The 137,608-nt window shown below is 63.7% G+C and overlaps 4 protein-coding genes and 1 long non-coding RNA gene across 11 annotated transcripts in view; 4 read left to right on the forward strand and 1 right to left on the reverse strand.

Annotated features, from left to right (window-relative positions):
- Nucleotides 1–714: 714 nt before the first annotated feature.
- On the forward strand, nt 715–5,904 carry TPSG1 (tryptase gamma 1). Its single transcript, XM_044746806.2, has 6 exons — nt 715–1,185; nt 1,885–1,926; nt 3,061–3,232; nt 3,815–4,080; nt 4,332–4,477; nt 4,579–5,904. The coding sequence occupies exons 1-6, from the start codon at nt 1,140–1,142 to the stop codon at nt 4,906–4,908; spliced, it is 1,002 nt and encodes a 333-aa protein (XP_044602741.1). The 5' UTR covers nt 715–1,139; the 3' UTR covers nt 4,909–5,904.
- A 163-nt stretch (nt 5,905–6,067) lies between these two features.
- Nucleotides 6,068–77,937, reverse strand: CACNA1H (calcium voltage-gated channel subunit alpha1 H). 7 transcript variants are annotated; one of them, XM_070485279.1, is made up of 35 exons: nt 77,628–77,936; nt 77,023–77,403; nt 33,764–33,875; nt 33,509–33,642; nt 32,923–33,020; nt 30,622–30,781; nt 29,839–30,157; nt 29,545–29,637; nt 27,560–28,346; nt 25,707–26,149; nt 23,893–24,044; nt 22,885–23,070; nt 22,043–22,160; nt 21,563–21,718; nt 21,284–21,374; nt 20,933–21,141; nt 19,267–19,677; nt 18,816–18,916; nt 18,510–18,633; nt 18,359–18,427; nt 18,022–18,206; nt 17,697–17,823; nt 17,367–17,492; nt 17,057–17,146; nt 16,650–16,842; nt 16,038–16,055; nt 14,540–14,691; nt 13,554–13,663; nt 13,167–13,300; nt 12,834–12,904; nt 11,360–11,438; nt 10,110–10,231; nt 9,590–10,019; nt 9,330–9,490; nt 6,070–8,685 (listed from the first exon to the last, which is right to left on the reverse strand). In XM_070485279.1, exons 1-35 carry the CDS (start codon nt 77,660–77,662, stop codon nt 7,657–7,659), a joined length of 7,206 nt encoding a protein of 2,401 aa, XP_070341380.1. In that variant the 5' UTR covers nt 77,663–77,936; the 3' UTR covers nt 6,070–7,656. The 7 variants fall into 7 exon arrangements, with proteins under 7 accessions (XP_070341383.1, XP_070341380.1, XP_070341382.1 ...); XM_070485281.1 differs by having other exon boundaries at nt 6,071–8,685; nt 11,360–11,434; nt 12,830–12,904; nt 18,332–18,427; nt 77,023–77,336; XM_070485276.1 differs by having other exon boundaries at nt 6,071–8,685; nt 11,360–11,434; nt 12,830–12,904; nt 18,332–18,427.
- Nucleotides 77,938–107,072: 29,135 nt separating this feature from the next.
- On the forward strand, nt 107,073–118,783 carry LOC139040127 (uncharacterized). Its single transcript, XR_011494027.1, has 3 exons — nt 107,073–108,288; nt 117,630–117,724; nt 118,361–118,783. It is a non-coding gene; the product is annotated as an uncharacterized lncRNA (long non-coding RNA).
- A 6,475-nt stretch (nt 118,784–125,258) lies between these two features.
- TEKT4 (tektin 4) lies at nt 125,259–132,554 on the forward strand. The gene is made up of 6 exons (XM_014848911.3): nt 125,259–126,257; nt 128,957–129,027; nt 129,459–129,602; nt 130,252–130,474; nt 131,192–131,346; nt 132,248–132,554. Exons 1-6 carry the CDS (start codon nt 125,724–125,726, stop codon nt 132,462–132,464), a joined length of 1,344 nt encoding a protein of 447 aa, XP_014704397.1. The 5' UTR covers nt 125,259–125,723; the 3' UTR covers nt 132,465–132,554.
- Nucleotides 132,555–136,553: 3,999 nt separating this feature from the next.
- Nucleotides 136,554–137,608, forward strand: part of C1QTNF8 (C1q and TNF related 8) — a 3,502-nt gene continuing 2,447 nt past the window's right edge. Inside the window, exon 1 of the mRNA XM_070484005.1 lies at nt 136,554–136,688. Coding sequence (XP_070340106.1) covers nt 136,686–136,688 — 3 coding nt within the window. The 5' untranslated portion in view covers nt 136,554–136,685. The remainder of the gene's footprint in view (nt 136,689–137,608) is intronic.

The raw sequence follows: 137,608 nt of genomic DNA on the forward strand, positions 1-137,608 counted from the left end.
CTGTGGGGACCCATGGATGGCACTGGGGGTTCAGGGGGAAGAGGACCTGGGTTCCTCCAGACCTGCCCCTGCCCCCTACAGTGGGTGACAGCAGGCCTCCTGGGCCCTGGGAGGGGCAGCCTGGACTCCGACCCTGCTCCCCATGTTCTGGGCTGACCGGGGAAGATCCCCCTCCCTGGTGTGTGGCCACCACAAGCTCAGCAAAGGCCCCGCACACAGAGGGTGGTGCTGTTGTCCACTTTATTCGTCGTCACATCAAACGTGGGACACACACTTCTGAGCCGTGGCTTGGGGCCCAGTGCTGGCAGGGAGGGGACAAGTCTATGCCCCGAGAAGCCACATCCTGGTGGATCATCAGGTAACTCCCCCCACCTGTGCCTCAGTTTCCCCACATCTAAGAGGGGATCTCAGGCACCCACAACACCACCTGTGATTTGGAGCTGGCAGGGAAGGGGGAGGCAGGAAAGTCCCAGGGTCCCCTAATCAGCTTGGTCATCAGACCCTGGCCGCACAGATGACGGTTGGGATAGGCCTGTCCTGGGCTGGGCCGCTGTGCCCATCTGATCTGTGGTGGAGACCACAGGACCCAGGGACGGGGGTGGGGACAGGGACACTGGGGAGGGTGGGTTGGCACAGGGACTCCAGTCGCGGGGGCCTGAGCTGTCTCCTCCTGGCTCCATCTGGGCTTCGAGCTGGGACCTTCCTGACGAACCCCCAGGACCAGGCTCCTGGAGGACAGAGGAGAGGGGACAGTGTGCCCCACAGGAACCAGGGAGGGCTTCCTGGAGGGGGCAGCACTGACCCCCACCCTTGCCTGGGTGAGGAGAAAAGGCTTCAGTTTGCAGGCAGGATGCCTGGGGTCCGAGCTAACCCTGCTGTGTTCTGACTGTGCGCCCCCGAGCCGGCCACTCGCTGCTGGGCGACAGCTTCCACGTGGGGCCAACAGAGGGGACCCTCACTCTCGGGTGTGCAGAAGGAAGAGGTGGGGCCTTCCCGAGGAGCCTGGCCCTCAGCTCCTCCTCCATGCTCCCTCTCTGCCCTGACAGCAGGTACACGGGCTGTTCCCCTCCCACCACCCCACACCCAGCATGTCCAAGGCTCCGGGTGGACCCTCCTGACACCTGCAGTGTGCAGACACCATGGTCCTGGGCTCTGGTGGCCTTCTGCTGCTCCTGGCCATGCTCGGTGGGTGACCCAGCCTGGGTGTGTGGGTGGGGGAATGGAAGGGGCACCTGTACCCCGTTGGCCTCCTCCAGGGGGTCACGTTATTACCCATCAATCCTGGAGCTGGAGCTTCTCAGCCAGACGGCCATCCCCCGGCCAGGGGGGCTGTGATCCTTGGTGGAATCAGCATGAGGAGGGCGCTGGGCCAAGAGAGGGAGAGACCTGTCCATTGTGGGGCCCTCGTGGGACCAGCGCCCCTTCGCTGGGCAGCCGGGTCATCAGGTGGGGAGAGCAGTGCATGTGGGGGGTGATGGCACCAGCCACCAGGGCCCCGGACCCCAGGTGAGTTCCTCCTCTGAGCCGGACCTGGAGGGGTGGGAACCAGGCGAGGCCGAGGCCTGAGGCTGTGCTCAGTGCCTCCCAGCTGTCATTTATGGCCCTTTCCTGGTCCCACCCAGCCTAGCCAGGGATGACAGCAAGTTGATCCAGCGCTGCCTGGCCAGGCCCCATCTCCCCGGCTGGGACCCTGGCTCCAGTCGTTCAGGACAAGAGGATCCACCCCAGGGGTCCCTGGATGCCTGGTGGGCATTGCACTGGCCTGTGGGCCTGGAAGCCCCTTCTGGGGCTGTGAGAGGGGGGTCAGAGCCGGCCCCCCACCTCCCATCCCCCAGCCCCTTCCGTCTCTCATCTGTCAACCTGCTCCTCTGCCTCCTTCCCTAGGTGTCTCCTGCAGGGTCCTGCACCCAGAGATGTCCCCAACAGGTGTGTCAGGGGGGCGGGAAGGGCTGGCGTAAGGGGTCGCCTCCTGTGGGGCTTCAGCTGGGAGGAAAACCCCAGAGGTGAAGGGCCCTCCCTGGGGTCTGGGGTGGTGACGCGTCTTCGCACAGCCAGTCTCCTCCTGGACCTCTCGGTGAGGGTCTGTCCCTCCCAAAAGACAACCTCCCTCCCTTTACAGTTAACGGAGGCTATGAAAACGCCCGCCACGTACCAAGCTTTCTCCCTGAACTTCACTGTCTATCGATGACTCTCATCTGAATCAATTACTATCGACTTGCCATGGGTCTTTCTTATTCCGTCATTTCACTCCCTCCACATGAACCAGCAGGCGTGCCCAGGGCTGCATTCCTCATGGGTTAGCCATCCAGCCATCACTCTTTTGTCCGTCTGTCTGTCACCTATCATCCACCTATTCTCTATTTATCTATCCATACCTGTCAATCATCTATCCAGCTTAGCTCTTTACATCAGTGTGGACTCGTTATTCACCTCTGTGGATTATAATCTATTCTCATCATTATTTCGAAGCTCAAAATAGTCCATCCCAGGTTTGGCCAGTGGGAATGCCTCCCAGTTGGCTCTTGTGTCTTAAGTGTTTTTTTTTTTTTTTCTTTAATATAATGAGGTGAAGTTCACCTAAGACAAAATGAGCCATTTTAAAGTGAACGATTCAGAGGCATTTAGTGCACAGTGTTGTGCAGCCACCACGTCTTCTAGTTCCAGAACATTTCCATCACCTCGAAGGACCCCCCTCCCCACTAATCACTTGGGGCCTGTTCCCCCAGCCTCCTGGGTCTTTTGAACTGGTCCCCGTCATCCCCTGAGCCCCTCCTTCCTGGCCCTTCCTTTCTGGCACAGCAAGATGCTCCAGGCTCACTTTGCGGGTGTCTGGACCCCACTCTGGATGACCCCCTGGACCGAGACACCCTGGTTATGCTTGGTGGGGCACAGTGCTTAGAAACCCAGACGAGGGCACTCATACTCATGGCTCTGGGGGTCCTTTCTTCTCACCCACAATGCTCTGGGGAGCGTCTGGTAGACAGGGTGGTCAGGGAAGGCTTCCTGGAGGAAGCAGGCTTCTATGCATCTCCCACCAAGAACCTGCCTCCTACATCTTAGGGTGCGGCCAGCCCCAGGTTCCGAATGCAGAAGGCCGCATTGTTGGGGGTCACGCTGCCCAGGCTGGCGCGTGGCCCTGGCAGGCCAGCCTCCGGCTACGGAAAGTGCACGTGTGTGGAGGGGCTCTCCTCAGCCCTCAGTGGGTGCTCACAGCCGCCCACTGCTTCTCCGAGTGAGTGTCTGGGGTGAGCAGAGGCAGCCTAGGGGCCCGGGCCTGCCCGGGGCAGGGGCAGACAGCAGAGGCCTGACTCACTCCTGACCTCTCTGGGCCTCAGTTTCCCCCTCAGTAAAAAGGGGGGAACCACATCACCACACACCTCGTGCAGCCCCAGGGTTCAGAGGGCACCCTCAGCTGCCAGACTCTGGTATCGGCCTCGGGAGTTTCTGAAGCCCGGCCAGTGCCAGGCTCCCGCGCGTCCTTGCACACCTCTGGAGGCGGGCAGCTCCCTCCCACCCCGCCACCTATTCCTTCTTCACGTGGAGCAGTCTGTGGGGCTTAGAGCGTCACTGGCCTCCAGCGCGGCCTGACATCCTCCCACCTGGGGACAGGATCTCGTGTTCCCCTCCCCCCAGGATGCTTTTCAGTCCTTGGGGCCTGGAGGGCAGGGCTGCTGTCTGCTCCCAGGATCTGGCCTGATGTCCCCATATAAGCGGAGGAGGAAAGCTTTGGACATCGGGCCCTGGTGGGGGTGGGGAGGGGGGTGGGGTCTGGGCTCAGCCGGCCCCCTCACACCTACCTACTCTTCCCTCCCAGGTCCTTGAACTCATCTGACTACCAAGGTCACCTGGGGCAGCTGACCATCACTCTGTCCCCCCATTTCTCCACTGTGAGGCAGATCCTCCTGTACTCCGGCCACCCGGGAGCACCGGGGTCCAGCGGGGACATCGCCTTGCTGCAGCTGAGTACCCCTGTGACGCTCTCCAGCCGGGTCCTGCCCATCTGCCTCCCCGAGGCCTCGGCCGACTTCCCCCCGGGGACACCGTGCTGGGTGACGGGCTGGGGCTACACGAGGGAGGGAGGTGAGGAGCCCCCACAGCCCCCGTGGGGATGGAGGCAGGCGGGGCTGGCCCAGGGAGGCGCTGGGAGGGACGATGCTAGCCAGCTGAGGCTGCCCCAGTAGCCCCCGTCCCAAAGTCTGTCCCATGTCCGCTCACACCAAGGTCTCAGCGTGCGAGCCACACCGTGTGAGGGTGTCTGGGGTCGCCACGTGTGGGTCTGCATCTGGGTGACCCTCACGTCGCAGAGCTGGTCTCTCTCTTCCTGCCCCCAGAGCCTCTGCAGTCCCCGTACATCCTGCAGGAGGCAGAAGTCTCCATCGTGGACACAGAGACCTGCAGCCGGGACTACTCTGGTGCAGGGGCCAGCCCCATTCGGCCGGACATGCTGTGCACCCGGGGCCCTGGGGATGCCTGCCAGGTGAGCCCTGTAGGGGAGGCGGAGGATGGGGGGTCCTGGAGCCTGGCTAGGAGGCTCCCCACCTCCCTGGCATCCTGGTCCTCACCCCACTCTACCCCCAGGACGACTCCGGAGGGCCTCTGGTCTGCCAGGTGGGCGGGATCTGGCTGCAGGCTGGCGTGGTGAGCTGGGGTGAGGGCTGTGGCCGCCCTGACCGACCTGGGGTCTACACCCGCGTCCCTGCCTATGTGAGCTGGATCCATGGCTACATCCTGGCCTCAGGGGCCTCGGGGCCTGTGCGCCCTCAGCTCACCGGGCCCCCTCTCGTTTTCCTCGCCGGCTTTTTCCTTCCCGGCCTCCTCCTCCTCCTCGTCTCCTGCGTCCTGGTGGCCCAATGCTCTCTGCACAGGGCTTGGGTCAGCTCTCCCTCCCATCCAGCCTGTGACCGTTGACCCTGATCTGCACGACCTCCAGCGGTCAGCAGAATAACGCCCACTCCCCCCCCCAATAAAAGATGTCCATGTCCTGATGCCCAGGACGCGTGACCAAATCCCCACAGGGCAAGGCCTCTGAACCTGCAATTAGGGCTAGGGAGCTCGAGAGGGGCATGAGCCCCGGTTACCGGGGGTCCCGGGTCATCAAAAGGGTTCTCAAAAGTGGTACAGTCCACACAGGAGGTCATAGACGCGACATGAAATGCACCTGACCCACCGTCACTGCCTTTGAGGTTGGGGGAAGGGGCCGCAAGCCGAGAAACTTGGTGGTCTCCAGGAGCAGGGTTGGCCCTCAATTTATAGCCAGCAACACAAGTGGGGCCACGTCCTACAGTCGCAGGAATGACTGACTCCTGCCAACAACCGGAAGGGCCTCTCCCTGGAACCTCCAGAAAGGCCGCTGCCTTGCTCTCACCTTGGTGCCATGACACCTGAGTCAGACACCCAACCTCCAGAACTGTCAGACGATAAACCTGGGTTGCTTTAAGCCACTACATTGCTGGCGATTTGCTGCAGCTGGTTCCTGGCTGCAGGCCGGCGTGGAGAGCTGGTTTGAGGGCTGCAGCCACCCTGACTGGCCCCAGGTCTACGGCCGTATCCCTGCCTCCTTACGGAGCCCAGGTCACCTCTCTCTCCCGCTTGGTCTCCAACCCTTGACCCATGACCCCCTCCTTCCTCCTGGCAGGGCACACGCTGCGCCTGGAGAAAGAGGCCTGCAGCAGCCCTGCTCCACTCAGCTCAGTGTCTTCTCCCCATGTGGAAACTAAGGCTTGAGGGGTGCAATCATCTGCCAGGGTGGCACACAGCAAGGTCTGCAGACCCCAGTGGTAGGCGTCCACGCTCTGTGCCCCCCATGCCCACCCTCGCAGGGCCTGGCCTGCTCCCCGGAGTCCTGCAGTTCCCCGTGTGTCCACCAGAGGGGGCCCTGACACTGCCCTCAACACCTGCAGGGAGGTGCTGTGCAGGTGTGGGGTGGGGGGAGAGGGGAGGGGAGGGGAGGGGAGGGGAGGAGCAGGGCGCGCCCGCCCGCAACACTTACGTGCCCATGGAGTCAGCGTTACAGAGCTGGGTTCTGACTGCAGGCCCAGACTCTGGGCTGGGGACTCACTGCCCACCCGGGTCAGAGCCAAAATGGCCTGGCCTCAGCCAGGAACAGCCCCCCACGGCGCCTCCCACCACGCAGACCACACTGGAGTGGCCATGGTGGGCCAGGCCTGCTGTCCAGCCACGGTGGGCTCCTGCTTGGCTACACAGAGGGAAGGGCCTGGAACCCAGCCCACACCCGGCGCTGCATTGGGCTCAGCTGCCAGCTGCCGTCCACAGGACCCTCGAGGGACTGCAAGTTCTCTCCTGCTGAGCCCCTTCTGTGCCTGATGTAACGGGGAGTACGGGCGTCCACGCAGCGGGGCTGTGGATGAGCCATGGACCCTGAGAGTCAGCAGGACGTGGGGTGGGGTCAAGGGTCAGGCTTTCGAGGTAGGGAGATGGCTGAGTGGGGTGCCCTCTACGGCCCTAGGCTGACCGCCCAGCCAGGAAACTATCCTCATGGGGGTCCCCCCACCTTGCCCGCACAGCACGTGTCCCTGCGGGAGCCTTGGCAGAAACTTCCTCCTACATGGAGTCAGACTTGGTTCTTCAGTGTGAATGGTGCCGCGTGGTTTGGCTGCTCCCGCTGGAGGGAGGCTTGCTACGTGTGGATCTGCCTAAGTGGGACCGCAGGAGGCAGGAGGCTTTGTGGACACCCAGGCCCTGCTGGTGGCGGCCAGCGCTGGAGCCAGGGGTGGGCGACCTCACCCAGCTCCACCTTGTGTCCTCACAAGGCACCGGCTCACCACCCTCCCACGCAGAGGGACCCGTTCTGATGGCAGTAATCCACACGTTTCTTAAATAAGTTAATATTTATTCTGTTTTCCCCCTCCCCCTCCCCTTGACTTGAAGAGCCAAATTTTCTGAACCAGATTATTGCAAAGTTTAACCTGAATTTATAAAAGAAACGAAACAAAACGAGGGGCGTCAGTCAGCTGAGACCTCTCAGCCCGGCCCTGCGGCCGCCCATCAGAGGCGGGCAGGGGGGTCTTATTGCGCGGCTCCCACACCTTGGCGACCAGCCGCTTCCCAGAAACCCAAGTCAGCGGGTGTTTTCTGGAACACTGAGTGGACAGAGCAGTGGGGGTGGGCGTGGGAGGGGGACGGAGAGACAGCGTGAGGGTGGAGACACATGGATGAGAACTCGGAGTGTGAGTGGCGGTGAAGCGTGGCCGCGGTGGCCTCGGGGACCCGGCCGCCGGCGACGACGGCACAAGTGGCCCTAAGCGCGTGTTCCCTATGAAACTAAGTGGTCGTGAGGACGGGCTCTGCTGGCTCCTCTGCCTTCCTTCTTTTGGTCATTTTCTGGCCCTCATCCCACAGATGCAACGCTCTCGTCACGGTACCGTGACCAGGCCACCGGTACGGCCTCAGGCCAGTGCAGCCAAACTTGGAAAAACTCAAACCTGAACCCACAGGACGGAGGCTCTCGGCCAAGGGGCCCCCTCTGAGCTCCACCTGGCCCGGGCCCTCACCTCCCTCCCCCCGGGCTGTCGTCCGCCGGCTCCTCTGCCTCTGCCACGCGGCCGAGCCGGCTCCGCGCACAGCCCCACCGGGGGCTGCCACCTGCCAGGCGTGCCCAATCCCGGTGCCAAAGCATGTGTGGCATTGTGCCCCGAGCTACACGGGCTCGTCCACGCTGTCACCAGGGATGGGGGTGCCTGGGGGGGACCCCTCTTTCTTTGGGGGGCTTTGGGGCACTTGGAAGTGCAGCCCCTGCCCCTTCTCTGGGGGGTCACCGGAGGACATAGGAGGCTCTGTTCTGTGGGGTTCGGGAAGTGCTGTGGCCCCCGAGGAGGAACCTCTGGGCTCTGGAGACACATCGTGACCACCATCCAAGAACAGGTCCCCGCCGGTGCCCCCGACGCCCAGAGGGGCGTCGAAGACAAAGCTGGGGACAGTCAGAAGCTCCGTGCGGCAGGAGGCCTGGCCCCACCGCTCCCCCTTGGCAGCAGGGTCCACCCCTGGGCCCTCTGTGGGCTCCAGGGAGTCCCTGTGGGGCGCAGCCTCACAGGACGGCGTCCTCCGCCGCAGGGTGGTGCTGCTGCCCTCCGCTGCGGGGGGCCGGGCTGTGCCCTCATCCTCTGCAGGGGGGTCTACGGAGATGCAGGGGGGGCTCATCTTCTTCTTCCTGCGCGCCCCCAGGGCCAGCTCAGCCTCCAGGGCTCGGGTCTTCCCCTCCCCGGCCTCCGGGCGGCCGTCCCCACTGCCCTGCTCCACCGGGGGCCGCCTCTGCTCGTCCGCCCGGCCTGGCTGGTCCAGGAAGCCCTGGGTGTCGACACCGTAAAGCCTGTGCGGGTCCGGCTCACTGCCCGCCACTCCACGAGCAGTGGGCGTGGGCGAGGGAGAGGGCGAGGCGGACGGGCTGCGGGCCGAGCTGGTGATGTGGCTGACCTCTTCGTCGGCTGGGTCTGGGGCCTCGGCCTCCTCCCCACTGGGGGCCGGTGGCTGGCTGGAGACGCAGCGCTGTCCCAGAGTGTGCCTGCGGATGCGGATGCCAGGGGGCCGCGGGGAACGGGGTGGTGTCCGCAGGGAGGCCCCCAGGGACGCCTGCCTCACAGGGGTCTTCCCACCAGGCTCTCCCCAGCCAGGGCCGCTGTCCCTGGGGCTGTCGACCTGCCCTTCCAGGGAGTCGGTGGGGACGGCCTCCTGGAAGGGCATGGGGGTCAGGTGAGACCAGGCAGAGACTGGCTACCAGCCAGGGGCTCAGGGAGCCCTCCCTACCCCAAGGCCAGGGTGGAGTCTCAAACCCCCAAGACTAGGGACCCAGGGTGAGACGGGGCTGGAAGCCCCTGGTGCAGCTGTCATTGGCCCCAGCCCCACCCGTGCCACCCTGGGGACCAGCCTGAGTGCAGGGGCCACCGCAAGTGTTGGTTGCGCTGGGGAAAGGCTGCGAGAAGTAGGACTGGGGCCTGAGCTCCTGTGGGCAGAGCCTGCTGTGGGCCCCAGGAGACCCCAGGAGCTAAGAATTGGGCTGAGGCCACCGCCCCGCCTTGTGCACCCCAGCTTAGCCAGACACCCCGAGAACAGGGAATGAGAGGAGCTGCGGCTGCAGGCGGGCGGGGGGAGGCTGAGTACAGGTGAGGCCTGCAGACACCGTCAGTGGGGGCACCGAGGGAGACCGAAGCCGCTGCCCAAGGAGGGGACTTAAGTTCCCATGGCCAGGCGCACTGTTGTCACAGGCTCTAGAGACATGGTGCGCCCCCTCCCCTGCTGTTCTGCCTTCAGATGGGGACAGGGATCCCCCAGGGAGCCCCTGGGCCTCGGCTTCAGGACTGGGGGGCTTTTCCTACCTGTCTGCAGAGCAGCCGGCTGAGGCTGGGGGAGCGGGCTATGCCACGAGGGGGCAGGGCATGGAGACGGTCGCTACTCCGGGCTGGGGAGGACTCAGCCGAAGGGACCTGCAGGGCAGTGCAGGACTCTGCAGGCGGCGAGTGCGCAGAAGCCACCAGGCCTGGGACGAGAAGGCACTTGAACTGAGCCGCTGCTGCCCGGGCCACCCGCCCTGCCTGCCTGGCCCTCGTCCTCTGGCTGCCACCGCGCGGGGCCGTACCCGAGGGGGCGCTGCCCGCGTAGGTTTCCATCTCCACCTCCTGCAGCCGGTGGGGGTGAGGGGCCGAGGCGGGTGCCACAGGCCGGAACATGTAGCTGTCATTGGGCAGCGAGAGCATCCTGGACACGGACACCTTACGCACGACCAGGAGGCTGGGGGCATCTGGCCCGGCCCCCGGGCTCGGCTGGGCCACGGGCTGGGGGTGGGTGGGGGACCCCTGCGCCATCTCCAGCTCGAGCTCGGCATCCAGCTCGGCATCCTCGCGGGCCTCCTTGTTGCTCTCCTCCAGGTGCTTCATGAGCACGGCGACCACCACGTTGACCAGCACGAACTGGGCCACCAGCACGAAGGTGACGAAGTAGACAGGCGAGACGGCTGGCAGGTAGCTGAGGCAGTGCTTGTCCTCGCGGGCGCACTCCCGCAGCGTGTCCTGCGGGCCGACAGGGTGCGGGCAGGTTCTCATTTCCACCGGCAGGCTGCCCCGCAGACCCCACTACACTGTCCCCAGGCCAAGCAGTACCTTCATGATCCCATTCCAGTTGTCCCCCGTGGACACACGGAAGAGCGTGAGGAAGGCCATTCCGAAGTTGGAGAAGGTGGCATGCCGGCTCAGGCCCTCACAGGGGTTGTCCTCGCTGCACTCTGCAGGGTAGATCAAGCCTGGTCAGCCACACGCACTGGGGGCTGTGCACACACGAGCATGACCGTGGGTCCTGCACTGTCCCTTGTGCTCCTTGGGCACAGGGCAGTAGCTCAGAGGCCCTGGCAGGTGGGCGCCCGCAGGGGACACCTCTGGGGAGCCACATCCCTTCAAAGCAGAGTGTGGCAGCTCCTCCTCGGCGTGGGGGCTGCCTCGGGAGAGTGGCCTGGAGCCTGCCCTCAGATCTAGGGCTTTCTGGATGGACGCTGCCTCCGAGGATGCACAGGCCAAGCCCCTGGCACTAGTCTGGCGCTGGCTCAGCCCAGCGGAAGGCCCTGCCTGTGCCCAGGCCCGCGGTTCAGATCAGCACACTCTCGGGCCCCTGCAGGGCAGTGAGGCTGCCCTGGGGCATGAGGCGTCCTGGACACTGGGCCAGGGGCCAGGAGGAGTCGGGCCTGGGGTCTTGGGCACCAGGTGCCAGGTCCCAGGAGTTCCCTCTGGGCAGACCCTGGGCTGTGACAGCCACCTCAGCCACTTCAGGGACAGGCCTGCTGGTGGCTCCTGGAAGCCACTGAGCATTCAGTGCCACCCAGTGTTCAGGAGACCCCGGCAGGAAGGGGAGAGGGACCCACGGGGACTGAGCTGCCCAGAGTGGCCAGAGCCTCAGGCCTGGGGTGGGGTCTAAGAAAATCCTTGGGGACAATTTAAAAGGATGTCCTGCAGCATTTGTCTCCTGGGGACCATGTGCAGTTCACGTCAATGCCTCTGTTTGTGTGGGTGTGTCTGTGTTTGCACACTTGCTCATGCTCACATGTGGCTCTGTTCTCCTGGCTGGGGTGTGAACATGTAAGCCTGTCCATGTGTGTGTCTGCCTCATGCAGGGAAGGGCTGAAAAGGAGCCAGGGAGAGGACATGACAGGGGCCACGCAGCCCCACCTCAGCCCACCAGCGACTGAGCTGTCTGCAGGCCGTGTGCACAGGGGTGAGGTTGTGCGGGCCATGCGCACAGAAGTGAGGCTGCCCAGGCCACGAGCACAAAGGCAAGCCTGTGTGGTCCCTGAGCACAGGGATGAGCCCGCACATTCCTGGGCCCTGGGCCCGCGGGGAGGGTGCACAGTGGCTGTACTCACCGAGCCTCCCGAACAGCTCCACTCCCAGGGCAGCATAGATAAAAAACAGGAGCATGAAAAGGAGGCCGAGGTTGCCTACCTACACAGGAGAGAAGCAGAGATCAGCCCCCGCTGCCCAGCCTTCGGCACCTGGCGCCCCACCTCGCCACCCGCCCCCCACGTTCCCAGCCGCGCAGCGGGTTGAAGTCCCAGAGGCCGCCTCGGAGCCCAGTTCTTAATCTGACCCTCCGGGCCTGCAGCTCCCACGGCCCCCTGGGGCTCCCGTCCTGCCTGGAGCCCAAGGCCCTTCTGCCAGCCTCTGCCCCTCCTTGCTCCCCACGCTCACCCTGCACCCAGGACCCCCCACACCCACGCCTCCACCTCCTTGCTCCCCAGGCCCTAGGAGGCCTCCCTGGGGCTCTGGCAGACTCCGGGCAGGGCCGGCCTCCAGCTGCGGGGGCCCTGTGCTGAGGCCCAGGCTGGAGCTCTGTAGACTGAGGGAGGCCTCGCCCTGACCTCCAGGCAGAGTCTCACGAATCTCGCAGGCCCACCCTCCCAGCCTGTGCTCATGCTGCTTTCTGTGGGGGGGACCCTCCATCTTCACGTGTCTCCTGTGCCCCTGACGTAGGCTGCTCCCCACTCCAGCATCTGCTCCAGCCCACCTCCCCTCTCATCACTCCCAGAGATGCTGGTGGGCACAAGAACGCTGGGAATTGATGAGACAGGGCTGAGGAATGCTGCCGAGGGGATGAGGGGACCCTGGAAGGTGGGAGGGCATGGGGGGCCAGTGTGCATGTGGGTATGCAGATCGTTGGAAAGCTGAGGTGCTGGGTGGATAGGCAGCTGTCGGAGGGGGAAGAGGGTGCCTGGGCAGGCAGCCGGGTGGACAGAAACATGCTGGGCTGGTGGACAGACACTGGCCACGAGGGCTAGAGGATGGACAGATGGACACACGGGTGGATGGGTGGGTGCACAGCTGGTCGGGGACTGGCTACCACACAGATGGACAATGACTCCCAGGTCAACAGCCCAGAGAGGGCCAGGGTAGGGGCTCTGGGTACAGGAAGTGAGGATGCAGGGCCTGAGGCGGCTCCAAGGACGACAGAGGCCTGCAGACAACACCTGAGCCCTGGGAGTGGTCCCCAAACTCAGACAAGCCCACCAGCCACATCCTCTGCCCTCAGCCTGAATCCCACTGCCTCCAGAATCGGACTGGGCAGATGGGCACCGGCTATTGGTCTTCCCCAGAAGGACTGAGGCCCAGAAGGCACGCAGACCATCTCTCCGAGCACAGCTGGGCTGTTCCCTGCACACGGGTGCGTGTGTGCATGTAACCACGGCTGTCACACGACCGGATGACCAAGCGAACAAATGAAAGAATGGGAGACGGCAAGCCAGGCCCTCCCTGTAGCCTCGTCCTCTTGGGGCATCTGTGATGCCCACCCTTGGGGCAGCGCGGCTGGGAGGGAACCAGGACCCGGAGCTGCTGACCTACCTGGGGCAGGGCTTGAACCACCGTGTCCAGCAGGGCCCGCATGCCTGTGGCCATCTTGAGCAGCTTCAGCACTAGCGCCAGGAGCCAAGCATTAGTGGGGCGGGGGGGGGAGGGCCGCACTGTCTGACCCTCCCCTGGCTGGCGGAGACCCTGGAGCACCCCTGCCTCCCTGTCACCAGCACTGTCCACCAGCACACGCTTCAGGGTGTGATGAGAAAGGAGACTGGGGGCCAGTGAGCACTAGAACCCCTCTGCTGGGCCCGGGCCGTGGGGACCACAGCAGGGACCTCCTGACAGTGCCTGGGACCCCGGGGAGGACGGGGGGCGGCCTACCGCGGGCGATGCGCAGCACGCGCATGATGCGAATAATGGTGGGGTTGATGGGCAGGGCCGCGTTCATCTCGATCTCCTCCAGCGTGATTCCCATGATGGACAGCAGGACGATGGCGAGGTCCAGCTGGTTCCACCTGGGCCGGCCAGACGGGCAGACGCGGCTCAGCATCGGCCACCGCCTCCTTCTCTGCACCCCCAGCCCTTCAGAGCCCACCCGGGGGCACGAGCAGGAGTCCCTTCCTGTCACCCGTGGGGCGTGTCCCTCATCTCAGCAGTCACCCTGCAGACCTCAGGCCGGGGCCCTGGCGAGGAGAGCCAGCGCTTGCCTGCCCCCAAGAGCCCCAAGGGTCCTCCAGGGTGCTGGTGGACCGTCCTTGAAAAACGCACCTGTCCTTGAAAAACCTTCGGAACCCAAATGCCACCAGCTTCAGCACGGCCTCGAGCACGAAGACGATGGTGAACACGTAGTTGCAATACTTGAGGGCCTCATCCAGCGACTGCGGGCGGAGCAGCAGGCTGTGGACGGCCCTGCTGGGCCCGGCCCGCCCCTCCCTGCCCTGCACACCGGGCACCCAGCCTGGTCACCCTGCTCATCTCTCTCCTCCACTGACCTCTGGCACAGGGTGGCTCTCTCTTGAGGCCCAGGTGTTGAGCAAGCACTTGCTGTATGCAGCCTGTGCCAGGCCTGGGGACCTCACCTGGCTTCACCCGTGCAACATCTTGACAACAACCCTCAGGTGGGGGGCCTGCCAACTTGGAGCCCAGACTCCTGGCCCAGCCTTGACCAGGTCCCACCCACAGCCCGGGGCAGAGACACACAGAGCTCAGCTTCAAGCAAAGCCAGTGGGATCCGGTTCAAAGGCCCTGTTACTCTGAGCCGGCTCCCTTCCTCTGGTTGGAGAGGGGGACGCATCCTTCCCTTAATGAAATGACAGAGATGCAGCTGTGACTGGGCAATGCGAGAGCTGCCCATCTTACACCGGCGTGTCTCCCGCCAGCTCCCCTCCTCAGCCCGGCTTTCTCCTGGATTGAGACCCACAGCATGCAAAGGCTGACTCAGGGACACTCCCTCGGCCAGTGTTTCAAGATGGAACCACTCGTAGGGCAGGGAGGGCAGGCGAGGGCCGGCCAGAGCAGGTGGCCTGGGGACTTTCACCCGATTCTAAAAGAAGTACTCTTTATTCAAGCCTCAGCGCCACACACATCAACCCAAGTGTGGGCCACATATGTGGGACGTCCCCCATTCTCAGGGCAGCACCTGCGCATCCAGCCACCCTGCTGAGCGCTGGCCCCGACCCGCAGCCCCTGGGGGCCCGTCTCCCTGCAGCGGGTCCTGGAGGCAGGGTGAGCGGGGTCTTGAGGCACGAGCCCACCTTGGGCTGGTTGTAGTGCTCCACGGACATAGTGATGACGTTGACCCCAATGATGAAGGTGATGAAGAGATCGAGGTAGTGGCTGGTGCACAGAGAGTGGATGGAACGACGGGCGGGCGAGTAGTCGGCATAGTAGGGCCGGCGCTGGGCTTCTGCAAGGAGAGGGCGACGTGAGTGTGGCCCATGCCCTGGTGACACCGGGACGGCTGGCCCTCTTCACCTCCCAGGAGGCTGGCGTGCAAGGGTGGCTGGAGGAGGGCCCCAGGCTCAGAGGTGAGGAGTTTGCACGAGATTGGGAGAGGAAATTTCTCCCAGGAATGGGGTCCTGTTCTAGGTAAGAAGTGGCCCCTGTGAGTCTGGCTCCTGCTGTTAGCTGGAGAACACCGGCAGGAAGGCCTGGGTGGGAGTGGGCCCCAGGGGCAGGTCATCCACCGACCTCCTCAACTGTGGGGGCCCCGGCCCCAGGGCAGGCCCCAGGAGTGGGCCTGGAAGCTGAGACCCCACCTGGGCCCTGCCCAGACCCTTCCCTGCCAGGGGCTCCCAGATTAGGGCCTTTGTGGTCTATTTTCGCTGGCAGGGGGTTCAGGGAGACCTCAACGATGGAAGGTAGGCAGAAGAGAGCTTTCTTGGGAGGCAGGGCCAGTCCTGCCCGGAACCCCCCCCCATTGCCTAGTCTGGGCACAAGCTCCGCTCTGGCCACCAGGGGAAGTCCTTCCCCTCCTCATCCTCCAAGAGGCCAGTGGACACTGCCCGTTGTCCGGGATCTGCTGGACCTCTGGTCCACCCGAGGCTGTTGGCCATGACCTGGGGGGTGGGTCGTGCATCCCCCAACATGCCGGCCTGCAGTGAATGCTCTGCCTGCAGTAACCCCTTTAGGGTTAGCACAGTAGTGCTCCCTGAGCTCCCACTGGGTGCGGACACAGCTGTCACCACTGCATATGAAGACCTGCCTCAGCCATAGAACCACCCACAGGCAGGTGACCACGCAGCGAGAGCCGTGGCTGCCCCAGCCGATGGCCCAGGGCCTGGGAAAGCAGGGGCCGAGGGGAACGAACCTCCCCGGGACCCTCATGCCCCTTGGTCTGGCATGCAGTCACTAAAGAGCTCAGCCCAGCTCGTGCAACCAAAGGGGCTGGTGGCCAGTTGGGCCAGGCCAGCACTGAGGACAGAGAGTAGCCACAAGCCAGCAGGTGTCCCAGAGCGTGGCAGAGACACAGGCAGGCATGCAAGCCGGGCACAGAAACACACGTGAGCTAGGAGGCAGCAGCGTGGACACTAGGCAGGCTAGCTGGCTGCACTTCCCCCTCCCGCTGACGCCTGGCGCCCCCCCCCAGCCGTCCCGTGCCCACCCTGCAGCGGACCCTGGTGGCCTGGCACCCGCCTGCAACATCTGCCCTTCCGCGAGGCAGTGGCGGAGTAACGGGACCAGGCCACCCTGCAGCCCTGAGCAACGGCCGTCACAAGTGGGGGCTAAGACATGCATGGCGGGGAGAGGTACCTGGGTTGGGGAAAGTGCCTGGAAAGACAAGGAGATGGTCTGAGCTGGCCGCGGTGGGGCGGGGTGAGAACGCTCCACACCGGGCTGGGTAAGGGGGACTCAAGGGTCCCCTCCTGCAGGAAGCCCTCCCTGTCCCCAAGCTGGGTGGGGCTGCCCTACGACCCTCTCTCTGTCTTGGACAGCGATGTGGTGTGGGGACTTGGGGGGTGAGCCTGCCCCTGCAGCGACGGGAGATGGGATTTGGGGGCCTCATCCATCTCAGGTGCCACTTGGGACGGGATCCCTGCCTCCTGCAGCAGCCGCCCTCCCTGCCTGGGCCCCTCCTCCGGGGTCCCGGCCCCCATGCAGGCCCAGGCAAGGCGGGCAGCGAGCAGAGCCACTGGGCGAGGCGGGGGCTGGGAGCCCAGGGGAGCCGGGCGGGCAGGGAGCTGGGGGCGAGGCTGCCTGGGCGTCCACCACACCCAACACCGAGTGTGTGGAGAGCCGGCCACGCGGCGCCCGACCTCAGAGCCGCTGGAACCCGGCTCTGGAACAGGCGCACGGGGCGCAGGGGCGAGCAATGGGCGGGCGGCGCGCAGGTACCACCCGCCACCGCCGCCGGGGGCGCCTTACTCCTGCGCTTCCTCTCCAGGCGCCGCCGCCGCTTCTCCTCGCGCCGCCGCGCCTCCTCCGCCTCCTGGTGCTGCCGGCACTTGTGGAAGTTCTCCACCACGACGCCCACGAACATGTTGAGCACGAAGAAGCTGACGATGAGCAGGAAGGAGATGAAGTAGAGCAGCATCCAGGGGTTGTGGTTGGGCACGGGCTGCGGCAGAGGAGAGGCGCGTGGGTCCTGCCGCCCGCCGGGCCAGAGAGGGGCTGCAGGGGGCAGCTGTGGCCCCGGGACTAGCAACTCTCCGCGAGTTCTCAGGCCAAAGACGGGCTTTCGAGGACAGAGGCCCTGAGATGACCCAAAGAGCTCCGAAAAACAGGGTCTGCTCGGAGAGTCAGGGCCAGGGTCGCCCACCGCCCGCCCGCACCTGCTGGTCTATGCCCACGGCGTCCAGCCCGTCGTACATGATGTTCACCCAGCCGTCCTTGGACGAGAGCACGAACAGGGACATCAGCGCCTGCGGGACCAGAGCGGGGTGTTACCGTGCGCGCTGCCCCCTCCCGGGTGAGATCCCTGCGGGACCCCCCACGGACCACACGACCAGACAGCGGCCTTGGCTCTGCAGACGCGCCCTCGGCTCCGGAGCGCGGTGGTCCAGCGCAGGGTCCGCCGGCTCCGCCCCATCAGGCCCCCAGCCCCGCCCCAGGCCCCACCTCGCCCCACCCACGCCCACCCACCTGGCCGAGATTGTCGAAGTTGTACTTGCGCCGCACCCAGCGGTAGTGCGCGGCCCGGCACTCGGCCTTGGTGGAGATGTTCCTGGTGTCGGCGCCCTCGCAGTAGTAGAACTTCCCCTTGAAGAGCTGGGCGGGGCGCCCGGTCACCCAGAGGCCCGGCCCTGAGCCCCGGCTCCCCAGACCCGCACGCGAGGCCTCCAGGGGCAGCACGGCAGAGACGGGGGTCTCCCCGCCCGCTCCGCCCTCCGCCCTCCGGGGGCTGCCGTGCCGTTGCCGACCAGAGACCACCTCCCACGGCCGGGACACCCACGGACATGCCGGGCTGCGCACCTGCACGCCCAGAATACCGAAGATGATGAAGAAGGCGCAACAGATGAGGACGATGTTGCCGATGGGCCTGAGCGACGATATCAGAGTCTCCACCACCAGCTTGAGGCCCGGAGCGCGACTGATGACCCTGGACGCGGGGCACAGGAGACGAGCTGCTGGGCCACCAGAGGGAGCAGCCACGAGGCGGAGCGCACAGTGCGCCAAGGCCCCGCCCCTAGCAAGCCCCACCCACCATGACCACGCCCCCGCCGAAGCCCCACCCACCCCTCCCCGGCCCCGCCCCCGCCCCGCCGAAGCCCCACCCACCCCCACCGGCCCCGCCTACCTCAGAGGCCGGAGCGTCCGCAGCAGGCGCAGCACGCGCAGGATTCCAAGAATCTTGGCGCCGCCGGCCGAGGCCATGGCCACGACGATGTCGACCAGGGACACCAGGACCAGCAGCCCGTCCAGCACGTTCCAGCTGCTCTGCAGGTAGGCGTGCTCACCCGAGACCAGGCCCAGGGCCACCACCTGGTAAGGCGCAGAGGAGGAGGGGCCCAGGTGGGCGGCGCTGCAGACTGAAGTGTGGGACAGAGGCCCAGCAGGTGGGGGCTGCTGGGCGGGACGGAGTAGGGGGGGAGGCCAGAGGGACAGACCCCGGGGCTCTCTGGACACGCTGGTACCTTCACCATCATCTCAGCCACGAAGATCGCGGTGAAGATGTAGTTGGAAACGCTGAGAAAGGCGCGCTCCTGCAGAGACAGGACAGTGGCAGGGGCCGGCCGCGCACGCCACACCACCCCGGCCCCTCCCCCAGCAAGGAGGGCGCCTCACGGTGCTGCCGGGGTCGATGTCGGGCCTCTCCAGGGCGATGGTGATGCAGTTGAGGAAGATGAAGACCAGGACCACGTGATCGAACAGCTTGTGAGCGATGATCTTCTGGCAGGAGAGGCGGAACCTGGGGGCGGGGTGTGGAGGGTCCGGGACAGCCCTGGCGGAGCCCTTGCTTCCCGGTCCCTGTGGTCCCCAGGGAGGCGCCCCAGGCACGCCAGCCCCGGGGCGCTCACCACGTGGTGGGGAACCCGGAGACCCAGAGGGGCGGGGCAGCTGCGAGCAGGCCCCTCCCTCCCCGGCCCTCACCTGTTCTGAGGGGAGAAGAGGTACAGGGCCCAGGGATCCCGGCGGCGACACCACTCGGGCTCATAGGGCTCCAGCACCTTGCGCAGCCGCGAGCAGCAGCTCTGGGGGGAGAAGGGGCGGGTCCTCAAGGCCCCTCCCAGCCTGGCCAGCCCCCCCAGCCCCTCCCACCCTCAGGGCGGCCTCTTCCCCAGCCCCAGCCTCGTCCTCCCCACCCAGGGCCTGGGGGTCGATGCTGGGGGCGAATGGTGGTCCAAGCTCCCTGCAGGTCAGCTGGATCAAGTCCTGCTGGGCTTGTCCTGCTCCCCTCCCCGCTCCTCCTGCCCATGACCAACACACCCCAAGTCCCTGCCTCGGGCTGCTTCAGGGAACCAGCCTAGATGGGAGGAAGGCAAGGGGCATGGGGGAGTACGGGGGGCTGTGGGGGCCATGGGGGTCGTGGGGCCCCACTCACATCTTCCATGTCGTCGTCAAACTCGGCCGGGTCCTCCTTGTGGCTGTCGATGCGCAGGAAGAACTCGCTGGGCAGGGCCAGCACCTGCCCGTTGCAGTCATGGAACTTGCTGGGCAGTAGGGCGGCCGGCCGTGGGGGCCGCAGGTCCAGTGTGCTGCGGCGGTCCAGGGACTCGGTGCGCCGCAGTGGGGTGGCACACGTCCCCAGTGAGGTCCCCGCCCCGGGCCTGCTGTCCTCGGCCTCGTCATCTGTGCTGCCCTTGCCCTCGCCGGACAGCAGCGACTCCCGCTCCCCACATTGGCTCCGGCGCTTGAGGCTGGGCGCACGCCCCAGGCTGTTCCAGCTTGAACGCCGGCTGCTCCACGCGCTGTTGGGGCCCAACTGGGTGCAGGGGGAGCTGCGGAGGCTGGACTGTGGGGGGGGGAGGAATGAGCAGTGCCAGCCCCCCAAGAACCCCCAATATCCCGGGCCCTGGGGCATCTTGTCACTGGGGCCTCACTCTTAACATGCGTGGGGAGCATCTGTACATGGGTCATCTTGTCTAATGTGCAGACGACCCCACTAGAGAGACACCAGCGACACTGCACCCTCAGTGGGATGCCCGAGGCACAGGGACATCAACAAAGAGCTGGGGACACTCTAGCAAGATCAGGGCGCTGCGCAGGCCCTGTGCTGGGCTGGGGAGGCCGCTTGTGCCTGCATAGAAGACCGGAGAGCAGGTTACCCCCAGGGCTGGGGCCCACCGCAGAACAAGCATCCTCGGACACCGCCCGAGCTGCTGACCCCAATCTCCAGGGTGGGGCCCAAATCAGTTCGTAATTGGCGGACCCTGGACTTGCAGAGAAATTTGGCTGCCGTCTTAGGAAACTAACCCAACTAGGAGCCTGGGATTTACCTGCCCTGTGCCCCTCTCTCTGCCGACACTCGTTTCCATGCTGGGTCTACCGTGAGTGGAGCTGTCACACTCCCCCCCCCCCCCCCAACCCGCCTGTCTGCCTCCCTCGGACTCCTAACAGCTGGGCTGTGATGCATCTTCTTGTTAAACTACCCGGGCACCCGAGGCTGGGCCATCCTGTCTCACCACTTCACCTCGACCGCCCTCCGTTCGCACCCTGACCCGGCTGTCCCACCGTCAGCTTGTCCCGCTCTGCCCACCCCTCCCGGCCCTTCGGACAAGCCAGCTTTGGCTGCATCTGCCAGGGGTGGCATTACTTGGGTTTGTCTGGAAAGCCCCCATGGCCCTGGCTCCATGGGACACTGGTGACCGTGGAGCACGGACCCTCCACCCAGCTTCTGTCATCTGTGTCACGTGCTCTGTCTTTTCTCTTTCTGTCATCCCTTTTCTGGTTTCCCTCTGACGCGTGGTCCGTGCTCTGCCAGCTTTCATCATTTATTACCATTTGGGAGGTACGCTTCCTGCCTGCCCTTCTATCAGAAACTACTGGGGATCGCACACGCGTGTCCACGTCGGCTCTCTCTACACTCCTCCCACAAGAAGAGCAGCTCCCGGCTGCACTTATGGAAACAAAGCATTTGTCCTTCTGGGTCCCCACTCGGGGCCAGGGATTCATGGGGTATGACAGGGGCGTGCGGGACCCTCACTCGTCCTTGCAGGAAGCTGTAAGGAGTTGGGCAGGTGGAGTCTGGGGCAGGGGACGGTCCCTACCAGAGACTTCTGGTCCCCCAGCTGAGGGTCCATGGAACAGCTGCTGCCACGCCGTGAGTCCAGAAGACCGTGGGCCACGTCCAGGTGTGGGGAGCTCTTGGGGGTGGGCATGGGCGTGGCCGCCGTGCGCATGATGAGGGGAGGGGGCAGGCTGCCTCGGCCCTCCAGGTGCCCATTTGGGGTCACCGCCAGCGAGTACATCTTCATTTCTGGAGGCGGAGGGGGAGGGGGTGGCTCGGGCCTGCAGGGCTCCCAGGACCGGGAAGCCGCCCGCCCAGGACTCCCCTGCAGGGGTTGCAGCTGTGCCAGGATGGGGTGGGCAATGCCTCCCCCGCCACCCCACACACACACCCGTGGCCCGCAGGTCTCTGAACTTGTCGAAATCCTCCTCCAAGCGAGCAGAAGTCTTCTCTTCATCTGTGTCAGATCTGTTGGCGTCACCCTGCGCCCCGCAGAGCAGAAGGCACAGGTGAGGCTTCCCGTGGGTGGGGACCATCTCTGTGCTGAGCACCTGTCTGCAGAGCTCCCCACGGGAGCTCCCCTCTCCGTGTCGGTTGGGGCGGGACTCTCACCCAACCCCAGGCCCCCACTGCCTCCCCCTGGGAGTCCCCCTCGCCTCCAGGCCCTCACCTCAGCCTGGAAGCCCTCCACCAGGATGGCCACCAGCAGGTTGAAGAGCACGTAGTTGCCAAAAGTCATCAAGGCCACAAAGTAGAGTGCTGCCCAGGAGGAGGTGGAGGCCATGCCGTTGTAGAGAACGACGTTCCAGTCCTCCTGGGTGAGGATCTGGAGGAGGGACGGCGAGGCAGAGTGGACCCCAGACTCGAGAGTGGGGTCGACACGGGGGGAGAAGACGGGGCACGGGGTAGTTGACCCTGACCGTGGAAATGCTGGCAAGCCTTTGGGACCAGAAGGAGCTCTGTGCCAGCGAGCACACACATCTACCTCCTCAGGGCTCGGAATCGACGTCCCAACCACTGTTCCCAGCTCTTCACCTGCTCTAGGCTTGGACCGGCTAAGGAGGTACGCTCTGGGGCTGCTTTGAGCAGAGCCGTGACTCTCCTGGGGACCACCATTTACACGAGAGAACGGCTCCCACCTGGGCTTTACCTGGAACACGGTGACAATGGCCCACAGCAGGGAGTCAAAGTTCTTCCTGTCGGGGACCGTGTCTCCAGTGTCTGTCTTTAGGCTGAACTTGCATCCAAAGAGGTGCATGCCCAGGATGCTGAGGGCAGGAGGCAGGGGTGTGGTGAGCAGAGCGGGGGTGGGCGCAGGGGAATGATGAGGGGGGAGCGGCACGCAGCGGCTGTTCCCCGACATCTCCCCCAACCGGGACCCCCACCTTCTGGTTTACAGGGGTGTCCTGGTGCCCACAGCCCAGCTGTTCCTGGTCTACAGGTGGGATGACCGAGGCCGGGGGTGGGAGAGACAACTGAGGCCACTCTGGCTCCGGGCAGTGGCCAGGCCCTGGGGTGCCCGCCTCCCTCAGCCTGCCTGGACTGCCCAGCACTCTGGCCCCCACCCCGAGGCCAGAGCCCCGGGCCAGGCTGACCCACAGCAAGCACTCAGCAGACACCAGCTGAAGTTGATGAACTCCAGCTGGCTGTCCCCACCCCTTCTCCCGCCGCTCCATTGCCTACTCTCCTTTGGGCACGGTCCCTGATCTATCCATCTGGGGGTCTGTCCCATCCCCGCACTCAGCTGTGAGCTCACCAGCACAGAGCCCGGCCTGGGGCCCCACATGCCTCGTGCCCAGAACAGAGAAGGGGCCCCACATCAGTGCTGTTGGAATGAAGGCCTCAGCAGATACTTTGAGGCTCCCGGTCCCCCACCTGGGGCCCCAGTGCTGGCAGGGAGGGATCCTCCTCTCTGGGGCCGGCACACGTTCCACTCTCCAGGCCTTTGCCCCCCAGCCACCCGCATCGTGCAGTCGCTGGCAGGGCCCCCACCTGAAGATGAAGATGAAGAGCATGAGCAGCATGCAGAACGTGGCCACGTTGTCCATGGTCTTCATGAGCACCACTAGCTGACGCCGCAGCGCGGGCATGAAGCGCACCAGCTTCAGCACCCGCAGCAGCCGGAAGGTCCGCAGCACCGACAGGCCCCCGTCCGCCTGCCCGATGATCTCCCAGACGCTGCGGGCCGGGATGAGGATCAGAAGGGGCCCGTCCTCTGACTGCAGGTCCCTGCACCTGCCCTGAGCCCGGGACTTCCTCTTTCCGGGAGCAGGAACGCTAGCCTGGGAGCTACGGTGGCCTTTGCTCAGTCCCATGCCTGGGAGCAAGTTTGGCTGCATCAAGACACCAGGGAGCTGGGGGCCTGCGGCAAAATCTTCAAAGCCTCCTCATTAGCTGCCATCCCTGATGGCTGCCTGATCTCCCAGAAACTGCCAGAACCCGGGCACCGGCCAGGTCAGAAGCTTCTCAGTGGAGGGCCTCCCCCGACCCTGTGCCTTTCACAGCCATGCCTGGCTTGTCCATTCTTGCTCAACTCTCTCCCCGCTAGGGCAGGGACCCCTTGACTCCTGAGGACCCTGCTTCCTTCTGGGGGAGGCAAGCCCCCCGAGATTCTCCCGTTCCTTTCTGTATTGTTTGTACTCCAGCAGATGCCTGGGAGGCAAGCTAGCCTTTCTCACCGGAGCCAAGCCAAGTGGAGTCCAGCCGTGAAGCTGGGGGGCTGCTCAGTGCCCACTCTGTTCCTCTAGGAAACAGCTCCACTAGATTCTAGAAACAACCACCTGAGGTGCAGGTGACCTCACTGTGTGAACTCGACAGTGCGGGTGGGGAGGGACATGGCCCAGGGAGGGGACTGCCCAAAACGTCGTGTCTCAGTACCCACTGTAAACACCCCCGGCAGTGTCCCCTGCTCTGGCCGGGCCTCTGCTCTCTGTGGGGGGTGTTCACCTGACACTGGAGGTTCCTGGGCCTCTGGGCCTGGGCAGGAGACAGGGGACCCACCTGATGATGACGATGATGCCGTCGAAGATGTTGTAGGGGTTCCGGATGTAACCCAGCGGGCCGCAGGCCAGCAGCTTCAGCAGCATCTCGAGGGCGAACATGCTGGTGAATACGATGTTGCTGATCTCCAGGGCGTTGGTCAGCTCATCGGGCTGCGGGTGGCGGGGGGGGGGCCATCAGGACCCCACCCATGGCTCCCAATGCTCCTCAGCAGAGGGGGAGCAATGCCCCACTGAACTGGGAGCAAGTGAGGCTGCACCAAGGGGCTGGGGGGCTGCAGCAGCAACTCAGAAGGAGCCTAAATGACTGCTAACCACCTGGAAAAGAAAGCTGAGACCCCACAGGTGTCCCCTCTAGCTGGGCGCTGGCCTGCCTGGCCCTCCCACCCTGACTGTCCCCCCTCAGGGGCCACCTCTGAGCACTGAGCTCTGGAAACACCCAGCCCCGCAGGTGTGGGGCACAGAAACAGGGCCTGGAGCATTTATGCCAGTTCCAGGAGGGCGGGGGTGCAGGGGGTGCGAACAACACCGGAGGCCCCTCTGAGCAGCTGCCGTGGTTCCTGGAGGCCTTGCCCACCCCTCGTTGTCAGAAGGGCCCCGAGGCCTCTTTCTTACTGGGACTTGCTGCCCCTGCTGTGTGCACCTGCACGTGGAGTGCACTATGTGCCCGCCCACGTGTGTACATGTGCACACCTGCAGTAGTGTAGATGCATGCGTGTGCATGCGTGTGCAGGTACCAGTGCGTGACCTGCTTGTGTGCACACGCGTGTCTGCGGGTGTGAACGTGCCAGCATGTTTGTGTGCATGTGTATGTGTGTGCCTGCACATGTGCTACTTGTGTGGTGTGTGTGCACGTCTGTTCACGGCCACACCTGCCTGGATAAACCGTGCACACGTGTATCGTACCCTCATGTATGTGCGTGCACACACACATATGTGACTGTGTGCACATGTACAGAAGCTCTTCCTTCCCGGGGCCCTCGAGGCCCAGCTGCCCTGCGTGGATCCTCGCAGAGCAAACCTCCCTGCCCGGCTGCTCCAGGCCAGCACTGCTTGGATTTTCCCTAAATCACTCCAAGATGAAAGAAAACAGCTGAAGTGACTTGAAAAGCCCAGAGGGTGGCAGACGAAGAAGCTGGTTTGGCCACTGAAAGTGAACGTGAGACCCAGGGCAGGGGCCAAGGGCCAGCACGCAGAGTCTATGGCATCTGGGCAACGGGGCCAAGCACCCCCCCCCCCAGTGCACTCTTCTTCTGGGGGCCATGCCACGCCACCACCTCTTTTGGCCACTGAAGGGGCACCTGAGCGGGCGTGGTCACTGGGTCTGGCTCACGTAAAGGGGAGCCTCTCTCTGTGAGAGCTGGGCCACAGGGGTCCCATCCTGAGAAGAGCTGCTGAACCCCTTAGCCCTCTGCTGCCTCTGGGTCTGTGGTCATCTCAGCCCCACCTCCGAGACCCGGGGTGTGTACTGAGAGACCCTCAGGCGGGAGCCACGGGCGGGAGTCCACCACTCAGCAGAGACTGAGCCCAAAGAGGAAATGTGTTTGCTGAGCAACTGCTAAAAATCCCCACAACAGACAACATCCGCTCCCACTCCGTCCCTGCTCCCCAACCCCCACCAACCCCTCTGCAGGGTCGTACAAGAGGCTGGGATCTCCAGGGGACACAAAAGGGCCATGCTCCCTGGGGGTCCTGGCGATGGCCCGGGTCCAGCTGGGGGCTGTCCACGTAGGCCCGCTTCACCTCCAGAGGGCGGCCAGATGGTGACACGCAGGGCCCCGCCCTTCGCCCCTAGGAGGGCCCTCGTCCACCCACCTGCTCGTGGTACTCGACGCCCATGCTCAGCGTGTTGGTGAGGATGGCCACCATGATGCCGCGGTTGAAGTACTTGCTGTCTACGATCCGGCGCAGCTTGCCGCTGAAGGCGGCCCAGACCCGGCCCAGCCCGCCCTGCTCGCCAGGGGCTGCCCGCCGCTGCGCCCGCCGCCGGGGGCCACCCTGGCCGGGCGCATCTGCTGCTGGGGGTGGCTGCATGGGGTCACGGCGGTCCCCGTGCTGCACGTCCTGTGTGAACTCATAGACGGCGTTGCTGTCTGAGTCTCCGCCTTCCGAGTCGCTGAGCTCCACCTCGGGGTCCTCCAGGGCGCTGGCGCAGTACGGGCAGTTCTTCAGCTCGCAGGTCAGCGTGCCCGCCTGGGGGCTGGGCAGGGGGCAGGGCACGCTCAGGCCCGACAGGCGGCTGGGGGACCGGCCCAGGCCTGCGGGAGAAGGCAAGGCAGGGTCAGCCGCTCAGCGGCCACACTCTGGTACCCAGGACCCATGGTCATGTGGGGGCTTTTGTGGGGTGTATGGTGTGCACACCTGGGCACACTCATGTACACGCTTGTCATTCATACACACCTGGGCACACATGCACATATCTAGGAACACATACATACAGCTGAGTACACGTGCACACACCTGGGCACATGCACACCTGGGCACACGTGCACACACCTGGGCACATGCACACCTGGGCACACGTGCACACACCTGGGCACATGCACACCTGGGCACACGTGCACACCATCTGGGCACGTTCACGTGCACTTTGCACAGGTGTGCTCTGTTCACACGCAGGGACAGTGACACAAAAGGGCAGAGGAGCTCGTCTGCCCTGGGGTCGCACCAGCCACAGAAATATAAGGTGACCCACTTTCCAGCATCCACATTTGACAGGCGAGATTAACTTTAACGCTGCCCGTAGTGAGGCACGTCCGAGCCCCCGTCACTCGACACGGAGCCCGTGTGAGGTTTAGAGAAGCGCTCTGCATGCTGTCCCTCATGCTGGCCTCTGGGACCCAGATGGTGCTTCACGCTGACAGCACACTGTGGCCTGGACTTGCCACAACCCAACGGCTCCACGAGACCTAGCAGCCCTGGTGGCCAGCACAAGGCTAGGAGCACGTGCACTGTGAACGCAGGCTCGCACACCCTGGGCTCGGGGCGTGAGGGTGTGTACAGCGGCCCTGGCCCCCATGCCTCTGCTTGCTCCAGGGGCATGGCAGTCTGCGCACTTGCACACGACCCCTGGGAGGGCCTTACTGTCTGCATGGGAGCTGGCTGGCTGGGGGTCCTGGTGTCCCTTCTTCGACTGACTGTCTGAGGCGGGTGAAGCCAGGCCCCAGGTGGGAGGACCATGAATGCCTCGGGGAGCACCCCAGTCCCCCTCTTCCTAACCCTCGGGGGCTCAGTGACCTCGACTTTCCCTTCCCCCTGCCACAGTCTCAGTCTCCCCACCCAGGTAGGGGGCCGGCCACTCCTCGGGAAAAGTGGCCAGACAATGGTCATGGACATATGGTCCCTCTCAGGGCAAGGCGAGGGCAACAAGACACAGGCCCGGGGGCCTAATGGGTTTTCTTTGCCAGCTGTGGCGCTCTCACATGCACGCAACAAATGCCCGTGCTCCTGAGCCGCTGGCGCGCGGGGCTCAGTACAGGAGGGATGGGGCGGCACTAGCCCTCCCCACCCCCTTCCTCCAGGCTCCAAAGAAGAAAGCTGGGCTCCTGAGGATGCCCGGGGCCTCCTCGGAAAGTGCACGGGCAGGGACGGCATTCAGGAGCCCTGTGTTCCCATCCCCACTCCACCTGGGTCCCCTTCTCTCTGTAGGGTGAGGCTGGGGCCCTTACCGTGTTCCCCAACCAAATGCTGGATCTTCTCATAGGGGTCAGAGCTGCTCAAGCTCAGGGGGCTGTGGTTTCCCACGCCTGGTGGTCCGCTGGCCCGCTTCCCCTTGGGCCCAGGGCTGGCTCTGCCTTTGCCGCCCGCTGGTGACGGCAGGATGGTGGGGTAGTTCATGGCGCCCAGGCCTGTGGCCAGCTTGAGGCCGGCAGCGGTGGCCGCAGCATGCACCGCCCGGGCTCTCTCCTGCGGCCCCTCCACGTGGCAGTCTGCATGGTACACGCTGTGCACGGACTCAGTGTCAGGAGGCCCTCGGCCTGGCGAGGGCGGCGAGGGCAGCGCTCCGGCCCGCACCAGCCTGGTGTCTCCGGTGGCTGGCTCGTGGCCGGGCCGGCGCGGGCTGCCGTGGCTGAAGTGGTAGTGGTGGTGGTGGTGGTGGTGATGGTGGTAGACCAGGTGGTGGATGGAGGCTGCGCGCCGGCCTGCCCGCCGGGGCCGGCGCCCGGGACCCTGGCCGTGCAGGGCGCTGCTGGGGTCCACCTTCTTGTGCCAGCGGCTCTGCCAGCGGGCGTAGAGGCGCAGGCTGCGCCGCTTGACCTTGCGGTAGATGTGGCCCACGTACTTGAGCAGCTCCTCGTAGCAGCTGCCCGGCTCCGAGAAGCTGGCCAGCGTGCTGTCGTTGGACAGATAGCGGGCACGCTGCTCCCGCATCAGCTGGTTCTCCCGCTGCTTCGTCTCTGAGAACTGCGTGGCGATCACCACCAGACACAGGTTGATCATGAAGAAGGAGCCCACCTGTGGCGGGTGGGCGGTCGTGAGCCTCTGGTGGCCGGTCCACAGCCTCGCTCACCCGGCCACGTGCCCCAGGGAGCCAGGGAAGAAGGGACACGGGACCCACCCGCCCCGGGGCGTTGGGGTCAGGTGGGGACAGGCAACCAGGGCAGCAGCTCTGCTTTCTACACAACAGTGATTGAGTCCCTGACAAGAGAATTACTGTGTGCCCCTACTGTGCGCCACCTGCTCTAGGGGCCAGGGGTACAGCCGTGAGTGCGGCCGGCGGTGGCCCCCTGCTGATTCTATGCTGAGCCCCAGCATCTGGGATGGGCGGCGCTCAGTAGGTGCTGCTCGCCTATCTGTAGATAAACGGACAACATGTGAGGAGACCCTCCTTCCTGGCCCTCTGTGTGGTTTGGTCCCTCCTCCTTCAAGTCTGTCCCCAGCTAGACCCTCTCGACTGTGCTGCCCCCTCCCCTCCAGGTCTGACATTCCATGACCCCTGTGGCTTCACTCCCTCCGCCCCCCCCCCCCCCCCCCCCCCCCCCCCCCCCGGGGCAGGGTTGCCGCGCGCCACTCTCCTATGCTCACACTTATGGTCTGAGACAAGGAGGGAGACCTGCCTGTTTCTGTTCACTGCTGGGTCCTCACTGAGCCTGCCCCGAACCCCACAGGGCCACTGCGAGGACCAAGTGAAGGCCACGCCTAGGGCCACGTACACCGCAGAGAGCTGTGACCCCAAGAGGCGGTCCTGACTCTTCTGCAGAGTCTAGACAGGACCCTGGTCACAGGAGGCTGTGGGGCGCTGTCCGAGGCCTCCTGGAGGCGGGCTCTCCCCTCCTCACCTACACTGGCCTCCCACCCCGGCCCACTTCCTCCCACTGGGGGCTGGAGAGAAGGCCCTCGTCCCACCACGGGCCCCCACCCCACCTGACTGGCAGCTCTGGGTCTTTGCTGCCCCCACCCGGCAGCTCAGCTGAACTGATGGACCCACAAGGACCCATGAGGGCTAGCAAAGGCCAGGGTGGTGTGGCGGTGGGGGGCACAAGCAGGCTCATGGCTGGACCTGGGGGGCAGGACACTGTGCCCTAACAGAGAAGCTTAGGGATGGGAGATGAGCTGTTACAACGCAGGGATCTCCATGAGCTAACACGCTGGCTGTGAAGTCGGGCCCGCCCCTGCCCCACCCCCCGGGACTCGCCCCGATGCCCACACTCACGATGATGAGCAAGATGAAGTAGATGAAGTTGTAGAAGGAATGTGCGTCCATGACGTAGTACATGATGTCCACCCAGCCCTCCAGCGTGATCACCTGGGGGGGCAGGTGGCTGGACACACGGACGGCCAGGAAGAGGCTGGGGCCCTCGCCTGCATCCCCTCAGGGTCCAGCGGCAGGGCTGGCGGGTGACTCAGCCGTGTCCTGACACCAACTCCCGGGGCCCGGCACACTTGGTGCCCAATGTGATGGGGAAACTGAGGCCACGGGCCATCAGCACACAGAGCCGGAGCCCACCTGGAAGATGGCAATCCAAGCATAGCCGATGTTGTCGAAATTGATGGCGCCGTTGTGGGGGTTGGAGTCCCCGGAGCGGCAGACGTTGTAGTACTGGTTCCAGTTGATGCAGGCGTTGCGGCCGGCGCCGCCCGCGCCCTCAGCCTGGGGCTGCCCGTATGCCTCCCAGCCCAGCGTGCACTCCACGCGCAGCTCTCGGCGGCTGGGGATGTGCGAGCACTTCTGCATGCCGTTGTCCCGGCGCGAGGAGCAGATGAAGGGGTTCTCCTCGCCCTCCTCCGTCTGGTAGTACGGCCGCAGGAAAGTGAGGTTGTTGTTCCTGGGGGCGTGCGGCCAGCGGGAGCACACAGACAGACAGACAGACAGCAAAAGAGACACAGAGACATGTGGAGAGACAGACAGAGACGGTGATCAAGAGACACAGTGGGGGACACAAAAAGTAAGACACACAAAGAGAAAAATAAGGAAGAAGAGACACAGAAGCAGAAACAGGAAAACAAATTACCAGGAAAACAGAGACAGAGACACAAAAACCAAAGAAAGAAGCATAGACCCAGAAACCAGAACCCCACGGTCAAACTATGGATATTCCAAAAAGGGAGCCTCTGGGGGCAGGGCCCGGAGGGGAGGAGCCTCTGGGGGCGGGGCCTGGAGGGGAGGAGCCTCTGGGGGCGGGGCCCGGAGGGGAGGAGCCTCTGGAGGCAGGTGGCCAGGAAGAGCCCGTTAGGGGCAGGACTTGATGGGTGGGACAGGGGTCTCGGCCCAGGAGCAAGGCCTGCGCACCTGGCAAAGGTGCTGTCCAGGAAGCAGCGGTTGCGCAGCAGGCCCGCCCAGAGCTGGACGCCCACGATACCGAAGATAAAGAAGACGAAGAAGCAGAGCAGCAGGACGTTCCCGAGCATGGGCAACGTGTCCAGCAGCAGCGTGACCAGGATCCGCATGCCTGCAGGTGGCAGGGCAGGGGGTCAGCACTGTGGAGCCCTCCTGGGTGTCCCCTATGCCCTCAGCCTCTCCCATGAACCCTGAGCCCCCCCGCCGTTCACAAGTGGATATCAGTGACCCTGCGGGGTCCCTGTGCCAGTCCCCAACAGGTCCAGCAAGTCCTGAGGGACAGTGATGCCTCTGTGTCAGGCCCACACCGAGGGGAGCAAGGCTACGGGCCTGGAGGGTCTCACGGGGGTGGGTCCCTGCTCCTTTTGAATCATGGCCTGACTGTGCCACCTCCAGGCCCCAAGGGTGACCAGCCCAGGAGTCCAAGGGCCCCGGGCTCTGTCCCGGGAGCAGCAGCTTTACTGCTGGGCTGGGCTGTCTCCGTGCTCGGGAGCCTGGGGTCTTGCAGCAGGCACAGGGCCCAGGGAGCAGTGTTTCTTTCCATCCTGTGTGAAGCACAGGGAGCAGAGCCCTTACACTGGAGCGACGCAGTGGATGCACAGGCCCCCAGGGCAGGCGGCGGCTTTTCGAAAGGCAGTTTTGAAGCCCTTGTTCACGGTGCCAGGGGTTGTGTGAATGCAAATTAATCCAGGGATGGGATCAGCCGGGCTCCACGCGCCCTTGTTTGTCTGGGCCTGCCCCTTCCCAGACCTCAGCAAGGATGAGGCTCACTTCCAGAAACGGGCAAGGGCGAGCTGAGGCTGCGGACAGAGTCCTGGGCCCGTGGGCAGGGGAGGGAAGTGCCAAGGCCTCGTGGAGCAGTGCTCTGAGGGTGGTGGACGCCGGACGGTCCCCTGGGGTCACAGAAATGAGCCATAGTGGAGGGGCACTGAAGTTTCAGAAATGGTCACGGACAGTCAGTGAGCACTGCCCTGGCCAGATAGCAATTGGGTCCAAAGTCACAGAGGGCCCGGGGTCTGAGTGGGCCTCCAGCAGCCAGAGCGAGACACGGCCCAGAGCGTGACCTCTGGAGCTCATCCCCAGGAACACTGGTCTATCGGGGAGGCACCCTGTTTGGGAAAGGGCCAGGTCCCAGAGCGTGGCCAGGCTGCTGGTGGCAATTCTGGCTGCCGTGGACACTGAGCCTGAAAAGCGAACACTGCAGCAGGGGCTGTGCTGTCCCCTCACCCTCTGACAAGAGGGTCCAGGGAGCAGAGTGAGCATGCTGTGGGCGCAGGCAGAGCTGAGAACCACGCGCATCACCTCGCCTCACGCTCACAGCCACCCTGAGGGAGTTCCACTAGTATCCTGCTGTTACAGTGGGGAAACTGAGGCTCAAAGAAGTTCAGTAACTTGCCCAGGGTCACACAGCACCTGAGCGCTGTCCGACCCCAAAGGGTAGAGCCAGGTGGGCAGGTGGGAGGAAGGCCAGCACAGCCCTGACACACCTGCCCCTTTGGAGAAGCTGCTGGCCTGGGGGTGGGGCAGAGCGCCCCACCCTGGGGGGAGTGACTTCCCAGGGGGGCTGCAGGATAAGCCCTGACCAACCAGGCCTGTATGCACATCTAGAGAGTACATGCACACCTGTTTGCACACACACCTTACACAGTCCCATGGGCACTACCCTCCCCACTCCCCAAAAAGTAATGTCAATTCAGCCACTGCATTGAACTCTGAAGACACAAAAAAATCCCCAACCATCCCCATGTGGGCTTATGACCAGTGTCAGGAGAGGCCATTTTCCAAGCGAGCAGCCACATAACTTCCAGAAGCCTCCCCACACTTCCCTGCAGCACCAGACCCCTCTGGGGGAACTCAGATGTGAGAATCACTGGGATGGGCCTCCCCTGTGGCCCCCCGCCAGCATCACTCCAGATGCTGTGCAGAAGAGCAGTCTGAGGTTCAGAGTGGCCCCTGTCACTCAGTAGCACTGTGGGGAGTCACGACCCCACAGCCTGCCCATCACACCCCAACTCAGTCCAGGGTTGCTGTCATCCCCAGAGAAGGAACAGCAAATCCTTAAGGGCCTGAGGCAAGTGGCAAAAAGCTGGCCTCGCCTCCCTGGGTACTGGGGTCTGGACTGAGGCCAGGGCACCCAGAAGCCATACAGGCAGTGTGGCCTCTGGGTGGTGCCCCAGCAGGCCCTCGAGAGCGCTCAGCAGGCTAGCAAGACACGAAGGCCTGTCCCGGGCCCCAGAGGGGTGGGTCACTTACTGGGCACGCGGTTGATGGCACGGAGGGGCCGCAGCACACGCACCGTCCGGATGGCCGAGAGGCTCACATTGTGTCCATCCAGAGAGTACTCCATCATGCTGGGGGAGGCGCAGAGGGAGGGGATGCTCAGGGGGTGGGCAGGTGCCCCGGGGCACAGCCGGCCGGCGGGCTCAGTACTCTCCCCAGGGAACCCTGCCGGCTGAGGCCAGGAGGCCCACAGCAGGTGACCACACGCCTGAGGCGTGGTCCCCACATCGTGCACTAGGCCATGCTGGGCCCTGAGGCAGGGAGGACACGACCCTGGGTCACTAGTGCGGCCCCCACCACTCACAGACCACCCCGTGTCTGTCCCACCATCCCTGCTGCCTGCACGGGGAGCTCCGGGACAAGTGTCCTGTCCCCAGCACCCCACCCCCGGCCACCCCTGGGACCCTCCAGAGTTCCCCTCCCCCATCCTTCTTCCTGGGGGGCCCAGGGCCGCCCATGGGGTCTGAGAGTAGGTGGGGCCCCGTCTAGTCAGCAGCAGGGACCCTCGGGCCGGCCCTGGCTCTGCAGAGCTTGTCTGCGGCGGGCGTGTGGGCCGCACCCCGCCATGACGATGAAGAAGTCCAGCCGGTTCCAGGTGTCGCCCAGGTAACACTTCTGTCCGAAGAGACCCAGGGCGATCATCTTGATGACCATCTCCACCGCGAAGAAGGCGAAGATGAAGTCATCGAAGGCCTGGCGGGAGGAGGAGCCTGAGAACTCGGACCTGGCTGCCCCTCTGCACCCGGGGTGCAGAGAAGCATCCCTAAGGGTCACTGGTGACAAGAGGGGCCCGCACAGCCCGCCGATGCCCCACCTCCAGGATGCTGCAACGCTCCGAGCGGCACTCGACGTCCTCGCAGGGCCGGAACATGCCCAGGGTCACGCAGTTGAGCATGATGACCAGCATGCTGACGTGCTCGAACCACGTGGCGGCGGGCGGCCAAGTTAAGGGTTGAAGCGGGGTGGCTGGGAGATGACCCTGGAGCCCAGCCCCAACGGCCCCCAGAGGCCCCCGTCCTGTGCCAAGCCCTGAACTCCCCTGGGCCTGCCCCGTCAGCTGGGTGGTAAGGGGCAGCGTCCCAGCACCGGTCACTGCATGCATGGCCAGCACACCCCTCAGGCAGGGGTTGGACACCGCTGCCAGCCCCTTGTGTACAGAGGGGAAACCAAAGCTCAGAGTGGAATCCTGGATGGAGGCTGGAGGCCAGCCACTGCCCCTCCACCATGCTCCCTCCAGTCGCCTACACTGAAGTTGGACGTTCGATGGAGCACCTTCACGGGCGCTGCCCAGCCTGGACCTCAAGCGTCGCAGATGCCCACAAACTGGGAGGCCCCGCCCCACAGCCCTGCACTAACCCCCCAGGTGACTCCAACAGACGGCGATGCTGTAACCGCGGCGACGATGGATGAGGGACGTGAGCTTTAGCACAACTCAGTGACTGGGCCCAGGGCCCCTGCAGCCCTACTATGCTCCCAGATGAGGGGGAGTGGGACACGGACGATGAGCAAGTGAATGAGGACACCCCCAGCCGGCCAGTTGGTCCTGGGAACAGAAGCCACCCGTCCACGAAGGGCCACATCTAGAAGAGACCCCGCTGGCGGAAAGGAGTCCAACCCATGGTGGGGCCTGCAGGGAGCACTGGGCCCTCTCGTGCTGTGTGTGTACCCCACACAGGTGCCTGGGCCACCCTGCCAGGCCACCAGCCCTGGGGACAAGAGGCCACCCACCAGCTCAGATGTGAGAATGCCTGACTGTTCCTGGAAAAGCCAGCAGGTGGCGCCAGGGTCCCACGGAGGCGGTGGCCGTGGCCCCAGTGGCTGTCTCCTGGAAGGTGTGCGCCCCACGCCCACCCCAGCTGCTTCATCAGGAAATCAGGGAGCCCCGTGGTGGGCTGGTGTGTCAGCTATGAGGGAAGAGCCGGACTCCAGGCCAGCAAGGCCAGACAGGGGGCCCAGGGCTGCCAATGGGGTCCAGCCTGCAGGTGGTGTTCCCTGGCCGGGTGGCTGGGGCTTCACCCAAATCCCGGGGATGCGGGCAGGTACCCCTCCTAGCTGGGAGGGCCCCAGGGGTCTGGAGCATTCCACGTACCCCACATGCCATCCCCATATCAGGACTCCCCCCACCCAGTCCCGCCCCCACCCCCGAGGTGGGCTTTCGTGGCTAAAGAGAGTAAGGGTAGGGGGGCAGGAGGCCCTGGGCTCACGTCAGGGTTGGCGTGGGGTGGACGGCGGGACTTTCTTGAAGCAGAGAAAAGCTGGCACTTGGAAGACACCCCTTGCCACAGCCCTGCAGCTCCCACCCCGACCAGCCCTGTGGGGGCTGAGGAGGGTGACAACTGGGGGCATCCAACCTCACACACTTGTGGAGGAAATCTTGGCTGCGGCACATCCTGGCCATATGACCTTGAGCCTTGGTGCCCCTTGCTCCCCTCCCACGTCCCCCTCGGTGGGGGCATTTCATGGCCCCGCCTGGCACATGGTTGTGCTCTGTAAAGGGGAGGTCAGTCCCCAGGGTCCCGAGAGCCTGCTCTGTGCCCGGCTGCATGGGGGCGCTGGGGTTGGGGGTCCCTGTGGCCCTGCCTGCAAGGGGCTCTGATCCCAAAAGCAGCCGTGACAAACCAGCAGAGGCTGTGCTGTGACAGGGTCAGGGAGGGGATGAGGCCTGGGGAGGTTTGGGGACCTGTATCCCAGGGGTGGGAGGCAGGCCAAGCCATGTGCATCCGTTCTCTGCGTTGCCCTGGCTGCCTGCCTGGCCCTGCTCCCCCGGCCTCCTGGGCAGGGCCAGGACCAACAGCGATGCTCCGAAGCCCCCGGTTGCGGTGTGCGGCGTGGCGCTGGGCCACCGCATAATTATAGGTTCCCACTGCGAGTGCCATAATTACACTTAATGAGTTCAGCAGGAACAGGGGCTCCACTGCAGAAAAGCAGAAACCGGCGTCCCGCTAGGGTGGCGTCGAGGCCCGACCCCCAGCCCCGCAGGCACTCACTTGGGAACGGGCTGAGAGGACCTGGTGGTGCGAAGGTCAGGGCCCATGGGGCAGCCAGGACTGGGGTGCTGCGGGCATGTCTGGCCCCGTGAGCGGGGCCAGGGAGCACAGAGCTGCAGCTAAGAGCTGCACGGACACCCACTGTGCACCTGCTGGACCAGTGTGGCTCAACAGGGAGCCTCAGAGGCGGGCATGGCGCAGGGCCCTGGACAGACTGTGGGTGTGGGTGACCCGCCCGAGGGGCCGGGGTCCCAGGCTGTGAGGCCACACACAGAGGCTGGTCATCGGGCCTCACAGCTCTCCTGGCCTCCTGATGGCTAGCTCCAGCCCCAGGGGGCTGCCCATGGCCCCAGTGTCCCTTCACTGCTGCAAACGGCCCCTCGGGAGGAGAAGCTGGGGCACAAGGCCGTCTCTGGGCACCTCCCAGGGGTGGGGTTTGCTCGGTTAAACAAAACAGCTGTGGTGACTGGAACACAAAGGCTGTCAGACGACCTGCCTGCAGGAGACAGACACCCACGTCCCCGCCAGGCGAGCAGGCAGCTCTGTGCCTGAGCGGGCAACGATCAAACAGGGTAGGGGGTGCATCCTGGCCTGAGTGCCCCGCCACCCCCCAAACCTGGCTGGACCCCTGTCTTGCAGATGCACAGACCCCCACCCCTGCAGGGAGGCAGCACTGAGCAGTCTGGGTCCTCAGTTTGCCCATCCATCCAGTGGGGGTGTGGGGACTGTCCACCCCCTTGGTGCCTGGGAGCCTCCTTCTCCGTCTCATCTCTCTGAGCTCTCGCCCACCCGAAGGGCAGCCCCCACTTCATCCGGTCCCCACCAGCATCACCCACCCCCATCCTGGACTGATGCCCCATTTCTCCCAGGCCTGTGCCCACCCTCACTCTGAGACCACCCAAAGACCCTCCTGCAGGAGCGCCCAGGCCAGAGGTGCCCTAAACTAGGCGGCCACCCAGGGACCTAGCACCTTTTACCACCAGGCGATGAACACTCACACCCTCCCTGCACCTGGCCCTGAGAAGCCCACCGGCTGCCTGCCAGCCCCCAGCCATCACTGCCCCCGGCCACTACAGGACTTTTAGCCAAACTTAGTGGCGTGGCCCCGTGTTCTGGACCTCGAGGTGGAGGGCCAGGCGAGGATGGAGGAGCGGGTATAGGCAGCTCCTGGTCTGGGGGTTCTCGCAGGAGGCACCCCGGAGCTGGTGCTGGGCAGAGCTGAGGACCTCAGCCCTCCACAGTGGAGTGGACGTGTCCGGAGCCCCGAGCTGGTCTGGGCCAGGAGCCATGAAAGGCTCCCTCACTCCCTAGCAGGAGCCAAAAACCGGGCCTCCAGCAACTTGCAAAGACATCCAGCTCAGGATGGGGTCCTACCTTGACGCCTTCCCAAATCGCTCACAGGCAAAGCCCACCCACCAACCTTGGCTTCTCCCAACCCTGCCGGCCTGGTCTGCCTCGCCCACCCCCCACTCCCAGCCTCCGCCCACCACACACACCCTGGGGCTCAGGACAACTGGCCACGGCTACAGGGACTCCATGTGAAAGGGGTCCAAAGGCCCAGCAGCGAGGCCGTGAGCACAGGCTCCTCAGAGAAGGTTGGGGTGGCTTAGTAACCCCGTCAGCACAGCCTGGCACCCAGAAAATTCTCCATCCAGCCCGTGAGGACCCACCTTTTTGGGTGACTATCCTTATGACCCACGTCTGCCCCTCTCCCCCCACCACCCCCAAAATACCCTGGGAGGCATCAGATTCTGGGGTCCTGTACCTGAACCCCACAATCTTGTGTGTGGCAGTCCCAACCAGTACCCCGGAACCACCCTGCCTTCCTGCCCTGGTGAGGGGCCCCCAGCACACAGAGTTCCACTGGGTTTGTGGCCAGCTGGCCAGGAGGCTCTGCCCAGAGCAGGATGGCCAGCCCAGATGCACAGGTCCCGGCCAGGGAGGGAGATGGCCCCGTGAGCCCCCTGCACAAGCAAGGCCAACCCCCAACCCTCTATATCACAGCTGTCCCCTGGTCACGCCCTGGCGGGCAGCTGAAGACAGGCTGTGCCAACCAGCCACTCATCGCACGGAGCCCAGTGACTTCCAGAGGCTTAATTACGCAGATGGATTTTCCGGGTTTTAATTAAAAATCCTTTAGGTTTTGAAGCAAGTTCTGCAAATTAGAGTCAATTTCCACTGTGGGTCCAAGGAAGCCAGACTGATGTGCGGCCAGGAGGAGGCGGCCACGCCAGCGCAGGGAGAGGGCTGCGGGCTGCCCAGGGCCTGGCCACAGACGGGCTGCGGGCTGGGGTCCACAGTTCAGTGAGATGGTCTCTCCCACGGGACCCTGTAGCCAGGGAGGCTCTGCCCAGGCCTGGAGACTGAGAGATTGGCAGATGACCCCCCAATCCACGTTCCTTGACCACCTCAGCCCATCAGACCCCATGGACCTCTCCTAGCTTAACAGGCCCCTCATGTCCAGCCTGGGCAGGACTGGGCCTGGAGTGACTCTCTCAGGGCCCTGGCTGGGCCTGCCCCAGCACCCAGCATGCTGCGGGGCTGATAAATGAGAAACGGGGCCCAGAAAGGCTCGGAGAGGGGTCCGAGTCTGGTCCCGGGCCCAGGGCTGAGACCCCATCAGCAGCGGGAGCAGAGGTCCTGTCTGTTGGGGTCCCTCGAGTGCCTGTGCCCACCCTGTGGGTCCCACATGCCCTCCTGCATTCCATCCTGTTTGGCCTGGTGCCAGCCTCTTTCGCTTCTCCCTCCCTCCCTCCTGGTCTCTTGGGGCCTCCGAGGGGCTTGGTGGGTGCTGAACAAACACTAGACCATCTTTCCACTCCACAGCCTGCCTGCAGGCAGGGGCTCCCCAGCTGGCTTGGACCAGAGACCCAGCCCTGACTTGGAGGCTCTCTCAGACCCTGGCTCTAACGCACCCCAAAGCCAGCCTCCCCCAACATGACCAGGAAAGGTTGATGCCCAGGGGGCAGCGCGTTGTGGCGGGCGCTGTCCATGGTGCTGACTCAGCCATCGTACCCGCCGTCCCCGGCCAGCTCAGGGGAGGTGGGCCAGGGCTGGGGGAGGACACTGGCTGAGCAGCCTGGGGTCACCGCTCACCCAGAAGGAGGCTTTATTGGAAAACACACCGTGGACCCAAACTTTCTCATTCTCCGACTCCCAGCTGGTTAAGAAACGCACACCAAGAGCCGCTCTGAAGACGGCCTGGCCTGCAAACGCCATCTCCCCTTGTCCCTGGGCATGGGCCCTGGGAGCCCCGAGGCATGTGGCCTGCCCTGTTTACAGCTGCGAAGCCCGCATGCCCCTCTTCTGGCGGGAATGGCCTGGAAGCGTGGGTGACCCCGGTGGTCAGTGGGGCGGCCTCTGTCATCCCTGCACCAAAGACGCCAGTGAACTGGAAAGCCTGGGGGTTGCTGGGACAGCACATGGAAGCCACGAGAAGGGTCCTGTGGATGCTCAGCACACATTTGGTGCTGTCAGCTCTCCACCGACAGCTGTGCCAAACAGGGACCTTGACACACCACATGACAAGCCTCTCACCAGTGACAGTGGCCTCCAGGTCCCCGATTCCAGCCCTCATGCTGAGAACGCCACCTTGGCCCCTCCCCGTGCTGGCCTGGACATGCAGGGAGGAGAGAACACTGTGTTTCCCTATGTTGACGACGCTGTGGCCAGGCTGGAACTGTCCAAGGGATGAAGTTCACGACGGGGGATACTTCCACCAGGGAGACACAGACAGAGCAGCTGGACATCCCTAAGAGACGAGGTTCTAGGCTCCAGAGCCACAGATCAACAGGGAACACAGTGGCATGAAGGCCGTGGGGCTGGGTTCCCCAGGCATGGCTGCTGCCTGGCCCCCATGGTCAGAGCAGCCCCCAGGCAGGGCTGTGTGGGGGCGAGGCTCCAATCCCAAGGCTTGGCTCCCTGCGGGGCTGTCAGGAGACCACGTTGACGAGCAGAGTTCTGGTGCACTGAGGATGAGAAGGCCTCGAGCCGCCCGGCCCCGCCCGCCACCCCCGGGAGCAATCTGCTCAGCCAGCTAAGCTCCATTAGGCCGAATCCACAACAGCTTGGCGTGAGCAGCCCTGTGCCCGGCGGGGCACCAGCAGCATTAAGGACGGCACCAGGAAGGAGGGCGGGGTGGCCCAGAGCTCACCCACTCAGGACACCCGGGTCAGCATCCATCCTCCCCCCCTCCCCCACCATGGCCACAGCCACCACTAGGTTGAGCCGCGCTGGCACGTGCTGGGACCCTGCAGCAGCCTCCTCTGTCCCGAGCTGTCTGTCCTGCACCCATGGCAGCCCCTCCACGTTCTCCCTCCACTGCCAGTACAGACCAGAGGCAGCTCCAGGTGATTTCGACTCACTGCAGACAGAGAGCTCCAAGCCTGGACCCCAGGGGAGGCCCTCGGGAGCTGGCAAGCATGGTGGGCAGTGAGGAGGGGTGCCTGCGATCACAAAGACTGACCTCCAACCTCTATCAGGCTCGCAGCCTCGGATCTTCCTGTGCAGTGAGACGAGAGGCCCCAACCGGCATGGGGTGTAAGGATGAGCCGGAACAGGTGGATGCCCGGCTGGTTCAGGGACTCCACATACTCTCTGCCCCCAGGCAGACAGCCAGCAGCCTCATCTGGGCCAGAGCTCCCCTCTCGCGGAGACCCTGGTGGACCAGTCCCTCCCTGCCCTGGGCCAGCCCTGCCCACTCACTGCATCCCCTCTGTGCCACCCCCACCCCCAGGCCACCCAAACCTGCTTTTCTATCTACTCAAGGAGAGAATCACACTTATTTGGGGGAAAAAAACCCAATGCTGGAGAAGGAAACGACCCTAGAGACTGAAGAGGGAACACCGACTGAGCCCCACGCGGCCCAGCAGGTCGCTGGATGCAGGACGCTTAGAAATACACTCCATGAGAGGCCGAGCTGGCCGCACACCCAGGGCTTGGTGGGCAGCACGGGAGAACCCCAGGACCAGCCCACCTCTCAGAGGGCAGCAGAGGCTTCCCGAACCCCGACCCCTCCCGGCCCCACTGTCCACATGTCCACTGAGAGCCGGCGCAGATCCAGAGCACCACCGCGGCTGCCGGGGACGAGCCCTCCGAGTCTGTTCAGCCAGGCCGTGCAGGAGGCCCCTCCAGTCACAGCCCCGCGAGCCGGGCGGCACCGTCTGAGATCGCGAAAGGCTAAAACGTCAGAACGCCTCCATCGACGGTGGCGTGAGGCTGTGGGGTGCCACGCAGTGCTGCCCGTATTAGCAGAAAAACACATCCTGTGCGCACAGACAGGCAAGTGCCAGCGGTGGGAGAACAGGTGACCCATTTACGTTAAAAGCCACAGCACAGAAGCCTGCTTCCCTGAGATGTGCGCTGACATACATGGAAAAGTTCCAGAAGAACCTGCTCGTTGGGAGAACCGAGTGGAGGGGACGAGATGGGGCCCGGGGTCGGGGAGGGAGGGAATGTGGGAAGAGTTGAGGGACCACTTCTGCTCCCCTCCAACCTCTGTCGCCTGGGCTTCTGCACCGCGTGGTCGTGCACTGCTGTGCGATGACAAATACGGGGTGCTGGGAAGCCCCGGCCCCGTGGTCTGCACGGGCGGTCAGCATCAGCGAGGCCCAGGGGAAGGGTCCCCGCCTCCTGGGCTGCCCGGGCCGTGGTGCCCACAGGGAGCGTGGGGGCTCCTGCCCACTCAGAGCAGACACAGCCCCTTGCTCGTCAGGGCAGGGGGAGTCCACGGGCCTCCTGCTCTGCACCCCAGCCGGTGACCCGCAGCCCCCAAGGTTGCCATGGCAACAGACTCATAACAGCCTCCTCCCTCAGCCCCGCATCGGAACAGGGAGCTGCCTGTTTCCACCTGAGACAGCCCCCAGTAACAAGACGGGTTCTCCCTGACCAGCCTCACGTGGGCGGGGACCCTGCAGGAGGGCCACCAGCCCCCCACCCAGACCCAGGCCCACCTCAGCCCCCGCCTTCTGTTCCTATGCACCCGTCCACGGACCCCACCCAGGCTTTTCTGAGCACCTCCAGGGAGCCCCCAAGAGGAGCAGGCAGGATGGGCGCTGGCTGAGCTGGCCAGTAGGGCCCTCAGTGGACGGCCAGTTCCACATGGAACACAGATGGCTCCTGGCAGGACTCCCAGACACCCGGGGGCACGTCCAAGCCCACTCTGGATCACCGTGGCGGGGGCTGAGAAGCACCTGGGTCTGGAAGCTCCTCCCATCAAAACCAAAGTTCCGGGGCTGGCCCCGTGGCCGAGTGGTTAAGTTCGCGCACTCTGCTGCAGGCGGCCCAGTGTTTCGTTGGTTCGAGTCCTGGGCGCGCACATGGCACTGCTCATCAAACCACGCTGAGGCAGCATCCCACATGCCACAACTAGAAGGACCCACAACGAAGAGTATACAGCATATACCGAGGGGGCTTTGGGGAGAAAAAGGAAAAAAATAAAATCTTTAAAAAAAGAAAAAAAAAATAGATTTCTAAAAGCCATTTAAAAAACAAACAAACAAACAAACCAAAGTTCCCATGTGGCCCAGCAAAGCCACCCCTGTACACACCCGAAAGAACCGAAAACCGGACTCTAACAAACATGCATGCACACGTGTTCACAGCCACGTGACTCAACGGCCGAGAGGTGGAAACCACTCAAGTGGCCAACAGGCAAACGGATGAGCAGTGTGGTGTGTCACACATTGGACTATTACTCAGCCATAAAAAGGAATGAAGCACGGACACGGGGGACAATGTGGACGAGCCTCAAGAATACGGCAGTGAAAGAAGCCAGACAGAAGCAGCCTCACAAAGTATGATCCCACAGATGGACAGTGTCCACACAGGCAAGTCTATGCAGGCAGAGTGGATCAGAGGGGCCCAGGGCTGGGCGGAAGGGAGGAGGATGGCTCCCTGAGGCGATGGGAATTTTAAGGAACTAGATAGAAGAGGCCGTTGATGATGTCGTCAACGTCCTGAATGCCACTGACTTGTTCCCTTTAAATGGTCAATTTCACGGTATGTGAATTTCACCTCAATAATTGACACAACCTGTGGATTTGGCCTCCTCCTTCTCAGCAGTGACTCCACCTGGCATGAGCCCCCAGCCTGCCTGTCACCGTCACTCAGCCTGGAGGATTCCCGGAAGCTGGCGATCGACTCCACCCCCAGACCACTGGAGGGCAGAGCTGTGGAGCGGAGGCCTGTGTGGGTCCCCCACACCCTCCACCTGGCAGCTGGCAGGTCCAGGGACAGCCCCCTGAGGCCTTACCCCTCTGCCCCGCCTGGAGCACCAGGCAGCCCCCCAGGGTAGTGTGCCTCCCCGGTGGCCGGGGACGACTACTCCATGAGTGCTCTTGGCTAATGGATTGATTACTGAGGTAATTAATTAATTAAGGCTGCAACTGCGGTGCGGTGATGGCACCCAGCCAGGGAGGGATGTTCATCTGCAGCTTTGGGGGCTCTGGGCAGTGGGACGGAACAGGCACCCAGGTCACATGGTGCACGTGTGTACACACACATGGTCCCCTGGGGGGTGGCATCTCCACAGCACTGGGGCTCAGGGCCCGACTCTGCTCCTCTATACCGTGACCTCCACAGCCCAAGGTGTGGTCCGCCCCCAGTCAGCCTGAGGTCATTGAGGGTGGGGCCTGGGGGCTCCCATTGGGTCCCAGAGCCCAGCAGGTCTGGCCCTGAGCAAGGGACCACTCGAACCTCAGCGGGTGCACATAGCGTCGTCCTGAGGGTCCACCACGCTGAGCACTGGGCTGGGCCGACACGGGCGTCCGGGGGCCAAGATCTCAAGGAGGCAAAACTCTCAAGGGCAGCTGCATTCCGGGGTCAAGGAGTGGGAAGGAATGCTGGTGAGAGACTGGCCTGGACAGAGGCCCGGGCGCCTGGCTGTACAGACGAGGCTGCGAAGATGGACGAGCTTCCGGAAGGGGCTGAGCCAGGCTCCGCCGCCTCAGCCGGCCCCTTGGCCCCTCCAGCGGCTCCTGTTAGATGGGACCGACCCACAGCCTCAGCCAGCCCCCACTCGGGACTGCAGCCTGGCAGGGGGGCCCCACTGCAGCTGTGCTGCGTCCACAAGGAACCCCCTGGGGCTGCAAGGAGCCCCCCAAGCGGACACAGGCATCTCTGGTCCACACCCCTCAGCTGCACGAGCCAGATCGGCCGCCGCCTCTCCGTGGGGGTGCCCAGGCCACTGCCTGCAGAGACTCGGGAGTGGGGCCTCTGCCTCCAGATGGGTGTGCTGACTTCTAACGAGGGCCACTGACCCTAGAGGTCTGGAGGGAAGCATGCGTTTGTCCCCCAAGTGCTGGGCCTCAGACACCTGGGTCCTGTCACTGCCCAAGGAGCCCCTGTCTTGTAGGGGAGATGACAGAAAACCCACCCAGCAGCTCTTGGGAGTGGATGGTGCCCGTAGGGCCCCCAGAGTCAGCCTGAGTACATCACCAAACCCCAACCCCCACACAAGCATGCCGCCGGGTCTCCCGAGGAGACCTCTGCGGGGAGGGGGTGGCGACCACTCAGCTCACAACTTAAGAAAGTTTCTCTCTTCCCAGAGGCTGTTGCCACGACGACGAGCTACTCTCAAGGTGAGGAGGACCTGATGCAGGCTCTGGGGGCAGAGGGGCCTCTAGGAGGGGATCCCTGGCCAGGCCCCATCACTCCTCACGGAGGGGGCTCACAGCCCCCACCCGCCCCTCGGGAAACAGCTGGGGGCAGGAGGTGGGATCCAGAGAATCCCGTTAGTGTCTGGGACAGACAGGAAGGTGGGAATGCCAGGAACTAGTGAGGGCTGGTCAGCTGCGTGGGTGGTGGCTGCAGGCAGATCATTCTTAAGTCAGAACTACAGTGGCCCTGTCCCCCCCCACACACAAACATGCTGGCTCTGCTTGGGGAAGGGCCCTGGTATTGCGCAGGCAGCTCCAAGTTGCCCATTTGCCCACACCCATGGGGACAGATGATGGCCAGCCCCATGGGGTCTGACAGCCTGTTCTAGAACTCCCTGGACAGGGCTCAGCCAGTATCATGGTGGTGGAATCTGCCCAGCCAGTGCAGGGTGCAGCAGAAGCCCAGTCCCCTCCTGTTCCCTACCCCGTCATGGGGGCACATGGCCTTCCCATGGCCAGGCAGGGTGGGGGCAGTTGCGTGGGGGCTGGCCTGGGAGCACCAGGAGGCCCGTCATGGGTGGGGGCCCCACCTGTGGGCTCTGCCAGCCCCTGCACCCAGTCTGTGCCCCACTGGCCTCTCCCTGGCTGTTCCCTCTGCTCTGAACCCCAACTCCCTCTGAGCTGTCACTCAGGCCAGACCCCCGCCGCAGGGAGCCCTTCTCCCCTCCACCCCGCCTCCCCCCCACCACCCCAGGGCCTGGGCCTGCATGTGAGTCACTCTGCTCGGCCGGGGTGGGGAGCGAGGAGAGCCGGCCAAACATGGAGCTGTTTGTTCTCGGCCGGCAGCTCGGGGTCACGCGGGGGGAGTTCAGGGGGGCTGGGCTGTCCCTGGGAGAGCCCTCCCCTGGGAAGCCGAGGGGCTGTGAGCCCACTCCCCACTGGAGCCTGCCACCCACCCCAGGGATGGCAGCTCATCACCACATGAGCGGCTGGCTTCAGCTGCCGGAACATTCTTTCTCATCCTGGACCCAAATGTCTGTTCTGGGAGCTCCTCCTTGTGCCAGCGGCCCTGGGAAACTTCCGGAGCTGTGCCCAGAGGCTCCCTGGGAAGCCAGCTCTGACTGTGGCTTACACTGAGCCCCCTCCACAGACCCCTGGGCACTCAGGGCTCGGGCCTGCAGGGCAGAGGGCGCCGTTGGAACCCCGGGCAGCCAGGACCCAGGTCTCCTGCTCCCCGCACAGCCCAGGGCTGGCACCCAGGGCTGAGGCCCGCCTCCCGCCCCAGCAGAGCCTGGCGCCTCGATACCAGGTCTACACTGCCACATCGTTCTGAGCAGCTCAGGGCACGGGTGTCCCCTCCCCGCCTGTGTAATTACTGAGCTAGTCGGAGCAATGCACTGTCCTCACCCTGGGGGTGTCTGTGCCCATCTGCCACCGGAGAGAGGGGGACAGGAGGGTGGGCAGCCTCCCTCAACTCGAGCCAGGTGGGCCCAGCGGGGGCAGGGGTGCACAGAGCAGCCAGGCCCTGGCAACAGAGCAAGCCTGTGCCCATGACATGTGTGTGCACTGGGCACTACAGGGGCAGTGTCTGGGCATGTGTGCATGTGTGCACTGCCTGTTCCTGCATGCCATGCACGCCCCACTCACATGCATCTGACAGGACCATCTGTGTGTGTTCAGACGCATGCACAGCAAACCCACACAACTGCACGCACACACACTCACCATGGCGCACTACCACATAACACAGCTGCACACTCACAGACACACTCACCATGGCGCACTACCACATAACACAACTGCACACTCACACGCACACACACCATGGCGCACTACCACATAACACAACTGCACACTCACAGACACACTCACCATGGCACACTACCACATAACACAACTGCACACTCACAGACACACTCACCATGGTGCACTACCACATAACACAACTGCACACTCACACGCACACTCACCATGGCGCACTACCACATAACACAGCTGCACACTCACACAGACACACTCACCATGGCGCACTACCACATAACACAACTGCACACTCACAGACACACTCACCATGGCACACTACCACATAACACAACTGCACACTCACAGACACACTCACCATGGCACACTACCACATAACACAACTGCACACTCACACAGACACACTCACCATGGCGCACTACCACATAACACAACTGCACACTCACACAGACACACTCACCATGGCGCACTACCACATAACACAACTGCACACTCACAGACACACTCACCATGGCGCACTACCACATAACACAGCTGCACACTCACACAGACACACTCACCATGGCGCACTACCACATAACACAACTGCACACTCACAGACACACTCACCATGGCGCACTACCACATAACACAACTGCACGCACACACACTCACCATGGCGCACTACCACATAACACAACTGCACGCACACACACTCACCATGGCGCACTACCACATAACACAACTGCACACTCACAGACACACTCACCATGGCGCACTACCACATAACACAACTGCACGCACACACACTCACCATGGCGCACTACCACATAACACAACTGCACACTCACAGACACACTCACCATGGCGCACTACCACATAACACAACTGCACGCACACACACTCACCATGGCACACTACCACATAACACAACTGCACACTCACAGACACACTCACCATGGCGCACTACCACATAACACAGCTGCACGCACACACACTCACCATGGTGCACTACCACATAACACAGCTGCACACTCACACAGACACACTCACCATGGCGCACTACCACATAACACAACTGCACACTCACACAGACACACTCACCATGGCGCACTACCACATAACACAACTGCACACTCACACAGACACACTCACCATGGCGCACTACCACATAACACAGCTGCACACTCACACGCACACTCACCATGGCGCACTACCACATAACACAACTGCACGCACACACACTCACCATGGCGCACTACCACATAACACAACTGCACGCACACACACTCACCATGGCACACTACCACATAACACAACTGCACACTCACAGACACACTCACCATGGCACACTACCACATAACACAACTGCACACTCACAGACACACTCACCATGGCGCACTACCACATAACACAGCTGCACACTCACACAGACACACTCACCATGGCGCACTACCACATAACACAACTGCACACTCACAGACACACTCACCATGGCACACTACCACATAACACAACTGCACACTCACAGACACACTCACCATGGCGCACTACCACATAACACAGCTGCACACTCACACAGACACACTCACCATGGCGCACTACCACATAACACAACTGCACGCACACACACTCACCATGGCGCACTACCACATAACACAACTGCACACTCACAGACACACTCACCATGGCACACTACCACATAACACAACTGCACACTCACACAGACACACTCACCATGGCGCACTACCACATAACACAGCTGCACACTCACACGCACACACACTCACCATGGCGCACTACCACATAACACAACTGCACACTCACAGACACACACCATGGCGCACTACCACATAACACAACTGCACACTCACACAGACACACTCACCATGGCGCACTACCACATAACACAGCTGCACACTCACACAGACACACTCACCATGGCGCACTACCACATAACACAACTGCACGCACACACACTCACCATGGCGCACTACCACATAACACAGCTGCACACTCACACAGACACACTCACCATGGCGCACTACCACATAACACAACTGCACGCACACACACTCACCATGGCGCACTACCACATAACACAACTGCACGCACACACACTCACCATGGCGCACTACCACATAACACAACTGCACACTCACAGACACACATTCTCACACACCACGCATGTGCGCCTTCAATGCGTGATCCTTGAGTGGCTGGAGGTCGGCTTTCCTTGGGGGAAGCTCCCCACCCTGGGGCTAAAGGAAATGCTGCTCACAGACTGTGGAGCCTGAGCACAGGCCCCCAGCTCCAACTGTGCACGATTTTAAAGACCTTGCTAATTAGGAGCAGTGCTAATGTCTCTGCTTAGCTCTTAATAAAGAGCTTGATTTGGGATTTTTTCAAGCATAACTGAGTGGAAAAACACCCCATCTCCATTCCCCGGCACCATGCCTGCAGGAAGCCTGGGTGAGCAGGCTACCGAGCCTCACGGAGACTCCGCCAGCCACTTGGTGGTGGCGTGTGCAAATGCCTTGAGGGCCCAGAGGCCCCAGAGGCCCCAGGAATGTTGCCGACTGAAAGTGGAGCCAGCCCCCAGCCCTGTCTCTCTCCTGAGTTCCCCATTCTCCCGACGGTTCTCCACGTCACAGCTCTGGCTCGGTTCCCGCTGGGAGCCAGTAACCGCTCAGGACAGCTCTGGGGACGGCGCCACCTCCTCAGGCTGGCTTTGACCCGGGAGTGGAAGGCGGGAGGGCCTGGCCTTGTCAGGTGAGGCCTTCTTCCCAGCCACACCCCTGCCCATGTTGGTCCCCCTGGGCCCTGGAAGGGAAAGGCGTGGGCAGGGGGCACAGGGCCAGGAGGGGCCCCTGGGGAAGATGGCAGCCGCCATGAGGCGGGCCTACGGACCCGCTCCAGGCAGGAATTCTCTGGGCCAGAAATAACTGCCTCCGCGCCACTGCACAGCTGCCCGCAGCCTGAATTAGCGACCCCGGGGGACCGGACGCTCCTTCCATGGGAACCCGGCCTGGAGCGCCTGCCGCCTGCTCCACCCCCGAGCCCGCAGGCGGCCCCAGAGGGGGGCCCAGGGGCTGTGCAAGAGGCTCCTTCCTGCGAGAGGAGAGCCGGGGCGAGCGCACCTAGCCGCAGACCCCCAACTGAATCCATCCCCAGAGGCCGGGACCTGGGGGAGGCCTCCGCAGGTCTGGGGACAGCCACTGGGACACACTTTCCTCGTCCCTGGGCCAGGAGCCCCCGTGAGAGGTCCTGGCCCACCCAGGCTCTGCCCCCAAGTGTGGGACCCCTGGCGGCCTGAGTCCCCCACACCTTTACACACTTTGCGGAGGATGCGCATGGCCCCATCCTTGGCGTTAAGACCCAGCTCACAATGGGACACACAGCAACCGTGGTGGGAACACGCACCATGTGTACACACATCTCTCTGCACACGTGTGTGCCTGGCTCACCCCGATACAGGGGCCGACAGCTCTGCAGCAGGCGCCGTCCCCACACGCTCACCCCACATGGCTGCTCCCTGCAAATCCCGCTTCCCCACAAGTGTCGCCTGGCAACCGGGTGTTTATTAAGGAGGAGGAAGGACAGGCCTCTGTGCAGCGCCCGCCCTGCCGCCGGCTCTCCCACGGCACAGGGTGCACCAAGCACCAAGGCTGGGTCAGCTAGGGCCTCCTTCTAGGGTGGGGGACAGGGGAACCGCCCCAGAGCCTCTGAGCTGTCAGAGTGTAGCCCCCACCCACAGATGGGACCAGAGACCCTCCCCACCAGCCCCCAGGGCACCTTCCCAAACGTTCTGGTGGCCCAGAATCCACGGAGTGTTGGATAAAAATATAGCTCCTGCCCCCATGTGGGGACAGCCGACTAGGGACCCTGGGCACGGTGTTTTCACGCCCCAGTCAGGTTTGAGGAGCAGTGTGACAGAGGAGGACCGACCCTCTCACCTGCCTTGGGGATCAAGCACCCCCACAGCTGCTGCCCACTCGGTCACTCACTTGCCCCCACATCAGGCACTGTCACTACATCAGGTCCCATGATTCACAGGGACCCCGCTGGACAGGGCTGGCCCTCCTGCAGGCTGTGAGCCGCTGATCAGGGACCCCACAGGTGCCCGGAGAAGAGGGTTGGGTGGAGGCCCCCCAGAACCTTCCAGCTAAGTCCCAGGCACTGAGAGTTAAGGTGGCCTCTGCCCTCCGGAGCAGTCCTAGGCCCCAGCTGGCTGCAGAGGGACAAACGCCAGAACAGAAAATGGACACAAGAGCTGCAGCCCCCAAGAGCCTCACACCCACCTGCAGGAATCCGCCCTGAGTGGGACAGAGCTCAGGCCGGCCCACGGAGCAAGGGGAATGTGTGCTGGGTGCCTGCTGACTGGAGAGCCTGCTGGCCCTGGGATCGCACCACAGTGGGAGGGATCTGGGGGCTGGCCAAGAGCCAGACAGCCACCACAAGGGGACCTGGGGGCGGGGGACTCACGGTGGGAGGGGCTGGGCCTGGCTCTGGGGCCAGGGACCGGCGAGGCAACAGCAAGAGCCAGGAGTGGCCGACCCCCACCCAGAAGCCCCCCTGCAGGCCTGTGGGGACCCCATCAGCCCACAGAGGCACCCTCTCCGGGGCCCCACCTTGGGCCCCGACCTGGGCAGGACCGTCTCCCCAGGAGGAAGAAGCTGAGCCCACCTTCCCAGCACAGGCTCCTCACTGCCCTGGATCCAAGGGCAGCCCCTCGGTCCCTGGATAAACGGGTTCTGGTGCAGGCTCCCTGGTGACCTCCAGGCCACCCTGGGGGAGGCCGTGCCTCTCTGGGCCCCCATGCCCGACGCAGAGCCCTTGAAGCCCCAGCGGTCCTGGGGGAGCAGACCGCGTGAGGACTGCCCTCCCGCCCCAGCCCTGGCTCCACCTGCCTGAGCTCTGTTCTTCCTCCCAGAGAGCGTGGACAGCCCAGAACCTGCCCAAGGGGTGGCCTGAGGACCCCCTGGAGAGGCTTGGCCCAGGCAGGGGGACGGGCTGGAGGCCCCCGACTCTGGAGCTTTCATTTTACAGACGGACACACAGGGACCCAGGGAGAAGAAAGTCCTGGTCATGCAGTAAGCTGAAGGCCCAGTAGGGCCTCCTGTCTCCCCTGGGTGCCTCTTCTCAGGTCTTGGGGACCCCCCTGCAACCAAGCAGACACCCTCACCCACATTGCTGAGCTGGGCACAAGGCCCCAGGGCCCAGCCCCTCCAAGGGGGCCTGGGCAGCCCTGCTCACTCCTCACAGGGAGCCTCGCCCCCTGGACGCCCTCAGTTCCCACTGCTGGACCTCAAAGGCCGTGCGGAGGCTGGGATGCTGGGAGTCTGGCCCCGGCCCTGCCCTCCCTCCGCCAGCCGTGTTATCAACAGCGGTGACATCTAAAAAGGACCCAGACCCTCAGAACGCCGACCTCAGAGCGAAAGTAGCTGGACGGGCTCTCATCGTCCAGCACTGCTGCCCCCCACGCCTCCTGAGGCTGCTTCCCCTCCACGGCCACCCGGGGCCCCTGCTGCCCTTGGCCCTGACATTTACATGCTACCGCTGCCGCCAGCATCCTCGGAAGAGCCTGCCCAAGGTCAGGGCCAGCGGCCCTCTGCGTGCACAACAGGGCGTGGCTCCGACCGCACTCAGGGTCAGGCACGTTCGTCTCAAATACAAGGGTCACCTCTGGCCCAGGCCACGGGGAGGGAGGACACACTCCTATGAGGAATTGTGGCCTCAAAGTGCAAAGGGCCTCCAGTGCCAGGCCCAGGGGGCACATCGGCCCCCTTCATCCTTCTGTCCAGGCCACGGTCACCTTCCCTACTCGGCCACGCCCCACGGGCCCTCCCTCTCACCCTAGATCTCTCCAGGCCTGGCCCCAGCCTCCCTTTCATGGGCTGAGCTGTGTCCCCTCCAAGTTCTTTTGTTGGACCCCAGCCCCCACGACCTCAGAATGTGACCACACTTGGGGGTGGGGTCTTCAAAGAGGTGATGAACGTAAAACGAGGTCCCACCAGTGGACCCTTATCCAGTACAACCATGTCCTTATACGAAGAGGGAATCAGGACACAGACACACGCAGAAGAACGACCATGTGAGAACACAGGGAGGAGACGTCTACACGCCAAGGACAAAGGCCTCAGGAGAAACCAGCCCTGGCGACACCCTGACCTCAGACCTCCGGCCTCTAGGACGGGGAAGGAATACATTGGTGTGGTTTAAACCGCCCGGTCTGCGGGGTTTTGTTATGGCGGCCCCAAGCTGATGAATATACCCCACAAGTGCCACCACATCCTGAGGTCCCTCCCCGTCCCCTGGTGGGTCCTGGCTCACTCCCCAGCTGGGAGCCCCCTGGGGCGGGTGTGGCCACGACGCCTCATCCCCGCTGAGTTCCAGACGCTGGGTGAAGAGACACAGGGGAGTGGCCGGGGGTCTGGCTGCCCGGACGGAGAGATAGCCAGACAGTGATGACTCCCCAGCCAGGGTGGGGGCCCCTGGTCCCCTCCCAGCATTGTTGTCCTGGGGGATAAACTGAGGCTCGGGGCAAGTCACCTGCCAGGTCACAGAGAGCCCAGGCCAGCCCCAGAACCCCAATGCCACCTCCATCCCACCGCTCAGGGCGCCAGTCCAGGGAGGCCGTGAACATTCAACCCCATGTCCCGCGTCCCCTAGGCGCTGTGGAAATCGTCCCCGGACGTGAAGACCTGACCTGCCAGCCCTGAGGGGGCCCTGCTTCCTGCTGCCACCTGCCCCACCACAGACCCCACTCCTGGGCAGAGGGGGCCACCTGCCATCACTAGTGGGACGCAAAGTGCCCCCCATTCCCTCTCCCCACACCCCAGGAGCCATGGCTGTCTTTGGCATTTCCCAGAGCTGGGGTCACACAGAGGCAGGCTTCCTGCGCTGCCAGGAGCAGCGGTGGCAACAGACCCCCAGGCCCAAGCCCCTGGCCTGTGCACAGCTGGGCCCAGGGAGTTTCCGACAAGAGCGGCCGTGCTCGGCCGTGCTCAGCCGCGCCTCCCCGCCCCCCCCCCCCCCCCACCGCGGCCGAGACAAGGGAGGGAGATGTCCAGACGACAGTGATGGGGTCCCCCCCCAGGCGCTAATCAGAGTTCTGGGCGGCCCTGGCACGGGAGACTTCAAACGACGCAGTGTTTGCGCTTAATGGGCTGAAATGCTCGAAGCTGAGGACCCAGCTGGGCCATTATGCCAGCCAATTTGCAGAGACTCTTGGAAGCACCGCGTGCAGAACTGGCTGAACGAGGCATGCCATGTGACCGGAAATGGGACGGTAGCCACAGGACGTAGGAGTCAGGGTCGCCACACAGGACCTAGGAGCAGAGCTCAGGTTGTCGGGGGTGGGTGGGTGTGACGGTGGGGGGGGGGGGACACACCAACACAGGTGTGTGCCAGCGGAGCACACCTGCCTGATGGGCCCTCAAGTTTGGTCCCGATGATCCCGCCACATGCAATGCCCATCTAATTTCCTGCCTTGCGAACACTCCTATTCATCCCTCGAAACCCATACCGAGGGCTCTTCCTCGGGGAGGTTCCTGAACGAGTCCAAGAGCTCCTCAGTGTCCCTCAGCCACTTATGGAGCACCCACTGTGTGAACAGTCAAGGGCAGCCTGCACAGAGCCAGATGCAGAGTAATAAAGAACAGGCAATGTGTCCGGCAGTTACGAGTGCCAGCAGGACCATCAACACAGTGAGGGGTGTTTCAGGCCTGAAAGAAGGAAGAGGCGAGCCCCCTGGCTACCAGGGGGTCCAGCCCATGCCCAGGCCGTGGGGTGGGATGGTGACAGAGCGGCAGGAACAAGGAGCCCTGTGGGCGGGCAGAGCAGGGCTGGAGACACGGTGGTCTCCCCAGTCAGTGGGGCCACCCCTCCCAACCCCCAGGACATTGGGCGATGAAAAGTGAGGGTCCTGTGGGACACCCACTGCCCCACAACTGGGTCTTCACGGTTCAGAGTACACAGAATGGCCCAGCAGGGGCGAGCCAAGACCTACTGGGGGGCGGGGGGCCCTCCTGGGCCTCCTCAGGGCACTCCCTGTTCACCCCACACAGAGGATGGGCCCTGGGAGACCCCTGCACACACGTTTTGCTTGGAAGGTACACCTGTGCACACAGTGGGGCCTCACCCCCAGGGCACCGACAGACGGAGGAGTCACAGGCTACGCGGCACCATGCACTTGGGTGTGTGCACACAGTAGCCCTCACTCTCAATGGACCACGCACTCAGTAGTGCCTCACATCAAGTGGGGCTGTGGATGTGGGGGCCATGCACCCAGAAGGGCTTTACCCTCTGTGGAGTCATAAACCAAGAAGAGCTTCACTGGAAGGACACAGGTTGTGCGCACAGTAGGCCCTGGTGCCCTGTGGCCCCGCCTCCCACCACACAGTGGATGGCATGGCCCAGCCGGTGGGGGTGGGCACCTCCCACTGGCCGCCTGCCTGCCCACCGGCCCCCTAACTGCAGACCTGGGCCCTGGGGAGTCTTGCGTGCAGCGCGCCGATTCGCCCATCCTGGCTCCACTCCAGCCGCCAGTGTCTGAATCGATCCCCTAATAACTCGATCCATTATGTTGGAACGGAATTCTTGGAAACCAGCAGGAAAAGGCAGGCTTCTGTGAATTGTCTGAGTCATTTTTTTTAAACTAACAATGGGACGCCTCTCCCCTCCCCAGTGTGGCGGGCTGTCCACGCTCGCTGCCGCTGCTGCTGCTGCTGCTGCTGCATCCGGGAAGACAGGGGTGCCCCTGCTGCGGGAGGGAGCATGGGCACGGCTGGGGGAGGGGGCTGCTGCTGAGGGAGGGGGCACGGCTGGGGGAGGGGCTGCTGCTGGGGGAGGGGGTGTGGGCGTGGCTGGGGTGAGGGGCTTGGGCACAGCTGGACCCCAACAGCCTGGGCAGAGCGGGGTCTCCCCTTCAAGCCCTCCTGGGCCCTGCCCCTCCCTCCTCCAGCTTGGCTGCATCACAGCCTCTCCCCCTGGCATCCAGCCTGGCCTGGGGGCTTGGGCTGCCCACGGCTGGGGATGTGGGGCTGGCAGCCCCTCCAGGAGGAAGATGGTCAGCCCCACGTGTCTGTGGCCAGGAGCTGAACATGCATCTGGCTGATGGCGAGTGTCACTCCATCTCTAGGTCTCCAGGCTCCTCAGAGCACATGTCTTCCGGGGGTCCGGTTCCACCAAGGGTGGGCTCTGGGAGGGAACCTGGGCCAAAAGCAGGGAGAGGGGCCTGCGCTCAGCCCTTGTCCCTGGTGGTGGCATTGGGGCCAAGGGTGACCGAGCCAGACCCTTGGGCCCAACTGCCTGTTGCAGGGGTGAGCCAACTGAGGCAGCTCCCGCACAGCATGGGGTCAGCGGTCAGCGCTTCTGCCAGGCGCTGTTTCGAGTGCGCAGATGTCACCTGATCTGGAAAACAGGAGCCTCGGGAGGCATGTCCACTCCAGGACACGGCGTTTCGGGAGCTGGAGGATTCTCTCGCATGGTGCGCACCACACTTTCAGGCCAGACCCTCAGGGGTCCCCAGGTCGCCGCCCTCCTCATCCACACCCTGCACAGGCACGCGGGGTCTAGCCAGAGGCCGCCTGACGGACTGCTGCAGAAGCAGAGAGAGCAGCCGACTGTCTCCGGATGATTCCATCATGCGAGCAGTCAAGGGACTTGCAAAACCTTAAAACGCCCCTCTTCTTTCTAAGCTTTTATGTCTTGGAAAACATAGTCAATTTTTCACAAAAGAAAGTGCTGTATTAACACATGGTGGGTTTGTTATGGTCAGTTTAAATGAATTACTAAACAGCAACTTCTAAATTTCTTGGTTTTAATGCCAACAAGGCAAAATTAGACAGAATCCCATCGCAGAAGCTCCCTGGGGCCTCAATTAATTGGTGAGTGTGAAGGAGTCCCAAGACCCCCGAGTTTGGGAACCTCCGTTTCGCGGCCTGGAGAATAGAATACCCTGCTGAGTGGTCAGCAGACAACCCCTGGGTGGCTGGGCGTGTCACGCAGTGCAAGGGGCTCCTGCACGCATAAAGATGTGCCCCATCCCCACCAGGGGGCTCAGACCCACCCCCACTGCCTGCTGGGCCACGAAGCTCCTGCCCCCCCACCAATGAGCTCCCATCCCCCACCCCACATGGGGCCTCCTGCTGGGCCCCAGCATCCCAGGTCCTGAACCCGCCCATCTCTCAGTGACCCGCCCCGGACAGCGCCCTGTCCCTCCACAGGCCACCTCCGGGTTCCAACTGGTGCCCGTAACAACCACAGTGTGATACGCCCCCCCCAACCCAGCATCCCCGGGGGACGAAGTGCTCCAGGCCCTCCCAGCCACTCGAATGAACGCCATTCTCACAGGGCGGCTCCACGCCCCCTCACCCAGCATGGCCACTGCCCCTGCAGACACCCCCCTGCTGTCTGTGGGAGGACTAAAGATGTCACCACAAGGCTGGCCCAGACCTTGAGGGCCTCAGATTGGGGGCCACTCAGTGCTTGAAGGGTCCCTCATGGAGGAACAAAGGCCACCCTTCCCACGGGCAGATCCTTGCCCCTGAGAGGATGCAAAGCCACCCCTCCTGGGGCAGGGACCCCCCGCAGCCCACCCCCACCCTCAGGAGAGTTGCCTACAGGGCTGAGGGCCAGTGTCCATCCCCGTGGCTGCAGGAAGCCCGCTCAGAGGGAACTGGGCACTTTCACAACAAATCCTCTAATTAGGGAATTCCTGAGCTCCGAGGGGCACGGCACGCGGCTACCTGCTGTTCCCACTCTCAGGGTTCCCTCCACAAGCCGGTGCCACGCACTGCCCGGGCTGAGCGTGGGGGCACAGAGCTCTGAAAGAAGCCCGAGGGGTGTCCTTTGCACGTAGACATGGATGGCACATTTTAGAGAAACCTCCCACCAGCCACACACGCTTCTGGAAGCTTCCTTAGGGCCAAGGTTCAGGGTTGTGAGGGTTTGCAATTGAGCAGCTGGCTCTGGACGGGGCAATAGCATCAAGGAGGCTGGACCTCGGCCTGTGGCCAGCAGGTAGGGCGAGGGGGGCTTGCTGCCCGGAAGGGGAGGTGTGGGGTCTGGATAGCGTCACGCAGTCCAGGACCAGCTCCCACAGCCCGGGCGGCTTTCCCAGGAAACCTCCCCCAAGTTCGGCCCTTATTCTTATGGCCCCTGGTGATCCCCCGGCCTCCAGGGCTCTCACCCCAAGGAGGAGTGCTTCTCAGAAGGGGTCTCTGAGAAGGAGGCTCCTGAGTACCACAGGGGCTGCGGCGAGCAGCCCAGGAGGATGGGGGCGCATGCTGATGTGGGCGGACAGGCACAAGAGCAGAGGGCTCCGCAAGCACAAAGGCTTGGCGGGGGGACCAGGACAGGCTCAGTCAGCCACGGTCCAGGGTGCACAAAGGGAGAGGGCTTGGGCATGGGGTCGGGGCAGAGCTGGACGTGGGGACCTGGCCAGCCAGCCCCTTGGGGCGCCTGCACCAGGCCACACCTGGGTCCCAAGGCAACTCCCCATGGTCGGTGCCGAGCAGCTGCTGGCCCACATACTGGACACTCTGGCGGCCCAGAGCTCGGTCACCCAGAGCTGTAGGACCCTCGGCAAGTCCCTCCCCCCACTCAGAAACACCTTTCCCAGCCTGCCTGTGAGGGGTCGGCTCAGCCCAGGGCCCTCCCAGCTGTGAGCAGCAAGCCTGTATGGGCACCCCAGAGGCCAGGCCCCCAGACCCCTCCAGAGGCGGGTCCCACCCAGAGCAGAGGATGTGCCGGAGGGGACACTGGAAGGTTGGCATGGCAACCGCGAAGCCAGCCCCGGCCTCAACCAGCATCCCTCGCGGGAGAAGGAAACACATTTCCTCATTAAAGTCGGAGAGAGCACACTGATCCTTGCACGCTTGTTAGCGGCCTGGGGGGCTCTGCAGGGGGAGGAGAGTTTTGACTCGCTTCACACTGACCTGGTTTCCCCCCACCTCTCTCTGTGTCTCCTGTCTTTTACAGTAAAACTCCAACCCAGGGGCCACAGAGGCGGCCACCCGGCCTGGCCGTCAGACTCGTCAGAGCTCCCGGGCCCCACGGGCCCCACTCTGCCACACTGTGCTCCTGGCCAGTCACACATGCCCTCGGGTCCCCGTCCTAGAGAAAGAGCCGGAAGGTGTGGGGAGGGTGGGTGGTGCCCAGCCTACTGTGGGGAGCGATGTCCAGAGGCGAGCCCGCCCCGAGCCCACCACGCAGCTGAGCGCGAGCGGCACCCCGGGAGGGGCGGGCGGGGGACTCTCTCTTCCCGCCTGCCCGGCCTCCAGAGCTCGGCAGATAAACAGTCTAAATTAGGAATTAAAACATCCCTCGCTCCCACCAGCCGGCAGGTCGTATTTCAAACGGGCAGGAAACACCCCAGCCGCCACCACCGCCAGCCCCAAACTTTCCGACGTGATTCTGCGGGTGATTCCACGGAATCCAGCCACGCAGAGGGGCGAGGCCGCAACGGGGCACAGCCCGCCCAGCCTGGGCCGGGCGCCGGGCCTGAGAGATGGACAGAGGGCGGTCTCCCTGAGTGGCGGGCACAGGGCTGGGCTCCTCCAGCTGCCCCCCCGGGGAAGGCTCCGGGGAGCCAGGCAGCACGGTGGGGAGCCCCATGGCCATCGGGGTGGGGTGCGGCACCGGGAATGGCTAATGCCCTCCCGATGGCCCTGCCCTCCCCACCCTAGAGAGGCTTCAGTGGTCACTGGGCAAGGACGTCCACCCTGCATGGGGGTCCGTGGAGGGCGTAGCCGCAGGGCACCCCTACCTTGTGCATCAGGGCTCCCCCCAGACTCCCTGCCCAACCACTCCCCATGGGACCTGCAAGGGCCCTGGCTGGGACGGGGCACGACCCCCGGACGAGGGAGCTCTGTGTGGAACTGCAGGCATGAGACAGTCGACATAACTCAGGAGCTCGCTCCTGAATTCCTGATGCCCAGCCCAGGGCTGGGAGCTGCCCACTCCACCAGGTGGGTCAGCCTGTGGGCCGGGAGGCAGGGGAAGGAGCGCCGGGGCTGGTCCGGAGAACACCACCTCCACGGGGGTCCAGGAAGAGAACTTGGGACCAAGGCCCAGGTGGGAGAAGGCCCACTGGCACCGGGTGGGGGGAGCCTGCACTGGAAGGAGGGCCCAGAGAGCCCCCTGCCCTGCGTGGCGCCCCAACACGCCCACCATCTGGGTCTGGCCCAGGCCGGGAGGAGAAGGCACTTCCTGGGGCGTCTGTTGCCACTGGGGACCCTGCTCTAATCCCTCTGCTGACACCCCCACATGGGGCACGTGTCTGGACAGTGACCTTCCCACTCTGGCCTGCACAGTGGAAGCCACTGGCCAGGTGGGAGGGTACCTGGGGCCGTCCCTCTTGGGCTGTCACCCTGACCATGTACAGCCACAAACCCCAGCCCACACCCAGCCACAACGGGCCAGCAGACACCAGCTCAGCCACGCCTCAGGCCACACGTGCTGGCCACAGCAGCTGTGAGAGGAACAGAGAAGGCTGGAGGGATCGACCCACAGAGCCTGGATGGCCGGAGTGGACACTGGGGACCCGGCCCCGACCACCACCCAGCCTGCTGCAGCCCTGTCCCGCCTCGGGCTGGCAGGGCCCGCGGAGCCCCCTGGAGACAGCCCCTTCACATGGCCACTAGCCTGATGTTTCTGCCTGGACACTCCCGGCCACGAGGGAGTCACAGCCACCCGGCCCCTTCTGCCTTTGGTCAAAGCCTCCATTAGCAAGTTCAAGTTGATGTTCCTTCCAGAAAAAATCCTCACAGCACTGGAGAAGCTGAACTAAAACCACACAGCCACACACAGAAGCCGGCCCAGAGACACCCGCCGGGGCCCCACACACCCTGGGCGCTTCTGGGGCTGCGAGTGCTGATGACCTACGGCTCCTGGCTCCGTGTGGGGCCCCGGCCACTCCAATGTGAGCCCATCAGGCTCAGGGAGCCGAGCAGGAGTGCATGGCAAGGGTGACACAGGCTCCCGGGGACATCCCTCTGATCCAACACCTGACCTCAGCCGTGGTGTCGGCCCAGACTGGGGTTGCCCTGCGTGTGGCGTGGACTGGTGGCAGGGATGGGGCACCACTGAGGCTTCCAGGCCTCCGCCCCTGCCTGCCACCTGTCCATCAGTCCCTCCCTCCATCTGCCTGCTGCTCACCGGAGGAAGGAGAACAATTTCCAGACCCCACCCCACCACCCAGGACCCCACGGGGCTGTGAGATGGCCGCCATCCCTGTCCTGAGGGCGAGACCCAGACCCAGCTTCCTCTCTTCTCAGAACCAGTGTCCCTGGCTCCCTGGACGCCCAGCCTGAGAAAGGGCCAGGCCAGGCCTGGCAGGTCCTGGAGAGATGGACGCAGCCACGGGCCAGGGAGCTCCACTGGCCACGGACAGACCTGAGGCCTCGGGCCTGGAACTGCTGCCCGCGGCCCAGCCCACCTCTCTCCCCTCTCTGGTTGCAGCACCCCTATTCCAGCAGACCCCAAGATTGCGGCCCCTGGCATCAGAAGATCACACTACTATCTGGAATGATCTAGAACCTTCCCTCCATCCTCCCTCTGCCCCGACTGTGTGTTTACTGAGCACCTGAGTTATTGGCCTCAGGTCCCAGGCAGAAGCACCCCCTTAGCTCATCCCGGACGGGCAGGGGGCTCTCCAGGGCTTGAGACCTCCAGCCCGGGCCCACCTCCACACGCTGCCCTGTCGTGGGGGCCCCGGGGGCTGCAGGACGGCCTCCCCTTTCACCCGGGAAGGCAGCCGGACCTTGTGAGGGGCGCTGTCTGTGGAGGGCAGCCGGGCGGGGCCACACAGAGGCCAGGGCCACACAGGGCTGTATATTTAGGTGGCGGTGGCTGTGGGAACAAGTGCTCCCCCCATGAGCCCTATTTTGGGCCCCCGGCTTAGATGCTTGCCTGCTAGAGTATTTCAGAGTGGGGTGCTGTCGGGGGACCCTGAGGCTGGTAGCAGAGAGTTGACAGAGGGGGTGTGGCTGGAGGGCCCCACATGGGCCGGGAACCATGTGCCAGGAGGGTGTGGGGGAGGCCGGGCCAGCCTGGAGCTGCCCCCGGGGAGCCGCCTGGGGGCTCAGGAAGACCAGAGAAGCCCAGAGCTGAAGGCAGGGCCCAGCCGGGGCCTGTGGGGTCCAGGGAGGTGCTGTGGGCTGCGCTGCCTCCCAGAGAAATCCAGCCCCCAGAACCTTGATGAGTCTGCATGTGGAGGTGGGGTCTTTAGAGAAGTGATGAGGAAAACAAAGCCCCTCGGGTGGGCCCTAATCCCGTGTGACTGCGTCCTCATAAGAGGAGGAGATTGGGACACAGACACATGGAGACGACCCCATGAGGACACAGGGAGGAGACAGCCATCTACACTCCAAGGACAGAGGCCTCAGGAGAAACCAGCCCAGCTGACGCCCGGACCTCGGACCTTGGACTCCGGGACCCGGAGCAAATACATTTAAGGTTTAAGCCACAAGGTCTGGAGAATTTGTTATGGCTGCTGGAGTGGACTAAGCGAGGAAGCAAGGCTGGGGGCGTCCTGATCGCTCCAGAACAAGGCAACCCCAGAATGAGGGGGTGGGGGAGGGGCTGCTCAGGAGTCTGAGGGGCTTGGTGCCCCCAGCAGATCCCTGAGCTGGGTTCACGGCTCAGCCTGAGCGAGCAAGGAGCTTTTGGGGAAATCGGGGTCTACAAGACACACTAGGCTTTGCCCTGACAGAGACTCCCATTCCCATCAGGGTTCTGTCCAGACCACCTCCTCCAGGAAGCCCTCCCCATGCAGCAGCACACCCCTCAACTATGGGGGGTGACTTGGGCAGGGCCACCTGCCTCCCACCCAGCACCCACTCAGGCAGCTGGAGGGCACCCCAGAGCTGCCAGAGCACCAAAATCCCGGTCCAGCAGCCTCCACCTGGCTTGAGGGTGCTGCTGGCACCTCCTGGCACAGCTGACCCTGTCCTAGAGCCAGGCCGTAGGCAGACGGCTGGACCATGAGAGCTTCGGATCCCCACTCTGGGGCCTGCCACACAGTAGGGCCTCAAATCCTTGGCTGGAGAGACAGGAGAAGGGGTCATTGATGGCCACCACAAATGCCCACTGAGTGCAGCCCCGGGCATCCGGCTGGCATCAGAAGAGACCGCATCACATGGGCTCCCGGGGGTCAGCCAAGAGCATGGATGGTCGCCGTGGGCATCCCACGCCCGCCTCCCTCCCATCACAGGATAGGGTGGGGGCCATGGGAATCCACCCTCGCTTCCCCTGCCCGTGCCCCTTGGGACTGTGGTCCACCTCCCGGGGTACATGTGCCCACGCTCCTTCTAGAATGTCTTCCCACCACCAGTGGGCCTGGGGATGAGCGGTCACCTCCGCGGGCTGTTCCCCTGTGCGTGCACTTTACTGAGCACCTACGACATCCCGGCCCCCGGGCACCGCAGACACAGTGACCCCAGCAAAGAGCCCAACCTCCAGGGCTTCCCTTTCTAGCAAAAAATACACCATGGGTTCCGGGCGCCTCCCTTTTCCACATCTGAGACAGCCCACGTGTGGCCCTGGAAGAGGGGGTGAAGAGCGGATGGCGGGGACGCCCATGGAGATGGCATCCAGGGAGTCAGGTGGACGGCCGAGGGGTCTCTCATCTGGGAGCAGCCTCAGTCGCGCTAAATTGCTTTATGTAACTCGGGCCAGGCCGGTACACCAGGAGCCTGGCTGGGGATTAGCGACGGCGTTGCCACGGCAACCTGATTAGTGGGAAACGTGTTGTCTTAGGGAGTGCAGCGCTGGCCTGTCGGCGAAGGTAAAGGAAACCCCAGAGATTCATTAGCAACAGGTTCCCATGGCAACCGCGCCAAGCTCATTAATAATTTTTTTTATTTCAAGTGTGGGTGTTGAAATCCTCCAGAGGGCTGACGGAAGGATGGATGCCGAGCAAACACACGCGCACCGGCGACTCCCACCCGCGGCTCGGCGCCGCCCGCCCAGGCTGCACGCCGCCAAGCCTTGCGCCGCCCCACCCGTGAGCCCACCTGTGCGCCCGGACGTGGCTCCCACGCGCCTGCCCCACCTGGATGGTCCACGGGGGGCAGATCCAGACCAGAAGGGCCGCTCTAACCCAGGAGGCTGCTGAGACCCCGCTTCTAAACTGACTGGCAGGGCTACCCACCTCCCAGGCGGACGCCCCGGCAGCGTCTGCGGGAGGGGAGGCAGTGAGCACCCTGCTCACACGGGCGAGCTCTGGCGGGGGCGGGGGTGGTGCTGATGCCCACCGGCTGCCTCCTCTGGCACCACCAAGGCTGCTGCAAAGCCAGCGGCTCAGAGACCCAAGTCCAGCAGGGTGAGGGGTCAGGAAGGAGGCGTCGCTCTGGAAAACACTTTGGCAGCTCCTCAAACGATTCAACAAAGTTCCCCTCTGACCCAGCAACTCCGCTCCTGGGTACGTGCCCAGGGGACTGAAGACAGCGCAAATGAAACTTGCACATGACTGTTCACGGTAGCTCCATTCACAGCAGCCTGAACGGAGAAACACTCGAGTGTCCATCAATGGGGAATGGGGGACACGTGCCCATCCAGACAATGGCATATTACGCAGCCATGAAGAGGAAAGGAACTCTGACCCGCCACAATACAGATGAACTTGAGCACATCGAGCCCAGGGAGAGAAGCCAGGCACAGGCCACGTGGTGCGAGTCCATTTCTGCGAAATGTGCAGAAGAGGCAAATCCACAGACAGAAAGCAAACTGGCGGGTGCCAGGGGCTGGGGGAGGGGGTGGGGAGCAACTGCTAACGGGGATGGGGTCTCCTTTCGGGGTGATGAGCAAGTTCCACAACCGACTGTAGTGATAGCCGCATAACTCGGACCCAACGGTAAAAACCACCAAATTGCGTACTTTATGTGAGCAGGTTGTGTGGCGTGGGAATCACATCTCAACAAAACTTTGAAAGAACAACAAGGGGTGCCTGAGTGGGCCTGCCTGGGCTCCGAATCCCGGGGCTGTGCAGGGACCCGCTCTGAGCCTCAGTTTCCTCATCGGTGGACAGCACTCAGGTGCTGAAGTGCCCCTCCAGGCCGGGACAGAGCGAAGAGCTCCCTGCACCGAATGGGAGGAACCTCCCCATCACTGGCACCGTGCTCCAGGGTCAGAGGCGGCCGGCCCTCACCCACAGGGCACTCCCATCTCCTGCGGGCAGGAACGTGACCCGCAGCCCAGCACAGCCGTCCAGGCGAGGGATGCCTCCCTCTCGGGAAGAACCTGACCACCCTAGCCCCGTCCCGGCCACGCGGGCGGCCTGCCCTCCTCCTCAGGTCTGAACACACTGAGTGAGGAAACACCCAAATGCAGGAGATCCTGCCACTGAGTTGCAGTCGCTTCGCTTAAATTGGTGGACGGGATCGTCTCCTGACGGTGTCTGTCTGTGGCTGCTGACGAGCGGTCACAGCAAAGGAATGTGGTGATCGGTGATCAGAGGACACACGGGGCCTGTTCGAGGCTGGGCCTGCGTGCCTGCCATTCAAGCCACACACGGGTGACAGCAGCCTACTGGTTGGGCCAGACGCAGACAGTTACCCAATGAGGAGCCACAAACCAGGGGCTGCTCCCCCACACTGAGTAGGAGGGGAGGGGTCCGCCACGCGAACTTTAGGACAGAAGAGATCATCTCGGGGCGGGAGACCACCCAAACGCTGGACAGAGGGAGAGAGTGGGGTGCTGGGACACTGCCCAACCCCAGAGCCAGTGCAGGGATGGTGGCCCCACTGGGTGCTGGAATCAGTGATGGCCCCAGGGAGTTGGCCTCGGGGCTGGCCTGGGCAGAGGGGGAGCTTCAGGCCCAGCCTGAGCACTCCAGACCTTTCCTCTGGGCTCCCCGTGTGCCCAGGCCCAGACACCCCCACCCTCCACCACGGTGCCCAGGTGCCCATTCTCCAGCTCCAAGCGAGGAAGTTCTGCTGGGCCATGACGGCGCTGATCCGATGCCGGGCGGGAGTGAGGCTGGACCCCCTTCCCCAAGTCCACCCTGTGTCTGCCCGTGGGGTTCCTGACACAGTTCCACCTTCCCTCCTTTTTCCTTGAGGCAGACTTCAACGCTAAGTCAAAAAACATGCCCTGGAATATCAAGGAAGGAGCGTTGGAAAGCCTAGATCCTAAAATGTCAAACTGTGGCCCCAGGTTTGGGATCTGTGAGCCTCTGTGCCCCAGGCCCACCCAGCAGGCCATTACCCGGACACCGCTTCTGGCTTCTAGAACATTCCTCAGGATGATGGTGTACACCTCCTGCCCCCACCTTCATGTACTCGCAGCGCTGTGCTCAGCTCACGTGGGTCGTTCCCAGGTGGTGGCCCCGTCCCTATCCCCATGTCCCACACTTGCCCAACCTCCTTCTGTCTCCACTGTCGGCACCTTCTCTGTCTCCAGCGCTCCGTGGAGACCTCCCCAGAGTGCCTTGCTCGCCCCCTGCGGGGCATTCTATGCGACCCAGAACTCCCACTGAACCCTAAGGTCAGTGGCCTGGAGGACACGGCCGCCACACGGGAACTTCAGCGCACCAGCCCGCCACACCCGAGGGCGCAGCCAGCCTTGCCAGGCACATCGTCCCTCCCAACATCCCGACATCATAGGGACGGGGCGGGCCTGTTCTGTGGCCAGAGCCCAGGACCAGATCGCGTCCTCCTTCCTCTCTACGAGGCGCTAATGCAGGCTGACTCATCAGGCTGGCGACTCTCGCAGAGACAAAGGGACACGGCAGGATGGTGCCGCCTGCCCCCACCTGGCCCCACCTTCCCGGCAGGCGGTGGCCGCTCCCCGTGCTTCCAGGCCCGTGCTTCCAGGCCGGGGTCTGTCCCTGCGGCAGGCTGGTCTGCTGGGACTGGGTCCGAGGTCCGAAGTGGGCACAGACCTCCTGCTGGGCAGACCCGCCAGGCCCACCAACGCGGGCACCCTCTTCCAGGGGGAACACCAGAGACGCTTCCAGGCCCCGAGGCTGCGGGCCCCCCACCAGATGCCCTCAGCTGTCCGTCTCCCTGTCCCCACGCCAGGCTCCTGACACCCATCAGGCCCTGCTGGGGACAGTGGACAGGGGCCACCCCCAACCACCTGACCACCGCTCCCCAGCAGCCCATCAGCTCCCCATGTTTTAATTATGCCCACCTGCCTTGACCTTCACACTCCGGCCTCCGCAGGTCACCCCCTATCCCCACCCTGGACACCGTTCAGCCGGAAGTGGCAGTGGTCGCCCTCAGCCATAGCAGGGCCTGGGTCTCCTCTGTCTGCCTGTCCCCTACTGTCACACACAGCCAAGTGCTGCTCCTCATCCCCGAACACGGCCCTGGGAAGCCCAGGGTCACCAGGAAACAGCCTCATGGCCTTGAGATGCCCCAGGCCCTCTCGAGCTGGGCTGGGGGCACGGGGACCCCAGAGAGCTGGGGCCTGAGGCAGCACACCCTCATCACCCAAGAAAGCCAAGGGCCAAGCTCTGGGGTCAGTGCAGGGGGAGTCTTTGGGGGACCCCACCTCTAGACTGGAGCCCTTCTCTTCTCTGGACAGTGCTTCTCCGTAGCTGCTCAAAGGAAGATGCAGCTGGAGCCGAGACGGCTCCCAGATCAGGTCCCTAGCCGGAAATCAGGCCCCACTGGCCCGTCAGCCACCCGTGCACACGCTGCAGGAAGCCATCTGTCCAGCCAAGGGTCTCAGGACAGAGCCAAGCGGGGCTCAAAGTCAGGGCTCCCTGTGCAGCCGTCAGACCAAAACTGTACCCCCTGAGTCAGCAGGAAAGCCCCTGATGGCCCTGACAGCATGGAGGTGGCACTCCCTGAAAGAGGGTCCCAGACTCCCAGGGGGGTCTCCAAGGGCTGCATCCTGCAGGGAGAGGCCAGTCCAGCAGGAGAGCCCCTGAAGACCCCTGTGTCATGAACGGACCCCTCCTCAGTGAAGCCCCCCGGGCAGGGCGGGGTGAACTGGCTCCTCCTGGCAACTCCCCAGGATCCTCAGAGGACATGGGCACGAAGTCAACCGCTCAGAATCTCAGGCCGCCCTCGCAACGAGGCGCTCAGAACAACCGATCTCACGGTTGACGTTCCTCTCCCGGGGGCTCTGCTCCTTGTCGGAAAGGCTGACACGGGGCCAGGCCAACTGCGACCTATCCTACGAGGGCCTGCCTCCCATCGACGTGTCCAGTACCTCCCACGTCCCCCTCAGGGGATGGTGGAGGGTGAGCCCAGGGTGTGTGAGCTGGGGAAGGGGCCACCGTAACCAAGCACCACAGACCACGGGGTTAACCCACAGGAGCTCACCCTCTCGCAGCCCAGAGGCCGGAGCCCGAGATCAGGGTGTCGCAGGCTGGTTCCTTGCAGGGCCCTGAGGGAGAACCGGTCCAGCCTCTCCTGGCTTCTAGGGGTTACAGGAAACCCCGGGCTGCAGACACACCAGCTCAACACCTGCCTCCACCTTCACGTGGACTCCTCCAAGTCCTCTCCTCTTCTTACGAGGACACTAATCACTGGATTTGGGGCCCACCCTAGTTCAGTCCAACCTCATCTTAACTTGGTCACATCTGCAAAACCCTATTTCCCCAAAAAGTAACATTTTGAGGTTCTAGGTGGACATGAATCTTGCAGACACTACTCAGCCCAGTACACTGGCTGATGCGTGCCACACTGTGTAGACGATGGACACACCCCCACAGCCACATCCCTTGACCGTCCCCAACCCCAGGATGAGGCCCCTCTACTCTGTCCACCGTTAAGTGCCAACCGGCCTGCCCCTGGCCACTCAGCCCAGGCCTGGAACGATGCCCCCAGCGTGGGGCAGGGGTCCGGCCTCTGTCAAGCCCCCAACACTGCTGCCCCTTAATTTCTGTCTCTCTCGTGCCCTCGGCCGACTCCCCGGGGCCAGCACAGAGGGCGGAGCCACGAGCACGCACAGCTCCAGGGCCGACCCAGCCTGCTCCAGGCCGACCACAGGGGGGCTCAGGGGACATGGGGGCCGACAGCTGGGTACCGCCTTATGGACACCGGAGCCACTGAGATCCAGTCCAAGCCAGGAAGCCAAAGGCCGGGCAACTGAGACACAGCTGCCCCAGACCTGGGGCATCTTGCAGGCTGAAAGGGCTCAAAGGTCACCCCAAGGGCGCCAAACGGGCACCCGGGCCTCGGCCTGAGGCCTGGCACCTGAGAACCCGAGGGGGGCTCGCTCCTATGGGCAGGGCCCAAAGGCCCAGGGGAACCATGCTGGTGGCCGAGAGAGTCCCTCCCACAACCAGCCTCACGGCCAGCCTGGCTCCTCGGGGTCCTCCCAGGAAAGACTCGGGCCCTCAGCCCGCGGTCCAGCAGACGCTCCCCAGCAGCCAGACTTTCCCCTGGGTGACATCCTGTGCCACTGTTCCAACCAGGGGAGTGTGTGGGGAGGGGGCGCCTGCTGGCGGCATGGCTGCCCACAGACAAGCACAACCAGAGAGCTCGAGGGTCCAGCTCTCTGGACCCTCAGACCAGAACACTGAGGCCCGGCAGGCGACCTCGTCCACAAGGCCCAGCGGCTTCGGGGGGGTGACCAAGTGGCTTCAACCCCCAGGCACAGTGGGGTGCCAGCCTCTGACCTCCTGAGAGCAGGAAAGGCACCCCAGGCTCAGAGCCCACCCCGCCTCGCGGCCTTGGCCTCAGAGACACAAATTCTGTCCACCCCATGGGTGTGCGCCTTCTGGAACAATCCCCCAAGCCTCCCCCTCCCTCCAGTATCACGGCCAATGCTGTGCACCCTCCATGCCGGCTGGGCTAGTGGACCCCAGGGGAGGCCAGGAGCTCTCAGCTGGGGCCAGGAGCACGGTCAGGGGCATGTGTCCCCAGCAGGCACCCGGAGCCTCTGCCACACGGCCCTCTCACCAGCCGGCTGTGGACCAGACTGGGCACTTCACCCCCTGAACCGGGACACCTGGCAGACCCTGCTCAGTCAGTCACTGCAGATGATCAGACGTGATGTGAGGAGAAAGTGAGACATGCATGGGGCTACCACCCAGACTTCAGGAAGGAGCTACTAGCCCCCTCCTCCTACGACCAGGAATCCTGGGAGGCCCCGGCCTCCCTGAGGGGGTGGTCACTGACTCAGGCTGCTCCCCTCGAGAGGCATCAGGGTGTCCCAACCACAGTCCTCAGGCCGGTGAGGGGCCGACAGACGACCACCTCCTGCCGGGTGCAGACAGATGTGGGGAGAGAACTGGAAGGAAAAAACTGTGACAAAGGGGGAGATGGGGAGAGAGCAGAGACCAGGGCCCCCCGCTGGACACCTCAGCCCAAGAAAGGACACTGACCGGTCCCCCGCCCAGGCCGCCATCCCCCAGCGTCCGACCTCACCTGAAGGCCAGCCTGGAGGGGGGAACACTGCCAAGCCCAGAACAGAGAGGACAACGCGACCCAGCAGCCTGGCCGCCGCCTGCCAAGGGTGTCTCCACCAGTGCCAGGCCCAGGCTCCGCACACGCAGCTCCAGGCGGTGAGACCGGGACCGTGCCCACCCAGGAGCACAGGCCCGCCCCCTGGTCCTGAGCAGGCCAGGATGGCTGTGGCCCCAGCCGCTGAGCATCACTGTCCGGGCCCCGGCCGCCTCGGCCCCTCATCCAGCAGGGTTTTTATTAACATCAGCTCCCTGCTTTGCCCAAGCGCTGCCAGCCAGGCCCGCTGGATGCCGAGACGGAGGTCTGGCGCGGGGCCTTGTGCGGGAGCAAGAGCAGACAGCCGACAGGGCTGGCGACACCCCCACACAGGCTAGACCTGGGGGGTCAGGACACCGGGTCAGGCCAGGCAGCCCCTCACTCAGGGATGGGGAGCGGCTTCTGGGGTCCTCTCTCTGCCAGCCCTGCCCCCAGCCATGGTGAAAAGCCGCTGCGGTCAAGGCCTGGGGAGGACACAGCCTTGGCCCTCGACAGCATCACTTCTAAGAAGTGGGGTGCTCCCGGAGCCCCTGAAGTCCCCCCGCAGCCACAAGCTGCACTGGGCCATGGAGAGGCGGGTCCCCGCCACTTGAAGCACCCTCCTCCCCCTCATGCAGAGTACACAGAGGCGGCCGCGTCCCCCAGCCGGCACTCTCTAATTTAGCACATTCGTCACCTGTCCCCACTAATCAGAACTCCAGGCTCTGACAGCACCGCCAACACCCAGCTCCTCCCTGCAGCAGAGGAGACGAGCGCCCCGGAGCTGGGGACACCCGCGTCCCTGCCGCCTGCCCGCGGGCCACGTGGGCCGGCACACCCGCACCCCCCTCGGCAGGCGTGCGTCTGTTTGGCCGGGCCCCTTCTGAGCAAAATGAGGAGCCGCTACTCGCACTGTGAAGCCAGCACGGCAGAGCGGCCCCCATCTGTCATCCGTGGCGGGCACGGCGCTCCGGGGACGCCGCCCGAGCCTGCTGCCAACTCACTGAGCCGGGCTGCCTCCCTCCGCGCCCCATCCCGTCTGGGCTCCCGGCCCCCATCTCTGACCGGGCATCTGGGACCTAAGTCACTGCGGGCCATCGGACGGACCACACTCTTCGTGTCCGCCCAGGACGGGCACCCCCTTCAATTGCCCCCTTGGACGTTCAACCGAGGCCCATGTGCCTGGAATTGTGCCCAGTTGTGCAAAATCAACTGCTCAGGGGAGGGGAGAGTAACGGGTCTTTTGTGCTCGAGTTAAATACCGGCCTGTAGGAAACACGAAAAGAAAGAATCTTCCTAACTCAGCCTCAAGGGCCACCACCCCCTTCCTGGGCAGGCCTGCACGGGTGGGGGCGGGGACGCGTGTGCGACACCGGCATAAATAAAGCTAACGTGTTTCCGCCTGCCCTTGACCCCGGGCGGCCGGGGGTGTAGATGCGCCAGCGGCCAGGCTGCCTCGGATCCGCCCTATGATGTTTGACAGGCTGGCCCAGCCCCGCATTCCTTCGCATCCTGACCCTGGGCTGGGAGTCTCACCAATGGCTCCGGGGAGCCGGCCGCCGGGCCCACTGTGCCACAGAAGGCACAGGGAGCACCCCAGACCACTTCTGAGCACTCCGTCGTGCCAGGGGGATGCTGCAGCCTCCCCCGGTCAGAATGGAGTCCGGGTGGTGCAACGTGATGCCCACCGGGTCCAAGGTGCCCCACCTTGGGTATCAAAGGTGGGGGGGGGGGCACCAACACCTTCCCTCCTCCTGGTCTCTGCCCCTGAAGTGCCGTCCACCTGTCCCTGGTTTCTCCTCAAGCCTGGTCCCAACACTGACCCCCCTACCCGGAGGAACTGCCCCAACCCCACCTGGAGGCAGACTCACTCCCTGAGCCCAGGCTAGCCCACCAGCCCACCCACCACGCTCACAGGCTTTTCCTGCCTCCCTCCCTACAGCCCGCCCTGCCCCTCCTCACCTTCACCTCACAGCACAGCCCCACCTGAGCGAGTGGCACAGACACGTTCCACCTGCCTCAGGACCTTAGCACCTGCCATTCCGCTGCCTGTGACATTCCTGCTCTGTGTCCACCCCCCCCAAGTCCCTGTGCCATTGAGCTGATGGAGTCCCCCTGGCTCCTAACCCCCAGCAGCCTCCATCCGCCCTTCCGAGCACGCACAGAGTGACCAGGCCAGCCTTACTCTACTGCAGAGCAGCCAAGAGCTGGATGCGCTGGGCACGTGGCAGGAGCTTGCTGAGCCCCGTGCTTCCCTCTCGGGGAGGACCACCGTGAGCCCAGCATGAGGGCCAGCACAGAGCTCAGGCCAGGAGGGGGAAGCCGCCTCGCAACGAGTGTTCACAGGGGCCCCCACCCGCCCAGCACTGCTCCTCCGAGTAGCCCCCCCGACACACAGAACCTCCTTGGGGTGCAGCTCGGTGGCAGACAAGGGTGTGGGGGCCACACGTGGCCTCAGGCCACACGCACCGAGAACTTCATCAGCATTTCCTGGGCTCTGCCAACTAATCAGGCCGCCAGTAAGCTCAAGAGGCACTGACTGTCTACAGGCTCAGGGCCCTGCAGGTGCTGGAGAAGGGGGCGGGGGGCAAGGCTGGAAGTCTAGGCCACCGCGGGCAGAGTGGTGTCTCAGCCAGGACCCTTCCCGGTAGTCCCAAAGCACCAAAAGTGACAAGCACACAGCCAAGTGCCTCTCAGGTAGGCAAACCCCAGCTCTCGCTAAGTGCCCCTTCCACACCCCGCCTGCCCCACGGATCTGACCTCCAACCAGGGCAGGGTCCCCAGCAATCACGCCCTTCTGCCCCTCCTGTCGGAAAAAGAACCTGTTACAGACCCCATAAGAGCCCTTCTGTTCCTTCCCCACCACCAGCTCCTATCCATCTTCATGGCCCAGCCCAGCATCACCTCCTCCAGAAAGCCCTCCTGAGCAGCCGTGACGCTCCGTGGAACCCAGCAGAACAAGGCCCCACAGCCCTGCTCTCACCAGGGGGCCAACAGGAGTTCAGGCCCCCGTCCAGGGGCCCCTCTAGGGACGAGGCTCCCCCCACCCGCCTCCTGCAGGCGCTCAGAGATCCGCCTCTGCCCTCACTGACCCCCAACCGGCCCCCAGCTCTCAGGGGAAATGCCCTCTCTCCAAGACCCTCCCGTCTCAGCTGGGACATCTTCACTTCTGCCTCCCTGCCCCCTCCCAGCCCTGGAGCCCAGGAAGACGATCCCCCCAGCCAGGTACAGTCAGTGCTCAGCATGAAGATGTGCTCTCCAAGCTTGAGGTGACAGTGGGGACTCCAGAGACACACATACACGCCTGTAACTCCTTCTTCAGGCAGAGAAATCAGGGCTGTAGGGAGCCCAGGGCGCCTACATAGATCGAGTGCGCCCACAGTGGACACGACCTCTCTGCTCTCACGTCCCAGGGTTCCACAGAGAGGCCACGATGGCCTTCCGTCCGCCCAGCCCCAGGCCCCCTGGTGCCTGCCTGTGAGCACCTCACGGACTCCAGGGAGATGACCCCGGCAGGGCTGGCCCGAGGAGCCCAAATCCAGGAAGCCGACACACGTCAGTGCTGGGATGGGGGAGCCCAGGGCCAGGAGGGAGCTGGGGGAGACAGAGCACCCGGGCCTGGACTCCCGCTGCACCTGAAGCTCCTCGCATAGAACAAAGTGCTTGGAGACATGGCCATGAGATCAGGAAGTGAGGTGGATCTGTGACCGTCCTGTTCATGTCCGGCCTGTGGGGGCCAAGGGGGCTGCTGGGTGCAGAGGCAGGTGACAGCAGATCAGGGCCTCCCCTATCCAGATCAACGCCCTGCGTGTCCTCATCAGACGCCCACGCCCGCTGTGAGCCCAGCCATGGCAGCACCCCAGCGCGGCGTGACAGCCCGGAGCACTGACTCTTCCAGGACGCCCTCAAGGACTTGGACGCGTCCAGCCCCACCTCCTGCTGGGCACACGCACACAGGGACTCAAGAGTCAGGCTGGGCTCACCCAGCTCTGCCCTCTGGCAGCCACGTGACCTTGGCACATCCTCTGCCTTCTCCGAGCCCCACGCAGAGAGACATTGGGTGCCCGGCCCCATGAAGACGTGTCCTGGGGCTCCCACCATCCCTGAGCCCCCTCGGCCCCCTCCTAGTCCCTCAACACTCTCATTGGGCCACTGCCGGCCTCCGCGGCTCACACAGGGACCCCAGCAGGGCCCCTTCCCAGCCGGCAAGCATCCCCGGGAGGCCCCGCCCGGCCTGGGTGCTGGGACACAGCAGCTGCGTCTCCGGCAAGCGCAGAGTCAGGAACCCCGGGGGAGCCCGGGCAGAACACAACCCAGCCTAGCGAGCGGGCTACACAGATCCCACCCACCTGCCTCTATAAATAACCCTGTGTAGGAGAAACAGCACTCGCCCCAAAGTTCCAGCACGGTTACATTCCCCAAACCAAAGTAAATCAATAAAATAACAGCCGTCCTCGGACCATCCCCCGGCCCCCGACTTCGTGTACATCACACTCTCCCTTAAGTCAAAGACAGAATACCCGTGTTTGTCTGGCGGGGGGGGGGGGGGGGCAGGGGGCATCCACATGGAGGCTCCAGAAAGGGGCCTCCAGGAAGGCCCCTTCCTGCATGGCAATTGCCATCGCATCCTGGCTCAGGCTGGGCTTGGCGGGTCCGTGGCACTGTGACAGCCCCCAGACAGCAGGGAGCTGCTTCACAGGGAGTGGGTTCCCAGAACGAACCCAATTATGCTACTTCCCAAAGCCTCCTCTACAACAAGGCTCCACATTAGGACGGCGGGTGACTGAAACACGACATCAACCAGCAAAAGAAAGACTGAGGCTGCGGCGGCACCCTCCGGCCACAGCAGCCACCCACTGCGCCCCCTGCCTTGCACAAGGCGGGCCCTCTGACTCCCAGGAATCTGAAGCGCTCCAGAAAGCCGGGACCGAAGCCCCATGGGCTTCCCCGGGAGCTGATCTCCACCTGTCCTGGAGCACCAGCTTATTTTAGGTTCTCCCTGCAGCCGACAGCCCCTGCCCTCTGCCCCCCACCAGGGCCTGGCATCTGCTGGAGGCCAGCCGGCATCCCCACACGGCCGGGGACCCTGATAAGCCCACCCACTTGACAGATGCGGGACGTCCACGGGGGCCTGGAGTAACACAGCCCCAGGATCTGAGCTCCTTGACTCCCCAGCAACAAGAAAAAGAAAAATGGGGTTGGAGATGCTCCAGATCACCAGTTCTCTTCCAGGGGCGTCAAACTGTACCAGGGTACGCCGACGGCAAGGCAGGCAGGGGCGGGGCGGGGCCTCCTGGGAGACCTGACGGCTCCGAACAGGGACACGCAGGATGGCAGGAGGCAAAGGACCTGTCACACTCACGGTGGCCCCCTCCTCCCCCTGCCAGGAGCCCCTGGGAACACCGGGGGTAGTCCCACCACAAGGATGGGGCTGCCAGCCAGAGAGAATGGCTTGCTCTTCCCCAGCTGGCTGACGGGGCCCTTCTTGCTCTCAGCGTCCTCCCGGGGCTGCAGGGCAGTGTCTTCCTTGCATCGTCAAATAACTCAAGGACGAAGACACTGGCACGTGGATGCCCCTGGCTCCCCTGGGCCTCACCCAACCTGTGGCCAGGCGCCCTCCACCTTCCCTGTCCCAAGTAACACAAAAAACCTCGTCAGACATCCTCGGGGACACAGCCTGTGTGGAACACGGGGGTCAGGCTCAAAGGCTCCCATAGCCGTGAAGGGACAGAGCGGCCAGACACGGGGGCTGTCAGGAGAGAGAAAGTGCAGGCCCATTTGGCTCTGTCCCTATCTGGCCTGTGCACATGCTCAGAAATGACAGACACGCAGGGAGGGCTGGCCTCCTGCCCCGGCCCGTCCCAGGGCCTTAGGGGACCCACCCCATCACCCACCACCAACCCAGCCACGCCACCTTCCCTCCAGAACGAGATGGCCTGACCACCTCCAGGCTGGCCTCTCAAGACAGGACAAACCCACAGCCACCTCAAAGTCAGCTTGGCTGCTGCTGAGAGGAGCAAGCTGGGACACCCTCAGATGCCCACCCGCACGCCAGCCACAAGGACAAAGACAGGCACCGAGGCTTGTGCCAGGCTGGAGGGAGGCCCTCCGGCCGCAGCCCAGGGTCCAGGCCACAACGATCTCCTTCACAACCAGGAGACGAACCTGACTCAGCCGATGTTTGGATTTCAAAAGAGAAAAACACAGACTTTATTACTTTTTTGGTACAGATTTCTCTTTTGCATTTAATATTTACACAGTTAAACACACAAGGTAGGGAAATATATACACACGTTGCTCATTTTGCCTTTGTCTGTCTCCTCCAGTCGGACACGCAAAGTTTCTGTGCAGGATCCACCCCTGCCTGCCCAGTGGACAGCTCAGGACGCCCCATCCCTCCAGATGGAGGGCCACCACGGCACAGCACCCCAACTCCAGCCACCCGGCAAACAGCTCCTCGGGCCGGCGGGGAGAACCAGCCTGGACGCCGGGCGAAGCAGAGCCCCCTGACACAGTCCCCAAAGACCACCTGCTTCAGGCTACCAGACCTGCTGCCTGCATCCCAGAAATGCCTCCTGGCCCGACCGAGCCCTGCTCTGGAACCTTCTCTTAAAGTCTATACAGGCCGTTCTCACGGAGAGTAGAAAGGGCGGCCCCTTCCTCTCCAGCCACGGAAAGCACGGGAGAAGGGACTCCAGCGTGTGGTGCCAGCTGCCTCCCTGCCCCCCACCCCCAGCTGCGCATGACTTAAACCAGCCCCAGCACCGAGTTCAGCTCGGAAAGCCGAGTTCACAACCAACGTCACCGCCTCTCTCCGAGGAAAAGGACCGGCGAGGGCGCACGGCTGCCTGGCCCCCGCGGGTCTCCCGCAGCGCTCCGAAGCGCAAGGCACAGGATGAAAACTTTGCTCCCTTACTCTACTTACTGCCGGCGTCTCCTCACTGAGGGCTCTACCTCAAGCCAAGTGGTCTCTAAGCCCAAGAAAGAAAGGAGAATTCCCGTCCTACATGCCACGCATAGGGGCGCGGGAAGTTCCCACCTCCCCTCCATGCCGATCCCTCTCCCCTCCAAGCCCCCGGTGGCCTCGCTGCTTCTCTTCCACCCTCTCCCGTCCCGGGCTGGCTCTGGAACGGAGGCACCCTATTCGAGTCGGGGGAGATACCCCGGCTGACCCCCAAAGCGCGGCCTGGGGCCCCCTCTCTCGAAGGAACGCTGCTCTCGCGCCCCCGCCCTGCGTCCCCAGCGTGTCCGGCCCGCGCCGGGTCTAACGAGCCCCGGCGCGCGGGGACGCACGCGGATGGGGTCCTGCGCCCGGAACCCCAAGCCCCAGATCCCCGCACCTAGGCGGCCCAGGAAGGATATGGGTTACAGACCAACCGGAGACACCAGCTGCGCGGCCGCGTGGTCTGCCCGAGGCAAAAGAAGACGGTGGCCGCCAGTGCCGGGTACGGGACGGGCTGCTCCTCGTTGGCGCCCAGCTCCGCGCCGCGCTCGGCCGCCGGGCTCTCGGGGGGCGACGCGCCGGGCCCGGATCCCCGCTCCGCCTCGCGCCCCGGCGCCCCAGGGCTCGCCGGGGATGCCCCCGCCGCTGCAGGACCCGGGGCCGGCGCGCCCAGGGGCACTCGGACCTCGCCGGCCGCCAGCGCGCCCTCGGTCATGGTGGCGGCGGCCAGCACCTGCGGGGGACAGGCGGTGACCGGGTCCCGGGAACGACACCCCTCGCCCGCCTCGGGCGGAGCGGAGCTGCGGGAACAGCCGCGGCCGCCGGTACGCCTTTGTCTTTTCTTATTAGAGACACACGCGCCCCCCGCCCCCGCCCGCCCCCTCCCTCCCTCGGGCGAGGGCTGGGCGGCCCCTCCCCCACCGCCAGGGCGAGGGGCGCGTGCCGAGGGGGGCCCCCGGCCGCTGCGCTCAAGTTGAAGAGGGTCCCAGCTCGCAAAGGGGCGCGCGTCCTCGCCGCGTCTCACCTCGCTCCGGCGGCCGGCGGCGTCCCCGCGGGCATGGCCCGGGCGGCGCGGTCACCGCGGACCCGGCACGGCGCTCGGCCCGGCTGGAGCGCCGCCGACCCCGGCCCGCGCCCCCGGCTCGCGCCCGGGTCCGCCGGTTCCCGCTCCCGCCCCGGCTCCCGCTCCGGCTCCGGCTGGCCCGGCGGCGGCGACGGCGGCGGCCCGGCGCGGAGGAGGACGGCTGGGCGCACGAGCGGGGGGCGCGGGGGCGCGAGCCGGGGGCGGCGGGGCGGCGGGGCGGCGAGCGAGCCCGGAGCGTGTCCGCGCCCGGCGCAGGAAACTTCGGAGTGAGCCGCGGGAGGGGCGGGGGTGGGGCGGGGCCAGCGCGGGGGGCGGGGCCAGCCCGGGGAAGGGGGGCGCCGAGCGCGGGTCGGGGGCGCCCCCGCGGGGACGGCCGGGGGGCGCCGGGAGGGCCGCTCGGAGCTCAGAGGCGCGCGCGCCGGAGACCCCTCCCCGGGCGCGGAGGGTGCCCCTCCCCCCAGGCCCCGGAGGGCGGAGCTGGGCCCCGCCCGCGCCCCCGCCGCGCCCCCCGCCGCGCCCCCACCCTCCCTCTGCCGGGCGCGCGGGGCGCCAGGGGGCGCTCGCGGAGAGCTTTGGCTGGGGGCGGGGGAGCGCCGCCAACGTCCTCCCCGCCCCCAACTGCGGGGGCGGCCCGAGCGGCGGAGGCGGCCCTCCCCTCCCCCTCCCGCCGGCGCGCCGCCCCCGCCCCTACCACGCCGAGGGCCGGGGTCGCCGAGGGGGCGGGGCCGGCGGGCGTGGGCGGCGCGCGGCGGCGGGAGCGCGAGCCCCTCCCCCCGCGAGTGTGTCCTGGGTGTGACCGTGCCCGTGTAATGCGCTGCTCCATCTGTGGGTGGGATTCTGGGTGCTCCTGCATCTGCATCTCACGCGCACACGCGCGCACACACATACACGCACACACACATACACACACAGGCGGCAGTTTCTGCCAACTTGCCCTGTGCCCAGCCCCCTCCTGGGTGGAGACCTGTGGGACCCTGGGGAGGGGGCTGGGCCCTCCTGAAGCCCCCGCTCACACCGAGACGCGCGAGGGACGGCTCAGGGGTGTTCCAGGGGTCCCTCCATGGCGAAGTCCTCGTGGGGCTCACTCCCCCCACAGGGGCAGCACCTCAGGGCCTGGATCAGCGGGGGAAGGCCCCCACCAGGCCCACAGAGGGACCTCCCACCCCCAGCCAGCGAGCCCCTGCTTGAGACGCCAGGGATAGCGGCACGTGTCCCCGGGGGAGGGAGTCCCTGCCCTTCTAGGTGTCAGCAGAGCGGGGGCTGGGGCCTGGCTCCTGACTCTTCCCCACCCCTGTGCCCCCAGTGACGCCTGAGACCCTGAGGCTCTGACAGCTTTTGACTTCCCCAGCACCACCAGTCTGTGTCATCCTTGAACTGGCAGGGTGTGCGCCTCCCCACACCCGGACCAGCAGGGGCTGAGCAGAGATTGCAGCCCAGGAGGGGCCTCTCCCTGGATGCTTCCAGGCCCACCCTCAGGGTGGAGGGGAGACCCCCCTTTCGCTGGACAAAGAGCTGAGTAGCTGCTCCTCACATGCTGGCTCCCAGGGTTTGGTGTCTCACGAGCTGCTGGGGGTGGGTGAGTGGGTGAGGGTCCCCCTTAGAACCCCCGGACATGGAGAGGCTCTGGCAAGCCCGCTGCCAGCCTGGGCTTCGGCACCTCCAGGCTGGCAGTGGGGGGAGCACAGCCGTGATGTGGGGACTCGCTGTGCAGGGCGGAAGGGGGGCTGGGGAGGCAGCTGTGCCCTGCTCCCCGCCTGCTGGGCCCCTGGGGCGAGGAAGGTGCTGGGAGGTGAGGCCACAGCAGCTTGGGGGCAGGCCCCGCACCGCTCAGCAGCACCTCTTTTTGTGCAAGTGAACTTTTCAAGAAAGGAAAAACAGTTAACTCTATTTTCACGCTCTTCCTTAGCAGTGAGGGGCAGCAGCCGGTAACAAAGGTCCTCACAGAGGAATTAGGGCCCCAGCCACCGAGGAGAGGGGCCCGGGAGAACCCGAGGCCTAGGACGCAGCCCCTCGGGGAAGCTTGCAAGGGTGGGGCAGACACAAAACCACAGAAGGGTCCTGGGCTGGGGTCTCCTGGTTCCCTGATCTGTCCACACTGCTGCTCCCTAAGAGAGAAGGTGAAGCCCAACATTCTTTCTAGCCAGGGCTGTGAGTGAGTCGCTGGACAAAAATTAGTGGGAGCTTGGCAGTGTGCCAGGCTGAGGATACAGCCACGGTGACCCGTACCGGCCCCGTCCTGGTTCCCTGAAGCTTCATTCCCTCAGGGAGGCAGCCACAAATAAGCCGGTGGATGGAGGAAGAAGGCACTTAGGAGCTGTGTTAAGTGCCATGGAGAGCCAAGATAGATGGGGGGATGGGGGGCGGGGAGGGCGCAGGCAGGGGACCTACTTGAGGACAAGAAGGCAGCTGTAAAAGGAGCAGGGGTTTCTCCCAGCAACCGGAGCAGCCTATGCAAAGGCCCGGTGTCAGGCAGGAGAGAGCTGAGGAGCGGGAAGAACCAGAGAGAGTCTGGGGCGCCGCTCAGTCAGCCAGCCACGAAGTGGGGTGGTGAGGGAGGGAGGGCTAGGCAGGGTTTCCCACAGGGCCTCGTGGCACAGGGAGAAAGCTGAGTGTCATTCTAAATGCGACAGACTGTCACCCTTCTTTGTCACGCTTTGTCCTCCAGATGTCTGCAGAAGGGACAGGGCCATGGGTTTTTAAAATAGACATTATTTTTTAAAGACAGCGTCTGTAACCTGACAAAGCCTGTAGCCCTCAGGCATCCTGTGGCCCCTTTACAGATGGGTGGGGCCACGCTGACACCTGGAGGGGCATCTTCCACCTCAAGGTCTTGGAAGGAGACGTCCTCCCACCGTCTTCCGCTCCATCCGACCGAGCCGTGAACCTGCCAGAATTGTCCTCGCAGGGCCCCGCGTCCCCTGGGCTGATGCTCCCCGACTCCTGTGTGCGCGGCAGGTGGCCGGCTGCACTGGGGCCTCCCTCAGGCTCACGGTAATGCAGCTGAGGCCCGAGCCCATGCGGCCAGCGTGGGGACCACCTGGACGAGGGGGACAGCCTCACCCGCGGGAAGGGAGACGGAAAGCAGACCTGTGCAGACGCGAGATGAGTAACTGGCATTAGGAACAAGGAGACAGTGATGCATCCTCGTGGAGAGGAACGTTGAAGAGCGAGATGAAGCATAGGACGGTTTGGAAATTGGCATTAAAATTGTTTAATTAAACTGTACAGAGTGTTCAGATGTATTTTTTAATCCTCCAGGCCTCTGGAGAATGTGTTTCTGTTTTTGCTATTTCCTCTCTTTTTTTAAGGCCAAAGCTCTTCCTTGACAAAGATCTCAGGGGGAGACAACCGGCCCGTCAGTTCAGCCAGCGGGAAGTGGAAACCAGACCCCCCAGGAGAGGGCCTCAGACTCGGGGCCCAGGGCACTGACCATGGTTCAGGCCGACTTAGGGCTCCCCACCCCCATGCCGGCGGGCCAGGCCATGGGGCAGTGGGCAGCACGGCCACCACCGTCAGGACCTGTGGCACCTCCCTCACCACCCCACCCACCATGCCTGCCCGCCGCTCGCACTACGCCAGTCCCTTCTCCTGCCCTCTCCATGGCCTCCTCCTTCCATCTCCAGCCGTCGCCCCCTCCACAGGCCTGCTTCCCCCCCGAAGCCCCCAGTGGTCCGGCCTCTGGGTCAAGCCTCTCCCCCCGACAGCATTTACCTTGTTGTCTGCTGGCCCCCGTCTGCTCTCTGGCCACGCTGTGGCTTCCCGAGGGCACCACAGTATTATACTTCACGGACCCGTGACGCTTGGCACGCGCCCATCCCAGGTGGGTGGACGGGAAACGCCTAGCGAATGGGCGAGTGTGAGAGTGGTGACCTGCACCGAAGCTTGGAGAGGGGACACACGGTCACCTAGCAGCGCGTGCGTGCACTGCAGCCCTCACCGGGCGACCGGCAGGCCTGGATCGCCCCCAGGCACCCTGAGTGGACCTGGCCCCCCACCCCCGGGTGCTGCGGGGAGTTCCCACCTCCAAGGAGGGGCCTGGGCCTGGCTTCTCGGGGAGCACCCTCCGGTGACAGGCACCTCACTCCCCGACCCGCACCTGTCTGGGCCGGAGCTTCCTCTGCCGTCACACCAGCTCAAGGGCCACCAGAGACTAAGGGATGCCCAGCCAGCCGTGCTCGACAGGGCGCCCCCACTGAAGTTCTTTCCCCAGCCCCCAGGATGAAACAACAGATAAAGGAGGCGATTTCTAAATTCTTATTTTGAACTCACAGCGCCCAGCGACACCGGTGTCTAAAAGATGGAGTTTGGTGTAATGCACAGCAGTTCCTTAGTATTTTGGTGTCCTGGTCCATCTTTCACACTGTCCCTTGCAGAATCAGCCTGCTCTGCCCCTGCCCGTCTCCCAGACAAGCCACTCCACCACCCCCGCCCCAGCTTAGCCCCAGCTCCTCTGCCTCCTGGGTCCCCACAGGGCCGTGCTCCGCCAGGGTCAGGGAGGGGACGGCGCCCTGGGCCTCGGGCGTCCCCACCATCTCTGGCTGCAGAGTGGGCGGGATCTGCTCTGCTCACAGGGCCGCAGATTCAGCAGATAAAAATGCAGGTTGCCCAGTTAATTTCAGACAAACAATGAAGAATTTTCAGTATAGGTATATCCCATGCAGTATTTGGGACATACTTACACTAAAAAAATTGTTTAACATCTCAAATGCAAATTTCACTGAGTGCCCTGTGTTTTAGCTGACGCCCTGCTCCAGGCAGTGGGAGGCGAGGGTGGGAGGGATGGAGGAGCCAGGTGCCCTCTGCAGGTCCTGGGTGCTCCCCCGGGGTCAGTGCACTTGGAAATAGCAGATGCCCAGGTGAAGAGGGTTGACCTGGGGCAGGGGCCACCCCGAGTGTGTCTGCCCGCGTGGCCAGCACCCTGCAAGCTGGCGCTTGCCCACCCACCTCTCCCACTGGGGGCTCTGAGGGTTCAGTCCTGGCCCCAGGCCGGCCAGCTGAGGTCCCCCTCGGTCACTGTGGGTCACTGTGGGGAGGGAAAAGCGGGGGCTGCCAGGGTGGCCTCTGCAGGGCTCATTTGAGACCCCAGGCTCCAAAAGCTGGAGAAAGCGTCGTAGGTGACCCTGAAAGACGGAAGCTTCTAGACCTTCGTTCTGCAATGGCACAGACTCTGTGGGGCTTTGGACCACAAGACCCTCAAGGGCAGGAGCAGGTGGGCTCCTTGACTCGGTGCCTGGTGTACAGTAGGTGCCACATAAATGTGTGCTGACTGGATGGCCGAAGGACCTCGCGCTTGCACCTGAGGGACTCGGAGCCACGAGCCCCCATGCTGTGCTGGGAGGGGTGACCCACCACCACGGGGCGGGGGTCCTGGTGAGTGGCCGGGGGGGCTCGCCCTGTCCCTCGGACTCAGGAGCTCAAGGCGTTTCAGATGTTGTCCAGTCTTAACTCAGAAACACTGATTTTCAGAAGTTTCAATATGAGGCGATTAAACCTGTGATAGTGTGAGGCGGGATCTTTCCATTTTATTACGGCTGGGTTAGAAATACCGTTTTCCAGTGGTGTCTAGATGTCCTCGCCCTCGCTTCACACGGCACTTGCCCTGCCTTGTCCTCCTTCTCACCCTCGCTGTGCTCTGAACAGAAAGGGACGGGGTGGCACCAGGCGCTTGAAGGGGCCCCGGCCCGACGGGTCTCTCCCTGCCCAGGACACTCTGGGGGGCACTCAGGCCAATGAGGGGGCGGAGGACCTAGGGGGTTGCACGTCCCTGATTTGGAACATTTCCCCAGCACTGACAGGGTGCCTGGGCCACCATGCTCGGGGGGGGAGGGACGTGCCGGCTCAGGCCTCTAGAAAATGGTTTAGTGGGAAAGGGGTTTCGTGGGAGGAGGGCTCGAAAGTATTCTTAAGTTTCTGCCTCTGTATGCATACCCTGGAGGTTGCTGAGAGGTGGGGTGGAGGCAGGGCCTGGGGAGGCGGGGGGTTGGGGTAGGGGGGTGGAGTGTGGCTGGGGAGGCACTCAAGGCCTTTCTGGGCTCTGCAACCACAGTGCCTGGGTTCAAATCCCAACTCTGCCACTTCTGGGCTGTGTGGCCTTGGACAAGTGTCTTGACGTCTCTGAGCCTTAAGTTTCCTCCTCCGGCAAATAAAACTTGCATTGGCTGAAAAGTAATATTGAACTGGCTGCTCCTCTCAAATGGTTAAGCAAAGAGTTGCCATACCCCCAGCAGCTCCACTCCTCACTATGCACCCGAGAGAACCAACAACTGATGTCCACACAGAAACTCGTCCCCGAACGTTCACAGCAGTGTGATTCACAACAGCCGAAAGTGGACACAACCCACGTGTGCAACAGACGAGTGGACAAACTGAACGTGTCCACCCAGACAGTGGACTGTTATTCGGCCATAAGAAGGAAGGAAGCTCTGACGCACCCCACAGATGGACCGTGAAGACGTGATGCTCAGTGAAAGAAGCCGCTGACCGGGGGCCACACGGCTCGTGATGCCATTTGTGTGAAACGTCCAGAACAGGCAAAGCCGTGGAGACGGAAAGTGGAGAGGTTGCTGTGGGGTGGAGGGAGGGGGGTGGGGATGGACCGTCCTTTCAGGGTGATGAAAATGTTCTAAAAATTGCCGGAGGTGATGGTTGCACAACTCTGAGAATTTCCCGAAAAACTCTGCACACTCGAGTGAACAGCGAACCGTGTGGCGTGACTCATCGACATCAAGCTGTGGAAGTGGTTGTGGAGAGAGCGAGGCCGTACTAGCCGAATGACCGCCACGGGCCGATCCTAATAACCTGCCGCAGGGCCTGAGCCACCCCTGCCCCCCCACCTTCCCCCGAGGGGTTGGAGCCGGGCCCGTGGGAGCCGGGCGGGCCTTGTAGGAGCCACTGCCTGGGATGGGGTGGGCCCGAGGGGGAGCAGAGCCTGCAGCCTTTGGGGTGTCGCCCACCCCTTGGGGCCCCTAGGACTCTAGGGCCCCGGGGGCCGCCTCGCAGCAGCATCTGGCTGGGCCAAGACCTCGTTGCCGGCCGCAGGGCTGCACACGTGGGAATTCAGCCTCCCTGGTGGCGGGCGGGACCTCCTCCTAGGGGACAGCATGTTTCAGCCTGAATCCTGGCTGCAGCCCCTCGCTGTGCAGCGGGCGGGGTGAGCCACTGAGCCCCCCAGCAAGAACACTCTGGGGGGGGGGATGAGGGCTGAGCTGGGGTGAGGAAGTGGGGGGGGTGAGCCGGGCCGGCTGGGCGCTTTCAGAAGGACTTTGACGGGGCCGTGGGAAAGCGGGAGGCTGGGGGCAGATGTCAGGCGCCTTCCCCGGCACCCCCACCCCCTCCGCTTCCTCCACTGCCCCCCCAGCTCTGCTGGCCCCTCTGCCTGCAGGAAGGGCTGGGTCTGGCAGATGCCCTCACGGGGTCCCTTCCGAGGCCCGGGCCCCAGTGGGGTCCTTTATCAAGGAGAGGCCCCAAAAGTTCAGTGCTGCAGGCCCCCCCAGATCCCAGCCTCCTCTAGGCCCGGCCTCCCCGCCCAACCTCACCTGGCAGTCAGCCACCTCCTAAGAGCCCAGAAAAGGCAAGTGGGAGGAGTGAGGACCCTAAAACACGGTCTGCATGCCGGTCTCTTCTGGACCCTCCTACCCCCACGTACCGGTTGCTGGAGCTCAGATCCAGCCAGGCAGAGACCCCCAGAGCAGCAGGTGACGAGGGGGACAGAGCCAGGGAGGCAGGAGCATGACCCAGGGCCACTCGAGGAGATGCCACCAGCTGCCTGGTGACATCTGAAGGACGATCGAGCCTTCCCCCAGGTGGGGCCGGGTGCACGGAGAGCAGGCTGTGTGAAGGCTCCTCGGGGAGCCAGGGGCTGCCCTGTGCATGGGTGGCCCCCACCTCACGTCTGTTCTCTGTTGGAGAGAAATGAGCAAGCGGTTCCGACCGAGTGGCCTGTGGAGGGGCCAGGTGCCGGGGGCCAGTGGTCAGCAGGACACAGGGCTGCCAGGGACCCCGCTGGGGGCCGAGGTCACCTCTGATTCCTGTTTCCTTTTATGCATTCACCCCCAGGTACATTTGTAATCTTTATGGTTCACTGGGTTAAGTTGTCAGCTGTCACGGCTCCTCCTGAGGGACCTGTGACGATGAAGGTCAGAGCCTCCAGCTGCAGCCTCCGGGGCCTGGCTCTGGGGCTGCAACGGCATCTACACCATTTATCGTAAATCGCCTGCTTTAGCAACGTTGATTCCACTTAATACCAGCTTCCCCTGGCTCGCCTGTGGGAGACTAAGCAGGTCATGATTTCAGGGACGGGAGCCGCACCCGACAGGAGAGACCCTGCCGATTCACCAAGGCCACCAGCCCACCCAGGGCTGTGGCTGCCGCAGCCCGCCCAGCACGCCCACTGTCCCTGCCCCACTCACGGGACACCTGCTTCCTCTGGAAGGAATTTCAGATTCCCACGGCCCCGACCCCAAGCCCAGACCCAGAGGTGGTCTGCTGACTTCTGACAAGGTCAGTCCCGGCCCAGGTGTCAGGCCTGAGGGCTTTGGAGAGAAGATCCAGGACACACACAGGGACACGAGTGGCCACCTGAGCCAGAGCCCCGAGGGACAGCACCTCCGACGTGAGGTCAGAGCATGCGGAGAGCAGAATTTGTAGGAAAGGCTTGTTCCTTTCATTCCTGCCCTGAAGTAGGGGTGGGAGAGTCACCGCCCTCCCCCCCCCCCCCACCAGGGCCAGCCTCCTGGTCCCCAGGAACAGCCTGATCCTGCCAAGGCTGGGACTGTCCCAGAGGATCTCCAGGGCCGGGCAAGACACACCCACCTCCAGTTCCCCAACAGCCAACTCGTTACCACAACTCACATCCTTGAAGCAAAAGAGAATCTGTGGGTGGGCCGGCAGCTAGAAGGATTCCAACCTAAAGTGGCAACTTCCGGAACCTTCCGGCTTGCAGACTGTGGGGCTGCTCAGGCCTCGCCAGCGCCAACTCCTGGCTAAGTCCTAGATGGTGCGTACAGCCTCCTGGCTGTGCTGCTGGTCTGGGGACCCTGCTCTCCAGGGACCAGCTGGGACCGTGGGTGGAGATGGAAGCTGAGCCAGGGAGGGCCTCTTGGCAGGTGGCCACGTCCTGGAGGCTGGGGAAGGAGCTGGGGTGTGGGGCAGCCGCAGGGCTCAGGGCGGGAGGGTGGGCGAGGTCCAACTGAGGCCCCCCGGGCCCAGGGGGCAGCATCCTCCTCTCTTTGTCCAGATCTGCCCATGGTAGCGCCGGTGCTGGACTCAGCCGGGGGCCTGGGTGCCCACACTCTGCATGGGGAGGTGGGTTCCCAGCATTCTCTGGGGGGCTCCTGAGCCAAAGCAACCGGGTGGCCTTCCAGCTCGCCTGGTCCCCAGAGGAGGCCTGCCCCCCTCCCCGCCCCCGCCACCCCAAGCAAGTCTTGTTCTACCCCAAGGAAATGGGGCCGCTCAGGCCACGCGGCACCTGGGTCTGTCTGCCCCGGGAGTGTGTTTGTGCGAGTCAGTGCTCCAGGCCGGAAGAGCAATGAGGGCTGCAGGGAGGCAGAGAGGAGGACACCCCCTGTGTGGGGGCAGGGCTGGGGAGGTGGCCGCCCAGGGGCAGTGAGGCAGGCAGCCCAGGATGTGTCAACCCCAGCGGGGTTTCTCCTGGAGAACGCAGGATGGTGCCCAGCCCCGCTGAGACCTGGCTGGGGCATTGGAGTTCTCCCTCACGGCCAGCAGACGGTAGGGCCAGGCCTGATGGAGAGTCTGGACTCCAGGACGGACCCCCAGTGCAACACCGAGTCCTAGCTGGTGAGTCTGGGGGCCACCTGCCTTTTTCCTTGCCTCCTGTCTCTCGATGTCTTGGTATTCAAGCGTGAAGACACGCAGCTTTTCTCCCAGAACCACTTAGGCTCTGAGGCCCCAGGTGTCCAGCCCCTGCTGGGGTGTGTCCTCTCTCCAGGTCACTGGAGGGTGACCCTCACAGCCAGTTTCCTGGGAGGCATCCGGAGAGGCATTTCCCCAGGTTCCTGGACCAACCCTACATTCTCTGAGGTCACGATGATGCTAGTAGGCCTCACGCCAGCCCCATGGTGACCCCCAAAAGCCATAATGTCACCCCCATGCTCACAGCACAACATGAAAGGGGAAGGCAGCCCTGGTTTGTCAAGGTTCAGAAAGTGCCAGGCGGTGCCAGCCTCCTGTGGGAGCCTGGGGGAACATCACCCCCCCAGGAGCCACCACAGGGGCTAAGGTTCTGGAGGCAGACGACGTCTTGAAAAGGCAGGTGGCCCACAGATAAGGCCTCGGAAAGTTGCCAGCCTCCAACAGCCTCCTGGGCACCTGCTTCTCAGCCAGTCGCAAAGATCGGCGCCCAGGGAGGAAGGCCTGTGCACGGTGTGGGGAGGGCACTCCCACACTATCAGTCGCCAGGGTTGCCCCCTTCGCCCCTTCCACACATGAGCTGTCCTCACTGAGCTGCCCCTCAGAACCTGCCAGCAGCTGAGGATAACTGGGAAGGACCCCCCCCCCCGAACCTGTTCCCAGCCAGTCTGAGAGTCTCATCCACCAGGGTCCACTGCTAGCTGCAAAGTCTTCTTATTCCCAGTGGAAATGGACACTCCAGGGAGCTGCCCGCACCCCCAGTGGAGCCAGCATTGATGGTCGGTCACCAACACTTTAGTATGAATTAGTGTGTCAGGCATTGAAGTGATGGCTCAGAGGCTGGGGAGGGGGAAGAGGTCCTGGAGAAGTTGGCCTGGTTGAGGGCACAGGGTGAGGAGGGGTCTGTCAAGGTGTGAGGTCAGCCCAAGACTGAGGTCCAACAAGCCTGTCCTCCTCTGTGTTCTCAGGATTGTTGGTGACAGTCTTAACAGGGGCTGCAGGATGAGGACATGCCCAGGTCTCTGGCCGGGGCTGGCGAGGAGACTGAATGAGTGGGGTGGGGCCGTGTGCTGAGGCAGGGAGTACTGGAGCAGAAGGGGCGCGTTGAGTGGGCGAGGCAGGTTCAAAGGGCCTGGGAATAAATCCCACAACGTGGTGGCTTCCGCCTCAGGTCGGCTTCCCCCAGAAGCCCACTCCAAGAGGTGGGTTTACTCCTGGGCAAAGGGGGCTCGGTCCTGCTGGGGACCCTGTAGGACCATGTGGATCCCACCCAGAGCCATCGGCTGCGGGGCCAGGCGGGCGGCATTGTCCACCTGCTGCTGTCATCGCCAGGTGAGCGCCCGGGGCTCCTCGCCCCTCCATGCTGCCGTAGACATCAGGGCTCCCTCTGGCCCCTGATGGAGTGAACGCCGTCTGAGCAATGGCTCCGAGCCGGCCCCATCAATCCTGGAGATAACGTCCCCTCTGACGCCTGCTGGGCTCCATACAGCAAGGAGAGAAGTGAGGATTTTTTCTTCCCATTTTTTATGAGTAAAGCATCTTCTCACCGTTGTCAGAGAAGGTGAAGGAAGAGAAAACCCCATCTTTTTGCCACTGTAACAAGTGTGTTCCTGGCAGCGGCTGTGATAAGGGGACATCTGTCATCCAGTTGGCTTGGTCCCTCACTCAGCCACCTGCCACTGCCTGGGGTCCCAGCACCCCTCGTTTATCTCCACCGCATCTCTGCCTGCCGCCAAGCTGCCAGCGGGGCATACGGGGGGGTGGGGAGGTCCTTGCTAAATTCATCAGCCACTGACCACCACAGAGCCGCCGGCCTGCAGCCCCTGGAGGATGGATGGAGGTTCCATCCTTGCCTGGAGCGTGGGAGCATCAGAAATCTCGCCTCCCCACGAGCAGCCTTTCCCCCTGAAGTTCCATGAGCACGTTCCTGTGGGTTAAGTACTGCCCATTTTGGACTTTTCTTTTCATAGGCCACATCCTTCTGGGAGGGGCTGTGTATTGAGCTATAGCAACCATTGACATTTTAGTCTGAATTAATTTCTCAAGCCCTTTCCGCATTGCCAGCAGCAGAGAGCAGACAGTTTAGGTGGCGAGGGTGGAAAAGGCATCAAGGTGTCCCTGGGGTAAACAGACAGAGTGGGGCAGGGATGCAGAGCCGGGGCTGGGAATCGAGGTTCTCGGCTCCTGCCTGCAGAGCCCAGCTGCCTCCAGCCCCTGGGAAGACACTTCTCAGCTTGGAGGCAGGGTCTGCTTCAGGGGCACAGGTTGGGTCTGGTAGAGCCAGGCGGGGTCAGGCCCCTAGGGATGCTTTTCAGGGATGAGAACTTGGGGGACAGCAGGGCCGGGCCGGGCCATGCAGAGGGTCTGGCTGGAGTCACGGGCAAAGTGCCAGAAGAGGGAGCTCCTGGGGCTCCTTTCACAGCAAAGTGGGGGTCCCCCTGAGCCGAGAGCAGCTCAACACCCGGGTCTTTGGAAGGGAGGGGGCTCATGGGGGTGGGAGCCGGGGGGCTGAGTTCAGGACTGAGTTTTGGACCTGTGCTGGCAGCTCAGCCCCTCAGGGTCCCTCCTTGGTCCTCAAGGTCTCTGTGTAAGGCTTCCTGTCCATAGGCTGGGCCCTTGGGGAACAGGAGATGCCTTTGGATGGGGTCCCTAGACATGGGAGGTCCCCAGGCCAGTCTGGGAAGGATGCTGTGGGGCCAAGGGGGCTGTGATGGCACGGCCTCTCCAAGGAGCCTCCTCCAGCTCCTGCCCGCTCGCCCGGCCGGAGAGCAGCTGCAGGAGATGCGGGGATTTCTGCCCGGCAGATGCCGACACTTTAATTTCCCGGGATTTATGGCCTCTTCTGTGGCTTCATTACTGAGATAAGGACGGAGCCCATCACTGTCAGCTCTGCTGGATGTGCAGCCAGCCCTACAGATAAGCACCCACGCCGTGTCTTCCCGAGCAGAGCCAGCAGGAGAGGCCCTGGCATCCACAGGCCTTGGGGCCACCAGATGTCCCGCCGGGGCCGGAATAACAGTGAACTTCTTCGAGCTGATGGAGGCATCTAGGGAAACCCACAGTGAACATGGCGCTTGGTGGTGGGGGACTGGGTGCGCCCCCCACGATCAGGAACAAGACAAGGATGCCTGCTCTGGCCACTGCTGTTCAGTATGGCCCTGCAGGGCTGGCAGTTTAATTAGGCAAGAAAAAGAAATAAAAGGCTGAAAGTTTGGGGAGGAAAGAGTAAAACCGTTTTTACACACAGACTGTGCAGGAAATCTGATGGAATCTACCAAAAATCAGCTACAACTAATACGGACGTCAGCCAGGGCAGAGGACAACAGACAGGGCACATGCCAGTGACAAATGATTACAGAATAAAATTTGAACTTCTATTTAAAATACCATCCCAAAGCTCCAAAATTGTAAAAATCAATTTAACAAAAGATGTGTGAGACCTCTGTAAGGAAACGAATAACAAAAAGCTGCTGAGAGGAGTCTGAGACTTCGGGAAGCGGAGACACAGACATGACCACACGCGTGGATCCAAAGACTCGCGGTTGCTAAGCTGAGAGTTCTCCCCGGTTGCTCTGCGAGTTCAGGGCAATTCCAAACAAAACCCCACCAGGCTTTCGTGTATAGATTAACCGGCTGAATCCAGGACATATATGGAGATGCAAAGAGCAAAGAATGGCCAAATGATCCTGAAACAACAACAACAAAAAGGACAAAGTTGGAGGACTCAGCAACTGAAGACGTCGTTTACCGTGAAGCTTCGGTAATGACATTCGGCCTTGATATAACAACAGTCCCAGAGGTCGACAGTGCTGAGCTGAGAGCAGACGTGGCCTCACTTGTCAACCGACCTTTGACCAAGGGGCCAGGGTAATTCAGTGGGAGAAAGAAAAGTCTCTTCAACAAATGGTTCTGGGAAAATGACCCCCAACCCCTACCTCACACCACACACAAAATAATTAGAAATGGATCAAAAACTTCACAGAAAAACTAAGAAAGTCCAGGGGCGCAGTCTGGTGGTGCAGCGATTAAGTGCGCACGCTCTGCTTCAGTGAACCCCCGGTTCGGATCCTGGGTGTGAACATGGCACAACTTGGTAAGCCATGCTGTGGTAGGCGTCCCACATATAAAGTAGAGGAAGATGGGCACGGATGTGAGCTCAGGGCTAATCTTCCTCAAAAAAAAAAAAACCTAAGAAAGTCCAAAGGAAGACTCAGCCTGAGAGTGAGCATTCACAGAGCCCATCTGCGGTGAGAGGCTTGTGTCCCAGATCTATGAAGAATTACCAGAATTCTCATTAAAATGACAAACAACCCCATCTAAAAATGGTCAGAAGAATGGGACAGACGTGTCACCAAAGCAGTCATTCAGATGGCCACCACGCACGTGGAGAGATGCTCGACGTCACCCCTTTTTCGGGAAACGCACCTGGAAACCATAGGGAGACACGCCCCACACCTGTCGGACGGCCGAAGAGCGGAGGCTGCCGGTGCTGAGTGTGGGAGGATGCGGAGGAACGGGGCTCCCGCACGGCTGCGGGGCTGGAAGGTGGTGCCGTCACCCTGGAAAAGAGTTTGTGTGCACGCACCTCGTGATCCAGTCTTCCTACAGCCGGGTGCTCATCCGGGGCAATGAAGCCCATCTTACAGAGACGTGTGTGAAAGTTCCCGGCAGCTTTCCTGGGAATCACCCTATCTTCGTCTGTCTGGGCTGCCATAACAAAATTCCATAAATTGGGTGGTTTACCATCTGCAGAACTTTGTTTCTCTGAGTTCTGGAGGCTGGACGTCTGACTCAGGGTCTGACGAGAGCCTGCTTCCTGGGTCACGGATGGCGTCTTCTCGCTCAGTCCTCACATGGCGGGAGGGGTGCTAGAGCTCTGTGGGGTCCCTTTTACAAGGACACTAATCCCATCGTGGGGGCTCCTCCCTCACGACCTGGTCACCTCCCAAAGGCCCTGCCTCCTGATACCATCATACTAGGGGTTAAGTTTCAACATGTGAATTCTGGGGAGGCATAAACACTCAGGCCACAGCAAACCCCAAACGGGAAACTGCCCAAATGCCCCTCAGTGGGTGAGTGGACAGACTGTGGGACGTCCACTCCATGATGTGTCACTGAGCAGCACCAAGGACCGAGGGGCCTCTGACACAGACGCAGATGGAGCTCAGGGGAGCCGGAGGACGAGGGGTACACGGTGTGATTGTGTTTCCGTGTCCTATTAATGCAACTAGCCTGAGGTGACAGAGGCAGGTCAGGGGTCACCCCAGACGGGGTGGGGCGGGAGATGACAACTTGGAGCAAACAGGGTTTTCTTATTGTGATTGTGGTGATGGCGTCACAGGCACAACCTTATGTCAAACTTCAAACGTGTGCAGTTTATTGCAGGTTAGCCCTTCCTCACTGAAGCTGTTTGAAATCCTATGTGCTCAGAAATAACCCCCAGACGCAGGGAACATGCACCTTCCGTCTCTGCATCTCACTGTACGTCAAATCGCCCTCGGGGATAGACACGGAGCCAGAGAGAGAGCATTGTGTGCGGCCGGGAGGAGGGAGCGGGCGACCCCATCGCGTGGTATGAAGCCGCCTCTCCTGGAAACCCCGCCTCCTGCCCCATGGGGCCAAGGCCCGGAGCCCGACCGAGGCTGCGGTGACCGTGGCCTGATGTGGCCGAGGTTCCGGGACCGTGCACGAGTTCCGGGCGGTGCTCTCGTTTCAGACCACACACATCCTCTCATCCCACTCTGTGTCTACTCCTTCTTGGTTGAATCCTTTGCCGGCAGGCCGAGAAGAGAAGGCCACGTCTGGGCCCTCAGGGAGGTGACAAAGGGCCCGGAGATGTGTGCAGCTCCAGAACCCAAGACCAGGACTCCAGAGCAGGGGTTTCAGGATCCTTGGGGCTGGGGCCTCTGCAGCCTCGGGGACGTGCTCTTGGGGTGAAGTTTGTGAGGTGGGATATTTCTGGCTCCTCCTGAGCCATCAGAGGTTCCCCCCATCCCAATGTGGGCGCTTCAGAGGCGGTGAGCAATGGGCCAGGGTCCTGATGGAAGCCATGGGCAGTACCCATGAGGTGCCGAGGGCCCACCTACGGGGCCAGTGGGTTTCCTCTTCCTGCGACAGTCGGGGAAGGCCTGAGGGTGGCGCTGCCATGAGGGGCTGGCGGGAGGCTCACCTCCCCGGAGACCTTCCCTCTGGCCCTGAGTGTCCATCTCAGCAGGCTGACCTTGCCTCCAGGCTCCAGACACTCCTGCAAGCCAAAATCGGATGAACAAGTGCCCACCCTCACTGCTGGGGCGCCCGGGGTCCGACCGCTCTGTGCAGGTCTGAGATCCAGACCCCGCTTGTCCCCCAGGGCCACATCCCCGGGGGCAAGGTGCTGACCTCAGAGAGCCTAGGTTTCCCCTCTGCAGAATGGGGGTATGGGTCAGCCCCGGGCAGCTGGGACTGCAGGCTCTCCAACACGTGAGGGGCATGCGAGAGCCCAGAGCAGCATCGGGTCCTGGTGCTCGGCGAGGGGCTCTCTGTCTGAGAGGCACCCTGTGTTGGTGTCTGGGGATCGCCGTAAGAGACTGTCATGAACCGTGGCATTAAAGCTGCAGAAATCTCCTCTCCCAGCTCTGGAGGCTGGAAGTCTGAAGTCAAGGCGTGGCAGGACCCCGCTCCCTCCAACCTCTCTCGGGGTGGGGGCTCCTTCCCGCCTCTCCCAGCTTCTGGTGACGCCGGCGCTCCCGGGTGTCCCTTGGTGGTGGCTGCATCAGCCCATTCTGTGCCTCTGTCGCCACGGCCTGCTCCCTGTGTGTCTGTCTTCTCCCTTCTCTTCTCTTCCAAGGACGCTGCCATCGGGTTCAGGGCCCACCTGGATCATCCGGGCTGATCTCCTTCAGGTTCCTGAACTTAATCACATCGGCAAAGACCCTCCGCTTATGGGGTTCAGCATGTGGACATGTCTTTTGGGGGCCACCTTTCAGTCCACCGCACAGCCCAGGCTGGGGCAGTTCACGGATCCTTTCCGAGGCCCCTGCGTGGTGACCGTCCCTCTCCTGACCCTTGAAGGCAGCACCAGCGTCCAGGCTGATCGCCCTCCTTTGCCGGGTCATCAGCGGAGACCTGGCCCCGTTCCTCGCTCACAGAGCCTCGTTGTGGCCTTGGAGACGGCCGTCCCCGGGAAGCTCCTTTGTCTGATGCACGGATTCCTTTGTTGTGATTTCCTCGCAGCCTTATCGAGCGGCCAGCCCAGCCGCCTGGTGGGTGACCCCCCTGCACTGCCAGGACTGGCGTCTTCTCTCGCGCATTCCTCCTCAGCTGGAGTGCACACGGTCATGTTGGTGTTCAGCACCTCCGCTGGGGCAGGGATGAAGCTCACGCTGAGTGCCCGGAGCCCACACTGGCCTGCAGGGGGCCTGGTGATGTCGGAAGCTGCGGGTTCCTTATCCCTATGGGTCTTCAGCGGGGTCTGGATCTGGCTGAGGGCCCCAGACGGGACGCACAGGATGCAAACAGAGGTCCCGGGCAGCAGCATTGAGGAGAAAAGGTCAACCTGAAAATCCCACCAGTCACACGTGGAAATGCTGGAGAAATAACCACAGACATTGCTGAGAGCTGAGCTGTGCTCACCGGGAGAAAAAGGGAATAATAAACAGAGAGGGTATCCCAGGCTGCTGTCACAGAACACCACCGACCGGGGGCTTATAACCACACACACTCGCTCCTCACAGTTCTGGAGGCTGCCAGTCCCAGACCCGGGTGCCGCATGGCTGCGTTCTGGCGAGATCCCCCCTCTGGGCTGCAGATGGCCGTCCTCCACGGTGTCCTCACGTGGCAGGAGGGTGAGGGAGCTCTCTGGTCTCTTGCATGAGGGCACCAGTCCCATTCATGAGGCCCCCTCATGACCTTGTCACCTCCTGAAGCCCCCCCACCTCCTAATTCCGTCACCTTGGGGGTGAGCTTCCAACGTGTGGATTTGGGGGGATGCAGACACTCAGACCACGGCAGAGGGCACACAGCACCAAGTGGAGTACTGGTGTCTGCATCCACCACATCTTAGGGGGCTGGAGCGGGGTGGGGGCTCCCCGTCTCTGACTCGGGGGTTTGGGGTGTTGACTGATGCGAGGAGACAGGGCCTTGGGTCCAGGTGAGGCAGGATTGGAGCTGGGGCCCCCAAGAGGCTGCGTCATCAGCGGCGGGGAGACTAGAAGAAGTCCACACATGGGAATCCTCTGCCTGCTGGCCTTGCACAGGCTGGGGCGTGACCTATACTCCTGCAGGGTCTAGAAATCCTCTAGCTGAGAAATGTGTATAAGCCCTGGGCTGGCGATACTCCAGGCCCTCAGAGATGTGCTGTCACAGCTTCTCTGAAGGGATAACCCGCGACCCGGGGTCCTGCTGGAGCCCAGCTTACAGGGGAACAACCCACCGAGAGTGAGGGAGAGTGTCGAATGTGAGTCCAAGAATTTGAGCTGACACAACGACCAGTGAAAAAGATTGTGAAGGGAGCGCATTGAAGATTATGGAAAACACAAAAGAAGGAGTCAAAACTCTAAGGAAAAAATAAGATGGCAGGGGGAAGGAGGGGTGAAGCTTACAGACCTGAAAAGGAGGACCTTGGAAATTACAAGGTACGTGGATGAGTCCAACGGCAAAGTGGGCGTAGCTAATAAGATAATCAGTGGATCGGAAGATGAAGATGGGAAAGATTACCCTGAATGCCCCACAGAGAGGGTGAGGGGCCTGGGGACGGATGACAGAGGCTGACACAGGGCCACCCAACTACAGCCAGTGGGCCACGTCTGCCCGCCACCTGCCTGTAAACCACGCTTTACTGAAACATGGCCGGCTGGTTGCATGTCATCTATGATGGATTTCACACGAAAGCCAGAGCTGAGTAGCTGTACTGAGACCCTCTGGCCCACAAAGCTTAAAATGTTTCTGACGTCTGCTCTAAAAAACGTTCGAGAAGGAAGAGAGAGAAAGAAACGAGGGAGAGGCCGTATGTGAAGAGCTATGGGGGAGAATTTTGCAGAATTGATGAAAGATATGAAACTTTAGATTCAAGAAACACAGCAAATCCCATTAATATGAGTAAACAGGATAAACATGAGCAAATTCCCACCAGAGCTCGGCAAGGCGAAGCTGCAGGACCCCACGTGGCGAGAGATCTTGGTGACGGAGAGGAGGCTGACGGGTCAGAGGAACGGCGAGTGGACGGACAGCTGACCAAAGGCCGAGAGACCGTGGAACAGCCCCTGCAAAGAGCAGAGAGGAGCAGGCGCCGGCCGAGAGCTCTGCTGACACCACTCAGCACAGAGGGAGACGGGAAGACCCTGCAGACACCCCAACCCTGAGGGGATTCCCCTCCCTGTCTCCTCCTGGAAGAAGAGAGAAGGAACTGGGCCGAGAAGGAAGATACACATGACGATCACAAAGATAATAAAAAACGTTATTCAAAGACATGAAAGAAGATCTAAATGCATGGAGAACTATGATGGTCGTGGATGGGAAGACCTGATATGACAGAGATGGCACTTCTCCTAAAATTAACCTATAATTCAATGCAATTGCCATCAAAGCCCCACAGGGGTTTCTTGGATCCAGACAAATCAACCCCAAAATATATCTGGATGAATGAAGGGCCAAGATGGGCCACACCAATTTCAAGAAGGAACAATGGGGGAGGGGCCCTCCACCAGGTGTCAAGATTTACCGTCAAGCTGAAGTCATTACAACCCTGGGGACAGACACGTAAAAGAGGGAGGCGGAAGGACAGCTAGAGAGAGGTCCCCACAGGCCTGGCTCACGGCCTGCGGGGTGCAAGGGCCCTGCTTGCGTGGGCCGGTGCCCACAAGTTCAGGAATTTGGTGAGCTGCCTGTTAAGCAGCCACTACGAAAAATTAAATTCTGTAGCCTTACAGTTGGTGCTGAAGTGAAAGCAGCTCAGTTTAATGAATGTAATTGGCACGAGGGCGAGAAACGGTTGAGCAGAGGGTCACGTCCGAGACAATGACAACGCACTGGGTGGCTGGGCGCGGCTCCGCCACCCGGGTCAGCTCCGGATGCACGCGCTGGGCAAAGGTCAGCAGAGCAGGCCCTGGAGAACCGACAGGCCATGTGGGGTTTACGACAGCGTATCACGTATTTTATTACTATTTGTAAACCATGTGCCTCGTGTCGTTATCTGAGAATAATTTATAATAAGCTGCTTTACGCCTATGCGCGCAGACTCTCGGACGTCACCGGTGCCTCACGCACAGGGTGGAGACAGCAGCTTGCAACGGATGTGCGAAGTATGCTGCGATCTGTGTAGATTTTAAAACCCCTGAAGCCACGTGATTTGTGCCCATGTTTGGTCCCAGGGGAGGGTCTCCTGTTAGCACCATTACTCTCTGTGCTTTTCAGCATGTTTGAAATATCTCGTAATTCGAAAGCTGGTTTTAAACAGAGGCAGGTCTTAGCTCCCAGGTTCCCCCTCCCGATGGGACATCCCTGCTCCTCACCTTACAGGCTCCCTTCCGTCAAGGCAGTGATGTCCCGTGGACTCAGGTGGCCCCGCAGCCTGGAGCTCAGGGCAGACGCTTGCTTGGGGCTGTTGAGGAGTGTGGAGCCGGGGAGGGGCACCGGCCCAGCCGTCTGTGCTGGGTGGCAGTGCGGGGCCGGGCCAGCATCTGTGGGGACCCAGGTCAGCCCCTGCCTCCAGGCCCTCCCCCCACGTTCCCGGGCCGATCTGGGCTGGGGAGGCAGAGCGCCAGCTTGGCGGCACAGGCACAGCCGAGAATCGATCCGATTGTAATTGGGGCTTGGAAGAGGTTTAATATTTAACTGGATTAAATATTTAAACAGGACGAGTTGACGGGAGAGCAGCAGCAGATGGGGGCAGGTCCCACTCACGCAGGAGGGAGAGATCAGACACCCCGACCAGCCCTCCAGGTATACAGCAGGCGCTCAACGGTTCCCTTCAGGAGGATGGTGTGGTCCCAACCATCAGGGCTGCTCCGAGACATTTCCTGTTGTCCGCTGGCTGGGTGCACCGATGACCTCTCCAGCCCCCTCCTTGGGCCAACCGTGTACTAAGCAGGGCTGTGAGGTCATGAGGCCCTGCCTCCACCAGGAAGCTTGCCTGGACTGGGCCAGCTCCCCATCACACACACTGTCACCCTCCCGCACGTCCCCCTGCACCTTGTCATTTGTAAGGATCTGTGTGAGGCTGTGTGGTTCCGGGGGATGAACGGTACAGGGCAGCCAGCTGCACTGCTGTCCTGAAAGGGCCAGTCAGTGTCTTGCATGCTGGTGCTTGATGCCTGTCCTTGACTGAGGGGGTCCTTGCCTCGGCCAGAGCTCCCAGCAGAAACCGGGGTGACCTGGCCAGGGGACAAGAGGCTGCTGGGAAGGTCCAGCCCCCAACACCTCCTGGGACCCAGCTCTCTCTGGGCCCCTCATGGCCCACCGGTGTCTGGGACACTGCACATGACAGAGTGGGGCAATGCAGGGGGATGCAGGGGGGCACCCTCGTGTGCAGTGTTGTCCTGCCTGGGGGGCGGGTGGCTGGAGGGACAGTCACGGGAAGCAGAGTGAGGACGCGGGTAGGTAAGTCTCCCGGGCTGCAGACGGTCCCAAACAACAGAGATTCGTCTCTTGCAGCCTGGAGGCCAGAGCCGAGACCGAGGCGTGGCAGGGCCCCTCCTTCCTGCCTCCTGCAGCTCTTGGGGCTCCGGCTGTCCTCCGCTTGTGGCCACATCACCGCAGTCGCTGCCTCCATCATCACATGGCCGTCTCCCTGTGTGTCTGTGTCTCTTTCCTCTTCTTGGAAGGGTGCAGTCACCTTGGATTGGGGCCACCCCAATGACCTCACCCTAAGTTGATCCTCTGCAAAACCCTGTTTCCAAATAAGGTCCCATTGACAGGTACTAGGATTAGGACCCGGACGCATCCTTTGGGGGGCACAAGTCAACGCACTACCTGAGGTCCCTTCCCCCCAGGCGGGGGGCCGAGGGGTGGGCTCCGGGACGCGGGGAGCAGGACCCGGTTCTCACGCCCACTCTACTGCTGACAGCTTGTGGCCCCAGGCCCCTCCTGTGGTCAGCGGTTCCTGATTCACATCCATGGATGGAGCTGAGACGGCAGAGCGGGGTCTGGGCACGGGCCTGTGCCGGGGGAGCCAAGACCGTGCGTAGATGGTCAGGGACGCCGTCTGTGACCACCTGCCCTGAGGCTCAGAGCCACTGGCTTCCTCGTTTCCTGCTGTCTGCATTGTTCTTCCTTCCAAACCGTGGAGTGTTTGGTCTCCCCCCCCGACAACACACACACACAGGAAAGCACTGTGTGGGGGGAGGCTGTTCTAGAATTTCCAGGCTGCAGCATCGTCTTCCCTTCTTCCAGACTCCCCAGAGGGTGTCCCTGAGCTGAGCACCAGGAGGGATGGGACAGCCAGGCGGGGCTGGGGTGAGCTCCCCGCCCTCCAGTCTCCTGGCCCGCTGTCCCCACCACGGCTGGCAGGAGGCGGCTGTCCAGTCACAGGGCTCAGGTCCCCATGGGCTCTCAGCAAAGCCTCTGGTCTCACAGGGCCTCCATCTGCTCCTCGTGGGCCAGCAAGACCCATGGCCTGGGCGTTCTCCATATCTTGGGTGTCCTCTGGGGCCCTCGACAGCCGTGGGCCCGCCTGGTGGCTGTAGGCATCCCGGCTGGTGTGCAGCAGGCAGCCAGGCAGCCTCCCTGTGCCAGGGCGTGAGGGGGGAGCGACACCTGGTGTCCCATGTCCCCGTCCCCTGACAGCCCACATCAGGGCCCTGTGACCCTGGGGGGCGGTCTCCCGCACACAGCACCTCACGTGGCCGGGCGGAGCCGGGTCTGCAGAATGTCAGCTAGTGCGGGAGGAAGTGAGCAGAGCGAGCGGCTGCCTGTGATGTTTTGCAGACCCCGGGAACCGGGGAGACAGAGCCCACACCCCAGGCCGGGACACCGGCTGCGTTCCAGGTGGACCCAGGGCTTCCTGAGGCCTCCAGGTCTGGGGCTGGACCCCAGGGTGTGACCACGGCTGGGAGAGAAAGGGGGCAGGGAAGGAGGGGCTGAGATGGAGCCTGAACCCTCTCGGGGGGGACACGAGGGAGTGGACCACCCTGCCACCCGCCCTGAGACCCGTGCCAACTCGGCTCAGCCCTCTCTGGCCACTTGGGCATGGACATGGGCTCTGAGGCTAGAGGACTGGCCGCTCCGCCTCCTGGTCCCTCTGAGCCTCCATCCCCTCGCTGTAAATTGGGTTCGATAATCATACTTGCTGCAGGGGTGGTCACAGGACCATAAAGCACACGGGCCGAGTGCTCAGGCCGGGGCCCTGATCATCCTCTGTGGAGGACAGACGTACAGGCAGAGGGAAGCGCGATGGAGCCCGGGAGGAGTGGAGGCCTGGCCCCTGGGGGTCTTCTGCAGTCCCCCTCACCTCCTGGCCGCTGGGGAGGTATCTACAAGGCCAGAAAAGGCTGTGATCCCAATTTCTCGAGGCTGCAGCCTCAGCACAGAAGACTCCTGCTCACTCCCTTCTCCTGACCCGGCTCTCTGCACCCCAAGCTGTGTGCCTCTTACAGAACGTCTGCTTTCATTCTGGGGTCTGACCTCCTCTGCTTTGCCAGCCCCGGCCCCGGGATCTTGCTTGAGTCTCCTCAGAGGCTGCAGGGGGAGGGTGGCATGAGGTGGCTGGAGTCGGATGGGCCACTGTGTCCCCCAGGGTTGGGCAGTGGAGGAAGGAGGCCAGGAGAGGCTGCCCCAGGCCTGGTGGGGGTGGGCTGGTGGGCTAGGCCCCTCCCACCTTAAGGCTGGCCCCTCCTGTCCTGGAGCAAGCATGGTGGGCAGCAAAATGGCCAGGTCTGGGGATGGGTCCTATCCCAGTGGGACCCCATCCAGCCAGTGGCCAAGATGGGGCAAGGCCGAGGCAGCTGGGGGCTCTAGGTTCTGCCAGGAGACCCACTGAGGTCGGTGGGGAAACTGAGGCAGGACCCCTCAGATGGAACCAATATGGTGAGTGGGGCAGGCAGGATGTAGCCTAAATGGCAAACAGGTCCCATGGGGCCAGACCACGACCCCCCAGGAAATGGCCTGGCTGTTTGTTCTGTCCAGTCTGCTGGGCACATAGGGGCCACCCAGCCAGTACTGAATGAATGAATGAATGAATGAATGCTGGCTCTCTTGGGAAGCCCAGTGGGGGATGCATTTAGACAACCAGGTGAGGGTCCAGTAGGACCACCTGGCTGGGTTAATACCCAAAGCCAAGGCTCCCTGGGGGGCAGCTGTCCCGGGCTACTGTGACGGGACAGGAGAGACGTGTGGGGGGCCTCGGGATCTGGGAGGTATTGCATGGGGGCCTCTGCTCTGCTGGACGGGGCTGGCCTCCACTGTTCTGCCAGGATGGACACAGGTCTGAGGGCACGAGGTGACTGAGACTGCGTCCAGTGTGTTGTTGGACATTCTGGCTTTTGTAAGCAGGCCACCTCCCACCTGAGTGGAAGGACCAGCTTGGCCAGGCCAGAGCGGCTGGCCCGAGTCCCTGACCATCAAGCCCTGGCCTGGCTCTGTGCCCCGGGGCAGCCTGACTGGCAGCCACATCCCGCTCTGGGCCACGTCACTGAGGCGTGGCCGTCAGTGCTTGGGGCTTCTCGGGATCCCTGGACACGAGGGGCATCGGATACAAATGGGAGGATGTCCTCCGGGCAGGCTGCAGTGTGGGCCTCCCTGGGCAGACCCCTGGTCCCGGTGGGTGGACAGAGCTCCAGGTGGGCACAATGACGTTCAGCTGGCCCTGCAGAGGAGCTGAGAGGGTCCGTTAGCAACGGCACAGCTCACGGCGAGCACTTGGAATGTGCCAGAAGGTGCTAACCTGTGTGGCCGACATACGGAGGCACATGGATGTGGTGGCCCTGCACCTGTGTGCCGGCCCATGGGCCCACTGCCCACCCCACATGGCCATCCCACTGGCCTCCATGCCACATCTCCCTCGCCCACCTGCCGCCCAGCTCCCTGCACCAGCTTGTAGTCCCATCCCGGTATCAGACCTCTGCCTGAGACAAATGGACTGTTTGACCAGACCGACAAGCTGCTCTCAGAATCAAGCAGGGGCTCAGAGGCGTGGACGGTGCTGACCTCTGCCTGGCGGCAGCTCCTCTGTGAGCCCTTGTCCCCTTGGGTGAGGGGTCCCAGGCTGACTGAGGGGTATGCTTCCACCGGGTTCCTGGGCTCTGCCTTGTGTGTTGGGGGTGTAGGATGGTGGGCTGGGGGCTCTGGTTTTATTCTAACCTGATGGGAAGAGGCTACTGGAGAAGTGAGGGGTCTTTCCAACCACCTCAGGGTAGACTCGTGGGGGTGGGCATGGAGGTCAGAGGCTGAAATACTTCAGGTGCAAGATGAGGGGTCATGCTGGGGCTGGGGGTCGAGGGGCAGCAGCAGGGGACCCCCACTCTGCTGTGCGCACCTCACACCCGGGTCTGGTAAGGAGAGGCTGGGGGAGGCCATGCAGTTTGGTGTGGAATTCGGGGTCCCTGGTACCGGTCAGGGCCCTGAGGCCGGTGGGCTGTCCCCATGGGGAGGGGGCCAGCACAGGGGTCTCTGCGTGCACAGCTCAGACAGGCCCCTTGCCCAGGGCTCAGACCCAGAGGCAGGGACTACAGTTCTTCCGGGGTCCGTCCAGGCTGTTGGGGTCCCAGAAGCTTCCCTGAAGCAGGGGCTCCTGCTTGAGCCAATCCAGACCATGGCTCTTGTCACAGTCCAGAGACTGCCCGGGTTCCGAGGAGGTGCTGGGCAGCCTGCCGCTGGTCTGCCTCGGTGTCGGGATTGGGATCCACACTGAGGTCCCCAGAGCCGGGGGGAGGGAGCATTGCCAGGCGTGGCAGGGGAGCAGGCTATAAAGGGCTGGCTGTCGGCCACGCCCCGAGTTCTCTAGCCGCCCCCCCCCCCCCCCCCCCCCCCCCCCCCCCGCCATCCATCTTCCATGAGGTTCTGCCCAGTGTCGAGTTAGCGGGACACGAGCTGGTGGGTGTCCAGGACTCTGCGGGGGTGTCAGTGGGGGCCCTGGCCTCTGTGGCCAAGAGGGGGCAAGACAACTGGGGTGACAGACAACTTGGGGGTCGGAGGTCATTGGGAGTGACCTGGGAATGGAGACCCCCAACCACAGCTCTGAAGGGGAGAGGGGAGGAGGCACCAAGGTTGTGGGAGGAGGATGCGGAAGGGCCTGAGAAGGAGCCCCCAGCCAAGACCCTCCCCCGTGCCCACCAGAAGGACCCCAGACCACCTGCCTGCCTGCCAACCCCACCCCCGTGCCCTGGCACCAGGGACAGTGCCGGGTGACATCTTTCCCCTCTGGCCCCCAGGCAGCCTCCGTCCTGCACCTAAGGGTCTCGGGGGACCCTGCCAGCCTTCTGCTCCTGCTGGTGAAGGAACCCCCCATGCCCTGGGGGCACCTGGTCCCCCCAGCCACACAGGCCCGGGCAGGTGAGAAAGAAGACAATGAAGGTGGCCACCACTGTGTTTGCCTGTCAGAGAGTTTGTCAGAGCTGCCAGGCTTGTGTCCCAGGACCCTCTGCCTACGTGGTCACATAAACAAGCTGTGCCTCTGGCCCCTGGGCAGACTGTTCCATGCTCCACAGAGGCAGCGCTGGCCTCTGAGGTGGACGCGAGCCCGCTGGACAGCCGAGGGCTGGGACAGGGCTGGCCCTTCCCGGGGTGCAAGCAGGGCTGTGTTAGGCTCGGTGAGGAGCCTGGTGGAAAGTGGGGGGTTGACAGGAGAACTCGGGCTTCTCAGGGGCCAGATAGAGGCCCCTGGGCTCCAGAGCCTCGGAGCCAGCCCCCCTAACTCTCGATCGTTCCACAGCCACGTAACGAGCACCCGGGCCAGTCGGTGTCCCCCGTCCTCTGGGAATTCATCCCGAGGATGAAGCAGGATAATGGCAAGTCAACATGTTAGCGTGGCCAGAGCCTGGGGCAGGGGCTTGGCAAGCGGCAGTCATGCAGCAGCCCCCATGGAGTCAGTGGGCAGCAGAGGGAGGGGAAACTGAGGCACAGGGAGGCTGAGGGGCCTCTCTGTCTTAGGCTGTTTTCCAGAAGCTGATTCCGAGGAGAGTGTTCAGGTGAAGGCTTCCCAGGAAAATCCTCTGCCAGGAGCAGACGGGAAGGGAAGGAGCCCAGGCCCGGGTGCAAAGGCCTGAGGGGACGCCAGGAGTACTGCTGTCGCCTGGTGGGGGGATGGAGCTGGGGTATTTACACCCCACCTCATGAGTGGCTGGTTAAGGGCTCCCCCTGTGTGTGTGGTAGCCCCCTTGACATCCAGAGCGTCGCCAGGAGGGGACAAGGTGGGCCAGGGAAAGGCCACGGGGCACCATCCTACCAGCGGGGGTTGTGCGTCTGGCCCTCGGCCTCTGTGGGGTGGGCGCACGGGGGCGTCAAGGACCCTTTGATTCTGTCCTCACTCTCCTCCTCCCCAAGTGGGCACTGGGCGTCTGCTCGGCACAGCACACGCAGCCTGATCCCAAAATAAAATATTTGGTTTCCAGGCCCGATGGCCTTGAAATGACGACCTTGAACTGACAACCTTGAACTGCGCCTCTGTTTCCAGCAAACAGTCACAGTTGGGCCTCTCAGAGCCCTGAGCTCAGATGACCAGCGTCCACTGCCTGCAGAGGGGAGCCGGGCAGGTGGCAGCTCCCTCCACCCCGTGACGACCCGGGAAGCGGGCACGGGACCCCATCGCTGGTTGAGGGGTGGGAAACGGAGGCTGGGTCTGGGTGGTGACAGCCTGGGCTCCCTGAGGTCCCCCCGAGGATGCCCCAGGAGGAGCCCCCATGCAGGGCTGGGGAGGACACAGCTGTCCATCTGGACTGGGCTGCTAGACCCCTGCCTCCTCTGCCCAGTCCACTCGCCACACTGGTCCATCGCTGCCAGCCTCGCCACCCAGATACCCCCACCCTGAGGCCCCTTCCCACCAGCTACGTGGGACGTTTGATAAAGGGCCTGTTCCCAGTGGGCAGGCTGTGGGGCCCACAGACGACAATACGGTGCCTGCCTGGACTTCAGGGCCTGGACGTCCAGGGCTGAGGCAGGCCACAGGGACAGAGGGAGGCTGCCTGGGTGGGGGGGAGCTGGAATGAGCCCCCGTTCCAGCCCTCCCTCAGCCAGGGCCCCAGAGGCCGGCTGGTCACCTAAACCCAGCCGGAAGCCCATTGAGGGCAGAGGTCAGCCCTGGGCACAGGGTGGGGAGGGGCACAGAGCCCCCGAGCCTGCTACGTCGCCTCCCTGCTCCCCCATCGCATCACGCCGTCCACTGTCTGCCCAGCATGGCGGTTCTCTGAAGTCCACACTGACGTGTGTGTGTGTCGTGTCCTACAGCCCCCTCCCCACCCGAACGGGGCGGCACGAGAGGGGCTGGGTGTGGATCAGTCCTCAGCGCTCAGGCACGCGGGCTCCGCTGGCACAGACGGCAGGTTGGCCTGGCAGCCCCTGTCGGGCTGGGGCAGAGGGGAGGCACGGCCCACACCCTGACCCACCCCTTCTTCAGGCTGTTGGGAGAGGGGGGCTCCTGGAAGTTCTACAACCCTGTCTGAGCCCCGGGCAGTCAGGGACATGAGGGCCTGAAGGCTGGCCCCCCTTTGGGCCAAGGCCGCGTAGATAAAGCGAGGGACTCCTGGCCCGGTGCCCAGGCCCATTCAGACGTTGTCCACAGCCCGGTCAAGGCCTGAGATATCACCCACGGCTGAGCCCAGGCCCAGCCTGCCCCGTGGCCCACCGCCCCCAGGACAGCCTGTGTGGTCCCAGAGGAGAGGGCTGGCCGGCACTCCTCTCTCAGGAGGATGCAGGCCGGGATGCTGGGAGGGCCCCTCCACCTGTCTTGGGACAGGGAGGGAAAAGCTGGCAGCTGTGCCAGCCTGCCTCTGGGTAGGACGACAGCGAAGAGCCCACCTTCCCCCATCAGAAGTTGGGGTGCATGGAGGAGGAGCCCCAGGCCCTGAGGAGGAGGGGAGCTGGATGGCCACCCAAGGCACGGCCGGGCTGGCAGGCTCTCCCAGAGGCTGAGCGAGGCTGGGTACCGGGGCTGGGGAGACAACTGCAGAGACAAAACCCCCCAAAGGCAGCCCCTGTGGCCGGGGTGAGTTCCAGGCTGGTAAGGGGGCTCCTCTGTCCCCAGAGCCTGGGATGGGTCAGACACGTTGGGCCCCGGTCCCTGTCCCAGTGCTGGCCCAGGGGGGTGACCTCAGGTGATGAAAGGCACAAGACCTCCACCTCGAGGTGTGCCAGTGGGGGGGCCCATCACCCTTGCACCCTGGCGACGTCACCGATCCCTTGTTGGGAATATGCCCGACCAGATGAGCCCAGATTATGCTTTACACTTGGGGGGGCCTGTCACCTGCCAGGCTGAAACCGAGTTTCCATGTCTCAAAAAAGCCAGTACTGCCTCGGATTGGGGCCAGGCAGCTCGTGACCTTGGCCCAGCGTGGCTGCTCTGCATCCGTTTACTGGTCCGAGAATGGGCCAGAGACCAGATCCCAGGAATCATTTGGAGGCTCAAGGGGGACCATTTGGTCGGGCGGAGGGCGGCTCCATTTTATCCTCCTCTTTCTAGGGTCGGACATTGAATGTTGAGCATGGAGGGTTGACCAGCAGACACCCCCACCCCTCCCCAGCCCAGGACCCCTCTTCCCCGGGGGACTGCGGCCCAGAGCTCAGCCCAAGGGACGCATGATGGGGGACAGAGGAGAGGCTGCATGGTCCGTCTGCAGAGGGGCTGGCCCGGGTCCCTGAGACACTGAGGGTCACCTCCACCTGCCGCCCCCTCCCACAGAGCGGCTGAGCTGGAGGCACTGAGCGGAGGCAGGACCAGGCTGCGTGGGTGCCGGGGCGCGGGCGCTGGCAGTAGGGTTGCCAGGCAACTGCCACGTGTATCCGGCCTCGTCTCCGGCTCCGTGGGGTGGAGGAGCCCCAGGTTCCAATATTTTTGCTGCTCGCTAGGCTGCTTTCACCCTGGACAGCAGGAGGGGACGGTGTCCTTCACGGCACGTCGGGAGCCCCATGCTCTGGGGTGGCAGGGGCTGCAGCCACTGGGCCTGGAGGGGGAGAATGCTGCACCCCAAGCCCCCCAGTTCTGCTCTCAGGAGAGGGGGTGCTGAAGGTCTCCAAATGGCTTCCAGCTGGAGGCCAAGAAGATGTGATGCTCAACTCCAGGCCCCGGGGAACTTCCTGCTGGGCCCAAAATGATGCCAGGGGGCTGCTGGCCCCTTCTGCTACGCCACAGTGAGGGAAGGACAAAATGAGGGTCCACCCCGTCCCTGCCATCCACAGTGGCCAGCATCACACCAGCAGTCTCCGCTGCACGGTGCTCTGCGCTGGACTCTGCGGCCACTGAGGAACAGGGTGTGGCCTCTATCTCCCTCTGCCTCGGTTTTCCCACAAGAGCAAGGGGTGTCTTGGGTGGCCTAGTCGCTCCCTGAGGATTCCGGGTGACCCACAGCCCAGGGCCCCTGCCAGCCATGGGACTGGGGACCACTGTGGGCTCCAGGAGAGAAGATGTCAGCCATGTGGGAGGCAGGACCAGAGACAGCCCCTCCCTGGGGGCCCGGCACTGCTCTGGGGTACTGACCCCTTGCCAGGCTTCCTGGGGGGTGACGGCTGAGGACGGTGGAAGGTGTCCATCCAGGGGGCAGCAGGACGTGGACACTGCCCACCAAGCTTCCAGCCTGTTCCATCCCTCGTGGGCCAAATGACAGCGTCTGGCCAGGTGAGCCGTGCCGTCCAGTCGGGCTCACTCGGGACCCTGCTGGGCAGCTGGATTTTCCAGCACCTTCTGTGGTCCTGTTTCCTCCCCAACCTGGGCCTCCTGACAATCCGGGGTGGGGATGGGGTGCTCCCTGCTGATGCACTGGGCAGCATGGGGGGCTGGGTGAGGGGTGAAGTCTGCTCGTGTGGGACAGGCCCTACTGGCTGTGACCCCATCCTTCTGTGGGGACCACTGAAGGGGACCTGCAGGCAATATCAAGTCTTGGTTTGTCTCCCCACCCATCACAGGGGCCCAACCCCCTCTAAGCAGGTTGGCTGTGCCCCGATCTGCCCCCGCTGGAGAGGTCCCCGGGCCCTGGGCTGTCCGTGTGTCCGTGTCCAGGTTGCACACCTGGGCCACCCCCTCCCTTCCCTCCATAGCCTCATACAGACCAGGGCGTCCCTGGCCTGAGTGTCTCCTGAGTAGGTGCTGAGCACCCAGGCATCCCAGCTGGGGCTGCTCCTGGCCAGTGAGCAAGGGAGCAGGGCTGATGGGGTCTGGCACCCAGATCCAGTCCAGGCCACACGAACCCCCGCCATGCCCCTCGGCCTAGAAGCTCCCGAGAGAGGCAAGAATCAGGAAAGACCGAGGGTGCAGATAGCAGTGTGGGGGAGCCGGCCTTGAAGGGGCTGTGACGTGATGCCCTTGTCCCTGGGGCTTCTAGGTCAGCCTAGAAGGGGGATCTCCATGCCCCTTACACTGGGCCTGGTCTGCAGGTGGCCACGTCCATGGCCCATGTGGGGGGGTCTCCACCTCACGGGGACCCTCAGGTCTTGAGGATCATCTGGCACTGGGGGGCGGCCCTTGGCAGGAGTCAGGGAGCTGAGTCATCGATCTCCCTCCAAGGGTCCTTGAGGCACAGCTCCTTCCCCCTGCTCAGGGTGGCACCTGGGAACTGGGCACCTGGACACCCCAGATCTTGGCTGCCCAGAGGCTAGCCACCTCAGCCCAGGGGTTCTGGAGGCCAGAGAACTGTGTCTTCTGGGAGGAGGGACCCTCCCCAGCCTGTGAAATTGCAACCCAAACCAGCAGATGGACGCAACTTGCCAGCAATTAGGAGGCAGAGCCGTCACAAATGTGCAAATTTACACACGTGAGTCAGACAGATCTGGGATTTTCCCTTTATTGAGCATGAATTGCGTGCGTGAGATTTCTGAGCACAGAATGTTCGCTCAGTCTAGTCCCAAGTGCCAGCAGCTGGTGATGCCCTTCAGAACCGGGGGGTTGTCTGCAGAGAAAAGGCCTCAGCCAGCCCCCCCACCCAGCCTGGGATCTGGACCGGGGGCCCATCCCTGCCACTGTCCTGCAGCCAGGACTCCCCATGGCCTGGGCACGTGCTGGGACACTACTGGCCTCCCCCGGCGCCTCCCAGCCTGCGTCCGGGTCAGGGTGTCAGCTCTGCTGTCCCTGGGCTGAGGGGCAGCCCCTGCCTGGGGATGGAGGAAGCCCTTGGCCCCTTGCTCCGTCCATCTGTGTAAACCCCAGGCTGCCATGGGTTTGACTTGTTCACATGACAAACAATCAGTGAGCACACACTGGCCTGTCTGAGGGCCCGGGAGCCGTCTGGGGGCCTGAGACCACACCCTCTGGGGCCCCAGCCTTGTCACAGCCCAGGAAGAGCCGGTGAGGGGGACCCTGGGGCTGAGACCCCGAGAGCTCGGCCTCCTGGAGGGGATTTCAGAGGAAGACAGGACGGAGCCGCTGTGTCCTAGCTCCCCTCGACTGCATGGCATCTGGACCTGTCTCCCAAGGGCCCCGGTGCTCTGCAGACCTCTCTCTGCTCAGGGCCTCTGCTCGCAGCCTCTCCAGGAGCCCCCCTGCACCCTGCCTGCTGCACCCGAGAGCTGGGACAGGCCCTGGCTGCCGGGGGCAGAGCATTTAGGGTTTGACCTCTGGCCTGAGATGCCCGGCCGTGCCCTGTGGTGACCGCTGGCCCTGCCCACTCTGGGAATTGTGGGCAAACTGGTGCCCTGGGGACAGGCTCACGGCGCAGACGGGGCAGGAGGTGTGGGGATGGCTCCTACCGGCTCTGGGGTAGACCGGCACCAAGGCCGGGCCTGCCACCCACGGCTGGTCCCGCAGCAACCTGTGACCCTGTGTCTCCTCATGTGGACCCCCGGCCTGATGAAAGGCCCCCGTCCCACCTGCCCTGCTGTGCTGGCACCCTCCGAACCCGTTCGTTTTCACATTCCCTTGATGGACAGTAAGGATTCTTGGCCTGGGGCCCCGGGACCCCTCCTGTCTCTGGCTCCTATGTGGATCCCGGATCCCCACCTGCCACAGGCACCTTGTAGAGAGGGCTGCCTTCTTGGGGTCTCTGGGGCCCTCGATGCCCCCAGGAGAATCGGGGCGGGCGCGCAGATAGGCCGGGCAGTGGCTGCTGGCTGATGGCATTCAGCACCCCAGCCCTTGTGGGGACCCTGGGACCAGCCAAGCCCCTGCTGCTCCCAGCCCCTGACACTGTATTTCCAGAAACAATTTCCTGGCCACCAATCTCTGGAACCTTCCAGAGTGTTCCAGGCTGAGCTGGGGGGACAGACAGTGGGGCTCGAAGTGGGGCCGGCATGGTGGTGGCCCCGCTAAATTCTGACTCTCCTTATTGATCCAAGGACAATTACTTGATGGCAAACCCCATTAGGTCCTCACGCACCATTAGAGAGTTTAAAATAATCGATCACCGATGCCACGGGCAGGCGAAGTTCAGGGCAGGACACTGTGTGCCTGATGGTATAAAGGCGCCCGCCACCTTCGATACGCAGGGCGGGACGTTGTAATCTGGTGCCCCAGCTGGGGGCACACACAGCCAGGCGGTCGCGGGATGACGCTCAGCTGGGAGGCTCGAGTCTGTTCCGGGCCCAGGAAGCTTTGCTCTGCTGCACCTAACCCCCCACCTCCATGGGTGCCGGGTGTCCAGGATGCCCAGCAAAGGGGGTGGGCAGTGCCCAGTGGGAAGCCCCTGCCCCCTGCTCAGAGGTGGGGGGCTGGCTCGACCCTCACTCCTCACCCCCAAGGCCTGGTGAGCAATTCTCCACCAAGACTGGGAGGCCCCGTCATCATAGAAACAGACCACATTCTCGGAGTAAACCACGGCCGTCTGGGTCCCTCTCTGGCCAGGGCTGGGGGCGGGTGGGGACGAGTGACTGAGTTAGGCCCCCGGTCTGTGGTCCTGTGTTTGGACAGCCCTGGGAAGCACACACCACCTTAATTGCTGTCATCAAGGTAATCTTTAACAAGGCAGCCAGCGCCTCCAGTAAGGTGAATAACACGTCTTGGAAGTGTGGTTTACTCAAGACAGTGGGCAATGTTCGGGTGCCCCTGGCCAGGGTCTCATTCTGTCTGTGACCACGAGTGGCCGGGCTCTGCCAGCTGGGCTGGGCTGGCAGCTCTTCCAGCCCTGACATGCCAGCTGCCCCCTCGCCCAATGCAGGGTGGAGCTCCTGCTGCCAGTGTCCGCCCAGCTGGTGGCCCCTCTAGGGCTCTGACAGTGGTCATGATGTCACCTGGAGGAGGACGCTGACTCAGCATCGTGGGGACCGCAGCTCAGGGCCCCACAAATCCTGCAGGCCCCTCTGCTTGGTCAGCCCATGTGCTCATGAGGCCACTGGCTGGGGTAGACAGAGGTGTGGGCAGCCTGGGAGGCCTAGTTGGAGGGCACAGGAGGAGCTGGGGACGGCCTGGAGAGCTTCCGGGAGGAGGGGCCACCAGGGCCCAGTCCTGAGGATGGAGAGGAAAAGCAGCCTGGGGGAAGCCCTGGAAGCGAATGCCCTGGGCTGTCAGGACCCACGAGGTCAGCCTGACCAGAGCAGGGGCCCAGGGGGCCCTGGCAGTCATGGGGGGCATGCAGAGCCCCCAGGAAGGACCGCCCTGGTAATCTGGAGCTAATGTTGTTGGGACGGGGGCCTGCTCCTTCCAGAGGCGGGTCCCCAGGGCCCACCTCCCTTCTCAAGAAAAGGAGGACTGGACGATAATGCGAAGTTTGTCGGCAGGGGAGGGTAGCGGGCAGGCGGCCTCACCCTCTCTCTGTGGGTCAGCGGGTCGATGCCTCGGCTGACGCTGATGGCTGTTTAGAGCCACCTGGGGCCGTGGGGGGAGCACTAACGGGGGGGGTGCCGTTCCCCCAGCCCCGTGGCTGAGCTCGCCCCTCCCTCACTGGCCCTGCCTGGACGGTGGAAGGCCATGTCTGAATCGTGCCCCCACCCACAGAGAAGACCCCAATTCCTAGGAAGCTCCCTGCCCTTCTTGGGGGTCCCGGAGGGTGGATGTTAGCTGGGTCCGTGGTCCTGTGGAGAGTGGGCCTCTGATAGGCCACTGGGGTCAGGGCCAGTCCCATCTCCGATGACTCCCATGCCCAGCAGGGCACCTGGCACACACAGGGTGGTCTGCACGCATTTGGAAAATTGGCGTCTGTGGTCACCACATGTCGGGGGAGCCGCCCACCCTGACTCTGTCCTTACACCCACCAAGAGGCGGGGGGCTACGGGCCAGGTGGAGGACCCGCCCTCCCACTGCCCAGCCATGCCCACCCTCCACCCCCCTCCTTCCTGTCTTGGTCACTGTCAGCTCCCAGAGGAGCCCAGGCCGTGCAGGCTGGCGCCTGTGGGAGACCCAGAGCTGAGGTCCCCAGCCCGGGCCCGTCCCCACATCTCCGATGGGCTCAGGACCTAGGGCTGGCCTCCCTGTGCCCCCAGGGCCCTGCTCCGTGGCCCTCCAGGGTCCCCGGATGCTGCACCCAGCCCTGAGAGCCCCTGGAGTGCAGAGGACAGCGACTGAGCCCTCCTCGTGGGTCCCTGTCCCTCTCGGGACCGTGCTTGCAGCTGCACTGACCTCCGGAGCTCCACTGTCGCCCCACTGGCAGGGCTGGTGGGGTGGGGGGCACCCAGGGACCCTGAGAACCAGCAACCCAGGGTCCCAGGCTCACCCAGGACTGCACGCGTGGGGAGGGACGGCAACACCTGGGAGTGAAACCGAGGAACTGACAAGGAAAGTGTGCTCCCCCTCGGACCTCTGAGCTCAGAGACCAGGCCTGTGGGCGTGGGGCCTCAGTGCTTCGTGGGGTGCACCCGAGCCCGGGCCTGGCTTGTGGAAAGGACGGAGTGGGGTGAATGGGGGCCCTGCTGGTGACCTTGCCCTTGCCCTCCAAGCACTTAGCCGCCCGCTGTCTCCCTCTCGGGTGGCCCCGGTTCCATCAGCTAAGTGGCTCCACGATGCATCCACCGCTCCCGCGAGGGCCATCCAGGGCATGGCGTGCCCATCTATTTTCAGGGCTCTTTGGGTTAAGTGCTGGGCGGAGCTGAGCCCTCGAAGGCCTGGCCCTTGGGTCCATTTGCGTCCTCTCCAGGGCCGCCGGGCATGTGGGGCTGGCCTGGGCTCCCGGTGCGGCCACGGGCCTGACGTCCCCTCAGATGCACTTGGGATGCCCTTGATGCCGGCGCCTTGTTCCTGCGCCAAAGAGTTGTCTTAGAGAGAGCGCCCGTGAAGGGACCCCTTCTCAGGATCCCAGGCCCTTCTGGGGTGGGGTCCCCATGATGGCCCTTCTGGGGCGAGGTCCCCCCTGTGGGCATTCGAGGGCAGGGCTCCCCATCCCACCTCCCCACCCTCCCCACCTGCCTGCTGACCCTCGGGCCGGATTGTCCTAGCTGTGGGCCGTCCGGGCACTGCGGATGCTGAGGAGCACCCACACTTCTACCTGCCAGATGCCAGGAGCACCCCTTCCTCTGCAGCCGTGGCAGCCAGAAATGCTTCCAGACGTTGTCCCTGGACATTTTGCCCCGTGTCCCCTGGGAGCAAAGTCACCCCTAGTTGGGAGCTGCTGCCATTGGAGGATGAGGTGGGCGGTGGTCCCATGGGGCTTGGGGTGACCCTAGGAGGGTGAAGGGAGGGGCCTGGGTGGCCCCTGTGTGGGGGATATATGGGGTCTGAGGACCCCCCAGTCACACTGCATGTGGGAGCCCGACTCCTCTTGTCTGATGGGGGAGTCGCAGGTGCAGCCTAGCCCCAGTGGGCGTCAGGGCCCCCAACCCTGCCAGGAGGAGGGCCGCACGTCCCAGGTCCCCACGGCCCCAACTCCACTGCCAGCCCATGGAGCTATGGGAGGAGCTTCAGACTTCATCGACCTCCCTAATGGGCCAAGGAACCGAGAAGTCAGTGGTGGGAGGACAGGAGCCACCCGGGCTCACCATGGCCCTGAAGCCCACCAGGCTGAGGGCTGGACACCCCATCATGGACATCTTGCAGCCAGGGAAGCAGACTATGGCTCCTGGTTTGCAGACAAGGCACAGAGAGGCTTGGGGAGTTGATAGAAGTCACACAGCGCACAGGCAGGATGTGGGCTCACCCAGGCAGCCTGACTTTGGGGCAGCTCCATGCCCTTGACCAGCTGCCTCCAGAGGGGCAGGATGAGACGGCGGGGGCGGGCAGGCTGCAGGCAGGGGGTGGCCGGGGAAGAAGGCATTCTCCACCGTCTTTTGTGCCTGCCCTCCAAATGACCCTCTGGGCTCTTATCTGGTGCCCACACACCCCTGACCGGCTCGATTGCTGCAGAAGCAACTGCAGACGATGTTGCCGGAGCCTCTTAACATCAGAGGCGCTGACAGCAATGCTGCCCCCTACCCCCACTCCTCTGCCAGGACAGCCCAAGGTCGCTGGGGCTGAGACTGGCCTGGGGGTGTCAGAGAGCCAGGAGTGGGGAGCGTGGCTGCCCTAGAGGCTGGCCAGGAGGGGCAGGGGGGCCAGGGGCAGGCTAACTGAGGTCAGGGTGGGGGGCAGGCACCCCTGCGGTGGCCCTGGGCTCCCTCTGTGCAGCAGGGTCAGGGGACCCCCTCTGCGGCCCCTCCCAGCCCCAGTCCCCCAGATTGCACCATCCGCAGCATCAGGCTGGCCGGGCTCGTGTCATTGCTGCATGAGGCTGGGACAGCCTTGTCCCACCCCAGGCCGCCCCGGGTCCCCTCTCAGCCTTGGACCGGCCTCCTCCAGGTTGGTCTTCCGGGGGCTGCAGAGGCAGTGGGGGCCGGAGAGGGCCAGGAGCCGGGGTGGTGTGAGCACCCGCCGAGACCCACAGGACTGGATCCCAGTGCCAGGGCAGCCGGGACGGCCAGTCCAGCCAGCACCGAGGCCTGAGACGCAGGGCCGGGTCAGGGTGTGGGCCACATACCAACATGGTCCCTCTGACCCCAGATGGGGCCTGACCTGCCAAGACACCCCATTAAAAACAACCTCAGCCCAGCCCTGAGCTGCCTCTCTGGGCCAGCCCCACAGCCTCCCTCCTGGGAACTGGTCAGTGGATCCTGTCACTCTGGTTATAAGCTGATGGGCACAGAGGCAGCCAGAGACTTGTGCAGTCACTCAGTGGGTTGGGGGCTGCGTAGACCCCAGACCTGCTCACAGCCCAGCACCCAGCACTCCCACACCTCCGCCATGACCTGCCAGGATCTGCCACCCCCAGACCATGGCTTCCGGGATGTGGACAACCATAGGCTGGGATTGGCCCCCTCAGTGCGGTCATGTCCACCGGGGTCTGCCGGGCCCAGCCTGGCTGAGAGGTGATGGTGCAGGCCCATCGGAGACCAGCAGAGCCCGTCTGGTGGCAGACACCCACCTGCAGAATAAGGGACCTGGACACGGGCAGACAGCGCAGGTGGCAGGCGGTCAGGCCAGGCAGACGGAGGAGGGGGTCTGCTGGGCCCTCGGGAGGTGAGCCCTGAGCCACTGGGCCGGCCTCGTGACTGTCTCCCTGGGCCCCACTGCCCTTCCCCGGCCCCCTGGCTTCCACCTGTTCAGCCTGGAGCAGGGGGCAAAGTTAGGGGACCGTCCCCAAGACCACCCTCGCGTCCGACACCAATTCATGCCCAGGAGTCCCTGAGGTCACCCTGAGGTCCGGTGAGGGACGCACAGGCTCACTGGGAGCCACGACACTCACGGGTACAGTTTATCACAGAGACAGGGCATAGACGGACACCGGCCACGGGACAAGCCGTGTGGGGCAGGGTCCAGGCCACAAACACAGACGCTCCCTCGTGGTCTCCCCGCCGAGCCGGCACACTTCCCCTCCCGGCATCAAGGGGCAAGGGTGTGAGGGCTCCCAGAGCCCCAGGGTTAGGGTTTTGGGGCGCTGGGCATCACGGGTGCCCTGCGGTGGGCAGGTGGTGGCCCTGCAGGAACCCCTCTGAGCCCCGTGCCTCTTGGGGTCCTGGCTGGTCCTTCCAGAGGCCACCAAGGGCTGGGACTGGAACCCGCAGGTCAGCTCTGGAGCCGGTCTCCCCTCCGCCCAGTGGTCACACTGGTCAGCGGCCCTCCTGGAGCAGGTGCCCGAGCTCCCGAGTCCCGTCTGCCTTGGAGCAGCCAGTCGGCATGGTGACCTTGTCTGGGGCCAGCGGAGCCTCTAGTCCCATGGCTCCCGGCACCGGCCCCGCCTCCTCCGGGCCCACGGGGCGAGAGACGCACTGGCGGCTCTGGGTGCCCACCCGGCGGAGGTGGCCGCTCGGGCCTCGCTCAGCACGACCTCCTTCCTCCGCCGCCCGTGCCCCTCGTCCCTGGGAGCAGTGGCTCGTGGTGGCAGCTTGCTCCTGGCCCTGCTCAGGCCGACGCAGGATCTCCCTAAATCCCGTATTTAATTTTGTTCTCTGAGAAACGGGGAGGTTTGGAGATCAAGCTGAGCTGATAAACCGGGGATTTGGCTGTTCTTGCGGAAACTCGTGGACTGGGAGGCGGGCGGCAAGCTTAGGAGGCCCCCGCTCAGTGCTCCCCGGGGCCCCCCGGCCCAGAACGCGGCTACAGCGGGCTGGCTCAGTAGGCTCCCCAGGGTGACGGCGTGAAGGACATCACAGTTAGCAGGAAACGCACGGGGGTCAGACCCCAAGGGGTGCCCCCAAGGCGCTGTTAGAGGGGGTCTGCTCATTGCAAGAGTTTAGGGGGCTGAATTGCATGGAGGGGTTTGTTGATGCTCAGCCACCCCTTGAACCCTCTTCTCAAAATTGTGCCTTTGCAGACCCTTCCCCTGGGGCTGTGGTGTCGTTCCTCACCCTGGCTGGTTGCTCTGCCCTGGGTGCCCCACTTAGCCAACACCCCACTTTCCAGAACATTATCCTCTAATCTCCCAAGCAAGCTCTGGCCAGTGTGGAAGGGAGTGGGACTATCACTTCCTTCGTTTGGGAACTCTATACCTCTTTTAATGTGACCCAGGATGGCATTTGGTTTGTCAGCCTTGAAACCATTGGCTGACATCCACCAGGCGGCCTCAGAAACCCCTTGGGTAGGGCAGTGTCTGTCCAGTTTGGTCATCGTGGTTGGGTTTGTCTTTGTAACAGGAGCAACTATTTGGCTGGGCCTCCCTGCGCTGAACATGGCAGATGATGGCTCGAACCCAAGAGCGTGCTCCCTCTCAGGCATCAGACGGTGCGAGGTGAGCGCCCAGCATGGCTCCCAGGGCCCCTGCAGTCCCTTTGCCTCGGGAATCTCCCACCTCTCCCTTGTGCGCTCCTCAGGCTCATTTCTCGTAGCTCCTCAGCTTCTCTGAGTTCCTTTGATTCGCAGCAAAGCTATAAATGCAGGATGTGCTGTGCGCTCTGGACTATGGAAGGTAGATGGAGGAGGAGGAGGGCCTGGAGCCAGTTCAGAGACTGCGGGAGGCAATCAGGGCAGACTTCCTGGAGGAGGTGTGAACTGGCAGGAAGTAGAGTGAAGGCATTCCAGGAAGGGGGTGGGCATGGGCGTGAGTGTGGATGATGTTGCTGTGGGGAGGGTGGGTGTGGTGAAGCCGGGATGACCCGGGTCCGGAGTCACAGGCCTGATCAGTTGGGATGGGCCAGAGTTTGCCATGCACGGTAATAGAGGTCTGGTCATCTCAATGGCTTCCCACAGCAAAGGTTTATTTCTTGTCCTGCCCCAGGTCCCTCGTGGCTTGTCCGGGGCCTGCATCATCCTCATTTGGGGACACGGAGGTCACAGGTCACCTGGTAGGGCAAGGTAGATGGAGGACCGCCACCAAATGCTCTGCCTGCAAGTGACTTGGGTCCTTCTGCTCCTGTCTCTCACCCAGCAGGACGGGCGCGGCGCACGGCCTCTGCAGCTCTGGGGACACAGGTCCTCCTTGTGCCCAGAGGGTGGCCAGCCGGCTGTGGACGGGGACGCGGGCTGCCCGGACTCGGGCTCCAGCCGTGGTAAGAAAACTGCTGTTGCTTGGGGTCCCCCGCGGAGGGACAGGGGTCCCCATCGGATGCACGGAGCCCGGGGCCGCCCGGACCTCAGGGCTGCAGGTCCCCACCGAGAAGTGAGGCAGGAGGGGATGTGCCCCCGAGGGACGGAGCCCCGAGGGGAGGCCAGGCCCCTGGCCCCCGGGGTCGGTTCATGTCAGAAGCCTGGTGGCCATGCAAGGCTCGCTTTCTGGAAAGAGAAGCAATTCAAAATTGGCCTTGAAATTCCGGACGTGAACGTTCTCCTGGAATCGTGTCTGGAGACAGAGGTGAGCTGACGCGCCACAGCTGAGCGGGCCAGCCTGCCGCCCTCGGGGAGGGTCCCACCCCAGCCGGCCGGGGGTGCCCCTGTGCCCCGCTGCCCTCCGCTCTGGAGCAGCGCAGCCCCTAGCCCGGGAGGCCGAGCGGTTAAATGCAGGGCAGGTGTTGTCCCCACAGCAGTGTCCAGAGAGGCCCCGGCTGCAGCTTGGGAGAAGGTTCCGGAGTCTTCTGATCCTCCACTGACCCCTGTTGCGTGACCTTGATGGGGCAGCCTTGTCGCTCTGTGCCTCGGTCTCCTGGCCTGTCCATGGGGACCATGGAACCACAGATGAGCATCCAGAAGGTGGCGGGAGTGGGGTCAGCGGGGCCGAGGCCGGGCCAGGCTCGAGGGGAAAGTGTGGCACTGGGCCCACAGGCTCCACCATGAGTCCCTGGACCCCCGCCGGCCCACAGGCTTGGGGGACACCTGGAGGGGACGGCAGCTGCTCCGTGAGCTGCTGAGCGTCCCCCAACCGTCCCCGATGCCTCTGCCGTTCATGGGGCGGGCAGCCAGGAGTCCAGGCCAGGGCGGCGGGCGGAGGGCCCGAGGGGCCTCGGCTCTCATGGAGCTGCAGGAGCGTCTCCCTCTGGGCTGCCTCCTGCTGGGGATGACCGGGCCTCACCCGCTCCCGGACTCTGTCCGGCTCCCACGGGCCGGCTCTGGGCCGCTCCTCCGCCTGCTCCGTGCCCGTGTCCCTGGCGTGGAGGTGGGAGCTCTCAGCATCACGGACGGCCTGTCCTGTTCCTGCTGCTCCACCACATCCTGACAAATGTCTGCTTGAACTCCTCCATGGATGAGGAGCTCACTCCCTGCGGGAAGCACAGCCTCGTGCCCGTCACACTGTAACTAGGGTGTCAAGTGACTTCACGCCCCACTGCTTAGAGCACCCCTGGTTTCGTGGAAGCCTGTCAGCCAGCGCTGGTCTGCGTCCCGATCCCGATGCCCTGTCCCTGGAGCTGAGTCTTCCCTGTGGCTCTTCCTGCCTGATTGTCGGATACCCACCTCCCTCCCCTTCGTTCCGGTCATAAATCTCACTGCTGGGCAGCCTGGCTCAGGCGACACTTTCCTTTCCTTTCCTTTTAAAATGTGCCCTTATTTGCAGTCACTCCCTGGGGCTGGGTTTCAAGGGCTGGAATCGCCGGGATGCGGCAGGGACGGCTTGTCCTCGATGCTGCCTTCCCAATGCTTCCGGAAAAGCTGAACCTGGGGGCAGGCCCGGGGGTGCAGTGGTTAAGTTTGCGTATTCTACTTCTGCAGCCTGGTGTTTGCTGGTTCGGATCCCGGGTGCGGACGTGGCACCACTCAGCAAACCGGAGTCTTCTGGTCCTCCGACTGACCCCTGTTGCGTGACCTTGATGGGGCAGTCATCACCTGTGGTAGGCGTCCCACATATAAAGTAGGGGAAGACAGGCACGAATGTTAGCTCAGGGCCAGTCTTCCTCAGCAAAATAATAATAATAAAAAAAAGCTGAACCTGCTGGCTAGGTCCCCCCACGCTATGTTCCCACCTCCCTCATCTCTCCTGGTGTGATGGGGTGTGGTGGTGGCAGGCAGCTGTCCAGATTTTGTTATTTTTAAGACACCAGGAAGGTGGAGTTGAAAGCCCCTCGCCACATGGCCATGGTTTCATTTCCATGTTTCCACAGTTGTGGCCTTTGAGACTTTTCAAGTCATGTCTCGGTAATAAAAATAAGAACGTACCCCCTAAAGAACTGAAAACAGCGTCCAAGCAAAATCTGTCCGCCCACAGTCATCACAGATCTATTCACAGCAGCCGAAAGGTGGAAACGACCCACGTGTCCATCAACAGGTGAATGGGAAACACAGCGTGATCCATCCACGTGGTGGAATATTACTCAGCCATGAAAAGCAAGGAAGTGCCAACACACTGCGACCTGGACGCATCCTGAGAACAGCATTTCGTGGAGAGAACCACATCCAAAAGGGCCAATATCGTGGTTCTGGTTCTAAGAAACGTCCAGAGGACGTGAACCTGCAGAGATGGGAGGCAGAGCGGTGGGTGCTGGGGGCGGGGGGAGGGGCGTGGGAAGTGGCCGCTGATGGACGGGGCTTCCTTTCGGGGTGATAGGAAGGTCCCAGGAGTAGACAAAGGTGGTGGTTGCACAACCTTGTGAATGTACTAAGTGCCGCCAAATTATACACAATGGTGGAAACGGTGAATTTCCTGCCCTGTTTCACCACAATAAAAAAGTAGCAGGAATAACAGCCAGGTTCCTGCATTGCTCACCGCGTGCCAGCCCCTGTTCTGGGCGCCGCCTCTCCCGCCTCCCGCGGAGCCTCAGCACAGATGGGCACCCGGCATGAGGGTGGCTCTCCCAGGTCACCGGGAAGGGCTGAGGATCCCGCTGCGCGGGCGGGCGGGCACTCCGGGCCTCGTTCGCCTCGTGGGGCGGAAGTTTCTCTTTAGAGCCATTTCTGTTTCTCTGCACCCGGTCTGCCTGCGCCCGCGGCTCCTCATGGTCCGTCAACGGTCGGACACGGATCGGCTCCCGCAGCCACGATCTACGGGCACCTCCTTTCACTCTGGACTCTGACGGCTTCTTCTGAGAGCCACTTCACGTGGCCGCCTCTGGACTTAGTTCTGGAGCGCGGGGTTCCCAGGGGTCAAGGGCACGGTGTCCGGCTCCCAGGCCCCGTGCTGCTTGGGGCAATTGTCGCCTCCTCATGGGCCCCTCTGGTCCCCCACCTGCCTGTTTCTGGACCCTCCCAGCCTCTCCCCACCTGCCGCCGGCCTCTCTACCTGGATGGGCCACAGGCTTTGCCGGGAAGGACTGAGCGTGGGGGCTGACGCTGACCCAGAGCCTTCCAGTGGGGAGGAGGCCAGGGAGTCAGGGCGCTCAGACCAGGGGCCGACCGTGCCAGTAGCTGCATGCACCCGCTTCGCTCCATCCTCAAGCACCCATGAGGGAGGGACTGCCCTCACTCCCGTTTCACAGATGGGGAAACTCTACTGCCCACACCACCCACCTCCAGAGCCTCTCGCAGCAAAGCCAGGCCACGGCGGTGGGGACATCCTGGATGACGGAGCCAATGTCTCGACGGCTGCTGGGGGCTGCACAGAGCCCCCGAGCCCTGGATGTGGACACAGCTGCCAGAGCCCCCCCGCAGCGCCCACCTTCAGCACATGAACTGAGTCACAGGGCGATGTCCGCCCCAGGTGAGATGGGCACAGGACAGCGTCTGTGGTCCTGAGTGCCCCTAGTCCTGAGTCCACTCACTTCCCCGGGGGGACCGGCCAGCGGGCTGAGCGGGAGGAGCCCTCGCCTCTGTCAGCCTCCCTGCCCCCAGCAGGCCCGCCCGCCCACACTCATGCCCTCTGTCTCCTTGTCCTGGCCTGCAGCTCACCGGCTCTGCGGGCCTGACGCCTCCCTGGGGAAGCGGCTTCCACAGCTACCCTGGGGCCGGCTGGGGACAGACCACCCTCGCGGCCTCCCCACAGGCTTGGAAATGCTCTCCACCCCCATCTGGACTGTGTGCCCGTCAAGTCTCAGCTGAGGGGATGCTTCCTCCAGGAAGCCCTCCCAAGCTTCTTCCCCTGAGCCCATCTCTGGGCCTCCCGTGCACGCTCTGGGCTGCTGGGCCTGGAGGAAGGGGCATGTTATCTTCCGTCCTGCACACGGGACGTCCCCTCCCTGCTCCCGGCCTCTCTGTCATCTGTGATGGTGGCCGGCTCAGGGCTGCCTGAGCTGCTTCAGACCCTCCTGTTATGAAAATGCTCTGCTGGCCTGGGGAGAGCTGGGTGGGGAGGGGACGGGCCCCCCGCCTGCGCCCGGCAGGTAGGTCTGCTCAGAGGCTCGAGAGCTCCTTGAGCTGTCACTCCAGGTGGGGGAGCGGGGACGCAGCTGGGGCCTGCCGAGGCCAGATGGCTGAGTCTCTGCTCCGCCCCCACGTCTGAGTGACCTTGGGCCCGTCAGGGCCACCTGGGCCTCCTGGGACGTGCTGGAGGCTGTGAAGCTGAGCAGAAGTGACAGGCTCCTATCTCCCCATCTGGTTAACTTCCAGGCTGGGGACAGAGCGGGGCTGGGGGGGCCTCAGGCCTGAGGAACACTGGACTGGGCCCAGCAGGGCGCCCTTCTCACCAGGCCCACCCATGAAGGATGCCTGCTGGGGGCCCTGGGGACGGGGACATGGCCCCCCGATGGGTCACAGCCGTTCCAGGGTGACCCCATGGTGAGCAAGCCCTGCGTGGGGACAGAGCCCAGGCCCTCCGTGAACATGGATGGGCGTGGGGGTGGCTCCCCTGGGCTGCCCAGCGTCCAGGGCCTCCTGCAGAGCTGGGGTCAGTGGCTCTGCAGCCATCACCAGCTGGCCTGAGGCCTGGTGCCCACAAGATGCCTGTAGGACCTCCAGGTGGTCCATCTCCCTCCAAACCGCCCCCAGCACAGGGACACCTGTCACAGAGCCGTGCCCTGCCCCTGGCTGGCCACCCCCGGAAGCTCCAACTGCTGCCTTGGCCCTGCCCTCCCTGTGTCTGGGTCCCGACCCAGGGGCTCTCGTGAACCCCCCTGACCCCCAACTGCCTGGAAACCCACTGCCCAGCTGCTAGGGGCCCCGCTGACCCCTCCGCCTCAGAGTCTGTTGAGGGGATGCTGGTGCCAGCAGGTCTAGCCAGGGGCTGCAGAGGCCCCACATCGGGGACCTGGGCTTGTCCCCTCCCTGCGAGGTTCTGCCCAGAAACACAGGACCAGCATCCTCTCTGTGCCGCTCCCCCTGGGGGGTCCTGGAGGTGAGCCAGTGGCCTGTGTGTGAATCCTGCCCGCTGCCTCCCAGCTGAGCTGTCTGCCCGTGACTCAGTGTCCCTTCTGTGCAAAGGGAGAGTAACGCCTGAGGCCATGTGAGAGTCGGGTGCAGGGGCCTGAGGGGCTGGTGTGAGCTCTTAGGGAGGAATACCATCAGTCACTCCCTCCTCCTCTGCTGCCTCCTGCCTCAGTTTCTCCTAGAGGATCAGGGCCCTGGGCTGCAGGCTGGGGGGTGTCCTCCAGGACTGCCTTGGGAACAGGGGGTACCCGGTCCCTGGGGGTGTTCACGTGGAGTCTGAGGCCCTTCCTCCCCCACGGCAGGTTCCGAGCCGCTGTCTGAACGCTGTGGAGGAGGGTGCCTGGCAAGGACTTAGCCCGGGGAACCTCGGCGTGTCCTGAGACTCATTTTTCCCGTTACTAATGCAATTTGGAAACAAATAAATCCAATAAGCCTGCCTGTCTGCCCATGCTCAGCCGCACTCCATGCCTCAATGCACGCTGTGCCCACGGTGCCCTCGCAGCCCTCACTCGCTGCAGCCCCTGCAGCCGACCTGCCTGGGGATTCAGGCCCAGAGACCCCTGAGGCTGCATAGGGCGGGAAGGGGCCAAGGAGGGTGCTGGTCACTCCCAGCACCAGGCGCTGGGCCAGACATTCACTGGCCTCCACTCAGGCCGTGCCCACAGCAGCCCCATGCAGTGGGCACTGCAACCCCACTCCCCGGATGGGGAAACTGAGGCTCAGAGAGGACCACCTGCCCAGCCACATGGCAGACAAGGGCAGGGCCAGATTCCAACCTCAGAGTCCTCCCAGGGCGTCTCACCCCAGGATCGCCTCTCGCCCGGGGACCAAGGGTGAGGAGACCTGGGGGTCTGCCGCGGGCTGGGGTGGGGCCCCAGTCCCCTGGCAGGCATTTGCTCAAGTCCTGCTGGTCCAGCCTCACTGCAGGGCAGGTGGGCCTGGAACCCACCTTGGGGACCATGTCCTGTCTCTGAGTAAGTTAGAGGGGGACCTCCATGCTGGCAGGACTCCTTGCCAGCCCAGCCGCCGCACCCCAAGGTTGTCCAAGGTCATGGAGCTCAGCCCTGTGTGCTCCGGCGGGTCCCCTGGGTCCGCTGGCTCCCGGGGAGGGTCAGCAGGTCGACCTGCTCCGGCCACAGACAGACACCGTGGGAGAAGCAGGTTCTCACGAAAGGTGAACCGTGGTCCTGCCTGTGGGCCCCACCCTGAGTGGACCCTGTGTGTCTGCTTCCATTGGGGACATCGAGGCACAAAGAGGCTTGAGGATGGTCCTCAGGCCACGGCAGCCCCGAGAGTCCCCTGTCCCTGCCCACGAGGCCCGGCCCTGGATCAGTCTGTGCGGGGGGACGTCTCAAGCTGCTGTCCCCGAGCCCGCATTGGTGAAGCCCTGCTGTGTGCCAGGTGGTGTCACCTGGGGGGCCCAACCAAAGGTCAGGGCCACGGGAAGGGGGCAGCCCAGGTTGGTGTCCAAGGAGGAGTCCTGGGGTGAGTGGGGGACGAGGTGGCAGCGAGAGAGGAGGGGCAGGGGCCGCGGGACTGTGCTGGGGTGGGGACGTCCTGCAGAGAGCACTGGGGGGTCTCGCGGGCGGGAGGGGGAGAGCTGAAGCGGAGAACCAGGAACCGCTGCCGCGCTCAGCGTTTCACGGCTGACGCCGCCCTCTGCTGGCCATGTTGGGCGTCCCCCAGCGCTCCGGCTTGCCCTCCGGATGGGGGACCAGATGCGCCCCAGGACCAGGAATGAGCCCTGCCCTGGGCGGCCTTGGGGACACTGGCCCCGGGACAGGACCTGCGTCCTCCCGTGTGGGGCAGATTCGGGCGTCTGACTTCAGGTTCCCACTGGAGGCTGAACTCAAGACCCGATCAAAGACGCGTCGGCCCCTGCGTGCCCAGGGGAGACCCCGCAGGGATGAAGGAGACAGGCGGAAGAGGCGGGGCCCCGGTGCGACTCCCGGCAGGCGCCGGACGGGGGGGGCCCTGCCTGGCCCTTTAAGAGGGCCGCTGGGGGAGGGGTCCCCGTCGCCCAGCAACAGGAGGGCTTGGTGTGTACCTGTCTCCGGGAGACCAGGGGCCGTCCTGCTCCGGGGACAGAGTGGCTGGAGCTGCCCTGCTGACCGTGCCGGGTGGGCACCATGGCGCAGACAGACGTGCTCCTGACCAAGCAGCCCGCCCCGCAGACGGTGCCGGCATGCGAGCTGCCCCGCAAGCTGTACGATGTGGCCCGCAACACGGGCGCCTACACGTCCTCGGGCCTGGCCACCGCCGGCTTCCGCACGGCCAAGTACCTGGTGGACGAGTGGTTCCAGAACTGCTACGCCCGCTACCACCAGGCCTTCGCCGACCGTGACCAGTCGGAGCGGCAGCGCCACGAGAGCCGGCAGCTGGCGGCCGAGACGGAGGCGCTGGCCCAGCGCACGCAGGAGGACTCCACCAAGAAGGTGGGCCAGCGGCTGCAGGACACGCACTGCTGGAAGTCGGAGCTGCAGCGCGAGGTGCACGACCTGGTGGCCGAGACCGACTTGCTGCTGGCGCAGAAGCAGCGGCTGGAGCACGCCCTGGACGCCACGGCCCTGCCCTTCAGCATCGCCACTGACAACCTGCAGTGTCGCCAGCGGCGCCAGCACCCCGACCTCGTGCGCGACCACGTGGAGGTGGAGTTGCTGAAGGTGCGCCGGCCCACGCCAACTCCCAGAACGGCAGACCCCACCCTCACCTGTCCCAGGGGGTTCACACGTGAGCCCACCACACCGGAAGATGAAGACTTGGCACCAGTGCACCGCGTGGCTGCACACAGGCCCAGGGAGCCCACACCCTGTGCACACACACACATGGAGCGCACACCTCTGCATACACATGCACACATGGACCACACACCACACACGGAGCACACGCCTCTGCATACAAACACACACATGGACCACACACCACACACGGAGCACACACGTGCACACATGGAGCACACACCACACACGGAGCACACGCCTCTGCATACAAATGCACACATGGACCACACACACACACGGAGCACACACGTGCACACACGGAGCACACACCTCTGCACACACACACACACGGAGCACACACGTGCACACATGGACCACACACACACGGAGCACACACGTGCACACACGGAGCACACACCACTCCACACACACACACACGGAGCACACACCACTCCACACACACGCACACACAGAACACAAAACCCTCTGCACACACACACACACGGAGCACACACGTGCACACATGGAGCACACACCACTCCACACACACACACACGGAGCACACACGTGCACACACGGAGCACACACACACACGGAGCACACACGTGCACATATGGAGCACACACCTCTCCACACACACACGGAGCACACACACACGGAGCACACACACACGGAGCACACACGTGCACACACGGAGCACACGCCTCTGCACACACACACACACAGAACACAAAACCCTCTGCACACATGCACACGTGGAGCACACACCCAGGCCCACACCGGGCACAGAGAAGCTGGCTCTGTTCGTAAGTCGGGGACCAGAAGCACTGGGTGCTGGGGCAGTCCTGGCTGTGGACAGGCTCCGGGCTCAGGCCACCCAGGAGGGAGTGTCCTCCCTGGCCCCAGAGGGGCACCCAGTCTGACCTGCCCAAGCTTGATCCTCACAGTGGGCGCTGGGCGAGGTCGGGCTCCCTGCAAGGTGGCCCCCAGCACAGACTTGCTGGGTTGGAGACACTGCGTCCTGGGGGCAGGTCCAGACATGGGGGTTTGAGCATGTATGGGGGCTGGGGCTGGACCTTGGCACTTGTCCACTCGTCCCAACCCCATGTCCAGGGCCCCTGCAGTGTCTCCCTATTATGGCTCCCACGGGATGAGGCAGAGCCCAGGCCAGGACAGGATTCACACCTGGGACATGTGCTGTGGACGTTTGCTCGAGGATGGGACAGTCAGAGGCCACTGAGGCAGGGAGGGGCCTAACCTGTTCCCCCACAAGCCCTGACACCCCTCGACACACCCTCTGAAGACACGGCGGGGCCTGAGCTGAGCCCTCTGAGGTGGCCCCCTGAGGTCTGGAATGTGTGCAGGGCTGGGGGGCCCCTCTTGGTCATGTCCTGGTGGCACCTACACCTGCTGGGCAGTCCCTCGATCACCCCTGGGTCCTGGCACTCTCTGTGCGGCCCCTCGGGTCACCCCAGATCAAGAAAATTTAGCCAGACCCTGAGCTCCTGGAGGCCAAGCCCACTATAGCATCCCCCCCCCCCACCCCAACGCCCATGGTTGAAATCCAGGCACAGACCAGTGTGCAGGTGTGGACGGGGTGGGGGGGTGGTTGAGGCCACCAGCGGGACTGGTCCTTGGGGCAGCCCCCCAAAAGATCAGGGAGGTACCTTGGCCAGGCCCCTGATCCCGGTGGGTACACCTCTGGTAGCTCTCAGAGCCTGGGGGCTCCCTGAGAACAGGCTGCAGGCCGTGGGCACTCATGGGAGATTCGGGGAGGAAAACAGCCCACCAGGGGCTCCGGGCACCCCTTGCACCCCCAAGCTCAGGCCAGAATCTTGAGTCTCTCCCCTCCCCCTCCTGCTCTCCCCCAGGCCCCAGCCTGCTCCTTGGCCCCCACCACCTGACCCCACCCTCGGCTGCTCAAGAACCTCCTAAGGCTCCATGTGCAACCCCTCCGCCCTGAGCCCAGTGCACGGACTCCTGCAATGGTGCAGGGACGGGGGACAGACCTGGACACATGGGGGCTCAGTGCCTGATGGCGGTGAAAATTCAAATCAGAGTGATGGATTGTTTGCACACAGAAAATGAGAGCATGGAGTCGCAGAAAGAAACACAGGGTTTCCCCTTGTGTTCTCCGTGTGGGGAAGGCCTCTCTGAGCCCAAGGCTTGAGGAGCAGCCCTGGGGGGCACCTGGTCCCCAGGAGCTGGGGTCCTTGGAGGCTGTGGGCCGGGCTGCCCAGGGGCCAACAGGCAGGCTGATGCCCTCAGTGCCCTGGGTGGGCTGCAGGGATGGCCCCCAGAGCCCAGGGCAGGTGGGAATGGCCTTTGGGTGACCTGCCCCGCAGCCCATTAGAAGCCCCCAGAAGACAGGAGCCCACCGCAGTGCACCAAAGAGAACGTTCAAAAGCCCAGAATAAACTTGACGAGAAAGAGCTGGCCTCAGCCCCACCTTCCAGGAAAGAGACTGGGGGTCAACAGATGGGCGTCTGGCCCCAGGCCACCCAGCCAGGGGTCAGGTGCCCCAGCTCCCCTGGATGTCGCCCCAAATCTCAGCTCTTCCTGGCGTTTAAGGGGTGGATCACGGGCCCACAGCAGCCCGGCCGTCAGCAGATCCTCACCGGGGACGGGGGTCTTCTCCCCAGGAGGCCGAGCTCATCCGGAACATTCAGGAGCTCCTGAAAAGGACAATCATGCAGGCCGTGAACCAGATCCGGTGGGTCTCTGTGGCCTCCACGGCTGCCCTCGGGATGACCCCTGTTCTCCTATCCCTGGGGCTGGCTCTGGGCAGGAAGTCGGGGTGACCTGGCCATGAGGCTCAGAGAGGTGGGGCTTGCTCCAGGTCACAGCCCAGAGTGCAGGGCCGGGCGGGCACCTGGTGGGTGGGGGTGGCAGATTCTTGTGTGTGTGGGGGGTGAGCCCTAGGCGTCCAGAGCCCAAGCCAGCATCCGCGGTGGGGAAGCTGCTCCTGGACACTGCTGGCCAGGGGGCCCGCGGACCGAGGACCCCCACGCTAGGCAGATGAGATGGCCTCGCTCCCAGCAGAGAATTGGAGGCGGGCTGGCTCCTGGGGGGCTTGCCCTGTACCACGCCCCTGGGAGGCCCAGCTCCCCCTCCCTCCTCAAACGCAGGCCCTGCCCGCCCCAGGCTGAACCGGGAGCACAAGGAGACGTGCGAGATGGACTGGTCCGACAAGGTGGAGGCCTACAACATCGACGACACCTGCGCGCGCTACCACAACCAGAGCACCGACGTGCAGTTCCACCCGCACTCCACCAAGTTCGAGGAGAGGTGGGCGGCCCAGCCCCAGTCCTTCCGGGGGGTCCTCCGCCCAAACACCCTGTCCCCGCGCCCTTGCCCCTCCCCCCAACCTGCCTGGGCTCCCCGTCCCTCTGCTGGGCGTCCTCCCCATCCCGCCGGCCTCCGCGGCCTCCCGGGTCCTCACCGCACGGGGCCGTCCCAGGCAGGGGGCTGACCTGCAGCTCCGCGCGCGGCCGGCAGGGGGCGCAAGGCCACCGCCCATCGCAGCGCAGCCCCGGGAAGCGCTGGGGGCGCCGGGCACAGGAGGCGCCGGGCGGAGCTGGGAGCACAGGGCACGGGGGGCTGGGGACACAGGGGTGCAGGGGCGAGGCACAGCTGGGGGACGCGGGGCAGAGGGGCGCGGCGCGGGGCTGGGGTGGGCGTAGGAGGCATGGGAGCGTGGCGGGCACCGGGGGTCGCGGCGTGGAGTTGCGGAGCGCAGGTCGCTGGGGGCTTGAGAGGTAACGGGACGCAGGGTCGCGCTGTGTGCGGAGGTCACCGGGCGGGGCGGGGGCTGGGGGAGCGTTCAGGCTGGAACGCGGGGATCACTGGCCGCGGGGGTCGTGGGGAGGGACCAGTGGGCCGGAGCCGCTGGCAGGTGCCCCTACGGACCCCAGTGCCCGCACGCCCACCCCCGCAGTGCCTCCACGCCTGAGACGTGGGCCAAGTTCACCCAGGAAAACCTGTGCCGGGCGGAGCGCGAGCACCTGGCCTCGGCCAACCTGCGGGGGCTCATCGACTGCATCCTGCGGGACACGTCCGAGGACCTGAGGCTGCAGTGTGACGCCGTGAACCTGGCCTTCGGGAACCGCTGCGAGGAGCTGGAGGACGCGCGCCACAAGCTGGAGCACCACCTGCGCAAGGTGTGCCGCTGCGCCCAGGCCACGCCCAGTCACGCCTGCCCCGCCCAGGCCACGCCCACTTCGTGCCCAGGCCACGCCCCGGCCAGCCCCGGGGGCTGGGCGCCCTCAGCCACAGAAAGAGACCGGGTTTCTTGTGGCCCAGCCCTGGCCCGACACGGCCACCAAGCTTGGGTCATGACTTGGCCTTGCTCCTGCTCCTCCTCTGCCCCGCCCATCCGGAGGGACCCCAGAGGCCCTCACTAAACAAACGAAAAACCAAGCGACATTTGGGGTGGTCGGCTGGCATTGCCACCAGAGTGAGTGACCAGGAGGGGCCGTTAGGTGCAACCAGGAGGAGGGAAGAAGGCAGGAGGTGACCGGGCATGGCTGCCTGGTGGGGTGTCCCTGGGCCTAGCCTGGGCCTGGCTGGGCCATGACCCTAGGCTCAGGGTGACCTTCGCTGCCTCTGAGTCTCTGGTTCTTGACCAGGGTTGGGGGCTGGTGACCCTCAGGGCTGGGGGCACTCAGGCCAGAGCTGCTGGATGACAGGCTCTGCTGTCCCACCAGCTCCCTGGGTGCCCTTGGGAGGGCCGAAGTGGCCGTGCACATCCTCCCCCAGAGCCAGCGGACAGGCCACGCGCTGGACAGGGCCCCAGGGCTGGGGGCGGAGGTCAGACCCACCCGTATGCTGGGGTGGGGTGGGGGAGGCGCTGGCACCCACGGGGTTGTCCTGTGCAGACACTGCGAGAGATCACGGACCAGGAGCACAATGTCGCAGCGCTGAAGCAGGCCATCAAGGACAAGGAGGCCCCTCTGAAGGTGGCTCAGACCCGCCTGTACCAGCGCTCCCTCCGGCCCAACGTAGAGCTGTGTCGGGACACCGCCCAGTTCAGGTGCCTGCAGTGCGGGGCCGTCCTGGGCGGGCTGGGCCACTGCCCACCATCCAGGAGCCATCCACCTGCCTCCGGGCCTCCCTCCACCTCTGGGGACACCATGAACACCCCACACACAGCCCAGCAGATGCGCAGAGGGCAGACTCTGGGCCACACACAGCGCAGCACACACACACGCGGGGTCCCCGTCCCCACGCGCGCCCCGATGCTTGACGCTGGGCTGAGTGATCTTCCGGGTGAGGAACTTGGGGTCTGAGGGTCCCACCTGCCCCGTGGACACCATTCACACCTCTGCTGTAACAGGCAGACCCACGTCCAGGCTTGTGGGGTAGGTGGGCTCCTGTCTTCTGTTTTTCCAGCTCGAAGCCCAGTTGCCCCTGTGGACAGAAGTGCCCCCCACTCGGGCGTTCTTCTTTCTCTGTCCCCCATTTATCCAGGAAATGTGGGCCTCTCTCTGCTTGCTCCAAAGGAGTCTGTCCCGCTGTCAGGAATAGAGGAGCCCAGAGCCTCCGTGCGCAGCTGCCATTGTGTGTTACTGCCACATGGTGTCACTGTGGAACACTGAACCCCTCACTGTCCTGAGACACAGGCGCCCCTCTGGTCAGGGGTCAGGGGTCGGCTGGAGGAGGCCCCAGCTCAGGCCCCAGCCAGCTGGTCCTTTGAATTCATCCTCCCGTCCCGTGGGCTTCCATCCGTTCATCCAGGAGCCCGGCACACACCCTCTCCCACACTCTTGGGCCCACCCCCCCCCCCCCCCAGCACTGCTGGTTGGATTCCTTCAGGACTTTTGGGTCCTTTTCTGGGTGAGCACCTGGGCAAGGACCCCTCAGTGGGGTTCCCAGCCCTGGAATCTCAGGCTTTGGTCCCCCCAGCTCACCCCGCCCTCCCCCAAACCCCGCAGGCTGGTGAGCGAGGTGGAACAGCTGAACGCATCCCTTGCAGCACTGAGGGAGAAGCTTCTGGAAGCGGAGCAGTCGCTGCGCAACCTGGAGGATACACGCATGAGCCTGGAGAAGGACATCGCCGTCAAGACCAACAGCCTCTTCATCGACCGCCAGAAGTGCATGACCCACCGCGCCCGCTACCCCACCGTCCTCCAGTTGGCCGGCTACCAGTGACGGGGGCTGGCCCCGTGGTGGGCACCCCCACTCACCCGGCTGGACTCGTCCCCCACCCCTCAAATAAAGAGCACATTAGCTTTCTCCTCATGGCATGTGGTCCTGGCATGCTCTGGAGGCGGCGACCTGGGCAGGTGGGCTCAGCCTGTGGATGGACCTCGTTGTCCCAGCCCAGCCCCCAGTTACCACCTGGGGAGAGGGGTCAGCCAAGTGTCATAGAGGCCCCACTTTGTTGCTCATGGCTGACCACTGGGGGCCTCTCCCCAGCTCTGAGCCCCACCGAGGCACAGACGGATTTCTCTGCCCACCTGGGCCACCTGCAGGATGCTTCAGAGGGAGTGTCACCTCCGGTCCACTCGTCACAGTCTCTGGTCACCACATCACTGCTCTTTTCCTTCCATGTGCCCTGGACACTGTCACCGCGAGGCTGATGGGCTGTCCCCTTGTTAGCAGGAGGTGAGCCTGGAGCAGAGGTGTCAGAACACACTGCTGGCCGGGCTCTCCCCCGAGGGACCTGGCCCCAGGTCTGTGGGTGTCCACAAAGTGCCCCAAAGCCCCTCGAGGGTGCCAGGCAGGGCCTGGGGCAGTGACCACCCCAGGAACCCATGGGACCTCTCCCCGCCACTCCTACCTGGCACAGGCTGGGCATCCGGGGCGACAGACCCTGAGCTGGTGGGGCAGTCCGGGCTGGTTAGGGGGCCTCCACTCCCAGACACCTCGGTAACCTCAGGCAGCCAGTCTCCTCGTCCAGTGAGTGAGGCAGGTGGGGTGTGGGGGGGGTGGGGACCGCAGAGCCCCCACTGGCCACCTGGTCCCACGCCACCCTGCACCCTGTGTCCCTGGGTCTGGACAGAACTGTGGCCCCCATGGGTGCAACAGCCAGGGCTCCCCCCGAGGAGGGCCAGGCACTTTGTGGATGGTCGGCAGGCGGTGAGGCCCCTCTGTCCAAGCCCCCTCCCCCGCCCCCGACCAGCTCCTGGCTGCCGTCTGCTTCCCAGCGACGGCTCACCAACAGGACTCTCAGGGACGCCGCCATTAAGAGGCTGGGAGATAATGATTCCCGCTGTGCACGCAGGCCACTCAGCCCTCATTATCGCCCTGTGGCCGAGGCCGGTTCCACAGCAGTGTTGCCATCGTGCTGAGCACGTCCTCGTCCCAGCCCTGAGGAGGGTGGCAGCTGATGGGGAGCTAAGTGGGGGGCGGTGCATGTGAAGCTCATCATCCTGAAGCTCGGCTGGTGGCAGGAGGCTGGGAGGGTGGTGGGTACGATCCCCGGGGGCCGCCCTGCGGGCTGCTCATTGTCCGTGGTTGTCTCATGGCCACCTAGGAGGCTGGAAACGTTGTTCCCTTGTCGAGACACATGATCGGGCTCTGGAGCTGAGGAACAGCTCAGGCCACAGGGCAAATTCCCAAGGCTGTGTCTTTCTGGAGTGTTAACCTCTCTGGGGGGCCTGGAGGTGGGGCAGATGGCTGTGCCTACCCTGAGGCTGGCCAGTCGCTGCCAGTAGGGGTTCAGCCCCTACACACTCCAGGTCATATGTCACCCCCCTCCAGGCGTCATTAGAGCGCGCTGAGCGGTGGCTCCTTCGGGCACCGTGTTGACCAACACAGTCTTATCATCAGTGCAGTTTATGGCTGGAGAAAGGGAAGCACAGAGGGTCCCGAGCCCACCCTGCCCCCAGCCCAGGGCAGGTCTGTGAGCAGAGCCCACCCCAAGATGGCCCTCACCTCTACCCCTGCTATCTGCATTCCTACGTATGTTCATGTGGCCGGAGAGGCTGTGACAACATATGGGGTCATTCTCCAGCGGCCTGGGGACCTTGACCTGCTAGGCTCCGTAGTGACTGAGCCATTGAGCCCGGTGGCTGGGGTCATGTGCCCCTGTGGTCCTGGGGGAGAGGCTGCAGGGGGGACTCAGGCCTCCAGAGCAGCAGGAGGGTTGCTGTCTCCCCAGCTGTCTTCAGCCCCTGCACACATGGGGCCCATGCTCCAGGCTCCAGCTGCCCAGTCCAGTCTCTGGGTTGGGGCCATGGAGGCTGTCTGGTCCCTCCCCGGTTCCCAGCTGCACTGGATCGAGTCACAAGGAGATGGTGGCCTTCCTGGGCTGCTGTGGGAAGGGAGGCAGTGAGGGGGCTCAGACGGCCCCCCTGGTGACGCTGTGGCCCCTCTGTGAGCCGGCTGACCCTGTGGGGCTGCGGCGTTCTGCCGCACTCCCGTCGCCACGGAGATGCCAGGCTGCATGTCCGAGCCAGGGCTATTTCTGTCCAGGTCCTCTCGCCGCCTGCTGAGTCACCCTTGGCTCTCGCTGAACCCTCAGCTCAGAAGCTGGCCCGCCAGCCATCTCCCAGCAAATGTTCCCCAGCCAGGGTCCCCAAGGCCTGGGCTCAGCCTGGCCCTCCAGCCCAGAGGGACCCCAGGGCCCATTTCCGGCCCTTCACGCCACCCTGACCCTCTTGAAAAGGTGCCTCCCACATGCAGGACAAGTTCAACTCGCCATTCCCCATGAAGGGGACTTGCAGTGATCACCCATGTCTTTTTGGGGGGCAGCTCTGCCTGCTGGCATCATGGAGCTCAGAGGGGAGGGACATTGGGGCCCTGCTGCATGGCTGAAGCTGCGGCGTCCCCCAGTGGCTGTGCTTGGCCCGTGTCCATCCACCACAGGGGGCCCTCCCGCCACTTCTGAGCCATTGGTGCCCAGGATACTGTGGGGAGACCGAGGCTCAGACCCAGGGAGCGGCCGAGCGCGCAGGGAGATGTAGGAGCCCCAGAGGTGATGATGGGGGCCAGAGAGGAGCCCCGGCCCGCCCCTGGGTCCAGCGGCTCCCACACGGTGGTGGTGCCGAGAGGTAGGAGACCAGGCCACGTGTTGCCCACAGGGCTGCCTCCATCTCAGAAGCAGGTCACAGCCGTGCTGCCCAGTGGAGGCTGCAGGGACCCACAGGCGGGTGAGCCAGGGTCTTCACACCCCTCTGTCTGTGCCACCGCTGACTGTGGGGTGAAGACAGTTGCCCCTAAAAGGGCCACTGGGCCCTGCTGGAGGGTAGGCTGTCATCTTGGGGTTGGGGGACCAGCTTCAGTGGCACTGCCCCGTCCACAGCCCTCACAGCCCCACTCCCCCTCTGCCTGGCACGAGAAGCCCCCCACAGGCGGAGGCACCTTGGTCTGCCCCTTTCCTCCCACCCTCGCCCCCTCCCTGGTCATCAGTGTGCAGGGCTGGGCCCCAGGCTGTGCCCAGATGGGCAGTCATAGTGAGCCAGTCTGGCGGCCCACAGCCTGCCTCCCAGCAAGGCGGCCACACTTCCTCAGGCCTGTCCAGCGCCTACCCACAGGCGGCCTGGCATGATGGGGGCAGGAATCGCAAGCCCTGAGTCCAGAGGCCGAGGTGCCCGGCCCTGCCTCTGGGCTCAGTCTCCAGCTGTACAGAACCAGAGTCAGAGTGGGGACGAGGCTGGGCCCTGGTGTGGGCTTGGCTTCCGCTCACAGTGGGTGTGGCCCACCTGCCACTGCCGGGGCGGGAGGGCTCTGTGGTCACTCCCACAGGTGCACTGCAGGGGCACATGTCTGATCTGCTCAAGGGCTGGGCCGATATTGAGGCCCCCAGCAGGGTGTCACACAGGCCTCTCGCTCCACTGGGCACTGTGACCCCAGGAGGGCACAGCGGGAGGTGAGGCAGACACCACCGGCCTGGTCAAATGCTGCTTTTCTAGTCAGAGCTGGGGGGCATCATGGTGCCCAGGCGGGCCAGTGCAGGGCTGGTGGCCCTGTACTGCATCTCCAGCTCCACACGCTATTTGACCTCCAAACCCCTCAGCAGGCTCCACCCAGCCCCAGCTCCACCCCCCCGACTCCCCCAAGTCACTGCACCCAGATGGGGCAGCAGGCTTGGTTTCTGCCAAAGGAGGACAGCGGCCAGCCCACGATGCCATCCCCAAACCTGGTCCATCCCAGATGCCCCCAGGCACCCAGACCCACACCAGGGTGCAGGGAGGGACAGGAGGACCCTGGAGTCCTTGTCACGGGGCTGCACAGACCCTGCGGCAGGTGGCGGGCGGGGGCCCTGTGAGCCTCCTGCCTGGGCTCTGCGGCTGGCCCGAGGTCTGTTGGTCTTGGATGGCTCGGCGGAGCCGTGGGCGCCTGGGCGGCATGAAAGGGCTCTTTCACCGGCCGCTGGGGCAGTGACGCTGGAGACGGCCAGCAGGCAGCAGCGCCCACGGCTGTGCAATGGTAACTGGGTGCATGGGGGCAGGCGGGGGTCTTCACAGCCCCCCTGGGCAGGCTGGGCTTGGGGGGGTTCTGTGCTACCCCTGGACCCCAGCAGGAGGGGGTTCCAGTCCTGAATGGCTGCTGGGCATGGCCAGAGGACCAGCATGGCCAGGACCCTAGGTCTCCACAGGGACAGGGTGGGGGCTCCAGAGGCACAGGCCTGCCTATGGGGTGGGGTCCCCTAGAGACACCCACTTTTGTCAGGTCCATCCATGGGAGGAATCCAGGAGGCCCTTTCAGGGTCCAATGTAACTGGTGGTGGGGGTGGGTCAGGGTCTGCTGAGCTCTGTGGAGGAGTGGAGAGAAGAAGTCCCACCTGCCAGGGAAGCTCGGCCTGGGAGTGGGTCTCAGACCTACAGTGTAAGAGGACCTTACTCTGGACTAGAATCCCTGAGGGCTTCCTGGAAGAGGGGACCTGAGTCTTTGTTCAGCAGGGCTGGCCTCCAGAGAAGAGTGAGGACCCCGACCCCACATGCCTATGCTTGCAGGAGACCAGCCCTGGCTGAGCCTCCTGGACACAGCCTTGGGGAGACCAGGACAGGCAGGACCAACGTGCCAGGGGAAACTGAGGTCCAGGTGCACGTGGGGCTCACCCAGGCCCTCTCTGCAGCAGCTGCTGGTTGAGCTGGGAAGAGGTGCCCCGATCTGGCACGGATGGGCCAGGAGTCAGGCAGGGTCCCCTAGGACAGGGGAGGTGGAGGCAGGAGGCCCAGGCCTGGTGGAGGTCAAAGACCGTCTTCCACACAGCTGGGTGAGGGGCCACATGGGGCAGCCCCCAAGTTGCCCTCCCTCTCCTGGGAGCGCAGGACGCTGTCGCTGCCCTCTGCCCAGCTAGGCAGCATGGCAGAAACTGTGCCAAGCTGGGACCCGGCCCAGCCAGC

The sequence above is a fragment of the Equus asinus genome, chromosome 14 (genome assembly GCF_041296235.1).
Source record: "Equus asinus isolate D_3611 breed Donkey chromosome 14, EquAss-T2T_v2, whole genome shotgun sequence".
NCBI classification, from domain to species: Eukaryota; Metazoa; Chordata; class Mammalia; order Perissodactyla; family Equidae; genus Equus; species Equus asinus.

What these genes read in the sequence shown, in the direction of transcription:
- TPSG1 (XM_044746806.2), top strand. Translation starts at nt 1,140, where the DNA reads ATGGTCCTGGGCTCTGGTGGCCTTCTGCTGCTCCTGGCCATGCTCG. An exon ending in GCCGCCCACTGCTTCTCCGA is followed by an intron (nt 3,233 to 3,814) that starts GTGAGTGTCTGG and finishes CTTCCCTCCCAG; the next exon opens with GTCCTTGAACTCATCTGACT. An exon ending in GCCCTGGGGATGCCTGCCAG is followed by an intron (nt 4,478 to 4,578) that starts GTGAGCCCTGTA and finishes CTCTACCCCCAG; the next exon opens with GACGACTCCGGAGGGCCTCT.
- CACNA1H (XM_070485276.1), bottom strand. Translation starts at nt 77,662, where the DNA reads ATGCCCGCGGGGACGCCGCCGGCCGCCGGAGCGAG. An exon ending in CTGGACAGCACCTTTGCCAG is followed by an intron (nt 30,158 to 30,621) that starts GTGCGCAGGCCT and finishes GCACGCCCCCAG; the next exon opens with GAACAACAACCTCACTTTCC. An exon ending in CTCTTCATCTTCATCTTCAG is followed by an intron (nt 22,161 to 22,884) that starts GTGGGGGCCCTG and finishes TCCTGCCCTCAG; the next exon opens with CATCCTGGGCATGCACCTCT.
- TEKT4 (XM_014848911.3), top strand. Translation starts at nt 125,724, where the DNA reads ATGGCGCAGACAGACGTGCTCCTGACCAAGCAGCCCGCCCCGCAGACG. An exon ending in CAGGCCGTGAACCAGATCCG is followed by an intron (nt 129,028 to 129,458) that starts GTGGGTCTCTGT and finishes TGCCCGCCCCAG; the next exon opens with GCTGAACCGGGAGCACAAGG. An exon ending in TCCACCAAGTTCGAGGAGAG is followed by an intron (nt 129,603 to 130,251) that starts GTGGGCGGCCCA and finishes CCACCCCCGCAG; the next exon opens with TGCCTCCACGCCTGAGACGT.